At 42.0% G+C, this 144,179-nt stretch overlaps 1 long non-coding RNA gene across 1 annotated transcript; it reads left to right on the forward strand.

Moving 5' to 3' along the window:
- Window positions 1-7,897: 7,897 nt before the first annotated feature.
- LOC133364286 (uncharacterized) lies at window positions 7,898-93,079 on the forward strand. The gene is made up of 4 exons (XR_009757903.1): window positions 7,898-8,033; window positions 43,768-43,885; window positions 91,297-91,394; window positions 92,534-93,079. It is a non-coding gene; the product is annotated as an uncharacterized LOC133364286 (long non-coding RNA).
- Window positions 93,080-144,179: the final 51,100 nt, after the last annotated feature.

A 144,179-nucleotide genomic window follows, 5' to 3' on the forward strand; every position in this document is an offset into this window, starting at 1 on the left:
GTTCTGATAAGAGCAGATGGTCAACAACAATGGTACAAACAATGACAGAATGCTATGTTTTGCCACATTGGTGAACTAATGTGTGTGAAAGGGCACTGCGTGGAAAATCACTGAAGAAGCAAGGGTCCATTTACTCATTCCCCCCCTCCCAGACAGATTATGGTAATGACGTATTATGGGGGTCCATCCTCACTCACTGAAATTCACGTAGAATTTATTGGACAATTCCCATGTCTTGAAAAAGGTGTATTCAAATTTAGGATCAGTTAGATTTTTTTGGGAGAGAAGAGGGACTTGTCTTTTGGATCACCTTTCTTGCTTGCTGTTCTCTGCCTGGCTTCCTGCGCTTTGCCTATGCTGAAGGCCAGAAGGGCTGAATGGCCTGAGAATCTGTCTGGATTGGTAACCATTATTTTTCTTATTTAATATAAGAGAGAACTTAGAGCTAAAACATAAAGTAGAAGGGCCGGAGGAAGATAGCTGGCAAATATAATCATTTATCTAGAATGTGTTTGGTTTGTCAGTGCTATCTTTAACTGTAATCCTAATGTTATTGGTTCATATTTTTAGTTACTGCATTCTTAGTTCATCAACTAATAGTTAAACATATTTATAAACTATTAAGTACTGTTAAATTCTGTTAAAATCCTATTATCTATTCTCTCTCTCTCTCTCTCTCTCTCTCACACACACACACACACACACACATGTAACAAACACCCACAATATTTGTTTTATTGTTAGGCGAGGATCCGCTCGTCAAGGAACGACGAAACGATCTTAAAAGTAAAGCCAGAGTTTTATTGAATCACTTGCAAGTGGAGAAACGAACAAAGCTGAGTCTGCCCCTCCCTGGACGCAGCCAGGTCTTATACCCTTGGCACTACATACATAATGCATACATTAACTGCTTGCTCAGCCTACGTCCTTATTTTCATGCCTCTCCATATAAGGCTTGTTTGGCCCTTCGCCACATTCCTTAGCCAGGCGTTGTCTCTTCACTCAGCGCCATTGAAGGCACTTGCACAACCGGTTTTTCAGGCCAAGATAGTTTACACAAACAGCGAGATAGCCAGGCCAGTTTACATAAACAGCAACGTCCACTGAATCACCAGCATTGTCCTTATTTCCTGCAGCCAAGCAAATTTTACAAAAGCCAAATAAGCATTATTTCTTACAGCGCTATTTCCTACACACACACACACACACACACACACACTGGGGGGCTCTGCCCCCTACTTGCTCTGCTTGCCAATCCCTCCCCTCCCCTCATCCACTTGCCAACCTCCCACTCCCCACTCCCCTCTCCCCTCTCTCCTCGCCAACCCCATCCCCTCAGGCACTCCCACTCCCCTCGTCAACCCAACCCACTTGCCTGGCCTGTTCATCTACTGCCACTGTTGCTGCCACCCTAGACAAATAGTGCTCCCATGCTGCACAGCACATCTAGGCCACATACTGACCTCCCACCCACCCATCTATCCACCTAGGCTGCTGCTGCTGCCCTATGTCACTGCCTTCACCGGCAGGACAAACACCACCACTGCACAACTCACTGGCCAGCCAACCCCCCTGGCCAGGCAGCTGCCACCGCCTAGCCTGCTGCCTAAGGTGGGTGGTGCAGGTGGTGTGCAGATGGAGGATAGTGGGTGGTGTGAGCAGCGTGCAAGTAGGGGGGAGCTTTCATGCTACAGTTCACAGTGGCACCTGTCTGTGGTGCTGTGTGAACTGCAGCATGATCAGGTATGTTTCCCTGGGAGGGTGCTCCGGGGCAGAGCCCCATTACTTTTTTTGCAGCTGGCCCCTGCTGACCCCCTCCTGGAGCCCCTCTGTCTGTCTCTACAGCCAGTCAAGCCACTGCAATTCCCAAATGCTGAGTGTATGCTTGCATTTAAAAGCTATGCCCTTTCCTCTTATCTTAGGAGAGTCAGAGAATCCAGCAAGGACAGGAGTCACTACAGCTAATCAGCAGTCGGTATGAATCTCCTTGCATCCTACCTGGCTCCCACCATCTGTTGTTGCGGGGAGGAGAGAGACAGGAGTAGGGAGAGAATCAACAGGAGTTAAGAGAGATAACTTTACTGAGAAGAGGAGGCACAATCGAGCTTGATTTACGATGCGGTTTGCATCAGAATCTTACAGACGTGAAGGGCTTTCAAACAGTTCCACACAGACCCATAGCAGCCAACATGGAGGGGAGGTGAAGACAGCCACACAGGCTGCAGGGGGAAGGGAGGATGAAGCTGAGGCAAAGCAGTGTTTTCTCACAGAGAAGGTGGTTGAAGAAAGGAAGGCTGAAAGAAGGAAAGCTGCTTGTAAAATACAAGTGCGTTGCTTTGTAAAACATTTTTCTCCCTCAGTGGTGCTTTTTGCAGATTGTCTGGGAGAAAGTGGAGGGTGGGGGGGAGAGTCAAAGAGCTAAGAAGAGTGGGGGTATTTTACAGACTTCACTGCATGAGACAAACCTTCTCACAGCTGACCTACAAAAAGCAGGTTTCTTCCCCTTTTAAGATACAGGCAGCCTCATTCTTCTTAGCCCTTTGCTCTGTCTGTCTTCCCCACCCTCCGTGAGACTCTCTGCCCCCCCCCACTTTCTCACAGACAATCTGCAAAAAGCACAACCAAGGGGAAAAGGACTCCCTTTCTTCACCCTTCCTTTGCCCCCTTCGTTGTGAGGAAATGCCACCTGACCTCGCTCCCCACACACTCTTCGTAGACCTCTTTCTCCATCTCCCTGTGCACCTTCTGCTTTGGCTGCAGTGAGTTTGTGCAAGGAGAAAGAAACACTTATCAAGCAATGCCCCTTGTATTTTATGGGGATATGTGTGTGAGAGAAGTCCTTTTCTCAGCTGATATGCAAAACGCAGGGGGAAGAAAGAGCCATCAAGTCCAATCCCCTGCTCAGTGCGGTGAATCCAAATTAAAGCATACACGACAGGTGTCTGTCCAGCTGCCTCTCGAATTGCAGATCAGCTGTGAGAGGTACCTTTCTTGCAAGCAGCAAGGCTTGTAAAAGACCAGCTTCTTTGTCCCCACCCCCCATGCTAGCTCTATGTTTGGTGCTTTGGGAAGCGCCAAGCACAGGGATAGCCATGTTCCATGTGCAGCGATTTCCAAGCACCTGATTGCCTGCAGGAAGTTGTGGGTTGGGAACCCCCTGCAAGCAGTTTTGTTAAGTGGGTTGTACAACGATGTCATGTGATTTACAGGTAGGTGCCCCCAGTCACCTGTCAAATTTAACTTGTGCGGCCAATCCTGATGACTCAAGAAGGGACCCTGGACTTCTCAATTTGCCACTGCACTACTAAGCGTGGTGCTTACATTTTTGTGTAGATATATTTCATTCAAATTTTTTATATTCTGTTTTATCAGTTCTATAATATTATTAAGCTTTGCATAATAAACCGGTGTATTTGTTTCAGTTACTGGTTGAGTTTGTGGTCGTGCTTTACTCCTTATTGCACTGAGTTGCTGCTGAGCACACTGAATTCGTACTGAAGGGCCCAGTGAAGGTTGATGCACAGGCCTGAATTTGGTATGGTCTGCATGGGCCCTGATTGGATCCCCTGATTAACAAACACCGACAGGTCGGATGCCTCTGGGAAGACCACAGGCAGGGCATTAAGATGAGGATGCCCCATCACATGTTACTTGTGCCCCCATCAAAGATGGAGAACTTGTGGCCCTCCAGATGTCACTCGACAACAACTCCCATGATCCCTGACCATTGCCCATGTTGCCTGGGGCTGTAGTAGACAGAGGTCTACTGTTTCTTAATATTTTGGTTATTATGGCTAAAAGGCATCAACAAATTCATGGATATCCAAACTAGTAGTGGCTATCACCACTTCTTGTGATAATGAATTCCATAAGCTCACAATCAAGATCATTCAGTGACCTCAATGTTCTAGCATTAGGAACCACAACAGAAAACTTAGTATTACCATCACACTATATTTTGTGGGCTATATTATGCGACAGTGAAAAATATGTGGTTGTGCATGGAGGGGTGGCAACTTTTTCTGGTTCTTGTGCGCTTAATTTCTGCATGCTACACAGCTGTTCAGCAGATAACCACCATTATTTTTTAAATCTTGTGAGTGCTGTTGCCCTAAGATCCCTTCATTGTAAACCAAATGTAAATTTAAAAACACTCAGTGTAGTCATGTGACTGTACTAGGGCTGGTTATACATGTTTTAATGTGTACTTTGAAGAGTGCTTATCAATGGTTCCTTCTCAAACTGGAGGGAGGTAACAAATGGGATACCACAGTGCTCTTCAACATTTTTATTAATGACTTGGATGAGAAGGTGCAGGGAATTCTTATCATATTTGCAGATGATACAAAATTGGGAGGGATAGCTAATACCTTGGAAGACAGAAACAAAATTCAAAGGGATCTTGATAGGCTGAAGCATTGGGCTGAAAACAACAGAATGAACTTTAACAGGGATAAGTACAAAGTTTTACAGCTAGGAAAAAGAAACCAAATGCACAGTTATAAAATGGGGGATACTTGGCTCAGCAATAGTACATGCGAGAAGGATCTTGGGATGGTTGCTGATCATAAGCTGAATTTGAGCCAAAAGTGCAATGTGGCTGCAAAAAAGGCAAATGCTATTTTAGGCTGCATTAACAGAAGTATAGTTTCTAAATCATGTGATGTATTAGTTTCCCTCTATTTGGCAGTGGTTAGGCCTCATCTTGAGTACTGCGTCCAGTTCTGGACACTGCACTTTAAGAAGGATGCAGACAAACTGGAACAGGTTCAGTTAAGAGCAACAAGGATGATCAGGAGACTGGAAACAAAGACTTGTGAGGAGAGGCTGAAAGAACTGGGCATGTTTAGCCTGGAGAAGACTGAGGGGAGATACGAGAGCACTCTTCAAGTGCTTGAAAGGTTGTCATACAGAGAAGGGCCGGGATCTCTTCTCGATCGTCCCAGAGTGCAGGACATGGAATAATGGGCTCAAGTTGCAGGAAGCCAGATTTTGACTGAACATCAGGAAAAACTTCCTAACTGTTAGAGCAGTACGACAATGCAACCAATTACCTAGGGAGATGGTGGGCTGTCCAACACTGGAGGATTCAAGAGGCAGCTAGACAGTCACCTGTCATGTATGCTTTAATTTGGATTCCTATATTTAGCAGAGGGTTGGACTTGATGGCCTTATAGGCCCCTTCCAACTCTATGGTTTTATGATTTGACTCACAATTGAACGTGTGAATTGTCTGCATACTAAAGTATTACATTTAAGCTGACTTCAGATTCTACGAATGTTCTGTTTGGGGCAATTAATAATGTATACATTTGTTCCCTTCCCCTCCTTCCAAGGAGCTCAGGGAGCTGTAACGAATTTTATCTGATTGAGCAAAGGCAGTTGCGTGGTCCCAGGTTCAATCGCTGATGTCTCCAGGAAGGACTGGGAGAAGTTCCAGCCTGAAACCCTGGAGAGCTGCTGCCAATGTCAACCGTACTGAGCAAGATGAACCAGTTGTCTGACTTAAGACCATAGTAAGCTTCCTTATACCATCTTCATGACACTTCTGTGAGGTTGGTTAGGCTCAGACTGTGTGACTGCTCCAAGGCTGGTTGGTGAGTTTCATGACTGTAGTGATTTAAATCCAGGTGCCCCGAGGCCAAGTCAACTATACGACACTACGTGCTATGTCACTGCATGATGCTACATTAAAAAATCAATAAATGCACATGTAAATAAGGCACAAGTGTATCTGGTTCTATTCCCTTCACAATCATCACTCATTCCGCTTTTAAAGAAACATGTGGCTAATAATACACACGGGCGCATAGTGTCAGGGCTGGTAATCCAAAGGCAAGTGGGGACAAGCTGTCCAAGAGCAGTCTGATGTGGCTGAGTGATCCTCAGACTAAGGAGGCAAGCCATTTTATAGAAGCCAATGGAATCCCATTGGCTCCTTGTGTGACCTGATCCCTGAGGGGAAGGGTCATAGTATTTTGCATGCAAAAGGTCCCAGGTTCAATCCCCAGCATCTCCAGGTAGGGCTGGGAGAAACCCTGAAGAACTGCTGATAATCAGTGTAGACAGTACTGAACTAGATGGACCAATGACATCTTGTGGCACTGCAGCACAGCAGACACCAGGTGAACAGATTGCTCCCTGTGGCAAGCGGCTGCATAGTGCAGAAAGTTAGACACCTGGATCCTGTTGCGAGAGTTCATGATTTGACATCCCTGGTGCCTCACACACAATACAAATATTATGTGCACTGTGAATATTGTGAACTCTAGCAGAGGTCTACTGAGCTTTGTTAAGAATGTAACAGAACACAGCATTCTGTGTTAGACGTTAGCTGTAGCCACCAACTTACCTCCCATGGGAACTTGTGATGGACAATTATTCAAGTGTGTCTGTGATTAATTCTGTTTGCATTGATGCAAATAATCTTACTGAAGACCTCGGAAAGTTAATTCATTTGGGGTTTTTTGTGTGCTCTGGCTTTCCATTCATAGCACAAAGCTATAGGAAGGACAGTCATTCTCATGATATTAATAATGGGATTACAGAATCAGGTCACTTAGAAGAATAGAGCTGACTCAGTGAGTGTATAGCAATGGGAAGAATATGGAGATTAATTCTTGGGGAAGCTAAATTCAGATCTACCACTTGCACTCTTGCTAGTGAAGAGTAAGCACCCTCCCTCATATGAAGTATTTATAATGACAATTAATATACTGAATTTGCTTATTGGTAGATACTTTTTGATGGATACTCTTTTATTGATTGACTGATTGCATTTTGTATACCGCCCCATAGCTGAAGCCCTCAGGGCGGTTTACAACAATTAAAAACATTAAAAACAAATATACAAATTTGAAAACACATTTTTAAAAAGCAATTTAAAAACACATGCTAAATTATTTTGCAGTTATTACACTGTCTCCAAGCTGATGAATTCAGTTGTTGCTTCATGGGCAATCGTATTGCCCTATGAAAGGGCAAGCAGATAATTCAGCAATGAAAAAAGCAAATGACGCATGCTTTGTGTGATGTTGTTCTTGAGGTAAGATTGGGGAGTTGTGGGTTTCCTTAGCCCTGTAGCTCCTTTGTTAAGGAAATTACAGATACATGACCCACTATAACTAGGAGACAGTTGGAGCCTCCTCTGGAAGATGAGAGCCATTTTGGCTTTCTCTACATCTTTCCTGGCTGGGGTGCTGGTGTAATCTAGGCATCGGTAACGGAAACGAAAGATACTGCAATTTGCGTACAAATTAAGAAGAGCTGAGCTTGGAAGCTGTGAGCAAGGAGAGGAGAACTTCCAGGCTGCTCAATCCAGCCATTGGGACTCTTGAAAGGCCATGCTCTCTGTCTCAGGCCAGGTTTGAATTAGCAGTAAATATACATTTCTAAGCTGACACCCCTATATTTGCCAACAAGGATGATTAACGTGTCAATTGAGCTTTCTAGGACAGGCAAAGTTATCCAATGAGTACTCTCCAAAGCATATACAGATATTTCACAGGTACATGCATTTACAAAAAAATTAAAGTTAATCGGGCAACAGACCAAGAGGGTTTGAGAGCTTGGCTCTTGTTTTCTTGGTGATAGGCAAACAACAACAGAACATAAATAGCCTTAGAGTGGTTTTTTTCTGCTGTAAATCTTTGCTGATTTCTCTGATCAGTGATGAATGTTAAAAGTTCTTATCATGAAATATAACATCAGTCTCTGACCAGAATTTAGCTTAGGGAGCTACCTAGGTCTGGCCAGGATTATACTTTATAGAGCCTTTTTCAAGTTCAGAATGAAATAGGTGTGTCCAGCATCAGCTCCTGCAGTTAAGATGATATGAAGCCTTTGGATTCATCTAGCTGTCAAATACAAGGCACCTGGCCCTTTGCTTAGGCAGAACCACACCCTTCTTTTCCAGCAAGTGAATTCTGGGACCTTCAATGAAGAACAGGTCTAGATTTGGATATGGCCAGCCCTGACCTGGACAGACACCAAGCAATTAAGGGAAATACAACCCTCAATTAATTATTTTTAAGGTACATGTTTAAGTGGTATGCTTGAGTTTTGAAAATTGCAATGTGTACTCATTCAAATGGGACAGTGAAAGCTGAATCACAGCTTCATCTAATTTACTCTCTTAAAAATGTTTGGATTTTTAAAGGACTGGCATAAACAAAGGATATAGTGGTAATTTTGTAATGTGCTGTTTCTTCATTACTCAAATATTTTCTTACTTTGATGGCATGAAGATTAAATGTAACTTGGGATGAAATGGACAGGTTTTGTTCCAGTGTAGTAGCAGCATAATTAAAATGAAGTTGAAAGTCAAATGCATTTGGAAATGCTCCCTAATTATTCTGTCTAGATGTTCAAAGTTTATGCTTCAAACATTTTTGAAATAGGAAAATACAATTTATCCATTTATTCAAGCAGTTTTGAGAGAAAATACAAGATGATTAAGATGCCAAAATGACCAGATATTATGCAAAAGGTAACACCAATTACAAAAGGTCATACAAGAAGCACCAAGTGTGTTCAGTTAAACAAGGGCTCAGCTACAATGCAAAGTACCCTTTCATTAAGCTGAACGCTTACATCTGTCCTTTGTTACACTTCCCTTTCTCATTCCTTCTGTTCTCTTTCCAGTGTTGTTTCCCCCCCCATATCAAAATGTAAATTGTAAGCTTTTTGGAGCAGAGAACTCCCAGAGAATTTCCTTGCCTATTTATTTAAGTCATTTAAAGCAGCAATGGGGAACCTGTGGTCCTCGAGATGTTGCTGGACTACAACTCCCATCATCCTTTGCCATTAACCATGTTGGCTGGGACTGGTGGGAGCTTGAATCCAGAAATGTGTGGAAGGCCACTGATTCTGCATCCCTGATTTGGAGTATTAATGCCCTCCCTTTTCATTTTCAGCCCAATTAATATCACGGTTGTAAATAATCTATAAATAGGTAGAAGTATGCTTACATGTGCATCTGTCTCTCTCTACATTACTCCTTCTGAAGTGCTATCAGTGGGGCAGGCAGGAGTGATACTGTCAGAAAGCTGGGGAATAATGTACCATGTTTTGTTGTCATGTTGTCCATTTCACCTAGGAAACCACTTCCTGAATGCCCCTCCATTTGGAAAAGCAGTAAAGAATAATTCCAGCTGAGGCAGAATTCAGGGGCATTGTAATAGCAGCAGCTAGTTGATCATCATGATTGAATATTCACAGCTTTATTTTTAAAGAAAATGTATTTGTGTCATTAATATACATAGACAGAGCCATTTCATTTTTTATTGTACGGATGAAGATGCCATGGTCCTCTAGATGTTGCTGAACTCCCATTATCCCTGGCCACTGGCCATGCTGGTGGAGGCTAATGGGAGTTGGAATCCAACAGCATCTGGATGGCCACTTGTTTAGGGCTGCCATATTGCAGTGCCACAAATCTGGGCAGGCTAATTTGCATATCATGCAAATCATTCAATAATTATGCAAATTAAGCATATTAACGGTTGCATTGTCTAGTTGTTTTGTTTATGGGCCTAGTAATTACCACCAAAACCTGGGGGAGGATGTGAGGAATCTGTATTTTTTAAAAAACCTTACATTTTCAGCCTTAAATTGCCTAGACTCTAGTTTCCAACACTGCTGTGAGCTCAGCTGCCATCAACCAAGATGGCAGCAGAGGCTTCTCTAAGGGGCTGATGCCCCTACCTCCATCTTGATTGATGGCAGGCATGTGTGCGCACACAGCATAGCGCACATGCGTGCCATCAATGAAGATGGTGGTAGAGGTATCAGCGCCTTAGAGAAGCCTCTGCCGTCATCTTGGTTGATACCAGAGACCTGCGTGCCCAGTGCATTCACAGAAAGAGAGAAAAGGCAGCTGGACAGCCATCTGTTGGGAATGCTTTGATTTGGATTCCTGCATTGAGCAGGGGGTTGGACTTGATGGCCTTGTAGGCCCCTTCCAACTCTACTACTCTGTGATTCTATGAGTGGTCCCGTGTGGTCATTGCGGGGGGCTGTGCAGGGGGAAAGGGTTGTGGCGGCTATCTACCCTGCAAGGTTGTTGTGAGTGTGCACAACATTGGCAGAGAAGGATATATTGCCAGGATCAATTGCCCAGGGTGGGGAATTGGTTCCTGGGATGGTGAAAGTCAGGGAGAGCATCCCTGAATATCATCACATGAACCATAAGTAAACTTTGTCAATTTTTAAAAAATTGCATCTTGTGTGGGTGGGCTACTTCCTGTTTCATGATTCCAAAACAAGAAATTCTGGAACCATTCTTTCAAACAACCTTTTGGAACAACAAATAATAAAATCACCATCTGTAAACTGCACATGCAGAGCAACTTTGTGAATATTTCTCTCATTGCACCCTCCCCACATATTTCCTCAAGATCTAACTATACAGACCCCCACAAGTTCTGATACACCATTTATCATCTTCTTTCGTTACCAGGAACAAAACTTGACTTTGGAACCATGGGCTTGTGCTGAACAATATTCTCTGAGCTTTAGTGTATATTGACCTCTCTCTCCCTTTCTCCCTCCCTCCCCAGCCCACTTCCTTTCCCTATAAAAAGTGTCCCAACAGACAGAAACGTAGCAGCTGGAAGTAGCATGTTGTTTTGAGGCATGGAGGTAAAATGGTGGAAAAAGCTTCATGGAAAGGAGAAAGCCGCATTAGATTCCTTCACTTTGACATGTACGTCACATCCACACCATACATTAAAAGCACCCTCATTGGGTTTTAAGAGTCATGGCTCCCTCTGGGGATGAGGAAGAAATTCGATTCAGTTTGCATTTTATGGTGAATCTATCAAATCCACATTTTCGGAAGCAACAGAAGAACCAAAACACAGCCATCCTTCAAAATTCACACTGTAAATTTTTTGATGTAGTTCTCCAGCCAATGTTAACAAAAGTGCATGTTTTAGAGGAAAGTGTGCATTAAAATGCATATATTAGTGAAAATAGCATACAAAATTGTTTTCTGTTGGGAGAAAGTGTTTGCAAAATGTGCACATTAGCCAAAACTACATACCAAAAACATGCTTATTATGGGAAATTCAAAATGCTGAAGAATTTTCATGAGGATTTTAAGAAGAATTCTGCAAATTTCTGCAGAAATGTGGGCAACTGAATTTAAGACAGGAAAAAAATAGAAATGGAGAAAACCAAAACTGACAAATCTTTCCATCCCTAGCTCTCTCCCAAAGAATCTTGGGAACTGTATTTTGTTAAGGGAGTTGAAGATTCTTGGTAGAGGGGACCCATGATTTCTAAAGTTGAATAAGAGTGCTTAAAGTGTGTGATGTGGATGTGGGCTTAGTTTTCTATATGTAGAGAGTTATTGATTATTTTTTTTAAAGGGCAGTTCTCCCAACTGCAGTCCGAAGTTAACAGGATTTATTTAGTTGAAGGTGTGCCCATACTTTCTTGGTTTGAGGAACCATTAATGTACGCAATGGGTCCAGAGCGAGTACGTAAACTGAAAATGTACTTAAAGTGAAGCACTACCTTTTTTCACGTATCGATGCATATACTGCACTGCAATCGTCATATACGGGCATAACTGATAACGCATTTATAACTAAAATAAACACAGTAGGCCTTATTTTAAGAAAAGGTTTGTAGTTGGAAACTGATCGGGCAGTGGCGTCATGCCGTTAAGTGTCTGTTCTTGCGAAGCGAGAGTACGTAAATAGGGGAATGGTGCTACTGTAAATATGTCCATACTCACGAGTGTCCGTAAAGTGAAGGTCCGTATGGCGGGGTATTCCTGTACAGAGGGCAGGTGGAGATAGCTCACAGTAGGGTCAGGCAGTAGGAGAGAGAACTTCTGCTGTTAATATTGTGAATCCCCTATTGATGTTTCTTTCCTGGAGATACTATTACACAACACTCAGTCCACTCCAGAAACAGTTTTACTTCTTTATTTGCTGGTTATGAGCACCACACCTTTCATTACAGAAATGGTTATTGTCCCAAGTGCATTTGCCATATAGAGGTCTTAGTTGGGACTTAAGTCATTAAAAGAGAAAATAGAATCTTTCAGCCTGTTTTTTTTTTACCTCTACTTTCTTGCAATTTTCCCCCTTCAGACTTGATTAAAGATCATAATTATTCAGTAGCAGCAGTTTTTTAAAAGAAACAGATGGGGGCGCTTCAAGACCAATGTAAAGAAAGACGCACAAGTTTGCAAGTAACAAGTAATTGCAGCCCAGGGGTGAAATAAGACACAGACACAATATATATTTGGGTTAAATAACGGGCCACTTTATTAACCAAATTCACATTGCATAACGAACCTACAGAGGGGAACATACGTGCGGGATCCTATAGCAGGTTTTCCAACACATATCTAAATAGATGAGCCAATGCAACAGTTGCACACTATATGTAATTCCAGGTAATGATATCAGAAGTCCTAACTAAAATGTAATTTCAGGTAATGATGTTTCGTTGTTGGTGCCACAATCCTCAGTAAAGGGGGGAAGAGTCTGCCTGGACCTTAAAAGGCAGCCCTATGTCAATAAACAGTCTCAGATCCTGTAATATGAGGAATCTCTATTAGGCAAATCGGGCTTTCCTCTTTATTCCTATTCCCCAATCAATATGATTACCATCTGCTAAACTTTCCATTCCTAACTAAATTCAGGTAAATGCTTCTTTTGTCTCAGAGTGAACAAATAGCCTGAAATTAACACTTGGAATGCAAAGGATCGCTCACTTAAGATACAGCGATTTAGACATTTTCTAGCAAACTGTTATCTCCACCCTTATTATCATATAACTATGAAAGGCCCAAAGGCTAAAAAGGCTCACTAGGCCCCACCAATATACTAGTATGTAGTATAATAATCATATAATTAAGTACTTCAAACCTCCTACATGCCCGGGCCTAGCAAGAAGTTGTACCTATGCTTGGGCCTAGCAAGAAGTCATAAGCCTCACGAAAGGGCTCTGCCATCACATCATGCATCCACCCTGTAATAATATAATAAAGATCCAACCTGTGTATATCATTGTGGGGGCTACACTGGATAACCTGCGGGGCTGGGCAATCCTCCCCCTATGTCTGGGCCTAGCAAGAAGTCATAAGCCTCACGAAAGGGCTCTGCCATCACATCATGGATCCACCCTGTAATAATATAATAACGAACCAACCTGTGTATATCATCAGGGGGGGCTAAGCTGAACCTGTTGGGGGGGAGTGCTCAGAGGGAACTTAAACTACAAGGATTAGACACAATTTCTTTTGTTCATCCCTTTTATTCTGATTTATTTTTAATTTCCCTTTATGTGCATGAGTCTGTCTTTAACCAGTGTATTAGCATGACTATATTTAATTTTGTTTGTATATCCAGTATAGTCTCATTTATTTTTAAACTTCCTTTTAGTATGCTGTGTGTCTTTCTTTTAACCAGCAGCAGCACTAACGTCGTACTACTTAATAAAAAGCCTCAATCAACTATTCGTTCTAAATTTATAACTCCTATTATAAATAAATTTCCTTACAAACCACTTGACCGCTTACTTTTTTATCTTCTGTCTGCGGCTAGCAGGGATACTACCTTGCTAGTAGCTAAATACATTTTTGCGGCCCAATCAGCTCGGAGGGTATTCACCCCTCCAGATGTTCCCATTTCTCCATAGTCTTATAACTGTTTTATTGCTCCATTGTTTTTACCGTTTTTATTATGAGTGTTTTCGCCACGCTATGTAACTGTGTTACCGTTATGATTGTATCTTCGTACTTTTGTATAATTGTTCATAGCGTTATATGTGAATGTTCTGGTCTATGACCGTAACAATAAAGATGATGATGATGCCTCAATCAACCCCTCCACAACTGCTAGGTGAGGGGGTATTGGACGTGCCGCTGCTAGGCCCCACTACAAGGCCCGCTGGTCAGGCTCCTTTACGAGGCCTGCCCCAGTCACAGCCACGCCGCAGTGCTACCACCCACAGCTGTTGGGGCTCCCAAAACCCCCTTTGGGGGTAACCAATTAGGCCTAATAGGCCCAACCAACGCCAACTGTCCTGCAGCTCTCTCTGCTATGTCCCTCGTCATCCTCTCGTCGCTCGCCGAAGAAGAAGAGGAGGGTGAGGGGCTGGCGCGAGCTTAAATAGGCTTGGCCCCTCGTCGCCCGCGGTGCACCTTGATGACGTCATGCCAGTCCTGGTGCGCCTGCCCTTCCTCTAAATGGTGGCTAGGGCTTCACCCCAGGCCGCAAATCTCGCCCCGCAGCCGGTAAGTACCGTGCGGAACGGGGAGTTCTGTGGCTTCATGAAATAGGTAAACAGTCTTGTACAAAACAAAATCTAAAATATACATAAAGCAATTAAATATGTATTTAGCAGGAACTCTGATTAAATTTCTGCTTCTTTCCCCACAGAAACTACTTTCTGAAACTGGACAGGCAAGTGAAAATTAAATTCTTGTTCTAAAACAGATTACATTGTTACACTGTCACATCTCCCTAAGTAAATGGGCAGTGGATTTTAGCACCCAAATGAATGAACATAGTGTTGGGTATGTAGAGTCTCTTATGAGGTTTCCATCTGCAAATGCATATAATTTTAATATTGTACATTCAGTTTCATCAAGGGGTCTTTAACTTTAAGAACTTCTTCACTTCTCTAAAAAAAAACCAGACACCTTGACTTTTTATTTAATTCACCACGTAAACACAGCCCAGAAAGCTGTGTTGTAAAACAACGACCTTGCTCAGTAGAGCATTAAATTTTGGGGTTAACGTTGCCCACAACATGGAACTTCTATGGTAAAATATCTTGAGGAAGATGCTGTTGTTGACTTGTGTTACCCTCAGGCAATTTCTCTCTTGTTGGAGGCAGTGGTTTTCACAAAGGACGTTAATGTGTGTAGGATTTTCTTGTGCTGTTGAATTAGGTCTATTTTATTTAATTGGTAAGATAAACTTTCTAGAAGGTCAGTTTTAATTGGAAATGACACATATTAATTGGTAAGAATGCTTAATTTTTGAGACCATTTTTGTTCTAAGGAGTTCATGTAATAAGGAATGAAATGGCAATTTAGTGTGTGCATGCATACCCTTCTCACTACAGCCATGTGAAAATGCTGCTGCTGATTTTTACTCAAAGCGTTCTGGCGATCAGCCTAAATGTTCAGCTTTTACTTAGTCCTGTCAACTGGTTAAAAAAATGAATTGACCAGGATGTTTTTCTAGTTAGAATGGGAACCTTACCTCCAGGCCACCCTGACTGGGGTAAATAGTTCCTTTTCATTACTTTGGGATCCCAACGTGAAGCTTCCTATGTGTTTGCAGAGCAAAGAGCAAACAAATAGGCTTAAAAAGGCACTTCCTTGCTGAGGGAAAGCAGCTCACATATATCCAGAGGGCCCTGAAAACATACAAGATTGATGTGCAAGAGGATTTTTATCAGATATAAGTATACTGAACTGGGTTTGTGCCTCTGCAAATTTCATTTGTTCCTTCAAGGACATGTAATCATTCCACCAGCAAGTGATGTGGAAGGCAAGAAGAAAAAGGGTACACTCTGGGCCTGGAAGGCAGTAAAACTTTGTGAGCCTCCAGGATCTTGGTGCTGATGGCAATGATACCTTGATCCAAGTTTCCGACTGAGCGTGAGTGAGATTTTCTAATACCTGTACCCATCACAGGGGAGTAACCAGAACACTGTGGATGCTCAAAAACCACAAGGTGGTTAAGCATTTTTAAAGGTTTGGGTAACTGTGGTTGGGTGGGCGTCCCACCGATTTCCATTACTTAATTTTATTATGCTGAATAATTCCAATAATCAAGGCACTGCTTGTATTTACCACTGGTTCTACGTTCCACGATCCTTTTTTTTGGGTATTTGCTTATTAGCACCATCTGATTTCCCCTTTGCATAAAATAGTTGTTTCAGTAAGTATTTTACAGTGCCTGTTATGTGTGACTTCACGAACATCTACCTTTTGTGTGATACATAATGGATAATAGGTGTACTTTATTCAAATTCACATTTACTGTGTGAGGACAACCAGCTCTGCATGCTTTTGGAATTTTGGGACAGTTCCAACTTTCCAGACTGCTATGTGGCCAATATTCTTAGTGGGACTGATGACAGTGGATTGGCTCTGTCTACGCAAACATGCAGTTTTTCCCCTACCCCACATTAAAGCACAAAGTGAGAGCATAATTGTTAGAGGAGCTCTTTCTCTACCCACCTGCTTATTCTGACATCAGGCACTAGACCATTTAACTTGGGGGGGTGTCGTCAGTATTCTACATTACGAGGAAGATTTACTGTAAGTTCACAGAGATAAATGAGGTAGACATATCCGTAAGTAGATTTTAACCGAAATCTAGTTATACACATAGCAAGTTCTACTTCTGCCTTATTTTATAAATATTTGCAAAAATGCCTTGATTGCTCAAGGGATTGAAAATATCAAGGCAAGGAAGACTGCTAAAAATCTTCAGCAAAATGGGGGCTGCCTTCCTAGCTTAGGTTAAATTCTGAAGCAATGGACCAGCAGAAACAAGGATGACAAGATGCACGGACGAACTATATAGTGTCTTATTACGAACAATGCAGGCCATTATCTTTGGCTATTAATCATAATGATGCTCTCTTGCCAGCCTAAAGGGGAAAAACCTATTTTCAGCATGAACAATTTGTTCACCAGGACTGTTCAAGGGTGTGCGCGGGTATCTTTGCTTGAAGAGCCCAGGCTTTGCATTGATACCCCAGAACAGCCCCTTGCTCTAGGCCTGTATGTTCCATGTCTCATAGCATTCAAGGACTGAAGTAGACTGGGCGTACAGAGCAGGCAGCTACGTATCTAGTTTTTCCTTCACTGATTACAGGAGTGGGGGAGCCAAATTCTCACTGAGAAGGCATTGGGATTTCCCCCTCTAAGGCTCCTAGCTGTGTGTGTGTGGAATCTTTATTGTAGTCTTGGTAGGGTAGGGGAGTGAAGAGATGCTTTCCTTTGTGTGTCTTCACAGTGAGAACTGGCTCTCCTGCCCATGTAATTAGTGAAAGGAAACAGAAGATATGTAGCTGCCTGCTATATATTTAAGTACATATCTAGTTTGACCATCAGATTTTGATTGGAAACTATTGATTCATTTGGTCAGAGTTTTAGGGGCTGTAATATGGGTCAAATCTGAGAGCGGGTAAAATCTGCCTGTTGCTCCAGCTGCTAGGGTCACCAAGGGGAAAGGGATAGGTCAACCTCCACATCGGGGTGTTTCCTAGGCTCACAGTCTTACTTTTTCCCATATAAGTAATATCTTCAGGGAAAATTAAAGTGAGGCATTTGGGGATGAGCTGCTGCAAGCAGAGATGCACGGTGGCCCAGTCACCTCACCAGCGAATTATTTATTTATGTAATTATTTATTGAATTTGTTAGTCGCTTTTCTACACATATATACACACTCAAAGAGACATAGTTAATAAAAAATAAAAGTAAAAGATTAAAAAAATATAAAAAGCCAAAAAACAAAACCGTACGTAAGGCGGTGGAACAACCCTTCTTAGGAAGGCTACACAACAGAAGCCCTCCAAAAGCCTTCCAAAGTTAAGAACTAAATTCCTGGAAGAAATGTTTTGCCTGGCGCATAAAGATGGGTAACAATGGCATCAGGTGTACCTCCCTGGGGAGAGTGTTCTACAAACAGGCGGTCACCACTGAGAAGGCCCATTCTTGTGTTGCCACTTTCTGCACTTCCTTCAGAAGGGGCACATAAAGAAGGGCCTCTGATGCTGAGCACAGGGTCTGGGTTGCTACATGTAGGGAGAGGCGGCCCTTGAGGTATTAGGGTCCAGAGCCGTATAAAGCTTTATAGGTCAAAACCAGCACTTTGAATTGAGCCCGGAAACTAATTGGTAGCCAGTGCAGTTGACCCAGAATTGGTTTTATGTGCTCAAACCATCTTGTCCTGGTGAGCAGCCTGGCCGCTTAATTCTGCACCTGCTGCAATTTCTGAACTATCCTCAGAGGCAGCCCCACATATAACACATTGCAGTAATCTAACCTAGAGGTTACCAGAGCATAGACAACAGAAGTCAGGCTGAAGGTCCTCTTTCTCCTGAAGACAACCTTGAGGTTGTAAAGGAGGGACAATATATCATATACATCCTCCCTCCACCATATATACTATGACTTGGATTTGGGAATGGGGAGGAAGGAAGGAGGCAGTTCAGAGATGCAGTATCTGACCTTTCTCATATCATCAAACAACAATAAACACAGAATGATCCAATGCACCTGCCTGATTTTGTGGGATCAGATTCAGTTATTGACTCCTGATGATGTGGACAGATGTTTGCAGCTGTGCAGTCTACTACGTGCTCTCTCAATCTGTGTCCACCCTGGCTGGTTTGTGCCATCTGTCGAGGGCTGACTGGGTGGAGCCAGGGTATGCTGAATGCTTCGTGGTAAGAAGGAGGCAGTGGTGCGACTATTCCTGGGGGGAAAACCCCCATCTTGCACTTTTACATAAATCACTTAGAGATTTGTTATTATATTCAGCGGTATAATTTTTAAAATAAATAACCTTGGTGACCTTTCAGCAATATATAGCATGTCCAAATAAGATAGCAACCTAGGTGACTTTCTGCCTGCATTAGATATTATGCGACTTCCCCCATCCACGGTTGCAGAACATTGTTTGTTGCGTGTGTGTTAACCCAATTTCATCTTTGGTGAATATGAAAGTAGAAGACTTTGGGCTTTCCAAAAATTGGATGTACTTCACACTTTTACTTAAAAGATAGGAGCACGATTAAATACTAGTAATGCTAGTTATCACTTGGGAGTTCTAATGGGCAGCCTCAGGAGACGTATGTGCACGTGCAGGCACACACGCACAGTCTCCCTCCATTCATTCTGCCCCCCTCTTATATCTATTCTCATGCAGGAGCAAGTGTTCAGAGTGGTAGTGCTGTGTCTGTGGCACCAGACTGCTGCTGGTCTTGGCTGCTGTCCGTTCCTACATAGCAGTCCCGTTGACTGCACATGCTGCTTTTGCGACAGACAAGTTGATGAGCTCAGGTTGTTGCCATTGCCCACCACAATTTAAGTGGGCTGCTGGCTACGAACCACCACTGCTTCTGCCTTGATGGCACCACCCAGTCAGTTCAAAACACCATGTGCAAAATATGCACAAGCTAATGCTCTGGCTCCCACATCTACCTCTGTCTCTACACACACACACACACAAAATGATAGTGGCAGCACTACCACAATCCACCTGAGACTGGGTTTTGACCCATATGTTGAAGACAACTGGTATAGACTGTTGGCAGTAATTTCAATATTTATTTAAATCTTATTTGTATAATTATCTAGGAGTCATACAGAAAAATAAAACATAATAAAACCATATGAATTATCATCAGCTGTAATCTTTTTTTTGAGGGCTTTGAGAATACTAACTGCTGAGAAAGTTGTGGCTTTTTTTTTTTGAGATTGTTATCCACAACACATTTGTACAAACTGGCTTTAAGTAAGTTGAGAAAAAGTTTCTACAGCACTTGGCGGCTTTGCTGTGAGAATCCTGCTGAAAATAAATGCCTGTTTTTAAAACTCAGTAGCTATGGATGAATCTCAAAAATAAATAGTGCAATTAAGGCTTGTTAAAAGAGTTTTAAGAAACGTCAAACACCATTTTTCAGCTCCAGACGATAATCGAGGTGCGGTATCTGAGAAGAAACTTGATATTAGTTGAAAGAATTGAACAAGAAAGATTTACTGTAGAGTACATCTTGTACTGTTTATTGTTTTCATTGTAATCCTTTAGCATTCAGCTGCTTAAAAATACTTTCTTGGTGTTATCTTCTCTCCCTCTGCCCCACACCCCTCTTTTATTACAACTGTAGGTTGAGATCTATTTAATTTGGTTCTGTAACATCTTTCAGTCTAATCTCTCCCAGGGAAGTTTGTAGACTTTGAAAAGAAAATTTGCTTTAGATGCCTTTTTGTGATAAATCTGAGAATGTTTTTGATTTCCTTCACTATAGAAGTTTACCTTATTTCAAATATTTTACAGTGATCCTGTGCCCAAGTGTTATTTGAAAGAATTAAGGTTGTTCACAAGGGTAAAATTGAGTGAAGTTGCAAGTTCTTGCTTGGGAATTTAGAACAGAATCTTTTTGGCGTGTATATGAGTCACAGGTTAAGTCAAGCGCATATATAGCTCCCAGTGCAATGATGATAGAAACCAAAATGTCACCTGTGTGGGGACATGGAGAGAAGCAGCACAGCATTAAAAAGAAGGGAAGCAGCCATTTTGTGATCAATCGTAGTTAGGGAGGGAAGGATCTGTCAGTTTCAGTTCTCTCAGTTTCTCATTTTTCCAATCTTAAATTCAGCTCTCCACATTTCTGTAACACTTCATGTTTTTTTTAAATCCTCATGAAAATCCTTCAGCATTTTTGTGCAACTTTCTCCTAATAAAATGCAATTTTGTATGTTTCAGTCACATATTCATTTTTATGCATCCTTTCCCCTAATATATGCATTTTTGTAAATATTGTTTGGTTGGAGAAGTGCACTGCAAAATTCAGAGGTGTGAATTTTGAAGGACTGAAGTCTTTTGGTTCTCATATTGTTTTGGGAAGTGTAAATTTGATAGATTTGACTTTAAATGCAAACAATCAAATTTCTCCCCCATCCCTAGTTGTAGTAAGATTAGTATAGAGTTGAGTAAAAGTTTTGTTTCTTACTTCAGTCTCCCTGTGGTAACACTTTACAAAGTTTCATTTTTTTATTTCATTTCATTTTTAATTTGTATACTGTCTTTCTACATCACTGCCCTCAAGGCGGTTTGTTGTTGTTATGTGCCTCCAAGTCGACTACGACTTATGGCGACCCTATGAATCAGTGACCTCCAAGAGCATCTGTCATGAACCACCCTGTTCAGATCTTGTAAGTTCAGGTCTGTGGCTTCCTTTATGGAATCAATCCATCTCTTGTTTGGCCTTTCTCTTTTTCTGCTTCCTTCTGTTTTTCCAAGCATTATTATCTTTTATAATGAATCATGTCTTCTCATGATGTGTCCAAAGTATGATAACCTCAGTTTCATCATTTTAGCTTCTAGTAATAGTTCTGGTTTAATTTGTTCTAACACTCAATTATTTGTCTTTTTCGCAGTCCATGGTATGCACAAAGCTCTCTTATCAGATTTTTCTCTTATCAGCTTTTTTCACTGTCCAACTTTCACATCCATACATAGAGATCGGAAATACCATGGTCTGAATGATCCTGACTTTAGTGTTCAGTGATACATCTTTACATTTGAGGACCTTTTCTAGTTCTCTCACGGCTGCCCTCCTCAGTCCTAGCCTTCTTCTGATTTCTTGACTATTGTCTCCATTTTGGTTAATGATTGTGCCAAGGTATTGATAATCCTTGACAAGTTCAATGTCCTCATTGTCAACTGTAAAGTTGCATAAATCTTCTGTTGTCATTACTTTAGTCTTTTTGACATTCAGCTGTAGTCCTGCTTTTGTGCTTTCCTCTTGAACTTTCATCAGCATTCATTTCAAATCATTACTGGTTTCCGCTCGTAGTATGGTATCGTCTGCATATCTTAAATTATTGATATTTCTCCCTACAATTTTCACACCTCCTTCATCTTGGTTCAATCCTGCTTTCTGTATGATATGTTCTGCGTATAGATTAAATAAATAGGATGATAAAATACACCCCTGTCTCACACCCTTTCCGATGGGGAACCAATTGGTTTCTCCATATTCTGTACTTACAGTAGCCTCTTGTTCAGAGTATAGGTTGCGCATCAGGACAATCAGATGCTGTGGCACCCCCATTTCTTTTAAAGCATTCCATAGTTTTTCATGATCTCCACAGTCAAAGGCTTTGGTGTAATCTATAAAGGGTGATTTTCTTCTGAAATTCCTTGGTCCGTTCCATTATCCAACGTATGTTTGTGATATGATCTCTTCCCTTTCTAAATCCAGCTTGGACGTCTGGCATTTCTTGCTCCATATATGGTAAGAGCCTTTGTTGTAGAATCCTGAGCATTACTTTACTTGCATGGGATATTAAGGCAATAGTTCAATAATTACTGCATTCCCTGGGATCCCCTTTCTTTGGAATTTGGATATAGATGGAACGCTTCCAGTCTGTGGGCCATTGTTTAGTTTTCCATATTTCTTGACAGATTTTAGTCAAACTTTGGACTGATTCAGTCTCAGTAGCTTGTAGCAACTCTATTGGTATGCCATCTATTCCTGGTGATTTGTTTCTTCCAAGTATTTTAAGAGCAGCTTTCACCTCGCATTCTAAAATTTCTGGTTCTTCATCATATGGTTCCTCCGTGAATGAATCTGTCATCCTGGCATCTCTTTTATAGAGTTCTTCAGTGTATTGCTTCCATCTTCCTTTTATTTCATCTCGGTCAGTCAACTCAACTCAAATCTTTATTGCAAAGTCTCAGTCAGTCAATGTATTTTCCTGTTGATTATTCAACATCCCTACTCTTGGTTTAAATTTCCCTTTCATTTCTCTAATCTTTTGGAACTGGGCTCTTGTTCTTCCCTTTTTGTTGTCCTCTTCTATTTCTATACAGTAACTATTGTAATAGTTCTCTTTGTCCCTACGTACTAGTCGCTGTATTGTTGCATTTAGGGTTCTGACTGTGTTTCTGTCTCCTTTTGCTTTTGCTTTCCTTCTCTCTTTAACCATTTGAAGAGTTTCTTCAGTCATCCATTGAGGTCTTTCTCTCTTTTTAACTAGAGGTATTGTCTTTTTGCATTCTTCCCTGATAATGTCTCTGACTTCATTCCATAGTTCTTCTGGTTCTCTGTCAGCTAAGTTTAAGGCCTCAAACCTGTTCCTTATTTGATCTTTATATGCTTCTGGGATGTTATTTAAATTGTATTTTGACATTATGAGTGCTTTGTTGGTCTTCTTTAGCTTTACTCTGATTTTCAATATGACCAGTTCATGATCTGTACCACAGTCTGCTCCTGGTCTTGTTTTTGCAGAAAGTATGGAACTTCTCCATCTTCTGCTACCAATTATATAATCAATTTGATTCCTATATTGACCATTTGGTGATGTCCACATGTACAGTCGTCTTTTCGGTTGTTCAAAAAATGTTTGCAAGAAACAAATTATTGGCTTCACAAAATTCAATAAGTCTTTCTCCTGCCTTGTTTCTGGCTCCTAGGCCCCATTTCCCCACAATTCCTAATTCTTCTCTTTTCCCTACGTTTGCATTCCGATCCCCCATGATTATCAGCACATCTTGTTTTGGTGTGTGATCAATTTCTTCCTGTACTTCTGTGTAAAATCTCTCCAATTCCTCTTCTTCTGTGTTTGCCATCGGATCATAGACTTGGATGATGGTTATGTTGATAGGTTTCCCATTTAATCTCATTGATATCACTCGCTCAGACCTTGTGTTGTAGCTCCTAATTGCTCTTGCTATATCACTTCTCACTATTAAAGCAACCCCATTTCTTCTTAATTTCTCATTTCCTGCATAAAATATTTTGTAGTTGCCTGATTGGAAATGTCCCATTCCCGTCCATTTTAGTTCGCTCACACCAAGTATTGTAATGTTGATGCATTCCATTTTTTGCTTGACAATTTCTAACTTTCCCTGGTTCATGCTTCTCACATTCCATGTTCCTATTGTGTGTGTCGTACAACTCTGGACTCTCCTTTCTCATCTGCGCGCATCAGCCTCTGGGCTTCCTTTCGGCTTTGACCCAGCTGCGTCATTACTCACAGCGCTACTCGTTCTTGTCCTTTGTTCTTCCCCAGTAGCTCATTGGGTGCCTTCTGACCTGGGGGTCTCATCTTCCAGCACTATCTTGTGTTGCAGTTTGGATACTCTGTTCATAGGGTTTTCGTGGTAAGAGATATTCAGAGGTGGTTTACCATTGCCTTCCTCTGGGTTTGGATGCATCTTAGTCTGGTGTTTCAGCTTTGACCATTCCGCCTTGGGTGCCCCTGCTAGGAGTCTAGCCTCTTGGTTGGTTTGCAACCATAAAAACGTCAAAAATACAGAAATAAACATACTATCATCCTATAATGCTATAAAATACAAAATAACACAAAACAACAACAGATGTTACAAAAATACATAATATTACATACACAAGTGTACAAAGTTGGCAGCAGCAAGATGTTACATCCTGTGCCCTGCAATTGTTTTGCCTCTGGACTATTGGCTGAAAAGCAGGCATGAAGGCTAGGAGAGACAGACAAGAGTGTAGGATTGACCATATACCATTGTCAGGACTATATTGTCTTCCTGTTCCTGACCATGTGTGCAGTGCCCCATATATTACTTCCCATGGCACTTGTGTTATGCATGTTGGCCATGGAAAATTTATAAAACTTGTTGGAACCATTGTGTCTTGCTGGGGAGGGGGGATTAATAAAATGTTGTCATCTAAATCCTTGTCCTCTATTTGTTCTGAAAACAGATGCAAATTTATGCATACATATCTCCTGAAATTCCTAAATACCATGAGACATACATGGTCTACTTTGACCTTTAATGATACCAATTAGGTAAAAGAGGTTGCCACCACTATGCCTTCTATCTTATCCTTCCTGGGTCCTCTTGCTTGCCCTCCTTCTCTATGTTTCATTCCAGCCAGGCTGAGATTCTGTGCATGCTGGGAAAGGTCTTAGGGGAAGTAGCATGGAACAGAGGGCAGTCTCCAGCAGTGGATAACTGAGTGAGAGCCAGTTGCCGCCCATATCTCAAAACTGGAAAAGCTGATGAAGATAGCAGAAGTTGATTCAGAGAAGTCCAAAGCTCAGTTGAATCTTCATATCACCCCAGTGACCACTGCATGTCTTTGAATGGTGACATTTACTTTCTCCAGTGGGGCTTTGAAGATAGCAGTTGGTGGGCTGATTCAGATTCCTATCCTTAAGAGTCTGAACTGTGACTCCATTGTTTGGGATCTGGTGCCTTTTCTTCCTCAAAGGGTTCTATGGGAGTTCCTCTTCTAGCCAAGGGAATCAAGGGCCCTGAGATCTCCTGGACAGACAATCCTTGGTTAAAGTTATTATCAGAGGAGTTGGATTAAAATGCTAACATATTCAAACATTACTTATATGTTTTCAGGGTTAGCTTTGGTGCAGATCACCATGTTTCACTGTGATGGTTTCTGTTTCTGCTAGCTTTTATTTGTTGTTTTGAACAGTTTATGTTTTATCAGATTTAGTTCAGAAAATGTCATTAAGGCAGGTTCTTTTCTTCTTAGGTAATCCACAGAATTTTAAAATATCCTCATAAACGTAGTCAAGATGTGTTGCATTTTGCTGACAATGCTTATATGCTCCAATGACTGAATGTAAAAAACCGGAAAGGGTGGGGGGAGAATTACCGAATTAACCTTGTGCAAAAACATATAAATAAATGATAGAGTAAATAATCCTTTCCCTATGTTCTAAATTCACGCTGTTTTTAAAAGCTGCACATCTTCAGCAAGAGTCTGAAGGAAATATTCCAGATTGATTATTGGACTTGAAACCTTGGGCTGTGTTCTGATGTCTCTTATTTTGCTAAGGCCAAAGAAACTGAGGTCATGGTCTTCTCAGCAGTCTCCTTATCTCAGTGGGGTGGGGAAGGGAGAGAGGGACGACTGCGGAAGATTGGGGTTAGACACTAATTATAAAATTGCTCTCAAAAACATGGAGATTTTTATGTTTAAAACCTTCCTAATCCAATTGGTTTCTGTGTGTCACAGTTGACGAGTTTTGCAAACAGCAGCACCTACTTGCTTATCTTTCTTGGCTTCTTTCAAACCAATCAAGGGCTGAGCTAATGTCTAATTTTAGTTCTAACCTAGAAAAGTTTATTCCCCACTCTGCCCATTCAGTGTTCACATTTCGTGTTAGTGCCTTTTAAACGCCGCTCTTAATATACTATAGATAGAACCTCTTATCTGCCAAACATGGATGATGATGCATCTCTAACAGAGACCTCTGGACCCATGCTGGGATTGCAAATGCTGATGGGCTGCAGGAGACAGTTTTGTTGCTTGTGGTTGGCAAAGCAGGGTTGCTATTTACAATGCATTAAAGATTAATCTGCACAGAGTTTGTGTCGTTTTACATGACTAAAACCTGTCTTGCCTGAAAATGGATTTATTTGTTTGTTAACAGCTCATCCTGTGCTGAACATTTTCTTCAGAACTTAAGAATTTTTAGAATGGATTCCGCTGAATGTAGCAAATAAGATGGTTCATACAAGATTAATCAGACCAATAAGTATGTTTGGATCTCAGAGGCTGGTGAAGTGGCTAAAAGTATGAGCTTTTAGCTAGGATTCTCCGGTTCAAATATCATCTAAGCCACCACTCTACTAACTGGCCTTAGGCAAGCTGTAGTTCTCTCAGTCTTAGCCACCATTTGTTATTGTTATTGTTTTTCTTCATCACTTTTTACAAAATGTCTCAAAAGTGACTTACAAAATATTATTGAACAGAACTTTCAAATACTTAACACAGAATAAAACACAAGATTGATTTTTGAAAAAATGTCCCTCCATCAACAAGAATAAAAAGGACAAATCCCACTAAAAGGGGGGTGTACTGTAGTGATAATACTAATAGGGGTGTTGTAAGGTTTTACAAGATAATGTATGCGAAGCACTCTGAGCACCCCAAATGTGCTGTAGAAAGATTCTGTAGAGAAATTTCTACAAAGAGTTCAGGTTGACACATATAGCCTCCCCCTCCCTCCATACTATGCTCACAACCCCTTGGCATACGTGAGGCTAAAAGAGTGTGACTCACCTGGTGAGTGACATAGTTGAGAAGGGATTTGAGCCCTGCTCTCCTTTTGGGCTATGCTAGATGTTCACAAAAATAGTGCTTTCAGGTGAGCAAAAATATATCATTGAAACTATTAATCCTTTCCATGCCTACTTGTTGATATTGTTTCCCTGAGTCTCCCGCTGCTTTGACCATTTTAAAAAAATCTGGGTCATCATCATCTCAGAGATAGTCACACAGGTGATCTCAGCCATTCACATAGCAAATGGGAAGATGTCACTATGATACATAGCCAGAGTGGGCTATGATCTCATGTCAATAAAAGAGCCTCCAGGGAGCATTGCCCTCATTCAGAATGGGTGAAAATATGTGCCCTCATCAGTGTAATGTCCCCCAAAATTGCAGACTGGGCACTTTCTGACATTGCCAAAAATGTTGATGAGCAGCACCCTCTTTAAGTTTAGTCCACACTGGCTATTAGTACTGTAAAAGCATGTTGTCGGTAATGCCTGTTGTATTTTGAACACTTAACCAATAAGTAGATCCCAGAGTACAAAAAGTTGATTTCCTGTCATGGCCTCATTCATTCTTTTAAGACCTTGCTTCGAGAACTTAACTGTAGCTGCTCATTCAAGGTATCGAGGGGCATGAAGTCCCTGAAGTGGTACTGTTTTTCCAGTTTTGGAGAAGCAGTTGCTAGACTCCACTCTGGAGGGTAGCCACAAGAGTTACTGCAACCCAGAGATGTAGTAACCCTGTTATCCCCATCCAGCTGAATTCCTGTTTGTGGTGGTGGCATGAATCTTTTTCTTATTCCCGCACACTTTGCCCTCTGTTGAGCATTGCAAAAATGCTGTTAGAACCATTGCCACAGCACTACAGTGAGTCTAGCCTGGGCTCCTTCTACTGGCTGTACATGCATATAACTGTAAGGAAGTCTCCACTCCAATCAGTTCTGATATTCAACAGTATGCTGGGTGTGGGTTTTTGAGAAAGGTTTAAAGGGATTATTAGTATGACTGTTGCAAGATGGGGATCTGGGACTGGGGCCTTGAAAGATGGTGGGGAATTGGATAGCTGGGTTGGATGAATGTATCATTACAATTGTTATTTTTTTATTAATAGTAGTAGTGCTTATTACTGAGATGGATTTTCTACAAAAAGTATTCAGGGTGACTGGGTTTAAAGTTGACAAGTCAAGAACATTTGTTTTTAAAGTAGTATATTGTTAGGAACATGGGAAGCTGCTTTATTCCAGGTCAGACCCTTGATCCATCAAGCTCTGTATTGTCTTCCCTGACTAGCAGTAGCTCTCCATGGTTTCAGACAGGGGTCTCTTCCAGTCTCGCCTAGAGATGCCAAGCATTGAATCTGGGATCTTTTGCATGCAAAAGGTGTGTTCTGTCTTTGAGCTCCAGCTCCAGACTTGCTCGTTCTTGCTGCAAATAGGCAAAAGATATGTCACTTGAAGATAGATGACACTGAAATAAATTACTGGGATCCAGTTTTTATTTATTTATTTATTTATTTTATTTATTTTGTATCCCACCCTTCCTCCCAGCCAGAGCCTAGGGCGGCAAACAAAGCACTAAAACACTTTAAAACATAAAAAAAACAGATCTTAAAATACATTAAAACAAAAGAGCATTAAAAACATTTTAAAAAACTGTAAAAAAGGATTAAAACATTATTAAAAAACATATTAAACAATTTTGACACAGATGCAGACTGGGATAGGTCTCAACTTAAAAGGCTTGTTGAAAGAGGAAAGTCTTCAAAAGGTGCCAAAAAGATAGCAGAGATGGCACCTGCCTAATATTCAAAGGGAGGGAATTCCACAGTAGGTGCTGTCACACTAAAGGTCTGTTTCCTATATTGTACAGAACGAACCTCCTGATAAGATGGTATCTGCAGGAGGCCCTCACCTGCAGAGCGCAGTGATTGTCTGGTCATATAAGGGGTAAGACGGTCTTTCAGGTATCCGGGTCCCGAGCTGTATAGGGCTTTGTACGCCAAAACTAGAACCTTGAACTTGGCCCGGTAGCAAATGGGCAGCCAGTTTTTTTTAATCTTCATTGTTGGTTAAACGGCCAAATAAAGGGCTGCTAGACATTTTGTAATCACACAGTAGGAGAGATACGTCCAAGAAATCCTTGCAACGGAGTAAATGATGCTGGGGGTACATTGCTTGGATTGCTTGCATTATGCATTCTGGTTCGCGGCTGATGGGATAAAGCAGTTGTTGGGGCCAGACCTTTTAAGGGGCATACTGACAGGCAGCTACTACCACCATCTTGCATGTGTACTTGGCCCAGCATGGTGGAATACATTCTTTCCTGATGAAGATGTAAATAATATATTTAATGCATTAGGATTGAGCAAACACATGGAGGTTTTCTGATCAGTGAAATGGATAGGACAGTCACTGTCTTTGGGAAAAGATTCTAGGAGAATGTTTCTTCCGAATGGGATCACGAGTGTGAGAAGAGGGGTTTGAATCCAGTTTTAGAATAAATGCTTAATCTAATGTTCAACTGCTTTAAACTTCTAAAACTGCTTCTATAGTGTTTGTAATGGAACTGTGATTTGAATTTAGCAATGATTCCATAAAGACCTGAGCAACTGCAGATTAGTAGTCCATCCTACACTTTAGACTGGATAAACACAACAGAGCACTCTGGAAGGAAAAACCAGGGAGTGCTTTAGCTGTAGGTATATATGGGATATATACCTTGGAGGTCACTGATTCATAGGGTCGCCATAAGTCGTAATCGACTTGAAGGCACATAACAACAACATATATGGGATACTGAGGTGCTGAGGGCTGCGTCAAACATTCCACTGAATATGTGTAGGCAGCTGCAGCCTATCCTGGCCAGACAAGTCTACCTGTGTGGTAAGCTGTGTTTGCACATGCTTTACCCTTTTTTTAGGTGTGTGCTTGTAAAAATCTTAGGTGCACACTAGAGATGGGATCCGCTTTTTAGTTCTGATCCAGTTGCAGTCCATCAAACTGGAATTCTGTTCCATCCCATCTTTGTTTGTTTCTGCTATCTTCTGCTTTTATCTGGTTTAAGTTTGTGTGTGTGTGTGTGTGTGTGTGTGTGTGAGAGAGAGAGAGAGAGAGAGAGAGAGAGAGAGATGAGCGGGGAGGGGAAAGGAACAAGGAAGAAGGACATTTAAATGGTTAATACTAGAGAGTAAAAGGCAAGCCAAGAGAGTCTTGCCCACATTAAAGAAATTTTCTAGGCTCACCTTTTAATCTCTGTAGTATTAACCCTTTAAATGTTGACAGATAGGTTGGTGATTTTTTTTCCTAGCAGAGAGAGAGGCTATGCTTGGCTCGTTCCTCTCTATTTGGACTTGGAAGTGTGGAAGAGACGGTGGCAAAGAAAGAGAGAGCTGTATAAATTATTGCTGTGCTTGTGAGTAAAATCAGTACAAGAACAAAGAAAGTATCGTTATATTTAAGGTTTTTTTTTAATCCAATGTCCAGGGAAAGCCACTGAACTCAGTGCAAAAATGATGTTCTAAAATTCTCTAATTTGCTGGCCTTTGTAATCCTCAGACCTTGGTGTCTGTTTCTGAAATTCCAGGCTCAGATTCTCCATAATCTGAGGCTGCAGCTGGACATTATGGGAGATGTATAGCTGCCACTGAAATCGGCTTCACATCTCTGTCCCTGAGTAAGACCTGGTAATACAAAATAGGGGAAAGGAAGGAGAAACCTCAGGGCTGCCATCACATATCTTAAGTAACATCCATCTTGTGCATGGATTCCAAAACCATACATTTGCTTTCAGAAGCACAAAGTCTTCTATATTTTCTGCTGTGTGCTCATTTGCATTCTGCTGTACTAGTAGGCAGTATGTATAACAGCTGACCTTTAAGATAATACACTCATGTTCACTTTAAATCTGAAGGAACTCTACATATAACCACAGGACTGATTCAAGGCCACGCACATGCCTTGAATTGGGCATGAAGCTATAATACAGATTAAAAAAAAGGAAACCAGTAATTTACAGCCCTAATCAATGGACAAAGTGTGTCTATTGAACTTTTTTGGGGGGAAAAAAGGGAAGTTAAATATTTCAGTGACAATCCTGAGTAGCTACTGTTGACATTAAAATGCAAGGATTAAAATGATATCTGCATTGAAATGCTAACAAGTACAATGATTTAGGCTATGTGCCCTGCTGCTAATTATTATGCATAGCTTGCACATAACATAAATAGTTGTAACCTTTGTGTGAAGAGCAAAGTCAGGAAATGTTAATCCATAGGGAAGTGATCACTTCTCAGTAACTTCCCCAGCACAACTCTCCATCTAATTTTTTGCTTGTTCTGATGTTCTCTAGTCCAGGCAAAAAGATGGGAGGGAAAGACTTTCTGCAGCTGTGTCTGTACAGTGTTTTATTATGCTGTATGGGCATGTGAGTGAAACTGAATTCCGTAAGAGTACTTCAGTAAGAGCTGTATCACAATATCATGAAGCACATCGGTTGGAGATATAGGAAGTAAGAAGGAACAGATTTCTTAAATCAGCTGGCAGAATGCCCACCATCACAAAAAGACAGGTGGTGTTGGCAGCAAGGGGAGGATTTAGAGAGGCACTGCACCCCCTTCCACATGATCTTTAGAAGTTGGTGCCCAGGCCTCTCTGGAGCACAGTCTAGACAGGGACATGCACATGTTTTTGATTCAAAATAAAAGTGGCCAGTTTAAGCCGTTGCATAACACACAACATAACAGGTAGTTTGGCCCTCAAACCATGAAGTTACTGGTTTAAGGTACAGAGTCGCTGACAAAATTAAATCCCCTGCCTCACCTGTGTCTTTTGTCTTTCCTTTGCAGCAGACACAAATGAAAAATTTCTTTCTGTTTTTGGTTGCTCTTGACAGCTTCTGATCTAGTTCCAGTTGTTCTTTTAACATTAGCACTGCTGAGATAATAAATCAGACACTTTGTTTTATATGCAAAAAATAAAAGTAATTGTGCATGGTTTTGGTAACAAGCTGGAAGGAAGGTGGCATTTATGCAAGGCTTCTTTACAGTCAATCTAATCCAAATCCCCTAGACTGCTGTGCAACTTCCCCCCTACTTAGTCTCTACAATTAATAACCATGTTTATTGTTAGGATTTAAAAACTTCTCTGCAAGTAAATGAGTTCTCCCTCCCCTAATTTCCTATCTCTGTTCAGGCGCTGTGCTGATTAATGTCATTAGAGACAGTAACTCCTGTTCTTATGGTATTCTGGAGTTAGATAATGAATGACCTCTTCTCATTCAAATATCTCAAGAGTTGTAGTTTTGACATTCCTACCGCATAAAGGGTATGTTTAGTCCCATTCTTTAAGGAACAGAGGGAGCTGCCTTATACTGAGCCACACCATTGTCTACACTACTGGATTTTACGTGGAGACTCTGGGTTTTGGGGGTCCTCCCCAGGTCGTTGTGGGATTCACTATGGGAGTGGGTGGGGTGTAGGAGTGCTTTCCACCATTCAGCTGCTTACCTTCACCGTTCTTAAAGGGCCTCCAATCTTTTCCCAGACTGGGCCAGACGACCAGCTGGGGAAAACAGAAGGGATTGTATTTAGGGTTGCCAGGCTCAGGGCCTGAGAATGATTCTGTATCTTAAAGAGAAGAGAAAATTCAGCCAAGTGCAGGTTTTCTTGCAACACTGTAATGGGAAAAACCACAAGGGGGAAGGGAGAATTCCACCTTGTGGTTTTTCCCATTACAGTGTTGCAAGAAAACCTGCACTTGGCTGAATTTTCTCTTCTCTTTAAGATACAGAATCATTCTCAGGCCCTGAGCCTGGCAACCCTAATTATATTGCCTTTTCAGTTTTCCTACTAGGCCTCTACAGTTCATAGCCCCTAGGCTATGCAGTCTGCCCACTGTGTATTGAAGCTTGACAGGCACCTCACAATCCCACTGTTTTTGAGGCTAGCTTGGGCCCAACCTCACTTCCCAGAGGGTTTATTAAACACCTGGTGGTAGATCATAATAAACGTTTGAGATGATGTGTATTTCCCCGGGGGCTTCTTCTTTTGCCGGTCTGTTCTATTAATATTAACAACAGAGAGGGAGATGTTCTCTATGGATTATATAAATAGAATGTGTGTAAAACTTCATTTATTTCACTTCTCTTTCATTTTAACATGCTTTTTGTAATAGCATCCAACTCCTAGCTTTTGAGTTCTTTCAATAAATACCTCTTTTGCTCCTCATTGCCATTCAAGCCTTATTTATTATTTTCCAGCTTACATTCTTTTCTATGCTGAGCAGAGAATTTTCCTTTTACATTTTCCTTTTTGTGGGCTTCCCCTCTGAGTTATCATCTTTTCTGGGTCTCTCTGTTCTTGCCTACTTGTAGGAAAAACTTTTCTCTCTCATATATCTGGATCCCTTGGTAGACATAAAAGCTGCAGCCCTCCAATGACTTGTGAACTTATAAATCCTGTTGACTTCAATGGGATTTACAAGTGCCTTCAAGATCATTTGGAATAGTGGGAGATTTGAAGTAGAAGGAATAATAAAATACAGAGAAAACAGAGTGTGTAAGCATAAACCATGTCTAGAATAAAGGAAGCATCTGATTAGTGGAAGTTTGGATACGGTAAAAAATTATATTGTTTGGTATTATGAATTATAGTTTGTTTGCTGACTACAAAATGGAATAGTCTCCCATCTGACTATGCACAGAGCTGGATATAATATATTCCCATTTTTTCCAGAAAAACTGGCAGTTTTGGTGGGTAAGAAATTACTCCCAATAAATACCAGCATTATGCAAATATTTGCCACCACTTCAGCACCCTCTTTGGCATCATTGTGTCTAGCGCTGAAGTTTCAAACAGTTTCAGGGAATAGTACATGAAATCTATTGCTGAAAGGGGGAGTGGGTTTTTTGGGGTGGATGAAATCAATTGATTGGTGGAGGGGGGTAAAGCGGGCTTATCCTGATAGGATGAAATGGAGTGCCCCCATCCCATGTTTCTTCTTTAACAACAACAATAACAACAACAACTTTGCGTCCGCATGAAGCTGTAAGTAACAGCCCAAAGGCATGCGTGTTTACCACAGTGTCCCAATAAGAACAATGCTGTATCACAGTGTACAGTGTAGCATTTTCCCTAGCGGTGTGATGGCAAAAACAATAGCTGGCAAAGTGTCAGCAAAGATTTTGTTTCTTGTTTTTGTAAAGGAAGTGGGGAAACCCCACCTCCTCTTAGCTGGGAAGGCCCCCTGCCCATACCCAGATTAATTGATTTTACCAAGACCCACAAGAAAATTGCTGAAAATGTTCTTTATGTTTACAGCCATTAAATAGCTCTGCAAATGTAGAGAGGATTTTTTCGCGTAGATTCGTGCAGTTGATTCCAATCCCATTCCTTTGATGACAGCTATAACCCAAGCCAATGATATCTGGTCAAAAAGAAAATAAAGAAAACTGTGTTCATTTTAGGATGAAATGCTGCTAAAGCAAAGTAATTTCAGGGTTAACTGTTTTTAAATCCAGTATTTTAATTCTACTCTCCCCCCCCCAAAAAAAAATCCCCTGCAAGAATCATGGATTTCCATAGCTATGGATTCCTTTTGTATTCTTCTTTCTCATTTCTGTTTTTTTTTTAAATAGATGGTCACTTCATTTTTAGATGACTTTAAAGGGGGATGAGACAAATTTATGGAGAATCAGGGTGCTTTCATACATGGGGCTAATAGTGCTAGTTTAACGGAATAATAAGGTAGTGCTTCATTCCGGATTTCAAAAATCCCTTTCACACTGCAGTACCTGTTATACTGGCATTTTGCGTGACAGTCTTTCACACAGGTCTTCACCTACCGGTTTGAGGCCTGTTCTTTCGGTGCGTGGGGGGGTTTGAAGGAGGTGCAATAGCGATCGCGATCAGCTGAGAGGCGGGCCAGCACAGCAGCAGAGGCTCTGGTTAAGCAGCAGCAGCATAGGCTTCTCTCCAGGAGCAGCTGGGATCGGCTAGGAGGCACCGCGGTGGCAGTTGGTAAGGGCAGGAACACACTGCATGCTGGGATGGCTGTCATGTGAGCAGCGGCAGTAGCGCAAAACTCCCGCAATCTTCCAGGTTCCCAGCCTGCTATCGGAATTTTCCCGGTGTCATTTATTGTGGAATTTAGCGCAAAACTTCCACTACATTCCACCAGAATTCCGAAGCTACCCGTTATGTCGTGTGAAAGCTCAAATTTTATGCGCAAATTAACAGTAAATAAATCGTCAGAATAACGGAATAAAGTGCAGTGTGAAAGCACCCTCAGTCTACCAATAGCTCCTAGTTATGATGGCTATATATAGCCTCTAGACCCAGAGGCAATATGCCCATGAATACCAGCTGCTGGGAAGAAGCAACAGGAGAGGGCTATTGTCTTCATGTCCTGCTTGTGGGCTTCCTGGGGTCATCTGATCCAGCAGGACTCTTTTCAATGTTCTTACAAGAGAATGTAAAGGATACTTAACTTGCACCTGTAGCCCTGTGGGAGCTACTTCCTTGTAGTGTGATTTCATGCAGCTTCAGTATCATGCAACTGCTGCACTTTAGGACAAGATTGATATTTTGAAGGAAAGACCCTACCCACACTGGCTATGGGGGATCTCACCACAGGGAAACAGCTCCTATGTGGCTACATGTATATGTGAAGGTGACAAATATTGGCCCACACCAATTGTACTATTCAGTGGGTTTTACTTCATTGAAAAATGCTGTGTGTTAATAGCATTATGAATGTGCTTAATTTCCCCTCTGAACGGTGCTTAAATGTGCTTAACTTTTGCTGGACCATGCCCATTGTTTTAATGAAGTATATATCTTCGAGTGAGACCTAAAATAGTGAGTCATGAGCCTATAGTACAAGGTGTGTGAGTGTGTATTTAATAAAAGGGCTAAATGCCCTGGGTAACAGAGGGATGGATTATAATGGAAATGTCCTTTCCAGCAGTGCTGCTGTTATATAAACATCATTAAGTCTCCATTCTCATGGAACAATTGGCGTAGAGAATATTTACATATATAGTACTATAGCATGTCTTACAGAATCCCTCCAGGTAACAGTGAAATGATAGTTTCATGAGGAAAATAATGTGACATTATTTTAATATACCCATGCTGAATTAAGACCAGAGAGGCTAAGGCAAAGGATTGTCATAATACTTCTGTATATTATCTTAAAAAGCATTTGGCTTTCCTGTTTAACTGTTAGTTTGAAGGTTGCTGAGAGACTGGCAGAGGATATAGAAATCAGAGGATTTTTTTTTTGTCTCAGGACTTCTGCTGTCATACTAATACACAGTTAAGGTTTATTCATTTTTTGCATCTGAAAATATAGCTGATATTCAGTCCTGCATAAATTTTTAAACTTAAAATACCTTTTTCCGGTAATGTGGTTGAATGTTTCAGCCATGACTAGTACTAGTACTTGTCAAGGTCAGGCAGTTTCCCAGGGCCTATGGAGTTTTGAATAAACCTTCGATCACCTGACATGATCTGTAATCTGTCCTTTCACTTATTTTGATGCTGAACCAGAAAGAGGGTAGATTAAGGATTATGGAAATGAGTGAGCAGTGAATTCTTGTTACAGGAAGGTCAGTCAGACCTCTTGTCCTGGGGGAGGAGGCATGGAGAGCTCTCTTCCTGCAGTCTGTTCTACCACTTCAGGACTCTACCACATTCTTTCATCTGGGAACAGCTTAGCCTCTCCGTCTCTTGGGAGCAAGTGATGCGAATGAATAGGGAGAGAAAAAGGTGGAGTTTTGTGAGGAAGATTGAGGGTGAGTCCAGGGAAATTATAGATTCAGCTAGAGATTTTAGTACCATGGACATCAAGGGAGCTGTTGTGGTGAACTGCAGCGTATGTGCCATGTTGGTATTTCTGCATGCAAGCTATTATCCTTGCTAGAGAAACGACCTTGTTTCCTTCTGCTCCAGTTTATCAGGTAGAAATAACTTTTTTTAGATAGTCTCCTCAAAGATGCTCTTCTGAAAGGGTACCAGAAGGAGGAGATTTCCAAAGATGAGGAAGAAAACAAAAGGCAAAGAGGCAGTTGTGTGGAAGAATATGATTTACAGGACTTGAAAAACAGGAAATATTCTGTGTCATTGGAACTATGCAACACAGAGCTTTTCCCAGAGAGGATTCCCCTGATCCATCTGAAGAGCTATTACCTCATGTTCCATGGAATATTGGAGAGGGTAGACAGTTCCCTATGAATGGGAGGAATCAAACTACTACCCCGAGTAGGAGGAGCGATGTGATGGTGGTCAAAGACTGTCTGCTGTGTGGGTCAGAGGCAGTTATGTGCAGATCTGACATATCATCTCAGGAAATATGTTGCTTCCTGGAGTGGAGATACTGTTAAGACTCATCAAATCCACTGACTGCCCCTGTGCACTGCCCATTCCTGCTGGTCCATGTGGTAATGAATGATGACCACGGTATCCTTTTAGATCACCTGGAGAGTTTGGGATTGGGAGGCACAGTTCTACGGTGGTTCCAGTCCTTTCTCTCTGATAGGCGCCAACAGGTAGCATTGGGTGATGAGGTTTCAGACCCTTGGCCTCTCAATTGTGGTGTGCCACAGGGTTCTATCCTCTCTCCCATGCTATTTAACATCTATGTAAAGCTGCTGGGAGAGATCATCAGGAGATTTGGACTGCAGTGTCATCAATATGCAGATGACACTCAGCTCTATCTCTCATTCAAGTCTTCACCGGAGAGGGCTGTGGAGACCATGTCCAAGTGCCTGGAATCCGTGAGTGGATGGATGGGCAGGAACAGGTTGAAGTTGAACCCTGATAAGACCGAGGTACTACTTGTGGGAGACAAGGGAGGGTTAGGAGATGTTGACCTGGTATTTGATGGGGTGAGGTTGCCCCTACAGGACCAGGTCCGCAGCCTCGGGGTTGTTCTTGATTCCAGGCTGTCCATGGAGGCTCAAATTTCGGCTGTGAGCCGGGCAGCTTGGTATCAATTACATCTTATACGTAGGCTGCAACCCTACCTCCCTGTTCAACAGCTTCCACTCGTGGTGCATGCCCTGGTCACCTCTCGTCTGGACTACTGTAATGCGCTCTACGTGGGGTTACCCTTGAAAACGACCCGGAAATTACAACTTGTACAGAATGCAGCGGCGCGCTTACTTACCAACAGCCGCCGCCGGGACCACATTACTCCAGTATTATTTGATCTACACTGGCTACTGGTTTTTTTCCGGGCCCGATTCAAGGTGTTGGTTTTAACCTTTAAAACCCTGTATGGTTTCAGTCCAGCTTACCTGAAAGAGCGCCTCCACCGCCACCAACTATGCCGCCCAACTAGATCAGCCACACAAGGCCTTCTCTCAATCCCGCCAACCAAAATAGTTAGGTTGGTGGGTACTAGGGAGAGAGCCTTTTCTGTGGTGGCCTCCACTCTCTGGAACTCCCTCCCATGTGACCTTCAACATGCCCCTTCCCTAGAGGTATTCCGCAAGGCCCTGAAGACATGGCTATTCCAACAGGCCTTTGAGGTCCTTGGGAAGGGTAAATCTCCTTGATCTTGTCATCGTATGCTGTTAATATAATTGTTTTTATATGTATTGATGACTGTCCTACATTTTTATTTACTGTTATTAATATGACTGCATTGTTATTGTTGTATTTTATCTCATTTTAATGTACGTCGCCTAGAGTGGCCATTTGCCAGATAGGCGACAAACAAATTAAATATATTATTATTATTATTATTATTATTATTATTATTATTATTATTATATAGCCAGAAGAAATCTTGAATGGATCTCCAAAGATTGTGAGGCTCTGAGTAGGAAAGTGAAAGATTTGGGGGGCCAAGGGGTGTTTTCCTCACTGTTGAAGGCCAGGGCATTAGTAGAGAAAGCAAGATACTGGAAATTATATGTAGACAGTGTCAATGGAAAGATGTGCTTTCTTGGACCCTGGCCTATGCTACTAAAATGAAGGACACTTTGCAGGAGATCAGGTGGATCTTATGAGAACTGAGAAGAACCTGTTTGGGAGGAGCCCTGAAAACCTGATCAAGAGAGCTTTATACTATATCCTGTGTGGGAGGGAGGCAAAGCTGAGAATTAACTACTGAGGCAAGTATCAGGGACAAAAACATGTATGACAAAGGTAGAAGCAGAACAGTGTGTGTGTGTGTGGGGGGGGGGCTTGGTAATATATGTAATGTTACGCTGCAGAAGCTTAGTATCCAGAACAAGAAAAGTAATACTTCTACTCTATTCTTCACTGGTCAGGCCGCATCTGGAGTACTGTGTCCGTTCTGGGCACCACATTTTAAGAAGGACATTGACAAACTGGAGTGTGTCCTTTGCTCTAATTGAAAAGCAGCTTGGAGGTGATTTTTGAGGAGAAGCATGGGGGGGTGAGGGGGTACTTAGCCCTTTTCCTGTCTACCATGTTTGTGCTCCACATCACTACTGAAATGCTTCACTCTCTCCTGTGGGGGACCAAATGCATGTCTGTGGCATGTACCTAGAACCCCACAAGGTGGAAAGCAGCTGGAGAGGGGGATGGTTTTAAAACTGAGAATGACTAGACAGGGAAAGAGTTTCCCTGCGGCTTGTCTGCTCCAAATCTCCTTCATCCAAAGGGGCTTTTTCCTAGGAAAAACAGTTTTTGGGTTTTTGTTGTACACATACGATCCTGCACTTTGATTGCTTATCTGGGTAAATTTCATAGAGCTTGTTTTCAATGCAGTCAGAGCCTGGTTGAAGCCTTTAAAACAGGAGGCATTAATCTGGTCTCATAGTTTTGTATTGGAACTTATGTGTCAGTTTTTCTCATGAATCACGTAGGAAGACAATGAGTGCAGAAAAAAAGAGGCGCTTACTTATCTTTTAGTATGAAAAAGATTTACAGGATGAATTACAATCACACAATCCTATAACTAAGTTGCACCAAATTGTAGCCTGAAATGAAAACCTGGGTCATATTTTGAGGTTCCGGCCTAGAGAAAACATCCTGGGATTTCAAGGGAAACAGGAAGTAGTTTCAAGAAAGCAATTGTGGTGTTAGGGAGGTTCTGAACATCTCTGCCTGGGGCCCACATTTTTTTAAAAAATGGTCAAACTGGTCTCTGGATGTTATCGTATGCCCCATCAGCACTGAATGTCCTGTTAGGAGTCCAGGGTAAGCTGAGAAGACCTAGGCTAGAGTTTTTACCAGAATTTGCCTAAATAGGATGTATTTCTAATTCTATTTAATATATTTCCAAAGCTACCTTATATTTAGAGAGACACAGAAAACTTGCAAAAATGAACATGGTCAAACACTCTCTGAAAATGACAAGGGCTCTTGCTTTCATAAATTCACAACCAGACATTTGGGAATCTTTATTTCGTTCCATTCTACTGTGAAAGTAATTTGCTGGAAAAAATAATTGCTTCCCTTTAGAGCACTTTTAAAAAATCAAAACACACAGCAACGATTGAGGACTCTTCTGTAGAGTACCTGCTTCGACAAGAGAGTGACATTTGAGTTAATTAATTTTGTGACAATATTGTTAAAGAGAGAGTGACTTTTGTTGAGGGCTTGACAGCTTGTATTGCATTTTGAAAATAATTTTCATGAGAACAACCTACAGTAAAAGGTATTGCTATGATCAACCCCCCTTAGCTAATCTGTTATCTTCCTTGGTGCTCAGAAAGCAAATAGATACTTTGACTTTGAATGTTGTTTATTTTGAATCGTCAAGAACCAAATTATTAAGAAAAAAAAAGTAAGTATCTGAAAGAAGAGGAGTGTGCTGCTTCTGTATCCTCTTATTGCTGTCATTAATACAAAATGGCCACTGGGCTCCCTCCCCCCCCCTTTTTTTAAAAAACTGCTTTAAAGGTAAAGATGAAAAAAGAGGATCACAGAGCAATCCAACTCAGGGGAAGCCAGCAGAAGGGGTGCCGGTGGAAAGGTCTGTAGCATCCAATTGCCATTTGGAAGTCTCCGGGCTGGCTGACCATTGGCTCAGCCAGGAGCTGCTCATGGGGACTGGAAAATAAAAGCTGGCTGTCATGAATATCCCTACTGGAGAGTAATCACTCTCCATAGATTTCCATTGTAATTATTTTCTTAGACTGACCTTTTCCCCGGTGCAACTTTGACCTGCATTGGGACCTGCAGGAGTGCTCCCAGCCCAAGTTGGATGTGGCCTAAGTCCCTCCCTTGGACCCTCCTCTAGCACCCCCAGAACACCCCTTTTTTGGGCCTTACATTGGCTTCTGCCAGCTCCCTTTCCACTGGGCTGGGCTTTCCTGGTGGACCCCCAGCTGATCCAGCAGCTTCTGCCAGTGGAGCCTGGCTGAGCCAAGACCCTGCCGGATCAGCCAGGGGTCTGCCATAGCCACCTCCCCTCAGCCCAGCATAAATAGCATTTGGATTGCGCCCTCAGTCTGCTTGTGGTTCATATCAGTTTCATCTATGTTCAATAATAAGCCTGTCCCATTTTCTGTGACTTCATAAACTCCCCCAAATACCCTGCATGTAAGCTGAACACATTTGTCCCTGCAATATGTGCTTATGTGCTCAATTTTTGAGCCAAAACCTGCATTACAAAATTCAGAGAACTGCACTATCTGAAGAATAACGGCTTTTTTTATTCATGTCTCGGAGGTACAAATTAGGTCAGCTTGCTTAATTCTTCTCCATTCTCAACTAGAGCTAGTGAGTTTTTCTGTTTTTATTATATAATACAGTATTATATATGGTAATAAGGCTGGCATTTCTTAAATTTCTGATTACTGAAGTACACTTTGCCCCCCTGTAATAACAGTTAGGAACACATTTCACTCTTGCACCAAAAATATTTACTTGTAGAATGCGTAAGAGTAAGAACTGCCCCTCTGTTTCTGTTGAGTGTTCTGGGAATGCTGATAATTCTGCCATCTCTTTACATTTAGAGAGACTGGATGATCTAATTGTACTTGATGCAAAGGGATGGCTGAATTACCTGCTCAATGGGGGCTAACTCGAAGGAAGCCAAAACCAAAGCAATGAACTGTGCAGAGCCACCTCTCCTGTGTGAGTGGAGTCACAGGAGCCTCTCATTATTTAATCCAGGGCTGATCTGAAATGTTCCTCAGACTTCACAGTCCTGAGAAAAGGGACTCTATCTTTCAATGATTCTATAGGGGATTCAAAAGGGGAGAAAGGTATTTGCAGCATACTTATGCAACCTCATTGACATTAAATCTCCCCTGCCTTGTACCCAGCATTTATGTGACATCACTACAGAGGTGGCAGCAGCACTGTGGTTAAGAAGAGAGTTGCTAAGCAGTCAATCAGATTTGGCCATGTAAGGGCAAACAAGACCAATTTAGCACCAGTTATTGCCTGCAGCAATACCTGTTCAGAAAGAATTGTCCCTACTCTGAACTAGGGATGGGAGAGGAATTTGATTAATTCACATTTCATAGCAAACTTACCAAATCTGCACTTTCTGAAACAATACATGAATCAAAAAAGAAGTGTCCTTTAAAATTCACATGTATCTGAATTTTGCAGGGCAGTTCCCCAGCCAAGTAACATGTACAAAAATACACTAGGGCAAAGTGTGCATACATTAGTGAAAAATAACATAAAATGCATTATATTATTTGCTTTGCAAAAATGTGTATATTAAGCAGAATTACAAAATATAAATATTAGGTGAAACGTAAATGAAAATGCCGATAAATTTTCATGGAGAACTGAACTTCAGATTGGAAAAATGAGAAAGTGGAGAGAAACTGAAATTGACATGCTCACCAACCCCGAGTCTGAATTCACTTCGTTTTCTGTCAGAAAAGTTGTTAACAACTCACTTATTCCTAGACAGAAGAAATACTGGTCCTAGATAGTATTATGGGCCTGAGTACAATCCCCATAGCTCCCCTTTTCATTCTGAAAATGAGCGGCTATGAACATTTGTCACATTCCTCAGTTAAACAACGCATTTGTCATGGCACGCTCCCAATTCTGTCGTGTTTAAATGAGTTACCCCTCTCAAGTTTCACCCTACCACTTGGGTAAGTGTGGAGCAAGGTTTATGGCAACATTATAGGGTATACTTGCTTATGGTGACTTACAAAGTTTTTGAAATATATGTTTGTTAAAGAACATACAAGTAGTGGAAGAGCAGACAAACATCCATCTTTAAAGTAAAATGTTTAAGGCAGCAGCATCAACTCTCCCCCAAAACAACAGTGCTCACTTGTCAGTTTATGAACACACACTCAGGTAAGTTTTCCTTTCTCTGGTTACATTTAAAACTCCAAAACTGTTTCCTTCAGCCTTTACTCAAGCAGGTGGAGGTTCAACATCAGCCACTATGAAACAAGGTTTATGAAAGTCTAGAGGTATGACAGTTTTGCATAGCCAATTAGCATGCTTGCAACAGGGCTAGTAGAACATATGCTAAATGCAAATTAAATGTTAATACTGTAAAGGGTCTGGTAAAGACCATGCTGACGTTGTTGGGACTGTGCCAACGTATGGGGTCTCTGAATTGTAAATGTTGAAATTGGATTATGTCTGGTATGGTAACTCACCACGAGGAGCAAAGCAGAAGGTAATAATCTTGAATGAAAAGTGTGTATAATTCAGTAGTGGTGTCTCTTTTTTGAGCCACATATCAAGTTTCAAAAGTATTTGATAATGACATGCTTGCTGATACCACAGTGCATATTCCTTGGTGATGCTTTCACCTATAGTCTGCTGAGCAAGGGAGCAGGCGATAGCATAGCACAGGAGAAGCTGTTTTTGCTTATTATATTTGTTATGTCACTGTTTTATTATTTTTTGTTATTAGGAAATTGTTTTTGAGATGTATTTTTGTTCAGCTTACTGTAAGCCGCCTTGAGCACAATTTTATGTGGAAAGGCGGCATACAAATAAAATGATGAATGCATAACCAGGTCTATGCGTATAATTTTTAAAGGTAGGCCAAAACTTGCTTGCTATCTTTTCAGGTCCAATCATCTCATGTGAAAACAGGGAGCAAGTTTCTGTAGCTTTCTTGATGGCAGGAAAAATCTCCCTCACATTTCCAGGATGGAGTGGTATCCTTACCTTGCTTACATTTATGAGGTGGGTGAAGGTCTTACCTCTTTGTTCTGTACTTAAAAACAACACCTTTTCTGCAGCTTAAAAAGATCCTTGTGGCTCCCTGTATTTCCCAGCCCTCTAATTTACACTGACATTCCAAGAAATGCAATGGGACTGAGAAATGATGGAGCGCTGCAAAGCTAATTTTAAAGTGCATAGTGGGGGGGGGGGAGTCCTGGGAACCTACAGAAAGCTGCAGGGTCCTTTTTAAACTGTGAAAAAAGGGGAGCATGGCAGGGCGAGGAAGTTACGGAGAGATGTGACTTATTAAAAAAAGGTGTAGAACTAGGGTGAGGGGGGAAATTCCTTGCACACCTTGTAAACTGAACCAGGCTAAGGGCAGCACCAAGCCTAAAGGTTTTGGTGAAAGTTTGTTTGTTCCACAGTTTTTGGGGTCATCTTCTTCCCCCCCCAATTGATCCTCCCCCCATGGTCCAAACATTTCCAGCACTAATTAAATTTTCTCCTTCCTTTGAGGTTAAGAGATTTGTCTTAATGTATATTTCTGATGCCAATTATGAAAAATGTTGTAAGAACTAACTGCACATCCTGGGACCCACCAAGCCAAATGCAGCCCTCTATCCATGCCTTGTGGCCTGCCAAGTGCTCAACCAGCCTCCTGTTTTGGGGCTGGATCACATGGGAGCAAAAATCCGTATTGAATATGAAGCTTTTCCCATCGTAACAGAACTGAAAACATTGTTTTCCACAACCTTTCAACCCGCTGTTTCCCATTCACATTGTTAGCGTTCCTATCACAATGTTTAGTATCGCTGTTTCCTTGTGGCCTCACTCCCAAATCTGCATGTTTACTCCCTCCGGAGTATTGCTAATAGAGAAGGGGAGGGTTTCCCCGCATTGTTTCTTGTCAATTGCACGTTGAAGAGCATGGGGAGGAACCCGCCTTTTTAAAAGTACTTATGAAATGCCATTTTTAGTGGAAGAGTTGTGCGTGTGTGTGTGTGTGCACACACCTTCTGCAGCCTCAAGCAACTACCTGGTCCTTATTTACTCAGAAGTAAGCCTCAACAGGGCTTACTCTCCGCTCAGGGCTCATCACTGATAACCATAGAGAGGTTCCTCCAGACAGATAGACCCTCAAAGTTGTTAGTTGTTATGCACTCTGGGCGCCCTCAAAGCTGGGAGAGCGTGGGGGGTGCGGTGCAATTGACACGAAAAACTTTTTTCATGCCTTGGTGTCCAGTGGGATTTACTCCTCTGCATAAGTGCGCAGGCTGCAGCCTGACTACCCAGTTCCTCTCTCCTTCCCATAACTCACCTGTTTCCCCCAACTGCCTCCTTTACCTCCAGCCATTTATACTTGCGTAAGGAAGAGGGATGTTGCTGCATGCGCGCTCACACATACACACCGGCTGTGTTTTCAAAACTGTTCTTTTTCTCCATTTTTTTCTATTTATATCTAAGGCTGCAATCCAAAACATGTCTACTCAGAAGTAAGCCCCAAACCCGTCCAGTCATTACCACCCTTCTTTCTTTCTCCCTCACCTTCCAATGTCCCTTAACCAAGAGGCGTTTCTGATTCATTAACTGGAGCAGTTTCTTGTCAATTGCACGCCTCTCCCTGCAGCAGAGAGAGGTGGGGTGAAATTGACACGAAACGGAGGAGTGAGTGAAAGCAAGCTGATGCAGCAGCAGGCAAAGGCTTTCTTTTCCTGCCCAACAGCTGATGGTGATGGGAGGGGGAGCTAAAAATCAGGGAACGTGAGGAAGGGGAGATCAGGTTCTCTCTCACCAGGCAGACAGATCTCTGTGTGTGATCACACACACTATAAGTTGTGTTCTTTTCCTCCCATCCTGAAACAACCCAGACGTTTATTTTGCTTACACTTGGGAGGGGGCATTAACGTAGCCCTTTTGCACATTCACAAACCTGTGTTAACGTTAAGGGGGGGAAAGGAAGGCTAAAGCGGCCGGAAGTGGCTGGTTAAGGTGACGGAAGTGAAATGGAATTCTTGGGAAGTTTGGTGGGCAGAGAAAGGGGAGTATCTGCAAATTACGATCCACCCCTTGAGCAGGAAACATTGGAGTAAGGTGACTAGATGGGAAGCAGAGAAATTTTTTCCTTACTTTTTGGATTTTCAGCGGGTTGGTTTGATTGGCATTTAAAGGGAAATGCAGTGACATGCCTTCCCTTTCCAAGATACATCATGTGATTGCTGCGAATTAAACAGGGATACAGGGAGGCTTGATCTTGCATTAAACTGCCATGTGAACAAGCCCTTTGCAGTCCTAAGCAAGTCATAAGACAGGAGGTTTAACAATTGCTTGCAGGGCAAGGATATATGGACTGCAGGTTCTATTTGGCTTGGTGACGAGTCTCCTGTTATGCATTACAAGAAGTGATTTTCTCCTCCCATGGTGGAATCGTAAATCTGCTATACGGTGAAAACTTGCCAGTATTGCTCTCCTGACAGCTTCACTTTCTAATTTTATAGCTGACTGTTGCTCTTTTTGAGTTTGAATGTTTAACCAACTTTCCCATTGTACAGGGCAAACTGTAACAGATAAAAATAGGAGTCTAGCAATCCATTAGAAAAGTTTATTGCATTGTAGCTTAGTTTTTGTAATGGGTGACTTTCTTTTATAAGTAGCAGGAAGTTAAGAACTTCTCAAGATAGTGAAGTTTACTCTGCAAGAGACAATATGAAATCTTTCAGTTGACTTTTAAAGAAGGCTGTTTGATTATGAAAATGAAATGTGTGCACAACTTCTTAAATAAATTCTCCTAAACTGCTCATTATACCTGTGTCAACAAGGGGCTTACAAGTGAGCAAAATTCTTTAGTTCAGTTGCTGACAGCGGGTAGGCAATGGCATGAAGTTTATGGAAGAAGTGGCTCTAATAAATCCTTCACTGCCCTGCTCGTCGTCTTGCTCAACCAGTAGTAATACCAAGATCCAGTTCTTATATTTTCAGAGAAGCAGGAAGGTTATCATGAGAGGCTGATCGACCCCAAAAGAAAGCCTCATTTTGCCCACATATGTTTTGTCCAGTGCCATCTTTCAGGATTTTTGAGTCCCTTTGACAAAGCACCTTTATTGGTTCCCACTAACTTCAAAGAGATGGTGTATTACAGATTGAACATTCTTTCATGCCGCCTTCAACATTCTTGGGTGCACCATGCAAAGTGTGAATGCCAGTGCAGTTGGGGTGGTGGGCCTTTTGCTCATCTGCAGTCCCTGGCAAAAGCCCAGCTTTGCCACACTCTTTAGCTAGCCATTTGCTGGACAGAATGAGGCTGCAGTGGACAAAACAAATATACATCATTAGAAAATCACTTTCAAAACTCCACACAGCAGCTAAGATCAGATTGTGAGATTTGTATGTGCATTTATGTGTGTGTGTTGCATGAGTGTGTACACACTGCTGTTTATCAATAGAAAATGAGGAGAGAATTGGGAAGGAAACTAGCTAACTCTATCTCAGTCTCTGAGTCCCCATCAGATGCTTGTCGGCCCCAGGCCCCATGGTGGATGAAGCTTCCTTCTCCTGACAGGAGTAGCTTGCATTTGCACACTCTTCTAGATGACCCAAAGTACAAAGCAGAGGGCTTCACACTGCTGTGCTGTGGCTTAGTGTTCTTGCTGAGTGCGTCGTACAACAGAGAGACTTCACATCCAGCCTTCTACATTAGGTCAGGGTTTCACCTGATAGCATCAGTCAGGGCTGGCTCCAGGAATGCTGGGCCCCTTGGGCATCAGCTTGCCCTGGGCCCCGGTGTGTGTGTGTGTGCACGCATGTGCGCACGCGGCCCCCCACACCCCCACCTACCTGTCTGCTGTCTTTTACCATTGCCCTTAACAAAGATGGCGGCCGCGGTTTCCCTAAGGGGATGACGCATCCGCCACCATTTTTGTTGATTGCACGCGTGCGTGCTACGCACACGCATCTCTACCATCAACTAAGATGGCGGCAGGCGCTTCAGTATCTTAGGGAAACCGCAGCCACTATCTTTGTTAAGGGCAATGGTAGAAGACAGCAGACAGGTAAGTAGGGGGCGTGGGGGCCCCATGGATTGTGGAAGGGGAGTGGAGGGGTGGCTGAGGGTCCCCCTGTAGCTCCAGGGGCCGTCAGGCCAGTGCCCCACCTGGCCGCCCTTTAGTACTGGCCCTGGCATCAGTCTCCTCCAGCATAGTTACAAAATCTACTGTTTTCTCTGATAACATGGAAATGGAACAGAATATATTAACCTCATGTGGAACGAAGCTGCTCAAAAGCTGAGGCATCCACCACTTCCCCAAGCCATTGCTTGCTGTCATGCTAAGAAATTTCCCATCCAGTCCTCTCATCACCCTGCGTGCTCTAGACAAGGAGACATCTACCGTCATGCTGACAATCAGGGCTGGCTCTAAAAGGCGGCAAGGTTGGGCCCTGGCCAAGGGCCCCATGGCCAAGAGGAGCCCCTGAAGTTCCCCTCTTTAGAGTGGGGGAGTAGCACTCCCCTTCCGCAATCCGCGGCAGAATCGCTGCTGCAGATAGCATTGCCCCCCCCGTTCCCTTGCTCTGCCTACCTTTCCTGTGTTTTGTGGCTGCACGCGCAGCACTGCCCTTAACCAAGATGGCGGCCAAGGTTTCCCTAAGAGGCTGAAGCGCTTGCCGCCATCTTGTTTGATGGCAGCCCTGCATGTGTATAGTACACATGCATGCCATCAACCAAAATGGCAGCGGAGGCTTCAGCCCCTTAGGGAAATCTCGGCCACTATCTTGGTCAAGGTCAGCGCTGCGCATGCAGCTGCAAAACACAGGACAGAAAGATAGACAGAGTGAGGGAATGCATGGGCGGTGTGATCCACGGCAGCATGTACCGGGGCAGGCTGGAGCCCAAGGGCCCCAGCATGCCTGGAGCCAGCCCTGCTGACAATCTCAGGGCAGCACATCGCCTTCCTGTTTTTTTGCCAGAGGGGATAAGAAAATCCTTGCTCTCTCTCTTGTTGGCTGCTGGAAGTGTTTTGTTATTTGAAATAGATATGGTACACTGAAATGTTAATCTGGGGGCAGGAGATTTATGACACAACTTCATATTGTCCTTCTAGACCAGGGATGGGAATCTATAGTTGCAGTTGCTGGACCATTGGCCATGCTATTTGGGGGCTGTTGGAAGCTGGAGTCCAGTTCCCCATCCCTGTTTGAGGCCAAGTTTCCTAGAAGCTGGCCTTTCTTGGGTATCCTCTCTCAAACACAGGATTGTTACTTCTATCTCTTACCTGCCTCTTACAGTAAAGTTAGTTACTAGGTAACTTTTGAGCATATACAGAATGCAAAACAAATGTTTACTAACAACAATGACGTTTTCCCAGATTACTTGTAGGACAAAAGGCATTCTACTACAGCAGGCCCAGAGAATGTTAAAAGCTACTTTGAGCATTCAATCTGGACGAAAGTTGGGATATTAAAAAATACTGTACATATGTAAATATAAGACTGTTTGAGATGCTGCTTTCAGCATTGTTATAAGAATGTTTGAACTGAATGTTTGAGCCAATAACCATCCTTTTCATCTAAAATAGTAAAAAACTTCATTCCTGCTAGACGGCTCAAAACATCCTCTGTTGTAGGAATTGTATAATGTTGTCGATGAACTGCTTTATTCAAATCCCGAGGATCAAGACATATCCGTAACTTTCCATTCTTCTTCTCTGTAATAACAAGACTGCTGACCCACTCCGTAGGACCTATAACCCTGGATATCACTCCAGCATTTCTCATTTGTCCTAAAGTCTCTTTCAGTTTATTCAATATGGCAAAAGGAATTTTTCTACATCCATGAATAACAGGAGTCACAGTAGGATCAATATGTATATGGTGGATGCCTTCGAATTCACCAAGCCCATCAAACACATCAGAATATTTCTCAAGTAACTGTTCTTTCGTTAATGATTGAACTGTAGTTACATTATCAATTCGATGAACTAAATCCAGAGTTTCACAAGCTGCTCGTCCAAGCAATGGAAGAGAGGATCCATCTGTTACATAAAACATCAGTTTTGCTGCTCCTCTGGAAGTACGACAATCAAGAACAATAGCTCCCACAGGCTTTATACGAGTCCCACCATAAGACACAAGACAAACATCAGTTTTAAACAACACCTTTTTGTCTGGTAACTCATGAAATATTTGTATAGGGAAAACATTTGCTTCAGCTCCTGTATCCAACTTAAACCTTACTGAGAGTCCTTGCAGAACTATATCAACATACCATCCATTCACCAAATCTTCACCAGCTTCATGAGATAATTCTCCTATAAACAAACTGTTTAAATCTAGCTCATGCATTGAATAATTCTGTTGCCCCTTTTTGGCACTGACTAAATTTACTTTGCATACTCTAGCAAAATGATTTTTCATATGACATTTATAACAGATTTTTCCAAACGCTGGACAATTTTGAGGTGGATGCATAGTACCACAACAGGAGCATCTACTATATTTCATCTGCTCATATTTATCTTTAGATTGAAACTTATCAGATCCAAAAGCCTGGACTGGACTTTTTCCATGGGTTTTATCAATCACAGAGACTGCATGTAACTCTTGACCATCTCTTGAAGGAGTTGACATAGCTTGTAGTTGAACTCTTGTTATTTCCTCTAAACGACATATTTCAATCGCTTTCTCCAAAGTAAGTTCAGGTTCTGCAATCAATCTTTTCTTCAGTTTTTCATCTTTAACACTGAACACCATTTTATCTCGTATCATATCATTAACTGTTGCACCAAACTCACACTTACTAGCCTTAAGCTTAAGTTCAGTCACAAACTGTTCACTAGTTTCTTGATATCTCTGAGAGTGGTTCCAAAAAGCATAGCGTTCAAATATCACATTTTTATGAGGAGTACAATATATCCTAAATTGTTCAAGAACTTCCTCTATGTCTTGTGGCCCCTCTTCAGGTAAATCAAAAGTATTGTAAACTGCTAACGCTTCCTCTCCAACACAATGTAATAAAATAGCAATTTGTCGATTCTTAGCAACATTATCAACTCCAGCTGCAGAAAGATATAAAATAAAAGTTTGCTCCCATCGCTTCCATGTCTCAGCCAGATTACCTTGTAATACCAGAGGAGGTGGAGGTCGGAATGAGTCCATTGCGGACTTCTGACACCATATAATGTGTTGTGTTTCACAATAAACACATCTAGTTTCTTTATCAATAAGAATTGTATACTTTAATCACCATTCCATAGGGCACAGTCTTTACATATGCTTATGCTGTGCTTCACTCATCTCAACTGAACTCTAACTGCCCTTAACTGACAATTCCAAGACCTTAAAGAGATATTACATCACACATATCTGGATTTCTTTGCATGCTTTTCTGAAGAACAATACTATTCTTTTTTTGTGGGGAAGAATGTTGTACATGTAGCTGAGCATTCAGAAGGTTATCTGAAAAGAAGGATTTTTTAAAGCAGGAGATACAGTCTTACGTCTTGTAGTGGTTGTGGTCAGGGCCAGATTGAGGGTAAGGGTACTGCCTGGGGCATCATGCTGGGACTGGGAGTGGCACCTGTCATGGGCTATCTACTCAACTAGGCACCAAGAGCTGAAAACAAAAGTCACTTCCAGACAACTTGTTTATTGAGCATTCATCCTGATTTGTTTGCCCAAATTTGGTAAGGAAGTTATATGATATCCTCTATTTATTGAGCATTCATTCTGATTGGTTTGTGTACAGGTTATACTGTTGGAAGTTTCACTTCAATCAATGCATTGTCTTGCTGTGTGCTCTGAATGTATTGACCACTAGGGGCAATAGATATAGGGTTTATCCACATGGTGATTTACTGTGTATCTGGTGCATCCTTTTTTAATTTGCATGGTTCACATGACGTTGCAGGCAAGCAGAAGCTATCACACAGTTTCCTCCTTTAAATCTGTATTAACCCAATCCTGATATAATCTGAAAAGGGAAGGAAAAAAGGCTCCACTTCATATCTCTAGGGCTTGCAGACGCTTTGCTCTGATGCTCTTTGGTGGATGTGTCAATCATTCCTCTCTCCATGCCCACTCCCTCCTCCTCCTGTGGTTCATTTCATATCCTCTGGGCTGAAGAGCAACTTCCACTGCTCTCTCTCATTTTCAAAGTAAGCCCTGGACAAGAAAGGGGGTGGAGGAGAGAGAATGTCTAGGAAAAAAAAATTAAATTATAAATCACTCAGAAAACAGAAGGATTGGCTGAGCGCAACAGGTTGTTGTGGGGCTCTGTTCCAGGCTACCGGGCTTCTCACCTAGACTTGCTTGGTGATTTCATAACAGGAAGCTGCAGCAGAAGGGAGTAGGTGTGGGCAAAAAAACCTCCCCAATTGCACCTCTTCCTCTCCCCTATCAACAATTTACGTCAGCGCCACTTTGTTCCATAATAATTTTTAATAGTTTTCAACAGAACTTTGTCCAGCAAGTGTCACTTTAAAAAAAAAGAACCTCCCTCCATCTCCACATTACTATTTTAATCAAATGAGTTTATTATTTGCAAGCGATGGGCTCTGTTTCCAGAATATCTAACCCCCCTTTCTCCTCCAGCCTTTTCCCTGGGATGCTTTCATTGAGAGAAGGGGAGGGGGGTCTAGTCAGTTTCATTGTTTCTTGTCAATTGCAGGCTAAGGTGCTCTCCCGGCTTCAGCCTTGAAGCCCGAACAACCGGAGGGAATAAACATGTAAAATTAGAGGACAGGGCCACAAGGAAATAACGACACTAGTCCTTCCCAGAGGATCCTACTTGCATCCTACTTGTGTGAATGGAAAACAGTGGATTGGAAGCTACCATTGAGCAAGAAGTGTGGACCTTGAAAATCTATTACAATGGTAAAAGCAGCATCTTTAGTACGAAGTTAGGCTCCCGTGTGGATAAGGCCATAATTATTCAGGTGAAAGGGCCCCTGCCTGAATTCTCTTCTTGTTACTTTCCTCAAGCTTAAGGATGCCTCTGACTGGTTAGATTGATATTGTCAGGGCAATCATCACATCCTGTTCCTCCTCCTCCCTCCCACAATCCTCTCTCTCCCTACCTGTGAATTCAGCTGGCTTAGATGATTAGGCTTTCCTATCCACGTGTACTTTCTTAATAAAATAAGTTTATTTTGTTTAAGATAAAACACCAGTCTTTTTTGTATTTTTATATCTCCAATGAACTCTGCTGCATAAAGCAACTCTCTTCATATACATCAAGCATTTGTTACCCGCACAAGTGCATCTTCCCATTATTTTCCTTACTGCTAAAAGTCAGATTGTTTTTGGAAGCAGATTTGTTGTGCAAGAGTGCCAACTCCACTTTTAATGCGTAACCTGAATTTGCCGTTATGCAGCTGAATCCTACCTTCAAATTAACAAGAGCCTGAAAGTGCCCAAAAAATATAAAGTTCATCTTCACACTGACCTGTTACAACGCCACCATCCTTTCAGCTAAATTTGTGTGAGTGGTTGTGATCAGATACCTGCACAAACTGTACACCCCAGTTCTGAAATGGGATACAAATGCAATAAAAATTAATTAATCAAAAGATATCCAGCAGAGATTCAGCAGGCGTCCTCGCTTTTGACCTTCTGTTGTCTTTGAAGACTTTTTAATGCTGACAGGCCTATGCAGTTATCTAAAATTTTGTTGAGTAGCCAGTCATTTTAATGATTGTTCTGTATTGCTTTAAAGGCTTTTTTAAATATTGCTGTACACCACCCTGATGTTTTGTGAGAGGGCAGCATATAAATAAATAAGTTGAAGGGGGGAAGGCAAAGACACTTCTCTTCTGTGCAGGCCTGTAGCCAGTGTGTGTGTGGGGAAATGAGGGCACTGTCCCCTAGAGCTGTGCTGCTCCCCCAGGATTTCTTGGGAAATTATCTTTTTAGTTTGTGACATGACATTTCGTGACAATGACAACCTCCATTTAAAGAATGATAGCTTGTTTTAAGAGCAGCAGTAATTTAAGAATAGGACTCTCTGAAAAACTCTATGAATAGGGCATGACAAGTGCACAACAAAAGATTCATCTGGAAGAGCCCCCAAAAGTCTGCTTACTCAAGACTTTTCCTGACTTAGGATGGTTTTTTCATGATCACCATCACCCAGGGGAATGACCACCACATGCGGAACCGTCCACATGAACCTTGCTGGAACAAAGTGGGTAGGAGCCCATTTCAACGTATTCCTCTCCGGCCAAGCCACTGTATTGCAGCCCATCGACTGAGGCCCAACTGTGAGCCCATGCTCACCTGAAAAAGCCAGCCTGTATAGCAGTGGAGGCCCCTCATTAAGAGCAGGTGGGCATTGCCCACCCTAAACCTCCAAACCTATAGCCCCAGTACATTCATATTCAATACAGTACCTCACATTTAGGGACACTCTGGACTTGTTTCTGTCCATCTTCTGTTCTGGCCAATCATCTCTGGATAGCACAGCCAATCACAATCATTGCTATGGTCCCACCCCTGTCTCCAGGGTTAAAACTCTAGTAGGAGTGGCTTAGGGAGGGCAGGGGTCCCCTCAGCACCTTCAGGAACTCCATTTTGAGTTTACTTCCAATAGAAAAAGCTCTAACCATTCAGGAGGAGTCCCTCAGAAATGCACTGGAAATTTCAAAGCATTAGGGAAAGACGATGAAGAGCCTCTCCAATGCATTTCAATCTGAGCCAATCAGATGCATGCATTTGCAATCTGCACTGGCTCCTCTCTGAGTTTGCATTGCTATTCCCTCGCTTTTGCAAGCAGCAGGCTAAAGCAGCAGGAAGCACCATTCTTTCTATGCAGCCAGCCTTTAAAGCAGCAGCAAAATTTCTGTGTGAGTTCAGTTAAGTATTTGATTGTACAGAGTAGGTGGGTGAGTGTATGTTGCTGTAAGGGGAGCAAGGGAATAAAACCACAGAGTGGCACACGGCGGGGTATGCTTTGGATTGGCCTTGGCCCTGATGGGCCTTTTGCTGGCCGTTGGAGAGGGAGAGGGAGGAGGGAAAAGCAGGACCCAAATGGATAGCTCTGTGTGTATGTGTGATTGATGTTTTGCATCTAACCAAATGTAGCTTGAAAAAAAAGAGTGGCAACTGTGGTGTATGCATGTAGGCAGGCAGGAAAGAGTTTCTGGTGTTCGTGGCTGAATTGGGATCTTCCAGATCCTAGTCCAATGTTCTAACCATTGCATTTATACATATAAAAATGCTCATTTTGTTTTATTGATAATTTTATTGTCATTTGTGGACCCTTTTAAACCGAAATAAGGCACTTTTCAATTTCTTTAGGTTCTGTTTGTAAAATTGCAGTATAGCATACACAAAATCTTTCCATGCAGAAGGATGGGAAGAAAACCAGACCTTGGCCACTCCCCTGTGACCTCATTGGCCACGCCCCTGTGACCTCATTGGCCATGCCCCTGTGACCTCATTGGCTACAGCCCTATGACCTCATAGCAACCCCACCAATTTTAGAGGGCACCAGCTGCCACTGTTGTACAGTAGTATGACCCTTGAAGAGTTAAATATTAGAACTTTAATTTACAGTTAATTGCTGTAAACTGCCCAGAGAGCTTTGGCTATGGGGCGGTATATAAATGTAATAAAATAAATAAACTTTGTATTATGGGCTAGAGTTAGATTTCACCCCTTGGACTTTCCTTTGGTCTGCTCTTCAGGTTCACTTGTGTTCTCTGTCCAGCCAGCAATGAAGAAGCATGTTTGTTTGCCTGCAGTAAAAAGTGTTTATTCTGTAGTTGTTATAATGAGTAGAGCAGGATTGGGTGCTTATTGCTAAAGGGTGAAATAAAGGGATAACTTAAAGAGATCTGAAAAAATGGCTACCCTAAGTTACCCTTTACTCTTTTAAAGCACTCGCTCTACCTTACAATCTTAGTGGCTATTTTTTCTTTTTTTTGTTGAGTACTTGATGGCAAAGGATAAGAACAGCCCTAAAGGAATAGAAATATTGCTGTGTACACTACAGTTAGCTTGCTGGCTTTTCCCAGTATTGGCAACTCAGCATGAGGCCTTTTCTGATTTCTGTACTGAAAAATCAACCTGGCAGCTAGTAAAAAAAAATCCATTTGCTTTTCACAATTAGCTTCCAATTGTTTAGTTAGTCCTTTATATAATTCCAGAATTTGTTTCCAGTTGCTTAGTTAATCTTTTATATAGCAGACAGTTAAAACGTTTTCCCTTGATTATATATTGTTTTAAATTTTTAAATTGTGTTTTAAATTGTTTTTAAAAGGTGTATTTTAAATTGTATTTAGTTGTTGTAAACCACCCAGAGAGCTTCGGCTATGGGGCGGTATACAAGTTTAATAAATAAATAAATTGTCCAAGAGGAAGAAAAATCTAAAGGTCAGAAACAAGAGTAGAAGGAGGGACTCTCAAGGAGGAGTTAGGAAACACTCTAAAGTATTTATTTTTTCTCTGCCCTTCCCTGAACTTGTAGTATGGACAAGTTTGTTTTTTGGTGGAATCTAAAACTGAGATACCCAACGCAGCATCAAAGCCAAGCTCAGGAGCTCACTGTCACTACCAAACTAATTCAGTTTATGAAGAATCTAGAAATGTGGCTGCCTCACGTAACAAGGAAGACTGGCCAGAGGGCTGCTTCTGTGACAGCACTTGGCAAATGGCCAGCCCTGTTCATGTCTTGGACATGACTCTTCCAAATACTTCGGAGATTAATAAGTGATCCTGTCCAGGTCTTCATAGTCAAAAAGATTTCCCTAATGACAGTTCTCTGAGCCGTTACCTTTTTGAAATCCATAACTGAGAAAATAAATAAGGTACATTTTGTTGCATCTTCTACAGAAATGGAAGCATTGTATTGGAAGTAACAGCAAGCATGAGGGTGATCGCTAGTTGTAGAATGCCTGAGAGCAAATTCATTTCAGAAAACTAGCAGTTTTATAGTTCCCTACCCCAAGATAATAAAGACATTTTGTGGCTTACTGAATCGCTATGATAGCAAAAAATGCTTTGCAAAGCAAAACAAAACGGTGTTTGAAAACATTTTGTTTCTTTTTAGAAAATACAGCTGTGTAAAGGTTAGGGCAGGCAAAACCTTCAATATCACATATTGTGACATATGTCAAAACTCCCTTCTTGTCTTCTTATGTGAAGCAAAGCTTGTAAATGTTGCACGGAGCTTTATTTGCCCAAGAGCAGGGTTTTGCGTTCATACGAGCTCAGAGGGTTAGGTAAGGCATGTAATCTTGCATGCCAGTTATGTGGCCTCAGAAGTGGCAAAGTGCAGCCCTTTTGTACATATTTTGTTTTTGTATCATTATGAATAGCCTCAAAAAGGTGGGGGAGGAGGACAACAAGTTTTCAGATAAAAGTATACCAACAGTGCTTTTATGAAAGGCATGCTGAGTGCTGAAAATCCAATTTTTTTCAGGCTTAGTTTTCTATTTTTAAGCTGCTGTTATCAAAGATTGTATCACTGTCTATTCCCGGATCCCTGGCTGACCTGACAGCTCAAGCAATGTAAGCAGTCACTTGTGAGCAATGCTGTTTGAGGCACCAATAGAGCACCAATAGAGCAGTGTCTGATTCCTTGTAATATTCCAGTGGATGCCAGGGCAGGCCTCTCAGACTGTGCAAGAGTTGCTCTCTATCATCTGTGGTGGCACTTCAGGGACTCTCTGCGGATTGCAAAGCACAGCCACTTAAGCCTGCAAAGCATCTTGAGCTAGCCCTGCTTTGACATCTGCCCTGACCCCCTTTTCCCATCACAGTGGCTGTGTTTTTCCATTAAAGGGAAGAATTCCCTATTGATTTTATTTCTTCAAAAGTGAATATCCTGCTTACTAACTCAAAGGTCATTTACAGCAACTTACAATAAAATCAATAAACAATATATATCATAACAAGCCCAGCAATTAGACCCTACACTCCTTGTACCAAAACTTAGAGTAGGCCAAAGTCTTCTTGAACAGGAAAGATTTTAACAGGAAAGGCAGGAGGGATTCGGCCAGGTTCATTTCCCAGCTCACAAAGCCACTGAGTCAAACCATTGGTCCACTGTCTATGCTGACTAGCGGGGAGCAACTGTCCAGGATTTCAGAGAGCAGTTTTTCCCAGCCCTATTGGGATTGAACCTGGGACCTTCTACATGCAGAGCAGATGCTCTACCATAGAACTATGGTCCCTCCAGCAAGGGAGGCCTTCTCTCTCTAGGTTGGGGTGGGTGTTCTGTAGTGAGGGTGCCACTTGCCCTAGATGGCAAGGACATGTTGAGTAGTACCTCCTAGTGTCAGTCTCAGGACACCTGAGCAACACATAGCAGGAGGCATGCCTTCAGTCCAGTTATGGGATTCAAGGCTTAAAGCCAACACTGTAAATTGAGTTTGGAAATTAACTAGTAGCCAGTGCAGTGCTTTAAGGATTGATGTTATATGGTGCCTACGATATGTGCCAGTTTAAAAACCTGGCTGCTGCATGCAGGACCGGCTGTAGTTTCGGAACACTGAAAGAAAGATTCTTGACTGATAACACATATTTACATCAGGCACAGGGAAATTAATGTTATCTAGATCATTATGATAGATAACTTCATGTAAGGGGCCAGTATTTGAATTTTATATATATATATAAAGACATGGTGGAGACAAAAAGGCATTATTAGCACTGTTTGATGGGAAACTTTTATCCTTCCCTGAAACATGTTTTGGGGCTTATAAAAACTGGAGGGTCCATTTATAGTTTTCTTTAATCAGGCAGCTCTGCATGGTGCCCAGTTATTGGATCCAAGTGCAGATACACAGTTCTTGTTATTCTAATTTAGATATCTTAAAATTTATGCTTTAGTTCTACTAAGCAATATTAGCTACCTTCTGAATCCTATTGAAACTGTTAAAGTATATAAGAAAAGATCATGCTGTTAATGTTGCTCTACTTTTAGGATGCTATTTTGGTTTTCTTCTCTCAAGATATTTTTTCATGTCACCAGTAATAAATGGGACCTGTCCTCCCCTTCCCATGGGGATGTGAGTTTCATGTATTTTGCTGTGATTGTGGAAATACAGGCAAAGGAAAATGGGGAGGAGAGCCTTGTTCTGGGATCGGCCCATTCGTAACTTTACCACTGTGTTAGCTGGAAAGGAAGGAGATAACAATTATTTGTTATATACTCTGAAGCTGTTCTTTTATTTTATTTTATTTTATGTCAGGTCCTCTGGGAAATTTTCTTTGCTGCTGTGTATATATGCCTCCTAAAGCTGAAGTAGCCAAGGTTTAAGGTACTTGGCAAATCTTCAAAGGTTATTGCTTTTATTTTGACACCCACCGTCTTATTTGAAGATGATAAAGAGGCACCTCTGAGTGTGCTTGCCTGCAGTAGGCCAGGAGTCCATTCATTATATGGGTCTGATCACTGAAGGCAGCAGAGATTGTCAAAGATATTTTGGTGCCCGAAAATTCAAAAAGTGACCCTCCCATGGTGCTAAAAATATAATAATAAACTAATGTTGGTATTCTGTAGCTGTACCCCAAACATCTACCGCAGAGGACTGGTCACCTTATCCTGCCCAATGAAAAGGCCAGTCTTGCAAGGTACTTTGTCTGGTATGTCATGTTTCAGACTGACAGGCTGAGAGCCCAAGGGTTGCTGAAAAAGGCCTGAAAAGGACTCGCCTAAAGTGGAGGACAACCAGCAGTAGACATCTGGAATCAACAGCAACAAGTAGAGAACAAAGACAGGTACAGGCAGCTGGTCAGACTCAAATATCCTGGAGGGCCTGGGAAAGCCCCCAAGTCGAGTCTCGCAAGCCCTGCTCTGCTGGTCTGTTTCCACCTGGCCTGGAAGGATGGAGCCCTGACCGATTTCAGCTACAAAAGCTTCTGCTACCGCTGAAGGGGCCAGAAACCATCTTGTTGTTAGCCCTGAAAGAGCTGCTGGTCAGGATATCGACAGAGTATTTGGTGTAACGTTGTAGGAGTTTTTCTTGGGCCTAAGATATAATTTTGTGAATGGATTATTTTTGCGGTTATTGGATCACGTTTTTGCATTTTTATTCTTAGACCTTCTTATGAGTTATGTGGGGAGTGATTAATTTTATTGTATATCAAGATTTCATTAGTTTATTGTTTTATTTAAGTTGTTATAGATTTGTAACAGAGTGTATTATGTAAATACTTTGATGCTTTAAGATGCCTTAAGCGTGGTTTACCTATGGAAAGAAGGGAAACAAGTAGAAGATGATGACGATGATAAATTCTGTTTCCTGTCTTCAGTCTGCTGGGAAGTCTCCTTGGAAGACTTCCTAGGCAGGTGTTTATGACTCATAGTCATAAGCAGGGTCACAGTATCAAATAGCAAGAGCTGGTAATGTTGAAATTCTAACTGAGGCTGTGGGAAGCATAAAGACTGCAAGCTGTACTGAAGATATGTGAGCACCGAGGTCTCAGGGCTTATCCAAACGGAGCGGGATAATCCATGTTTTCCGTATCCGGTTTGTCATCTGACAGTCCTCACTTTGCCTGTTTGTTCGCTCTTTCTCAATTAAAAAAAATGCTTTTTTTGTGCCCGCACACGCAGCAGGAGGACCCGTACTTCTAGCTTTTCCCCAGCTCCGCCCATAACACTCCCCCTATCAGCCAATTGGTCCATAAAATATGACGTATGCTCCTCTCCCCCTTTGCAACGAAGCACAATAAGAGCGCGAAAGTTTGAATTTCCTGTGGCTGTAATGGAGTTCCTTGCCGCTCGCCACTCTGGAGCAGGGCCAGCGGGGTGTGTGTGTGTCTCCAGGTGCTTATATGCCAATAATTGCTGTATATATATTTTTTGCTTGTATATGCGATATTATGCAAAAACGAATGTATGTGTTTTTGCCTTTATGCATAGTAAACATTCTGGAGATACACACGGCTGGCAATTCTACCTATTTCTCCAGAACTGCATGTCATGTCTAGGAAGGTAGACCACCAGCCTCTATGGTTGTTGGTGCCCGAGATGCTGTAGCAAAAAACGTTTGAACGTAAGAGCGCAAAAATTTGAAGTTCCTGTTGATTTGGTAATAGTGGCTGTAATGGAGTTGACCGAGTTTTTGGCTCTTTGTACAGCTCCACTTACAGCTATTACATTTCTGCCTTGTGCAGTTGAGGGCAGCCAGAGCCCAACGGGTGCCTGGACAGGGTCCTGTGCCACCCTGGAGCCCAGGAACAGCAGGAGCCCCAGCAGCGCCCGAGCCACGCCAAGCTTCCTCGGCTCCTGCGGGGTGATGGTGGAGGAGGCTACTTCACAGCAGCTGCACTAGGGAAGGTTTGGGATAAGAAGCACCATGATGTAGCAAGCTCAGCGTGGCAGGAGGTGGCGGTGACTACATTTTCTCCCTTCTGGCAACACTGTTAACAAGCCAGGGCTTGGGGGAGGGGGATCTCCACTTCCCCCCTCCCACCCAGCCCCCAAAAGCCTTTTCTAGCTAAGGAACCCCGCGCGGCTGCTGGATCCCTCAATTCTTGGGGGCTGCTGGTGGTGGTGCCTAGTCCAGGGCTCCCCCCTTTTGCACACACACACGCATGCGCTGGACACATCCGTTTCCCTTTCTCCGCTTTGAAGTGTTCCCTCTGATAAAAGAGACCTGCAAACCACTTATCTGACAATAATTGCTGTATTATTGCTTTCATTTGCGATATTGCGCTAAATTGAATGTATGTATTTTACTGGGGGTAAACATGCCTGGCAATTCCACTTATTTCTCATGGAACTGCAAGCAAGTAAGGACGTGTCATGTTAATGGGGAGCATTCCCCTTCTAACAGCACCAATTTTTAGTGGGGACCCTCCAAAACTCTGGAAAGGGAGGGGACATGGAGGAGGAGGAGGAGGAGGAGGAGGGGAAAGAGGCGATCGCTGCAGCCGCTCCCACCTCTGCCCTTGCCTTGCGCCTGCTCGCTGGCTCGTAAATTCAAATTTCGCACTCTTGTGTCCAAGCGCAAAGGTCCAAGCGCGAGCAATAGGTTCCAGAGGAAGGATCAGCCCCAGGCCCGGCAGAAACGGCAGCGGTGGGAGGAGAGGGAAATGTGTGCAAAAGGGGGAGGGGAGGCCTTGGACTCGCACCACCACCACCAGCCCCCAAGAATTAAGGGATCCAGCAGCCTCACGGGGTTCCTTAGCTAGGAAAGGCTGCTGGGGGCTGGGTGGGAGAAGGTGCGAGGGGGGAGGCGGAGATCCCCCTCCCCCAAGCCCTGGCTTGTTAACAATGTTGCCAGAAGGGGGAAATGTAGCCACTTCCTGCTGCACTGAGCTTGCTACATCGCAGCACTTCCTATCCCAAACCTTCCCCAGTGCACTGCAGTACCTGCTTGTGCGCAAATGTGGAAACGCACATTTCCACATCTGGGAAGTACATGGCTCTGATTGGTTCAGTTTCCCAGGCTTTTCCAAGCACATTCGTGGACATGCTCACAAGTGAAAATCCATTATTGGATGGTAATGACGGAAGGGGTACTGGGACACACCCAAGGTCCGCCCATGGACCGCCTACATCTATAAACCGTGGTATTGCATCCGAGCCCCTGATTACCTGTTTAAAAAAGCAAATTGCATTTTTCACGGTAATGCCAAAGCGGATTTAACCGCGCGAAAATGCGCAAAAAGCATGCGGCGTCATATGGATGACTGAAAAATAATGAATACACAAAGCGATCATGTCACACATTATACAGTCATCTGGATGAGCCCTCAGAGGACAGAGTTGGGCAAGTAATTAAGCTAGAGGGTACCAAACAAGCTAGAGTTTAATCAAGCCTCTAAGCACTGCTGCAGTTCTTGGTATCGAGCTCTGACCCTCAGTCTCAACTGCTGTCTGGAGAGACTTTAAAGGGGGAGAGCCCAGGCTTGGAGATTTACCCTCCAGTAGGACTGCGTAGCTTTCAGGTGTGTTACTTTTTATTTGGTAAAACATGGTGTGCTAAGGGCAGAGCGAAGGCAATATCTGGTATATCATGGCCTGGTAGATACAAGGGTTGAGTCAATAGCAACAAGTCTCTGCACCGTAGCTCTGAAGTCTACTGTTACTTTTGGATCAATTAGAGGTAGCCTGCCAGGATACAGTTTTTTCAGTCAGACTGGCAGAACTGTAGGGGCATCCCTGGCTAAGGCTAGGATGGAGCAAGTAGCATAAGCTTTGTAGGGAATTTTTTTTTTAAAAAAAGGTACAGGAGTGGCTTCTCAGTGGCTTCCTGGAGGTGCAGTTATCCCTGATTTTGAATCTTTAAAATGTCTTCAGGAAGGATGTGCTGCAGTTTTCATTATCTGCTTCTGCATTTCAATGTTCTCTACATTCACTTGGTTTATTAATAATGTATAGCTGGAGCTGAAGGTTTAACTGTGCTGGAGTGTTCAAAGTTAAAATGATGAATAACTGTCTATAAATCTAATGTCTGTAAATATTTTGCTAGTAACCAAAGTTCATTGTGTTCTTGTCACAATCCCCCCCCCCTCGCAATGATATTTGTGAATTATATGATGTAGGGCAGATCCCTGTACCGGAACTAACTTTCTTAGGAAGGATGTCTAAAGAACTGAGGCAAATCATGGTGACAAGAGGCAAAGTTCTAAGCCTTACTTACAAATTAAAAAGAAGCAAATAACAGGACCCAGATGGTATCCACCCAAGAGTTTTTAAAGAACTCAAATATGAAACTGCTAATCTTCTAACGAGCCAGTGTGGTGTAGTGGTTAAGGTGTTGGACTACGACCTGGGAGACCAGGGTTCGAATCCCCACACAGCCATGAAGCTCACTGGGTGACCTTGTGCCAGTCACTGCCTCTCAGCCTCAGAGGGAGGCAATGGTAAACCCCCTCTGAATACCGCTTACCATGCAAACCCTATTCATAGGGTTGCCATAAGTCAGGATCAACTTGAAGGCAGTCCATTTCCATTTTTTCAATCTTCTAACGTAAGTAATTTGTCAATGACTGGAAAGTGGTCAATCTAGTGGCAATTTTAAGAAGAGATCTGGGGAAATCTGGGAAATTAGCTGAGGTTGCCAGCCTGTTGCCTGAGGGTGCTATGGCACCTGCAAAGGCATTCAGTGGCATCCACAGAAGGTAGATTAGAGCTTTAATTTATTTATTTATTTTAAAAAGTCTGTAGCCCTCTGAGAAAGAAAGTTGTGGAGTGAAATGTGCAGGTACCCTTCTAAGCGATTTATGTGAAATGATCCAGCCTGGCTGATCCTGCTTCTCATTGTTTTTAGTCAATGTGTGAACTCAGAGCTGTGATTGATAAGTGAGTTGTTCGGACACCAGGCAGTAAAAATCCACGGGGTCCTAAAGAACTGCTGTTTTTCCCTTCCCAGCTTCTGCCTTTTTTCTAGTCCTTGGAATCTTAATAGTTTGCCCTTTCTCTTTCCCTAGTAATCAGGATGCATCTTTCCTGTGCTGGGTTCACCTGAGATCAGGTAGTGCCTAGAAATTATTTTCTGCAAATACTACTATACAATAAGTGTGTTTGAATGTTAAAGAATCCCCCTCCCTGCAAATAGCAAATGTGAAAACTTTGCAAAGAGGCATAGGCATGTCTCCTGCTTTGCAGGAGCTAAATATCAGGGACTCATTAAGAATTTGCTGTATAGTTAACTTACAGTACAATGGTATACATGCCTATGCAGAAGTAAGTCTCTCTGTGTTTAATAGGGCTTACTTCCAGGTAAGCGGGTACAGGATGGTAGCCTAGGCTTTGGTTTAGGGTTGGCATTAGGGAAAAACAGGGTTCTTGTGTCTTTAACTGCTATTTGGCAGGCAGAAATTCAGCAGGTCAAGCCTTTCCTAGTATGGAAATATAATTATGGGGAATGCTTCACCCAGACTACTCCCTAATTGTTATGCCATGCCCACCATGGCAGTAATTTTGTGACAGGTGTCCCCAGCACTCTCTCAAAATTTGAAATGTGTCCTTTGGCCTAAAAAAGTTGGCAACCCCGAGTTAGCTCAACAACTGTTCTGACAAAAATGGTAGAAAGCATTATTAAAAATATAGTTACCAAGCATGTAGAAGAACAAGTCAAGGATAAGCCTTGCCTAACTAATCTTTTCAGAGTTTTTTGAGAGTGTCAATTAGCAAATGGATAGGGGTGATCCAGCAAAAGTTGTGTACTTAGATGTAAAAAATAAAATAAAATAAAAGAATCACGAATACTCTCAGCAGCCATGGAATAAGGGGAGAGGTCCTCTTATGGATCAGGAACTGGTTAAAGAGCAGAAGATGAAGTGTGAAGAAATGGCTAATTCACAGTAGAGGGATGCAAGAAATGGGCTCCTCCCAGGTAATCTAAGTTTGCTCCTAACTACTAAGAAGCTATACACATTATAATTGGGGACTCTGGCCCATACTGGTCCCATACAAGAAAGGGCTTGAATGGAGAAGTTAAGGGTCAATTTCTAGATTCAGTAAAATCAAGCGATAAGGCTTTTCCTGGACTTGCTGGATAATTTTATTCAATTCCTGCACAATGAAAATTAATAGGCCAGAGAGAAAGGTTCAGCTTAGCCTTCCCTTTGACATGTTGCTTTCCTATGTACAAGGCTGGTTGTTGTGTCATCTTCTGCATCCCAAGTGGGTACAATCTAGGAAAATATTTACTATGCTATTCTGTTGAATAATTCTACCAGCTTGTAGCTGGTTCAAATGTTACATTCATAAAATCATAGAGTTGGAAGGGGCCTATAAGGGCATTGAATCCAACCCCCTGATCAATGCAGGAAAGCAAATTAAAGCATACCTGACAGGGGACTGTCCAGGTGCCTCTTGAAGGCCTCCAGTATTGGAGAGCCCATCACCTCCCTAGGTAACTGCTTCCATTTTACTGCTCTAACAGTGAGGAAGTTTTTCCTGATGTTCAGTTGAAATCTGGCTTTCTGTAACTTGAGCCCATTATTCCGTATCCTGCAGTATGGGACAATCGAGAAGATTGGCACCTGTGTTGCACCTTTCAAGTACTTAAATAATGCTATCATACCACCCCTCAGTCTTCTCTTCTCAAGGCTAAACATGACCAGTTCTTTCAGTCTCTCCTCATAGTGCTTTCTTTCCAGTCCCCTGATCATCCTCATTGCCTTCCTCTGATTCCGTTCCAGTTTGTCTGCATCCTTCTTAAAGTGTGGTGTCCAGAACTGGACGCAGTACTCAAGATGAGGTCTAACTAGTGCCAAATAGAGGGAAACCTCTGATAATGCAGCCTAAAATAGCATTTGCCATTTTTGCAGCAACATCTAACAGCTTGTGATCAACAACAATCTCAAGATCCTTGCCTCATGTAGTATTGCTGAGCCAAGAATCTCCCATCTTATAACCGCATTTGGTTTCTTTTTGCTAGGTGTAGAACTTTGCACCTATCCCTGCTAAATCTCATTCTATTGTCTTCAGCCCAATGCTTCAGCCTATCAAGATCCCTTTGAATTTTGTTTCTGTCTTCCAAGGTATTTGCTATCCCTCCCAATATTGTATCATCTGCAAATCTGATAAGCATTCCCTGCACCTCCTCATCCAAGTCATTAATAAAAATGTTGAAGAGAAGTGGACCCAGGACCGAGCCCTACGTACCCCACTCGTTACTTCCTCCCAGTTTGAGAAGGAACCATTGATAAGCACTCTGAGTACGATTCTGGAGCCAACTGTGGATCCACCTGATAGTTGTTCCATCCAGCCCACATTTAGCTAGCTTGCTAATCAGAATATCATGAAGCACTTTGTCAAAAGCTTTTCTGAAGTCCAGATATATTATGTCCACAGTATTCCCACAGTCTACCAGGGAGGTTACCCGATCAAAAAATGAGATAAGATTAGTCTGGCAGGATTTGTTATTGATACATCCATGTTGGCTTCTAGTAATTACTGCATTGTTTTCATGGTGCTTACAGATTGACTGCTTTATAATCTGCTCCAGAATTTTCCTAGGGATCTATGTCAGGCTGACTGGTCTGTAGTTCCCAGGTTCACCCTGTTTGCAGATAGGGACAACACTAGCTCTCCTCCAGTCATCCGGCACTTCATCCATCCTCCACTCTTTCGCAAAGAGAATAGTGGTTGTGAGAGTTCTTTAGCCAGTTCCTTCCATACTCTAGGATGCAGTTTATTGGGCCCTGTAGATTTGAACTCATTCAGAGTGGTTGAGTAGTCTTTGACCATTTGTCTATCAGTGTCAAGCTGCAGTCCTGCCCCTTCAACTACATGTTTCTCAGGAGGGTCACAGACCCTTTTTCAGGAGAAGACTGAGCCAAAGTAGGAATTGAACACTTCTGCCTTTGTCATCTGTTATAATTTTCCCATCCTCATTGTACCACCATTTCTTTTCTCTGTCTTTTAGTATGGATGTACCTGAAGAAAGCTTTTCTGTTGGTTTTGGCATCTCTCACTAACCTCAGCCCATTCTCAGTTTAACCTTCCTGACGCCATCCTTGCAACTGCGTGCTACCTCTTTGTATTCTTCCTTTGTGCCTTCTTTCCACTTCCTGTATGTGTCCTTTTTTGTTTTCAGGTCACATCTAAGGTTTCTGTGAAGCCTCATTGGCTTTTTCTGCTGTGTTCCCCCTTTTTTCCTTGACGGAAGTGTTTGCCATTGTGCCTTTAGACTTTCCTCTTTTAGAAACTCCCACCCATCTTGGACTCCTTTTCTTATTAGGGTCGCTTGCCATGGAACCTTACTTACCATTCTTCTGAGTTTATTAAAATCGGCTGCCCTGAAGTCCAGGGTACGCGTATAGCTACTCTCAGCTTTTGCTTCCTTTGAAACCAAGAATTCTAGTATAGCTTGGTCACTTTCCCCCACGTTCCTGTAACTGTCACTTCACCCACCAACTCCTCTTTGTTGGTTAGAATCAAGTCATTCTAAGTCATCAGCTGGTTGCCTGGGGTAATTTCTACTTGCTTCACTGCTCCATGTTAGTAGGTGCATTTGCAAACCCAAATTAAGTAATTAAAGACTTCTCTGAGCCCAAACCACCACCAACCACAAGGGGGAGGGGGGTTCTGCTGCATCTCTGCATGATTTTCCACTCTAGTTGAGCCTCTTTTCGCACATGGGAAGATGATTCTGACAGTTCTCTGCATTGGGTGTGATTTGCTTGTTTCCCAATGCAGAATTACCTGTTCCCAGAGACTTGCCCTTGAGTCTCTGCACAAGTCACTACTCTAGTTTGTTTCTATCCAATCAGTAGTTCATGTAGAAGTGGTGTGTAAGGTTGGTAATTATTACTCTTTCACATTGTAAAGCTAAACTCTTTTGGCTGCAATATTGTAGCATGCCTCCAATTTCAGTTCAGGAAAAAGCAACAGCAATAATGGTCCCCAGTTATCAGAAGTCTGGGAAACACTGTGTTAAGAAGATCCCAAACAATACTTGTATTTTACTATATCCGTTGTTAACAACTAACGTCAATATACTGCAAGATCAGAGGATAATGGTACCTTGCTGCTAGATAAGTGCCCAATCAAAATCACAATGTTTATTTTCCTGGCAGGAGCCACTGATCCTGTGACAGTTCCCTATTTCAATGATATTCTTGCCACAGCCGTAGCCTGATGATAATCCTGGTCTTTTAAAATGGATATTGGCTTCATAAAGGGACAGCAGCGACTTTTATGACTGTATATTAGCTACAGAGACTGCCTTTAAATGCAAGAGAAGCACAAAGATTGCTAGGAAAATTGTAGGTTCACTGGACCACCACAGTTTAGGTAGGCTCCTTGCTTATGACAAAGCTAAATCGGATCTTTGGTTCCTTCAGTACAGCAGGATGTTGGAGAGGAAAGTGAGAACTGTTGGGATTGCTTCTGTTCCTTTTGGATCCTTTTGGATCTCGTGGCTCCTGTTCACTACAATTTCAGCTTTAAAAATCTACATTGGCCCATTATCAAAGCAAGAATGTTTTAGGCTTGTCATTGCTGCTTCTTGATTATTATCATTATTAATTAATTAATTAATTAATTAAATTTTTATACCGCCAGACTAGCAATAGCTCTCTGGGCAGTGTACAACAGAAAATACAAAATACATCCCATAAAAAGTGCATAATAAATATTACAAAAACGTATAAAGTGCAAAAAATCAGATTACATAATATTTTAAAATTGAAATTAAAGCGCCACAGAAAAGAGGCAGGTCTTAAGCTGGCGCCGAAAAGACAGCAGCGTCGGCGCCGTACGCACCTCAATGGGGAGACTATTCCAGAGTTCGGGGGCCACCACTGAGAAGGCCCTAGTTCTCGTCACCACCCTCCGAGCCTCTCTATGAGTCGGGACTCAGAGGAGGGCCTTCGATGCAGAGCGCAGTGTCCGGGCAGGTTCATATCGGGAGAGGCGTTCCGACAGGTATTGTGGTCCCGCGCCGTATAGGGCTTTATAGGTTAAAACCAACACTTTGAATCTGGCCCGGAAGCATATTGGCAGCCAATGTAAGCGAGCCAGAATAGGTGTTATGTGTTCCGACCGCTTGGTCCTCGTTATTACTCTGGCCGCCGCATTTTGGACAAGCTGTAGCTTCCGAACTGTCTTCAAAGGCAGCCCAACGTAGAGCGCATTGCAGTAGTCTAATCGCGAGGTTACCAGAGCATGTACAACTGATGTAAGGTCCTCTCTGCTCAGGTAGGGACGTAGCTGGGCTACCAACCGAAGTTGGTAGAACGCGTTCCGAGCCACTGAGGCCACTTGAGCCTCAAGTGACAGGGAAGGATCTAAAAAAACTCCCAGACTACGAACCCGCTCCTTTAGGGGGAGTGTAACCCCATCCAGGACAGGGTAGGTATCCACCACCTGGTCAGAGAAACCATCCACAAGCAGCATCTCAGTCTTGTCTGGATTGAGCCTCAGTTTGTTAGCTCCCATCCAGTCCATTATCGCGGCCAGGCAACGGTTCAGCACATTGACAGCCTCACCTGAAGAGGATGAAAAGGAGAAGTAGAGCTGACTTCTGGGAAGGATTGCTTCGCTTGTGCCTGCCTCTGAGATGAGCTCTCGTCTCAGAGGAAGCTTTTTCAGTTTTAAAACCAGTCAAAAGGGTTTTTTTGACTGGTAAAAACTTTCTCCCAGGCAAGGGAGAAACGAAGAGATCACCCACAAGCTTTGTTGTGTTTGTAGGGGGACTTGAATTCATTGGGATTGCCTATGAATGAAGGACCAGCCAGCAACGTCGGAGCCAGGGAATTTCAAGCAAGCTCAAACTGATTAAGCGAGACATTTTTCTTTTCTTCAAAGAAAAACAGATTCTAACAGGCAAGCATTCTTCTGTCTATCCTTATCATTTGGCTTAAATTGCTGCAGTAAAAGAGATTTGTTAAAAGAATCAGCAGTAAAGAATCCCTGGGTGAGTTATAACTTTTCTCTTTTATACACGGAATTAAGGCGGAAGGAAATCAAAATAGCTTATCTTTGTTTTTATTGCAAAAAGCTGGCCTGGAATTGAGCATTATAAAGATACAAATGGATGAGAGATATCTAATCTGAGGAGAAAATTTTTGATTTATATGAACTTTTGAGTATTATATGTCTGGGACTATTTTTTCTGGTCTACTTCATTTTGACGAATCTGCTTGTTCTCTATGCCACTAACTATTTGGATGCTGTGAACTAAATTTGTTTTGCATTCTTGGACACATAAGAGGTAAGGCAGTTTGTGCTGTCTACATTATGATGTCATCAGGTTTGGAATATTAACTCCTTTGTTGCTGGAAAAAGAAATAAATTGCTCTTTGCTTGGGAATAGTGCTATATTGGAAATTGAAGGGTTTTTCTTCTTCTTGGTTTTAAAAATGACAATTGAGAAAGTGGCTGAGACCCTGGAAGTAAATATGTTTCAGAAAATAATGGATGAGATTGAGATAATGAAACAAAAACTGAGACATGGCAAACAAGAGATGAAAATTGAATTTGGCAAAATGAAGCAGGAGCTGAAAGAAATAGGGGATTTTATGAGAGAGGAGGTTGATGAGATCAAAGATATAATTAGACAAGCAATAGAAGAAGAAAGAAAAATTAAAGGGAAGATGCAAGTCCTGGAGATTGGAACAGATATATCAAATGTGGAACTGGAAAAAGATTTGGAGTTTATGGACCTTAGAGATAAAGATTACTGTTTGGAATTCAGCGTTGTCCCTGAAGAAATTGATGAAGATATCAGAGATAAAGCTATCAATGTTTCAAAAAAATTTCTGGACTGGAATGATGTGATGGAGCTTGAAATAGAGAAAATCTATAGAATTAATTACAGATATGTGACAATGGAAAAACTCTCAAGAGATGTGCTAGTGCATTTCGTAAAAAAGAGGAACAGGGATATGACTTTACAACAACATTTCAGTAACACATTCAGAATTGATGGCAAGGAAATATTTGTGAAGAAGGAAATTCCCATCAGACTCTTATTATATGACTATGACTATGACAGCAAGATCATTATGGATGCAAGGATGGAAGATGGAATTAACACTGATAATGGAAGAATGGCTATTGAAACTACTGGACCTAGCAGACTTGATGAGATGGATTAATCGACATGTTTATTTGGAGAAAAATCGATGGATATATTTCTCAAGGACTGGAAACCTCTCTTTGACTTTTTGCGGAAAGAATAAAGTGATGTTAATGAGATTTGATGATTAATTAAGATAACTACTGGAGGAAAGTGATTTTGTAATATATTAAGAGACAGGTTTGTTATATACTATAGACCTATAACTGATCTGCGACAAATCGGAAGTCAACATTTTATTTTATTGTATTAGTTATTAATTTTTTTTTTTGAAACTTTGAATAAAAATTAATGATAAAAAAAAGGAGAAGTAGAGCTGTGTGTCATCAGCGTACTGATGACAACGCACTCCAAAACTCCTGATGACGGCACCCAATGGCTTCATGTAGATGTTAAAAAGCATGGGAGACAGAACCGACCCCTGCGGGACTCCACATTGGAGATCCCACGGTGTCGAGCAATGTTCCCCAAGCACTACCTTCTGGAGACGACCCGCCAAGTAGGAGCGGAACCACTGCCAAGCAGTGCCTCCAATTCCCATCTCTGCGAGCCTCTCCAGAAGGATACCATGGTTGATGGTATCAAAAGCCGCTGAGAGATCAAGAAGAATCAGCAGAGTTACACTCCCTCTGTCCCTCTCCCGACATAGGTCATCATACAGGGCGACCAAGGCTGTCTCAGTGCCGAAACCGGGCCTGAAACCTGATTGAAATGGATCCAGATAATCAGTTTCATCCAATAGCACCTGGAGTTGGCTAGCAACCACTCATTCCAAGATCTTGCCCAGGAATGGAACATTCGCTACTGCTCTGTAGCTGTTGAAATTTTCTGGGTCCAAGGAAAGTTTTTTTTTTAAAGCTCAGCAGGTTGGCTGAGCCTGGGGTCCACATATTGCAGCTGAAATGTATTTATTTAATTATTATTACATTTATATCCCACATCTGCTCCAAGTTGCTCAAGGTGGTGCAACTTGGTGGTCCCCCTCTTTCCATGTTATCTTTACACCAACACTGTGAAATAAGTCAGGCTGAGAGACTGTGTCTGGCCCACAGTCACCCAGTGGGCTTCATGGCTGGGTGGGGATTTGAACCTGGATCTTAGTCCAACGCTTGTAACCCACTGGTGTTGGGAGACAGGATTATACATCTTCAGACTATGTGTGCAGATGGGGAGGGGGATACTAATTTGATTGGACCTTTGCATTAAGAAAAGAAAGCAACAGCTCCCTGTCTGCAGGGAGCTCTTTATGGAAAGGGATATTTGGAGATGTGATCTTGCCATGCACCATTTTTTCAATTAACAGACACTAAAATTACAATTAGGGTGGGGGGGTCACAATGTTTTTGTGCTTACAAAGGGGGTCCCATAATCAGAAAGGTGGGGAACCACTGAACTAGGACATGAAACCAGAATCTGATTGTGGAAGACCTGTTTGCCTGCTGGCACTGGGCCTGGGAGGAAGGGAGGAAAAGAGCGAAGGAGGAGTACATGGTTTATTAGACCAAAATTGTTACATCAGAACTCTGTAGTACTCAGAGGCTATTACTTTACATAGGCTGAACTCTTGACAGTGAAAACTGTATTGGGGCTAAGTAAGACCTGTCCCAGTTGAAGCTCTGGGTACTAAGAAGAGGGGAATGGATGATGGGAGGAGGGCAAGGGGAGAGGGGGAGGGACGGAGGGAGGGAGAGAGAGAGAGAGAGAGAGAGTCATCTTCAGCTGTAAAACCCTGTTGTAAACAGTTATACATACTGTTTTCTCAGGCAAAAGGGGTGCGTGGGTTATCTTTGTTCCCGAATTATGTAGAAGGTGTAAGAAATAGAAGGTTGGCTTGGTTTTGACATGTATTTCTTCCTTTGTTTTTGGTCTGTTTGTTTGAGAGGGCATTACTACATTTCAAAGGTATTTCTCCACCTTAATTTCCTTTCTTGTTAAAAACAACAGAGTGTTTGTGTTTTAAAAAACCAGCCAACTACTTGTTAAGTCTCCAAGACTCCAACTGCACATATGGCCAGGGAGGCTAGTAAGGTTTCATGTGCACCGTACATTTAAATCACAATGATATCACTTTACCAGCCATGGCTTTCCCCAAGCATTCTTTGCTTGTTGAGGGTGCTGAGCGTTGTTAGGAGATCCCTATTTCTCGCACAGAGGTACGATTACCAGAGTTCCCTGGGAAGAGGGATTGATAGTTAAACCACTCTGGGAATTGTAACTCTTCTATCTGGTCCAGGTTGAGTTGTAGCTCAGATGCTCCACAGCCTCTCTGGGCTTAGATGGTAAGGAGATATAGAGTTGCATGTTATCTGTATACTGGCCTGACGTGGAGAAAATAATCCTTGACCAAAGACCAAATAAAGAAAAGCAAATAAAGTCAAGGTCTAACCAGACATGATATGATTCTAAATATATATATATATAGAAATGAATACTGGAAAAAATAGTCTTGGCTGATAGCCGACACAATAATGCCTAATTTCAAATGCACATGCACTTTACTACACAGGGTGTGATATGAATTAATAGCTCTATAGACAGATTATACATACACTCCCAATGGCAACACGGCAATAAAATGTTGAGGTGTACAAATACAGAAATATAAAATGCAAAGGTAAATTACACAACAAATCTCAAATACTATGCCAAATATGCAAAAATATGCGAAACGCGTTTCGACTTAATTCAAGTCTTCATCAGTGGCATCTATTCGGAGAGCTTCTCTTTGTGTGTGGATTCAGGTTATACAATGCTTAATATATATATATATATATATAAAACAAAGATATGTGAAAATGTTTAAATGCTAAAAAATGTACCAATTCATACTAAAAATATACTAAAAATTAAAAATCAGGTTACCATATGAACTATGTTGCTGCTGCAGATATCATTTATGAAAATAACTTTGCAAGTCGTCTGTGAAGCAGCATGATATAAGCCTCTGTAAACATAACCACTAAGGATTATATTCCAATTCAGGCAAGAATATAAAACAGAATTTATCTCAATTATCCATGAAAAATACACTCACCCAACTGTAATAACTTCTAACTCTTATATTCACTCTTATACAGCATCCATATGCTTCCTGTCCTAAGTCCATGCTCAAAAATAAGCTGGTTAATATGTTTTTTATATAATGGCCACATTCACACCAGACATTTATTCCACTATTATTCCACTTTAAACTGTCATGGCTTCCCCCAAAGAATCCTGGGAAGTGTAGTTTGTGAAGCGTGCTGAGAATTGTTAGGAGACTCCTGTTCCCCTCACAGAGCTACAGTTTGTCAGAGTGGCTTAACAGTTTCTTTCCAGAAAACTCTGAGAATTTTAGCTCTGTGAGGGAAACAGAATTTTCTGTCAGCTTTCATCACCCTTCACAAACTACATTTCCTGGGATTCTTTGGGGAAGCCATGACTGGTTAAAGTGGAATAATAGTGGAATAAATGTCTGGTGTGAATGCGTCCAATGACTCAGCATACAGTATAAACATGATGCAATGTTGAGTTGTTCAGGGCTGATGCAATACTAACATCCCTGTAAATGGGCTTCATTCTGTCAGTACTTAACATATTTAGTACAATGAACTAAATTTACAGAACTTGGCATGTAATGTAATATATAAAGAATCATGAATAATTTAAGCAGAGCCAAAAAGACTCACAGACAATAGCTAGGAATAACCAATAAATAAATCTATGAACAGAAATCCAATCTAATTCTTCTCCAATCAAGCATCCAATCTAGTTCTTCATTTAACCCATTTGGCATTATAGTGTCTAACTTGTATATCCTAAATATTTCCCTCCTCCTTAACTGTTTACACAATTCTTTACCTGAATTTTTAATTTTTTCTACATACCAAAGTACAAGAGATTCTCATCATGTTTAATTCCAAAAAGTGTTTTACTAATGGGGCATGCACTTTCTTAGCTCTAATACAACTTTTGTGTTCACAAATGCATATTTTGATTTTCCTTGTGGTCATACCCACATACAAAAGTGGGCATGGACACTGCACAATATATACAATTCTTTTAGTATTACACATAAATAAATCTTTGATGTGAAATAACCTCTGGTCTCTAGGATTGGGAAATGATTTGATTTTATTGCAGTTAGAACATACACTACAATTGCCACATGGGAATTGACCTACAATGTTGCTGTTGTCTATAGTCCTATCGAGGAATTTAGGTGATTTCAGTCTTGAATGTACTAACAAATTCCTTAGATTAGGTGCACGTTTATATGTAAATGTCGGATAGTTCTTACAACGTGCTGGATTCTTGCTGGAATCGGCTGGCGCCACCAAAAAGACTGTGGAGCCACCACCACCTTCAGTTGAAACAGGATGCTTGGCAGCAACCAGAGTGGCTGGAGCACCGGCGAGAATGGCATCTATGGGCAGGACTCACCCCTGCGGTGGGAGACCGGCATGCTGGTGCTGCCGGAGGGGCTTGACACCATCAAAGCCTGCAGCCCCCTCACCAACTTCAGTGTCCTGGCCGCCACCACTGCTGGTACACCTTGGCTTGCCCTCATCCAGTGGGGCAATGGCTGCACCTTCTCTGGGAGGATCAACGTGGCCACCAGGCGGGGGGCCGCTGCTGCCATTTACAACTATGGCGGCAGGATGGGGAATGACATCCAGGCCATGACCCACCCTGCTTCTGCGGGACCGGCTGGTGCTGGGGAAAGCTTACTCTTATTTTGCCATCAGAGAAGCTGATTAGAAGTTCAATTGAAGGTGTTGGACTTGCAAATGTAGAAGGAAAGTGAGAGAACCAACCCACAGCTTTGTTGGGGGTAGCCTGAAATGTTTCTGCTGCTCCAGGCACCTGCACCGTATTTTCATCGGAAATTTTGTAATCAGTGTTTTTTTAATAATGTTATTTGTTATTTAATTTTGTAAATTGTATTGTTTTAGGGATGTATTCCTGTATTTGCGTTTTTCTTGTAAGCTGCTTTGAGGGCCTTTTGCTATAAGACGGGGTATAAATAAATAAATAAATAAATAATGTGGAATGTCCTCCAGGAAGTGCCAGTGTTTATTAATTGTCTCCTTGATGGATGCTGCATATGTGTTGTATGTAATGGGTACAATCATCCTATGTCCTGGAGTATGCCCATTCTTAGATGTAACTAAGGTTGTATGGCTGATGTTTTGGGCTTTGTATAATGCCTATTTTTATAATCTGTTGAAATTAATTAAAAATCAGCCATGTTCACAGAGTACCTGTAATCCAATTACTGACCTTACCCCGTACTCTGACCTTCATCTTCTGCAGTTTAAAAGTTAAAAAAATGCATGGCTGATTTTTAATTAATTTAAGAAATTTAAAATTAAAGTCTATTATAATGTTGGGCATGCTCAGTAAGAACCAACTGTCAGTGGTCTAAAAGCCAGACGCACAGCTGTTTGGCTTGGCTTATCAGGGGGCCACATCAGACATTTACTCCACTTTAAACTCCAGTGGTCAGAGTGGTCGAACAGTCAGCCCCTCTTCTGGGGAATGTAGCTCTGTGAGGGGAACAGGGCCTCTCCAAGCACCCTTCAAAAACTACACTTACCAGGATTCTTTGGGGGAAGCCATGACTGTCAAAAGTGAAGTAAAGGTCTAGTTTGGATGTAGACAGTGACAGCTTTGGTTTAAATTTGGGTGGGAGACTACATGTACCTGATGTAGAATAAAAAGGCCGGGGGAACCCTGAAAAACAATGATACTGTTCACAGTGTTTTCCTTTTGAAAAGGAAAGGGGTTTTCCCTCTGCCCAGTGCCCTCCCACCCAATCTCCTCCCCACCCCTTCCTCCCCCCTCCTTGCCCCTCCCCAAAGTAGCTTCACCTATCCTAAGCATGATTGTACAAGAGTAAATCCCATTGAACTCAAAAAGCATGCAAATAATCAAACCTGCCCTCCTCCCCCCTCCCCTTCTGCCTGCTCCCTCCCTCTGCCTCCCTCATCCTCTCCCCCTCCTGCCCTCTCAACCTCCCTGTGATCAGTTTCACCTATCCTAAGCATGATATCAGGGGAGTAAATCCAATTGAACTCAATAAGCATGCAAATGATCAATACATTCCCAGCAAACTTTCACAGGATCCCATGTCTTACCTCCCGGATTAAAAAGCAGAGAAATTCACTAATAGACAAAAAACCCCTTGTGGTTTAAAAATGTACCTATAGCCCACAGATATTTCTATCCAACTTTTAAAAGCAGGGAAATTGGGCAGCTATAGTGAATGTGCCAGGGGAGCAGGAGACCTGACCTCCTCTCTGAGATATTGTACTGCCCTACAAATTTGTCAAAATGCAAAGACAATTTGGGTTGGTCTTTCACAGTCCAATCCACTTCCTGTGTAGCTTGGAAGAATTTGGTGACCTGTGCCTCTGAGCATATAGTGAGTGGTGCCAGCACCTGCAATCACCCCAAACAACAGAAACAAGAGATGTGTTGTGCTTATCTTGTTTTAGCAGGGAGGAAGCAACATTATTAAGACAGTTGATAGAGTTCAGATAGTCATTTTAAATATGTTTGATTTACTTTGCAATTTTAGTGAAGTCTCCTATAGTGAATCAATTTGTTTTGCTTCTGTTTCTGTGATTATGTGAAGTACAGCAACAGTATGCAAAGTTTACACTATAAAACTCTAAAAACAATTGTGGAATAATGGCACAAACCATTCTGCAGAATAGTCTCCAGTGGACATGAGGAGTGTCTCAGTTTGCACATGACAAAACAGTGGGAGGTGAAATATATTCTAGCAAAATTCTAGGTGTGCTCTGTGTTTTTAATTGACCATGCCCACCTTTCCTAAAATGAAGGGGTTTAAGCGTAGCAGGCTGAACACATGCATCTTGGGCAGGCCAAGTTTGTTTTTTCCTACAGCTATATTCATTGCTTAAGTAACAACATATTGTAATCAGTCTGATTTTACATCAACCTGCAGTTTCAGATTCAACTGTTAATGCACCCAAAATAGAAATGGAACATAACCTCCAGTTTGAAACACAAAAGGCTGTCTTCACCATCATATGACATTGACCAATAAAAAGCTTTGAAATTAAAACAAATTTGACACAGATTTCTAGGATGAATAATGAAAGAAATATAATTTTCTAGGTTAGATTCTCAGTTGAAAGATAGTAACATAGGAAAGAAGCAAAGTAAGAAGAACACCAACAAACATACCAAAATGTAATTCTCCGACTTTGAAATGGCAGGAGTTGCCACCACTCACCATAAACCCAGAGGTACAGGTTGCCAAATTCTTCCAAGCTACACAGGAAGTGGATTGGACTGTGAAAGACCAACCCAAATTGTGTTTGCAGTTTTACAAATTTGTAGGGTAGTACAATATCTCAGAGAGGAGGTGAGGTCTCCTCCCTTGGTGCATTCACTATAGCTGCCCAATTTCCTTGCTTTTAAAAGTTGGATAGAAATATCTGTGGGCTATAGGTGCATTCTTAAATTTCAAGGTTTTTTGCCTATTAGTGGATTAATTCTTATAGAACACCCAGTTCTTAACCATCACATCACTGACTATCAATTTCCAAGTATCCCAGGATAGTCTCTTTGGGATATTCAGAAATTCCAGTTCATGTGATATGTAAGTTAGAGTGGGAGCTCATGGTTCTCAATCGGGAAATCTCAATTTGCATATTTTGAACCTTCAATGATCTAAGAATTGTTGCAGCTGAACTGTGAGCTTACATATTATCTTTGTATGATCAGAGAGCGAGCGAACAGAACAAGAGAAGAGGGAGAGGTAACAAGTTTGGCAGAGGTCCCTAAAAAGATTGTTCCCTTGTACAATACACCACATACCAGTGAGACTCTCCTATTTACCTTGGAGGACAGGACAAAGCACAGGCCATTCCAACACAAGTAGAAAGAAAGAAAGAAAAGGCAATAGAGACTATGGATGGGAAGGACACTCCAGTGGTGTTGACCTGCAAGGTGTGTGCAATGTTTGTTTTCTTTCCTAAGAACAACATGGCATACACGGCAACAAGCACAAGCTAGTGGCACTGCTGGGGGAAAAAAGTGGAATGGCCTGGAACGGTGGGTGGCCACACTGAAGAGTCTAAGAGAAGATAAAGAGTTCTTAGGTAGAACACTTGAACAACAGCACAGAGAAGTACAGGAGGTAGAAGAACAACAGCATGTTGAAACAGAAGAGGAGACTGTTGTGGTGAGCAACAACGAAGTGGAGGAAACTCCATGGAAAAGGGTGACAGGAGCAGAAGAGCAAGAAGACATCCATCACTGGTAAAACTACAGAACCTCTTCCAGTCTCTTGAGGATGAGACTAGAAGACAGTCTGCAGGGGAGGAATTACAGGACCCATGTGACAGTGAGCGAGAGGCTGAAGCTCAGTCGAGGCAATGAAACCACACCCCACAACAACAAGAAGAGAAAAGTAGTAGTGGTGGGAGACTCCCTACTGCATGGGATTGAAACACAAGTAAGCTGAGAAGATCCACAGACTCGCCAGTTATGCTGCTCCCTGGAAGATGGATTAGAGATATGACGGAAGGGTTGCCATCGTTTATAAAGCCCACTGACAGATATCCCTTTCTTTTCATCCATGTGGGAATGAATGATACTGCCAAGTGGAGCTACGAATAAATCATATCAGACTTTGAAGCTCTGGCAAGGAAACTCAAGAACTTTGGGGCCCAGATAGCTGTCCAATTTCCCTGCTTTTTAAGTTTGACAGAAATGTCTGTTGGCGGTTGGTACGTTCTTAAAGTTTTGTTGCCTATTAGTGAATTGATTCATAGTTTCCATTTGACATAATCCAAAGAAACACAGGTTCTTTTATGTGTCTTAAGTATTTTATTTAGTATGAACAGTCATCTGTAAACCCTAACCTTGACTGACCTGCCTGAGCAATATTTGGACATTTTCAATTTTGAGCTTCCCTCAAGTGGGAGCAGCTAGTTTGTACTTTCGTGGACGAACAAATAACAAAAATGCTTTCTGTCAGTGGAATTACCGTTCAGCCTTTTCTGAAGGAGTAGAAAGAAAAAAGCAGATTGATTCCCAAGAGAAAAACAACCTTTTACTGTTAAGCATTTCCTTCCCTCTAAGCCATAGAATAAAACTTTAACTCCATGCTCTTGCCTGCCTCCCCTGTTCTTGCCCCCTCTCCTACTTTTAAGGTTCTGAATATTTTAGAACGTGGCTAGTATGGCTAAGCTTTTCTTACTTTCATACATTCTTCCACGTTGTTATAGTAGAAAGTCAGCAGTTTTTGTTCTCCATCTCCTTTCAGGCTTAATCTCCAACCTTTGTAAGCGTAATTACTTCAGTTTGCTGCTAAACAGTTTTGCAAACATCTGGCTGAAAACAAGCTAATAAATAGGGGGTGGTGGGAATGGCTTCTCTGTTTTTAACTGCTAAGAGGTACTTCAGACATTAACTTTTTGATAAGTATGTGCAAGTGCCTCATAACTTGAGAAAAATCCACATGGATTCCCATCTTGGATTGGGAATCATGCAAGCACACTGCACACAGAGGCATTCTTATTCTTATGCTTATGCTTATGCTTATTATGCTTATGCTTATGCTTATGCTTCTTATTCTGCTTATGCTTATGCTTATGCTTCTTATTCTGCTTATGCTTATGCTTCTTATGCTGCTTATGCTTATGCTTATGCTTCTTATGCTGCTTATGCTTATGCTTCTTATGCTGCTTATTCTGCTTATGCTTCTTATGCTGCTTATGCTTATGCTTATGCTTATGCTTCTTATGATGCTTATGCTTATGCTTCTTATGCTGCTTATGCTTATGCTTATGCTTCTTATGCTGCTTATGCTTATGCTTCTTATGCTGCTTATTCTGCTTATGCTTCTTATGCTGCTTATGCTTATGCTTCTTATGCTGCTTATTCTGCTTATGCTTCTTATGCTGCTTATTCTGCTTATGCTTCTTATGCTGCTTATGCTAATGCTTCTTATTCTGCTTATGCTTCTTATGCTGCTGCTGCTTATGCTTCTTATGCTGCTTATTCTGCTTATGCTTCTTATGCTGCTGCTGCTTATGCTTCTTATGCTGCTTATTCTGCTTATGCTTCTTATGCTGCTTATGCTTATGCTTATGCTTCTTATGCTGCTTATTCTGCTTATGCTTCTTATGCTGCTGCTGCTTATGCTTCTTATGCTGCTTATTCTGCTTATGCTGCTTATGCTGCTTATTCTGCTTATGCTTCTTATGCTGCTTATACTTATGCTTCTTATGCTGCTTATTCTGCTTATGCTTCTTATGCTGCTTATGCTTATGCTTCTTATGCTGCTTATTCTGCTTATGCTTCTTATGCTGCTTATGCTTATGCTTCTTATGCTGCTTATTCTGCTTATGCTTCTTATGCTGCTGCTGCTTATGCTTCTTATGCTGCTTATTCTGCTTATGCTTCTTATGCTGCTTATTCTGCTTATGCTTCTTATGCTGCTTATTCTGCTTATGCTTCTTATGCTGCTTATACTTATGCTTCTTATGCTGCTTATTCTGCTTATGCTTCTTATGCTGCTTATGCTGCTTATGCTTCTTATGCTGCTTATTCTGCTTATGCTTCTTATGCTGCTTATGCTTATGCTTCTTATGCTGCTTATTCTGCTTATGCTTCTTATGCTGCTTCTGCTTCTTATGCTGCTTATTCTGCTTATGCTTCTTATGCTGCTGCTGCTTATGCTTCTTATTCTGCTTATTCTGCTTATGCTGCTTATGCTTCTTATACTGCTTATGCTGCTTATGCTTCTTATGCTTCTTATGCTGCTTATGCTGCTTATGCTGCTTATGCTGCTTATGCTGCTTATGCTGCTTATGCTTCTTATGCTGCTTATGCTTCTTATGCTGCTGCTGCTGCTTATGCTGCTTATGCTTCTTATGCTGCTGCTGCTGCTTATGCTGCTTATGCTTCTTATGCTGCTGCTGCTTATGCTGCTTATGCTGCTTATGCTTATGCTTCTTATGCTGCTTATGCTGCTTATGCTTCTTATGCTGCTTATGCTTATGCTTATGCTTCTTATGCTTCTTATGCTGCTTACGCTTATGCTTATGCTTATGCTTCTTATGCTGCTTATGCTGCTTATGCTTCTTATGCTGCTTCTGCTTCTGCTTCTGCTTCTGCTTCTGCTTCTGCTTCTGCTGCTTATGCTGCTTATGCTTCTTATGCTGCTTATGCTGCTTATGCTTCTTATGCTGCTGCTGCTGCTTATGCTTCTTATGCTTCTTATGCTGCTTATTCTGCTTATGCTTCTTATGCTGCTGCTGCTGCTTATGCTTCTTATGCTGCTTATTCTGCTTATGCTTCTTATGCTGCTGGTGCTGCTTATGCTTCTTATGCTGCTTATTCTGCTTATGCTTCTTATGCTGCTGGTGCTGCTGCTGCTGCTGCTTCTTATGCTTCTTATGCTTCTTATGCTGCTGCTGCTGCTTCTTATGCTGCTTATGCTTCTTATGCTGCTGCTGCTGCTGCTGCTGCTTCTTATGCTGCTTATGCTTCATATGCTGCTGCTGCTGCTTCTTATGCTGCTTATGCTTCATATGCTGCTGCTGCTGCTTCTTATGCTGCTTATGCTTTATATGCTGCTGCTGCTGCTGCTTCTTCTTATGCTGCTTATGCTTCATATGCTGCTGCTGCTGCTGCTGCTTCTTATTCTGCTTATGCTTCATATGCTGCTGCTGCTGCTTCTTATTCTGCTTATGCTTCATATGCTGCTGCTGCTGCTGCTGCTTCTTATTCTGCTTATGCTTCATATGCTGCTGCTGCTGCTGCTGCTTCTTATTCTGCTTATGCTTCTGCTGCTGCTGCTGCTGCTGCTTCTTATTCTGCTTATGCTTCTGCTGCTGCTGCTGCTGCTGCTGCTTCTTATTCTGCTTATGCTTCTGCTGCTGCTGCTGCTGCTGCTTCTTATTCTGCTTCTGCTTCTGCTGCTGCTGCTGCTGCTGCTTCTTATTCTGCTTATGCTTCTGCTGCTGCTGCGGCTGCTGCTTCTTATTCTGCTTATGCTTCTGCTGCTGCTGCGGCTGCTTCTTATTCTGCTTATGCTTCTGCTTCTGCTGCTGCTGCTGCTGCTGCTTCTTATTCTGCTTATGCTTCTGCTGCTGCTGCTGCTGCTTCTTCTTCTTATTCTGCTTATGCTTCTGCTGCTGCTGCTGCTGCTGCTTCTTATTCTGCTTCTGCTTCTGCTGCTGCTGCTGCTGCTGCTTCTTATTCTGCTTATGTTTCTGCTGCTGCTGCTGCTGCTGCTTCTTATTCTGCTTCTGCTGCTGCTGCTGCTGCTTCTTATTCTGCTTATGCTTCTGCTGCTGCTGCTGCTGCTGCTTCTTATTCTGCTTATGCTTCTGCTGCTGCTGCTGCTGCTTCTTATTCTGCTTATGCTTCATATGCTGCTGCTGCTGCTTCTTATTCTGCTTATGCTTCATATGCTGCTGCTGCTGCTGCTGCTTATTCTGCTTATGCTTCATATGCTGCTGCTGCTGCTGCTGCTTCTTATTCTGCTTATGCTTCTGCTGCTGCTGCTGCTGCTGCTTCTTATTCTGCTTCTGCTTCTGCTGCTGCTGCTGCTGCTGCTGCTTCTTATTCTGCTTATGCTTCTGCTGCTGCTGCTGCTGCTGCTTCTTATTCTGCTTCTGCTTCTGCTGCTGCTGCTGCTGCTGCTTCTTATTCTGCTTATGCTTCTGCTGCTGCTGCGGCTGCTGCTTCTTATTCTGCTTATGCTTCTGCTGCTGCTGCGGCTGCTGCTTCTTATTCTGCTTATGCTTCTGCTGCTGCTGCTGCTGCTTCTTATTCTGCTTATGCTTCTGCTTCTGCTGCTGCTGCTGCTGCTGCTTCTTATTCTGCTTATGCTTCTGCTGCTGCTGCTGCTGCTTCTTCTTCTTATTCTGCTTATGCTTCTGCTGCTGCTGCTGCTGCTGCTTCTTATTCTGCTTCTGCTTCTGCTGCTGCTGCTGCTGCTGCTTCTTATTCTGCTTATGTTTCTGCTGCTGCTGCTGCTGCTGCTTCTTATTCTGCTTCTGCTGCTGCTGCTGCTGCTTCTTATTCTGCTTATGCTTCTGCTGCTGCTGCTGCTGCTGCTTCTTATTCTGCTTATGCTTCTGCTGCTGCTGCTGCTTCTTCTTCTTATTCTGCTTCTGCTGCTGCTGCTGCTGCTTCTTATTCTGCTTATGCTTCTGCTGCTGCTGCTGCTGCTGCTGCTGCTTCTTATTCTGCTTATGCTTCTGCTGCTTATGCTGCTGCTGCTGCTTCTTATTCTGCTTATGCTTCTGCTGCTTATGCTGCTGCTGCTGCTTCTTATTCTGCTTATGCTTCTGCTGCTTATGCTGCTGCTGCTACTTCTTATTCTGCTTATGCTTCTGCTGCTTATGCTGCTGCTGCTGCTTCTTATTCTGCTTATGCTGCTTATGCTGCTGCTGCTTATGCTGCTGCTGCTGCTTATGCTGCTGCTGCTGCTACTTCTTCTTCTTCTTCTTCTTCTTCTTCGTTTATTTATACCCTGCCTTTTGGCCAAAGGCCCTCAAGGCGGCTTACAAAAAACACAAATATAAAATGCAATATAAAAATGCATCAATAAAACAATACAAAATACAATCTGCAAAGGTTAAATAACAATACACATAGTAGCTCTTAATGGTGGCTTTATCCGTAGTACAAGTAATTGCATTTACTGTGTTAAATTCCAGTCTCCTCAAAGCCAGCTGAATTGCATTTGCAACCAGGTCTATAGTTTCATATGTTTGTTGTTGGGAGTGGAATGTCCTGATTTTCTTGGGCGTCCAGGTGCCCCGGCGAGGCAACAGAGGGCAACCCCACTGCCCTCTGGGGACTCCAGGGCTGCCTTGCACGGAACCTCCTCCTCCACTGCTGCCACCACCGCCCACATTGCCCCCTGCTTTGGGCAACATCCGAGTCTAGCTGTGCAGAGTGAAGTTGGCAAACTCAGACTCAGAGCCCTGGGTGTCGGCGCCCCACAACTCGGCCTCCTCCATGTCCTGGAAAGTCAGTGCCCCCATGCCTCCATGCCCATGATGGTAATAATGGTGGCAGCGACTCACCCTGATGCAAGGTCCTCACAGCCTTCTTCCCAAAGGGCCAAAAGCCTGGTGCCTGATTTCCCCGGTGAACCAGCAATGGCAATCCAGTAATTATTTACATTATTTATTTCAACCCTGCCTTTTAGTGTAAGCTATCACAAGGCAACTTTTAATAAAGAAAATGCTAAAAACAGTACAACAATTGAATAAATAACATTTAATGCAGTGACAGAGAAAATGATATATAGGGGGCCAGCAATAAAATATATAAAAAGCTCAGCAGAATAAAAAAAATTGGGATCCATATAATGGCTGTAAAACAGGGGCAAAGCAGAGTTATTGAGGAACTTAATTCCACAAGTGTGGAGCCACCAATGAGAAGGCCCTGCTCGGCTTTGGTGGTGGGCCAGAGGACAGGGCTTCTGAAGCTGATTTTAGGGCATGAATAGTTTCATATGAGTTTGCAGGTGATCCTTCAAATAACCTCATTCTTCATCTGATGTTTAATGGCAAATTAAGAACAACCTCATTCCAAATCAATTAAAGATTAGGGTTTTAACGATTAGTGGCAACCGGGACATGAATGGGTAACCAATGCAAATGATGCAGAATTGTATGTTGTAATCAAACTGCCTGCACTGCAGAAACTTTCCAGCAGCTGAATTTTTGTATCAGCTGATTTCTGATTTGTCTTTGAAGACAGCCCTATGTTTTGCACTATGTATTCTTATGTGAGGCAGCTCCAGTCACAGTAGATTGTTAAGAACATTTCCATCCACATTGCATGAGAGAAATTTGCATCCCCAAGACTGTTTTGGGTTGTGTGTTACGTGTACATTGGGGACCAAAATATTTGACATGCAGATTTAAACATACAACATATATACACAATAAAATAGTAAATTCAGTCATTCATTGACGATCACTCGTGGCTGAGTAAGATTGTCTTCCAAGATAAGGTTTTTAACAGTTAGAGGCCAATTCTGGATCCACACAGCCTCCCACAGTGAGGACATAGGTAGTCAGATGGAAGATGGTCACGATGAGGATTTGTTTGACGTGCCTTCCACTTAGCTCGTTTGTCCCGTTCGCCCTGTATTCGTGCTTCTTCAAAGTCCACAGCATCTTTGATAATAGCCGACCTCCATTTGGGACGTTCATGGGCCAAGACTTCCCAGTTTGTCGATGTTCATGTTACATTTTTTAAGATTCGCTTTAAGAACATCTTTAAACCTCTTTTGCTGTCCACCAATGTTCCGTTTTCCATCCTTAAGTTGGGAGTAATGTAGCTGCTTTGGAAGACGGTGATCAGGCATTTGAACAACATGGCTGGTCCATTGAAGTTGATTTTGAAGAATCATTGTTTCAACACTGGTAGTCTTTGCTTCTTCCAAAATGCTAACATTAGTCTGTCTGTCTTCCCAAGTAATTTGCAGAATGTTCTGGAGGCAGCGTTGGTGGAATCTTTCAAGAAGTTGGGAGTGGCATTTATAAATGGTTCATGTTTCACAGGCATACAGTAAGGTAGGTAGTACAATGGCTTTGTAAAGAAGCATTTTGGTCTCTCTGCAAATATCCCGATCCTCGAACACTTTATGCTTCATTCGGGAGAATGAGGCACTCGCAGAGCTCAGACGATGTTGAATTTCAGCATCAATGTCAGCTTTTACAGAGAGATGGCTGCCAAGATAGGGGAAGTGATCAACGTTCTCCAACGTCACACCATTAAGCTGGATTGATGGTGCTACAGAGGGACTAGCTCGCGCCTGTTGATGATGCACTTTGGTTTTTTCAATATTGAGAGCCCAAGCTTTCCATATTTATTTATTTATTTTATTTATTTATTTATTTATTAAATTTATATCCCACCTTATGGCCAAAAGGCCCTCAAGGCAGCTTACAAAAACATGAATATAACACATCATAAAGCATAAATACAATAATGCAATTCTCAAAATTAAATAACAAATAACATTATTAAAAGAAAAAACATTTAAATGTGTCACAATAAGAGAACCAAACACTTTATAAAAAGGCCTAGATAAAAATCTTCAATTTCCCAGCAAATAAGTAGCATTTTTATTTTTAACATATAAATATACACAGTATATAAGTAGCCAAACAATAATAATAAACAACAAACTAATGAGAACATCTCAATAAATATACAATTAAACAATCCCCACACACTTCACAACAGTGTTTAACAAAAATATGCTATAGTCCAAATAACAGCAAAAATGAATCTCCAAAATTAAATCTTGATCCCCAAAACAACTAAAAAACAACTAACCCCAGTAGTCTATAGACATCCCGAGCAGCAGGTTCACGCACACAAACACACACATGGTCTCTGGCCCCTTCAGCAGTTGCTGCTTTTGTAGCTGGAGAGAGACGGCCCCACCCTTCCAGGCCAGGTGGAAATTAGCCAGAAATGCAGGGAGCAGGTCTTGCAGAAACTCACACAGGTAGATGGTCTCTGACCCCTTCAGCAGTTGCTGCTTTTGTAGCTGGAGAGAGACAGGGCCCCACCCTTCCAGGCCAGGTGGAAATCAGCCAGAAATGCAGGGAGCAGGTCTTGCAGAAACTCACACAGGTAGATGGTCTCTGGCCTTTTCAGCAGTTGCTGCTTTTGTAGCTGGAGAGAGACAGGGCCCCGCCCTTCCAGGCCAGGTGGAAATCAGCCAGAAATGCAGGGAGCAGGTCTTGCTTCTGTGAAGACATTTAGGATAGTTTGAAGATTTCTCTGAATGTGCAGAGACTACATTATCATCGGCATATTGAAGTTCTATGACAGAGGTTGACATTACTTTACTTTTTGCTTTCAGCCTACTGAGATTAAAAAGCTTTCCATCTGTTCCATATATCATTTCCACACCAGTAGGAAGTTTCCCTTCAATAAGGTGTAGAATCATAGCAATGAAGATAGCAAATAAGGTAGGAGCAATGTCGCATCCCTGTTTTACGTCTGATCCGACTGAATAGATCGCTCTGAAAGCCATTGTTATCCAAAATTGTTGCTGTCATGTTGTCATGAAGGAGTGGCAAAATATTCACAAATTTATCAGGGCATCCAGTTTTCAGAAGGGTGATCCAGAGAGTGGTTTAATTCACAGTGTCAAGTGCCTTAGTCAGATCAATAAACACCATATATAAAGGTCGATTCTGCTCCCTGCATTTTTCTTGAAGCTGCTGTGCAGTGAAGATCATGTCCACTGTCCCCCTGGAAGGGCGGAAACCAGTTTGAGATTCGTGGAGGACATCCTCTGAGATCAGCAGGAGGTGATTTGTGAGGAACCTTGCAAGGATTTTACCTGCAGTAGCAAGAAGGAAGATACCCTGATAGTTCCTGCAATCTGTTCTATCACCCTTCTTGAAAAGAGTGATAATTATGGCATCCCTAAAGTCTTCCGGGATCTCCTCCATCATCCAGATTTTTTCGATAAGCTTATGAAGTTGTGTAAATTCAGGCCCACCTTCTTTAAAGACTTCAGCAGGAATTCCATCAGGTCCACTAGCTTTGTTATTCTTCATTTGATTAAGGACTTTACTGACTTCATCCAAATTACAGGATACTGCAAGGTCATTTCTAGTTTGTTGTTGTGGAATTTGCCAGAAGACATCACCAGCCACAATAGTTATGATTAAGAAGGTCGTGGTAATGCTCTTTCCAGCGCAGTGCAATAGACTCTTTATCCTTAAGAAGTTTGGGACCATCCATTGAACATAAGGGATTTGTACCATAATTTGTTGGTCCATAGATGGCCTTTGTGGCATTAAAAAATCCCCGTGCATCGTGAGCATCTGCAAAGTGCTGGATTTCTTGATCTTTCTTTTTCCACCAGGCATTCTTAAGTTCTCTAGTTCTTCTTTGGACCTCAGCCTTTGCACTGGCATAGGTTTTTTTCTTAGCAGCACAGTTAATGTCTTTCTGCCATATCTAGAAGGCTTTCTTTTTCTTGTCAATGATATGTTCAATCTCACTATTATTCTCATCAAACCAATCCTGATGTTTCTTAGTTTGGTATCCAATAGTTTGTTCACATGCTGCAATAATGGAAGAGAGTTGAGAGTCGTTCTTGAATACCAGTAAGAACTTCTGACAAGAGCTTCACAAGATTATTGTTAATAGCAAAGTCTACTCCATGTTTTCGCCATTCTTGTTCAGGCAGTCCTTTCCAGAAGAAGGTATAACCACCTTTTTCTTCCTTCAGTTGTCCTTCTCCTGCTCTTCGAGTTTCTTGGAGTGCTGCTATGTCAATATTAAGACGTCTCAACTCCCTCGTGATGATGGCAGTCCTGCGTTCAGGATGTTCACTATCTGTATTGTCCAGCAATGTCCATATATTCCATTTCCCAAAATTCAATTGTCTTTTCCAACTGCTAAGTGGTGACCCCACTGGACATGGTGATCCAGTCAGGGAGAGAGATGAGGCAGACTATGTTTAGGGCACCTTTTCTAGCCCCCTCCCCATACGGGGTGAGCAGAGTGGATCCTGAATAGGACTGCTCAGTCGTGGATATAGCTGCCAAACTACTCAACTGCCTCGGTCCTTGTGCCAGGACAACTGCATCTGTATCCACTGCCCATGTGCCAGTCCATGACTAGAGGCTTCTGGATTTCACAGTACTGCCCCCGTCGCCATTTGCCTATCACCATGGGACATTTAGTTTGGTTGGTTTGCTTGGAAGACGCCTGTGCGTGAATTTGCTTTATGCGGGGAGATTGACACACAACGATCAACACACAATCTTGACAGAAAAAGGCTTTGATCCAATGGCATGGATATCACGATGATTGGAAGTCTTTTATCTGCTGCAGCCTTCATCCGCCTTCATAGCCATTGTAACTTACACATTGTTATCCTCCTCCTGTTCTGCCGTTGAGGACTTTCTTGGATCGTTCTTTGTCTGGTTCCTCTCCCTTGACCTTACCGCTATGGGTGACCCTGCTGGGAGTACATGACTCCCGACGGCATCACTCACAGGGTTCATTGGAACATGCAAGCCCACTCACCAGAGTTTAGTTGTTTCAAGTTGTTTTTACTGTTGCCATACATTATGCTGCAGAAAGCAGAGGAAATAAGTTCTGGTGGATCAAATTTCATGCAGCATGCATAAACATTCAATTAAACAAAAATATCATTGAAACAAACTAAAATAAAATAACAACATTGAGTAGTGTATTGAATCTAGTTCATAGTCAGTTGCAAAACATGTACCTTGCAACCATGTCTAAAGGTAAGTAAGAAAGTTGAAATTTGAATTTCAGTGGGGGGAAAACTGTTTCCCAACTTCAGGCTGATCCCACTGACTGTAGTTCCCAAAATCACACACTGTTGGAATACACAGCAGGGCATAATTAGAAGGATACATCTGGCTTTCTGTATTCATATAAGGAGAGATGGTGTGTAAGATATTTTAGATTTCATTAGAGTAAGAATTAGCTTCCTGTTTGTATCACAGTGTGCCACTAGATTTGACGGAGGTCAGCACAAAAGAGCAACTTAGACTTCAATTCTGTGCACACTTAACTGGGAGTAAGCCCCACTGAACATTGTGGGGTAATGTTTTGAGTAAACGTGCCTAGGTTTGCACAGTTAAGCAGAGATGTATAAGACAGCTTTCGTTTGAGAGTGATTAATTTTTCTGCATTCCAGCATTGAGAGTGATTGACTTATCCAACTATCTGCATACTGTTCACACAATTAACCATTTACAGAAAGCTGAAGTAACATTTTCACACCCCGGTCATAAACAAAGGTAGAACAAGCAACCTCTGGCAGTTATACTTTTGCCTGAGCCTTATCTAATGTATCAAGCAAGATTAAAAAGCAGCAACATAGTCAGCGACTACAAATCCATAATTGGCCTGGAGTTCACTAGATTTATTCTTTTTCAGAATATGTGACATTGGCAGTGCTTCGGTGAATCGAATCTTATTCTACATAAATTGGCCCTAATCCAGCTAAACAAGTCCCAGTGAAACAATTGGGCAAGGTAGGCACATTACTCTTAAATCCTTTTCAGTGGGACTTTGTCATGGCTAATTTTGCCGGATTAGGGTTGATGACCATCATTAGGAATATTAGAGGAACACGTGTGCAGCACAGTCCTATGTATTTATTTATTCAGAGGTGCTCCACTGTGTTTTGTGTAGTGCTGTGGCAAACATTTGTCCTGCAGTTTTCTCACCATTCTCCATCAGTTAATGAGAGAAGAAATTATTAAGGGATCTGTCTGAATTTAAAGAAATAGTCCTAAAAAAAGATAAACACAGATTATCCCAAATTTACCATCTGATGTTGAAATATGATTGCAAACCACAGCAAGCTAAATAATATATAATAAAGTGGGCACAAGATATTGGTTCTAGCACTGGAAACGTGGGAGAAAACCCATAAATCCTCATTAAATGTGAATATAAGAAAAAACTGATTTGAAGTTATGTCTAGATGGTACCTAACTCTAGTTGTAACAGGTGCAATAAACTATTCTAAACTTTGTTGGAGATAAAAGAGAGAATCTGGAGCATATTTTCATATGTGATGGTCTTGCTCGTATCCTCAAAATATTGGAAAATGATTGTTAAGTTAACTTGGAGAATATTACAACAGGAGGTACGATTGGATCCCTTCCTATTATTACTATACTATAAAGTACAGTAAATAAAAAAGGGACATATTGAACTTCCTTGTACCTGATTGCAGCAGCAAGAATGTTGTTTGTTCAACAGTGGAAAGTTTTTGTATTGCCATATGGTAAAGAATGGCTTTGTAAGAGCTAGGAATTTGCACTCATGACTAAATTAACATATTTTTTAAGAGCAAGAACATCAGGAATGGAAAGCTACAAATTCAGAGAAATATGGTCCTCATTTATGCAATTTTGTCAAAGAAACTACTGCCTTAAAACAATTCTGTTTTAAGCAGAATTGTTCTATTTGATGTATATTCTTAGAACATAATTGTTTTAAAAATCGTTAATTTAATTATTTAGCTATAACTGTGTCAAGTACTTCCTATGTTGTTATTTACTCTGTTATCTAAAACTGATTTGAAAAATTGTATTTGAACTACAATAAAACTTATTCTGATATCAAATGCAATTTCATTCATGAATTTTGTGATTTCATCAAGGAGTATTTTTGAGTGTCCTGTCATTCTACAAATCATTTCTTCAGTGGCCTGCACTCTGCACTCTGCTCAGGTGATTGCACTTCTTGAAAACCCCATGATGTCCTCAACTGTGCTTCTACAGGCATGCGATGGATCCTTGACTTCTGATTCTTCTTGCTGTGCAATTGCAGCTACTGACTGCCATTCCAGATTTATTGATAATAAAGCAGTGGCAAATGGTGATCCAGATTTTAAGGCGATGTAATTGGCAGCACGTGATCCTTTACACTATGATTCCAATATTGCAGATGAGACTTACATCTCATGTTCAATGGACTTGGGGGCAGAAGAGGTAGAGTAGGCGCAGCTGCGATCATGGTTTGTACAGCAGTTTGTTCTCACAATGTTTACATGTAGACCATCACCTTTAGATCAAATAACGTACTGCCTGGTGGCGGGAAGAGGAAGTTCTCTTGATGCGGGATGATACAATGTGGAAGGAGAATTTCCACACGCCAACGCTACCCTGTTCCACATTACTAAATATATCATACCTTATCTTCAACACCAGAGCACTGTAATGTGTAAGGCAATATCCCTGGAGAAGCAAGTTGCCATTGCAATATGGTGGCAGTTTAATCTTGCATCCTATCTTGAGGTGTCCATCCATTTCAGCATTGGTCACTCCACTATGGGGGAGACTGTTATGGAAATGTGCTCTGCAATCAAGACTACTTACTGAGCCACATAGTCACGTTAGGAACTACAGAAAGGTAAATTGCCTTTCTGCTACTCCTGTAACACAGTCATTTTTTAAAATTGTGAGTTCAGTGCTTCCCCTCAAATGCAGCAGTGGGGCCTGCAATGGTTGTCATATCCTGATTGTTGTGCCCACAGGCCAGGACCTTGTGCAGAGTTCTTCTGTGTTTGAGATGGCTGCTGCTGTTGAAAAATTAAACTATGGACAACCTGCTTCAATTTTACGCTGGCATCCCCATTAAGTGTACTGTGCAGCTGTTCAGAAAATGGACAAGTTGCTATGCTGTTGCCCAATCTTGAATTGTATCATGAACAGTGGTGGTCATTTTTGTAATTTGCCTAGAGACCAGTAGGTATGAGGCAACTAACAAATTAAATAAAATACAAAATTTATTTATTTATTTATTTATTGTATTTGTATACCGCCCCATAGCTGAAGTTCTCTGGGCGGTTTACAACAACTAAAAACATCAAAACAAACATACAAATTTAAAACACATTTTTTAAAAACAAAAAAAATTAAAAAAAATTAGAACAATTTAAAAAACACATGCTAAAATAAAATAATTTTTTTAGCAAGCTGCTGTGCTTTTTTCTCTGTTCCAATGACCGGAATGCAGCTGCTCCTGGATCTTCTGTTCCCCCAAACATCCAGGACATCTGATGTTTCCGGGCGCTTCTAGGAGGCCCCATGGCCAAGATGTGAAGCAGGCTTGGTAACCGACTGCTAATCTGTGTTTAAATTTTAAAGTGCGGGGTGGTGATGGTGAAGGTCAGAGAAGAAAAGTAAGTGATCCAAAGTTGCAGGTAGGGAGTTTGAGGTGGGTGGGAAGTGTGATTGGCTACCCTGTGAAACACACCCATGCAAAAACTTTTGACCTTTGGGCACAGGGCTGCACCCCCTTGCCATCTGTGCTACAGCCATCCTGGATAGTTTTTCTGAACACTTGTATTGATATTAAATATTACTTAAACAAGGCTAAAGGGTGAGCATATGCCCGAGCAGGAATGTGGAAAGCAACAGACCCAGAGAGAAGGTTGGACTGGAATCCATCTCTCTATGGTGCTAGTGTAACCCACTGGTATATATTACTTTAATAATTCTGCATATGCTGAGTAAGAGAACTGAAGCAGAGAGCAGCTGCCATTATTGGCCGCTAGCCTATTGCAAGAAAGGGAGATTTCTTAGCCAGGCATCATTCTCTAACTTGCACTGAGGTATCTCCTCTCTGTAAGGCCCTGAACCCTTAAGAACAGGTTAGCAGTGAGGTTCTCCTTAAAAATTTAAAATGAGTTATGAATTTACCCAACACTATAGGTTTCTTGTTCTTTTATGTTCTTTATGTTACAAAGGTTTGTACTTTATGGTTTTCTGAATTACCAGCACTGCCCACCATTTTGAGAAGGCTGCTGTGGAGTTGAGGTGAATGAGAAGCGACCATTTTCCCTCTGTGGCTGGCAGAAAGATCCAGCCTCAGAGAGAGGTTCTAACAACCTGAAAGAGAGAACTTTGGGAGGGTGGTACTCTGTTTTATTACTTGGTGACATATACATAAATTGTATCATTAATGTAAAGACTGCATATCTATCGACACTGTTTGAGAATTTTGTAATTCTGTATATGCCCTTTGCTGTGAGTCCCTCTAGGGACCCTAAATAAAACACGTTGAATATCTAAAAGAATAGTAAACATCTTATAAAAGAATTGCACTATAGCTATCATTTGATATGGAGAAGCAGGATCTATGCCAAGTTTTACATAGCCCTGGGCAAGGTGTTGCCCAGGCCACCCTGTGCCACTCTACTGGTCCCCTTCACCCTGGGCTACCCCATCAGCTTGCCAGGTGGGGGTGGTCAGCAGTGGGGATGAGCATCCCTTGCTTTCTTTTTTTCTAAACTATGGTGGCCATTAGGGATGGAAGGATCTGTCAGTTTTGCTTCTCTTGGTTACTTGTTTTTCCAGTCTTAAATTCACATTTCTGCAGTAATTTGTGATTTTTTTTTTTTTAAAAAAGCCATGAAAATTCTCCAGCATTTTAGTGAGAATTTCTCCTACTAAATACATTTTAGGAGGAGAGTAGCATGTCTGGGTTTTTTTTTTTTTGCAAATGTTTTAATAAGCTTTGACATGCCTCCTGTGAAATAATAGCATTAGTGCACTGCCTCACAGGACTGTTAAGATGAGTGAGATAAAAATTAAAACCACTTTAAATGATACAAAGAGGTCATTAGTGGTTCTGTACAATAGTGCAAATTCAACTCTACCTTTTATTTAGGTTAGTAGTAGTTAGTTCTAACTGTTGAAATAATACATTTTAAAGTCTGTTTCAAATGTTCCTAATTCTTCTGCTTCGAAAATCCAGCAACAATTCTCTAAGGGGATGTTCCACTAATGTGATATCCCACTGATATTATTGTACTTTATAGGTCAGAAGCTACAGAGCTACTAGAGTTTGAGATTTAAAGCATTAGGAGGGCAAAGTTCTTTGAAGTGTAGGACTACCCTTGTAGTCCTGGGTTGATGAAATGGCTTACCCCCAATCCAGGTCTTGAGAGGGTCAAGAGCAGCAGACTTCACTGAGAACAATGAAAAGAAGATGAAAAAGGCCTATTAAACCTACTAATTATCTTTCTGTGTGAGGAAAGAAATGATAGTTGTGGATATCAGGCTGAAACTAGGGTGGCAAGAGCCCCAGAGAAGACAGATTAATTACTTTTCTATCCAGAACCAGAACAGACTCTTTTAAAATATTTTATTAAAGGTACCCTTTGCTGGAGTAAATGAATTAATGCTTTCCAAATTTGTGTCTTAGTATATCATACTACTTTTACTCCTAAGATTAGTATTGATCCTCTAACAAGGCGAGATTTAGAGATACTTTAAACAGTATCTTTCCGTCACTAAGTAGAAGTGGTACAAAATACCTAAAGATTTTCCAGAAGCTAAAATGTGCTTGTTTTCCTCACAATTTCCCACACAGCTCCTATTGAATAGGATGAAAATGAAATATTTGTTTTTTTATAATAATAATAATAATAAATAATAAAATTTTATTTAGCAGACGCCCATCTGTCCGACTGAACGGACACTCTGGGCGACGTACAATATAAAATACAATATAAAATACAATCTGCTCATATACATAATCATCACATTATTAATATCATAACATCTCATCTGAAGACCATCTTACATTAATACAGTGTAAAACCTAACCCACCCCAGAGATCCCATAGGCCTGCCTGAAGAGCCAGGTCTTCAAGGCTTGGCGAAAAGTCAACAGGGAGGGGGCATGCCGAAGGTCAAAGGGAAGTAAGTTCCAGAGGGTGGGGGCCACGATCGAAAAAGCCCTCTCCCTGGTCCGCACCAACCTAGCTGTCTTAGTCGGTGGGACCGAGAGAAGGTCCTGTGAGGCTGATCTTGTTTGGCGGCATATTTGGTGATACTGGAGGCGCTCCTTCAGATAAACTGGGCCGGAACTGTATAGAGTTTTAAAGGTTAAAACCAACACCTTGAATTGGGCCCGGTATACAACTGGCAACCAGTGTAATTCAATCAACACTGGGGTGATATGATCGCGGCGGCGGGTCTGCTTTATTAAGCATGCCGCTGCGTTTTGTACCAGCTGGAGTTTCCGGACTGTCTTCAAGGGTAACCCCACGTAGAGCGCATTACAGTAGTCTAATCGAGAGGAGATCAGGGCATGTATCACTCGTGGGAGCAGATGCATGGGAAGATAGGGTCGCAGCCTCTGTACTAGATGAAGTTGGTACCAAGCTGCCCGGCTCACTGCAGAAACCTGAGCCTCCATAAACAGCTGGGAGTCCAAGATGACCTCGAGACTGCGGACCTGGTCCTTCAGGGGCAAACTCACCCCATTAAATATCAGGTCAAAATCACCCAACCTTCCCTTGTCCCCCACTAGTAATACCTCAGTCTTATCGGGGTTCAGCTTCAGCCTGTTCTCTCCCATCCATCCACTTATGGACTCCAGGCACTTGGACAAGGTATCCACAGCCAACTCTGGTGAAGATTTAAATGAGAGATAGAGCTGCGTGTCATCCACATATTGGTGACACTGCAGCCCAAAACTCCTGATGATGGCTCCCAGCGGTTTCATATAAATGTTAAATAGCATGGGAGAGAGGATAGAACCCTGTGGCACACCACAGTTGAGGGGCCAACAGTCTGAAACCTCATCCCCCAACACTACCCGTTGATATCTACCGGAGACATAGGAACGGAACCACTGTAAAACAGTGCCTCCTATTCCCAGTCCCTCCAGGCGACTCAACAGGATACCGTGGTCGACGGTATCGAAAGCCGCTGAGAGGTCCAGGAGGACGAGGAAGGTATGTTCTCCCCTATCCAACGCCCTCCTCATATCCACCAGAGCGACCAAGGCTGTTTCAGTTCCGTGTCCAGTCCTGAAGCCCGACTGGAAAGGATCTAAATAATCTGCTTCCTCCAAGTGTGTCTGTAGCTGCTTTGCCACCACACGCTCAATTACCTTGCCCAAGAACGGTAAATTGGAGACTGGGCGAAAGTTGTTTAAATCTTGGGGATCCAAGGAGGGCTTTTTCAGAATAGGTCTTATCACTGCCTCCTTGAGGGGCAATGGCATTACACCCTCCTCCAAGGATGCATTTACCATTGCCTTGATCCCATTGCCCAGTCTCTCTTTACAGCTCATAACGAGCCATGAAGGGCAAGGATCAAGTAAGCAAGTGGTTGGTTTTACAGTAGAGAGCACCTTGTCCACTTCCTCAGAGAGAAGAGGCTGAAACCGATCCCAGCAGACTGGATTGCAACTGGCCGCCTCTGGACCCCTACTTGTAACCACGACGTACGGAATCTTGTCCTTTAGGTGCTCGATTTTATCGGCAAAGTGTTTAACAAATGTGTCACAGGAGGCTTCTTAAAAAGGATTTGTCACCTTTAGCTGAATGCTTACACTTCACCTTTTAGGCTGGGAAACCTTTTTCTAAAAACAACTTAAGAATGAGCATGTGAGGAAGAGCATATTTCGCCTCAGATAGAAGTGGGTTTTTTTTAAAAAAAATGATATAAGAACAATTTCCCTGAGATTGTGCAGAGTGCTCTCTCTGAAGGTAATGTAATTTGTTTTATTTTTTAAAAGAAATACCTCTTACAGAATGTACAGAAATAACACCCCCTCACACTCACACACCTTTATATCCTTCATTTCTGGAAGCTGGCCATAAAGAAGCTGAAGTTATTCTCACTTGTTTGTAGGGATGACTGACAAATTTGATTCAGTATGCATTTAAAGCAGAATTATAAAATTTGCACTTTCCGAACCAATATGAGAACCGAAACACAGCCATCCTTCAAAATTCACACATATCCAAATTTTGCGATGCAGTTCTCTAACCGAGGAATGTTTACAACAATGCATATACTGTATAGGGGAAAGTATGCACTGAATGAATATTGGTGAAAATAACATACAAAAATGCATTATATTAGAAAAAATTGCTTGTAAAAATGTGTATGTTATTCAGAACTGCATATAAAAATTTTATTTATTAGGGGAAATTCCCACTAACATGCTGAAGAATTTTCATGAAGAGAAATGTGGGGAACCTAATTTTAGAACACTCAGAACCGCTGCCTATTATCTTTGTGAAATCATGGAGGACTGCTGAAGTGCTGGATGACCTGAGGAGAGCTAATGTTGTCCCTATCTTCAAAAAGGGCAAAAGGAGGAACTAGGGAGCTACAGACCAGTCAGCGTAACATCAATCCCTGGAAAAACTGTGGAACAGATTATAAAGCAGTCAATCTGTAAGCACCTTGAAAACAATGCAGTGATTACTAGGAGCCAACATGGATTTATGAAGAACAAATCCTGCCAAACTAATCTTAGCTTGTTTTTTGATCGCGTAACCTCCCTTGTAGACTGTGGGAATGCTGTGGACATAATATATCTCGACTTCAGCAAAGCTTTTGACAAAGTGCCCCATGATATTCTGATGAGCAAGCTAGCTAAATGTGGGCTGGATGGAACAACTGTCAGGTGGATCCACAGTTGGCTTCAGAATCGTACTCAAAGAGTGCTTATCAACGGTTCCTTCTCAAACTGGGTGGACGTAATGAGTGGGGTACCACAGGGCTTGGTCCTGGGCCCAGTGCTCTTCAACATTTTTATTAATGACTTGGATGAGGAGGTACAGAGCATGCTTACCAAATCTGCAGATGGTACAAAATTGGGTGGCACAGCTAATACCTTGGAAGACAGAAACAAAATTCAAAGGGACCTTGATAGGCTGGAGCATTGGGCTGACAACAACAGGATGAAATTCAACAGGGATAAATTCAAGGTTCTACACCTAGGAAAAAGAAACCAAATGCACAGTTATAAGATGGGGATACGTGGCTCAGCAATACGACATGTGAGAAGGATCTTGCAATTGTCATGGATCACAAGCTGAATATGAGCCAATAGTGCGATGTGGCTGCAAAAAAGGCAAATGCTATATTAGGCTGCATTAACAGAAGTATAGTTTCCAAATCGCATGAAGTACTAGTTCCCCTCTATTCAGCACTGGTTAGGCCTCATATTGAATACTGTGTCTAGTTCTGGTCTCTGCACTTCAAGAAGGATGCAGACAAACTGGAACAGGTTCAGAGGGCAGCAAGGATGATCAGGGGACTGGAAACAAAGCCCTATGAGGAGAGACTGAAAGAACTGGGCATGTTTAGCCTGGAGAAGAGAAGTCTGAGGGAAGATATGAGAGCACTCTTCAAGTACATGAAAGGTTGTCACAAAGAGGAGGGCCGGGATCTCTTCTCGATTGTGCCAGAGTGCAGGACATGGAATAATGGGCTCAAGTTGTCGGAAGCCAGATTTTGACTAAACATCAGGAAAAACTTCCTAACTGTTAGAGCCGTACGACAATGGAACCAATTACCTGGAGAAGTAGTGGGCTGTCTGACACTGGAGGCATTCAAGAGGCAGCTGGACAGCCATCTGTCAGGAATGCTTTGATTTGAATTCCTGCATTGAGCAGGGGGTTGGACTTGATGGCCGTATAGGCCCCTTCCAACTCTACTATGATTCTATGACTTAAGATGACTGCTCACTGAATTTGCAGATTACTGTAGGAATGAAGTATTTACTTTGTTATCAGTCTCCCACTGTTCAGCTTTACTGGATGACCTCAGGTGTTACCCTGATGAGAGAGGGTGGAAAACTTCACTCTGTCCACTTTCTCTATGCCATGCATAATCTTAATACACCTCTGTCATGTCTCCCATTTATCACATCCCCTGTAAACAGTCACAAATATTATAAACTTCTTCATAGGGGAGTTGCTCCAGTCCCCTGATCATTTTGGTTGCCCTTTTCATTTCCTGTTCTAGCTGTATAATATCCTTTTTGAGATGCAGCAACTAGAACTGTCGACAGCATTCCAAATGTGGACATACCATAGTTTTGTATATAGGCATTAGGAATTATATTCATAATTTTAGTTTCAGTCCCTTCCTAGTGATCTGTAACATGTAATCCACCTTCTTCACAGCTGCCATGCATGGTTCATCTTCATTGAGTTATCTACAACTCCAGGATCCCTTTCCTAGTCAGTCACCGCCCGTTCGGACCCCATTAATGTATATGTGAAATTTAGATGTTTTGTCCCAGTGCGCATCTCTTTACACTTGCTTACACTGAACTGCATTTATCAATTTAATACCCATTCGCCCAGTATGGAGCGATCCCTCTAGAGCTGCTTGCAATCCTTGTTTGTTTTTACCACCCTAAGCTCATTCATATATATCCCACCAGCATCTCTCTAGAGTCCTCAGAGTGACTTACAACAAATCAAATATAAAAACAATACAATTCCATTTCTGTGTAATAAAAAAGCTGAAAATACAGAACCAGCTAGCAATATAATAAAACTGCTTAAAAATGTAATAAAATACATAATAATCCAATTTTCCAGCAGGTGATAAATCACTTAGTAAAACCACTCAGAGCAGATTCCCAAAAGCCTGATGATTTTTTAAAAAAAGTTTTATTTTTATTTATTTATTTATTTAAAAACAGTAATTTAGAATTTACTGTCAAGTGCATATACGATTACATTGCAGCAGGTTTAATATTATATTAGTTAATTAATATTTTGAAGCAATGAAATCAACTTATAATTACTTATTACAAGTTGTAATTACTGGGTAAAGTTGCCAAACATATGTGCACAATTAACTGAACAGTACTCTGGCACATGTCCTAGAATATTAGAGTCAATGTACACTACAGTTACAATTTTTCAAAATGAAGTTAAAATAGAAATATAAAAATAGTGCAAAGTAGCAGCAACTATTTTTTTAAAATAAAGAACAGATCACATGGAGGGAGTATGCCATGGGTATCTGGTTGGCCACTGTGAGAACAGGATGCTGGACTATTTGGGCCACTGGCCTGATCCAGCAGACTCTTGTTATGTTCTATGTCCTGGTTCATGCAGCAAGCAAAATGGAAGCATATATGGCTTTTGCCACTGATAATGTCTTGTATTCCTCTTTGGAGATGCCTGTATTTATTTATTTATTTATTTAATTTAATTTATATACCGCCCTAAGCCCGAAGGCTCTCTGGGCGGTGTACAAAAAGATAAAAACAAGCAAAATATATAAATACAATAAATAAATAAAAAAATAAAAATAAAAAACCAAACAATAACGAACCAAACAACATCCAAAATACGGAAATGCTGTTTAAAGTACACTTTAAAATGCCTGGGAGTATAAAAAGGTTTTCACCTGGCGCCGAAAAGATAGTAGCGTTGGCGCCAGGCGCACCTCATCAGGGAGACTGTTCCACAGTTCGGGGGCCACTACTGAAAAGGCCCTAGTTCTAGTCATCACCCTCCGAGCCTCTTGATGGGATGGTACTCGGAGGAGGGCCTTAGATGTTGAGCATAGTGTATGGGTAGGTTCATATTGGGAGAGGCATTCCACCAGGTATTGCGGTCCCATGCCGTGTAGGGCTTTATAGGTCAAAACCAGCACTTTGAATCTAGCCCGGAAACAAATAGGAAGCCAGTGCAGACGGGCCAGAACAGGTGTTATATGAGCGGACCTTCTGGTCCACGTCAACAATCTGGCCGCTGCATTCTGGACTAGCTGTAGTTTCCGAACAGTCTTCAAGGGCAGCCCCACATACAGCGCATTGCAGTAGTCCAATCTAGAAGTTACCAGAGCATGAACAACTGAAGTAAGGTCGTCACTGTCCAGATAGGGACGTAGCTGGGCTACCAATCGAAGATGGTAAAAAGCATTCCGTGCCACCGAGGCCACCTGGGCCTCAAGAGACAGGGAAGGATCGAAAAGAACTCCCAAGCTACGAACCTGTTCCTTCAAGGGGAGTGTAACCCCATCAAGAACAGGATGAACATCCACCATCTGAGCAGAGAAGGCACTCACCAACAGCGTCTCAGTCTTGTCTGGATTGAGCTTCAGTCTGTTAGCTCCCATCCAGTCCATTATTGCGGTCAGGCAACGGTTTAGCACATTAACAGCCTCACCTGAGGAGGATGAAAAGGAGAAATAGAGCTGCGTGTCATCAGCGTACTGATGACAACGCAGCCCAAAACTCCTGATGACCGCACCCAGCGGCTTCATGTAGATGTTGAAAAGCATGGGGGACAGTACCGATCCCTGCGGGACTCCATAATGGAGAGTCCAGGGTATCAAGCAATGTTCCCCAAGCACTACCTTCTGGTGGCGACCCACCAAGTAGGAGCGGAGCCACTGCCAAGCAGTACCCCCAACTCCCAACTCCGTGAGTCTTCCCAGAAGGATACCATGGTCGATGGTATCAAAAGCAGCTGAGAGATCAAGGAGAATCAACAGAGTAACACTCCCCCTGTCCCTCTCCCGGCAAAGGTCATCGTACAGGGCGACCAAGGCTGTTTCGGTGCCAAAACCGGGCCTAAAACCGGATTGAAATGGATCAAGATAATCAGTGTCATCCAAGAGCCCCTGGAGCTGGCCGGCAACCACCCGTTCCAGTACCTTGCCCAAGAACGGAACATTCGCCACAGGTCTATATTTGTTCAGGTTATCTGGGTCCAAAGAGGATTTCTTCAGGAGTGGTCTCACTACCGCCTCTTTTAGGCAGTCAGGGACCACTCCCTCTCTCAAAGAGGCGTTTATTATCTCCTTGGCCCAGCCGGCGGTTCCGGTCCTGCCAGCTTTCACCAGCCAAGAGGGGCAAGGGTCCAGAACAGATGTGGTCGCCCGCACCAGTCCAAGGATCTTGTCAACATCCTCAAGCTGTACAGACTGAAACTCATCCAATAAATAAGGACAAGACCGCGTTCTGGATGCTTCGTTGGAACTCACTGTCATAACATTGGAGTCTAAGTCCCGGCGAATGCATGCGATCTTATCCTGGAAGTGCCTCGCGAACTCATCACAGCGGGCTACAGATGAATCCATAATATCCCGAGGGCCAGAATGTAAAAGCCCTTGTACAATTTTAAAGAGCTCCGCCGGGCGGGAGAGAGATGCCTTAATTGTGGCAGCAAAATATCTCTTTTTTGCTGCCCTCACCGCTACTATATACCGCTTAGAAGAAGCACTTACCAAAGCATAATTGCATTCGTCAGGAGTTCGCCTCCATCTGCACTCAAGCCTCCTCCTCTCTTGCTTCATCACTCTCAGCTCCACGGTATACCATGGAGCTGTATGAGCTCTATATAGGAGGGGGCGCATGGGAGCAATCGTGTCAACTGCCCGAGTCATCTCCGTATTCCACAATCCAACCAGGGCTTCGACAGGAGCGCCAGTCTTCTCAGTCGGAAAATCCCCCAGAGCCCTTTGGAAACCCTCAGGATCCATTAGTCTCCGGGGGTGGACCAATTTAATAGGTCCCCCACCCTTGCAGAGGGAAAGGGTCGCTGTGAGCCTAAACTTCAGCAAGCGGTGATCTGTCCATGACAATGGGGTAGATGACAAATCCCCAACCACCAGATCACCATCTCCATGCCCAGTGTCGAAGATCAAATCAAGAGTATGTCCCGACACATGTGTTGGGCCGGTAACAACCTGAGACAGCCCCATGGTTGTCATGGAGGCCATGAAGTCCTGAGCCGCCCCAGATAAAGCAGTCTTGGCATGGACGTTGAAGTCCCCGAGTACCAAAAGTCTAGGGGACTGCAACAGTACCTCCGAGACTACCTCTGTCAGCTCAGTTAGGGAATTTGTTGGGCAGCAGGGTGGGCGGTACACCAACAAAATTCCCAATCTGTCTCTCTGGCCCAACACAAGGTGGAGACACTCTAAACCAGTCGTCACCTGGACAGGGTGCTTGGTGAGTGAGAAAGAACTCCTATAGACCACAGCAACCCCACCTCCCCGTCCTTCGGTTCTACCATGATGCTGAACCGCATACCCAGGTGGGCAGAGCTGGGAAAGAGCAACGCCTCACTGATCGCCCACCCAGGTCTCAGTTATACACGCCAGGTCGGCAGCCTCGTCCACAATTAAATCATGGACAAGGGAGATCTTATGGTGAACCGACCTGGCGTTTAACAACAGCACATGGAGATCCAAAGGCTGACTGATAGAACAACCATCAGTCCTGGGGATGTGAGGAGAACCGGAACAAGTCACAGACACTACTTGTCTGGGACGAGTTCCCCTTATCTGGCACGTTCTCCTCACAACGCCATACCTCCCATTACCCGTCACTACGCTAATTGGGCCCCCCGAAAGTCTCCCCGATCGATGTATAATACTCTCTCCCAGGCACATATTAAAACAAATAAAACTCACATATACACACACACCAAGTCACAGACACTCACACAATGCACATTCACACCAATACACACTAAATTCACACACACACATGACATACACACATACAATCCTCACTCATACAACACAACAACATTAAAATAATAAAGTGCCAGTAGTGATGGCAATGTCCACATTCAGGTCAAGGCAATAGCAGCCGCAGCAACAGCGTCCACAACGGTTCTAGGCAAGCGACAGATGACAATAGCAGGTGACAATAGCACACAGCAATCGACCGCAGCAGCTGATAGAAGCAGGCAGCAGATGGCAGCAGCAGATGATAGCAGCAGCACAGTGATGGTATTAGCGTCCTCTCCCGAGCGACAGCAACCCTATCCAGGCCAACGACCGCAACAGAGATCCAGACAGCTGGGGCCTGGTCCTGCAAGGTGCCCACGTGCAGAGCAGGAGCCCAAGAAGGAGAGAGCAGAGATGTTGGCCAAGCAGCAGCAGCAGCAAAGCAGGCAGATGGCTCTCCCTCCCTGGGCGGTGATGGTCCTCTTCCCTTGCAGGCACTGGATCTCATAACAGGATGCCAGAAGGAGACAGCAGTGGCTGGTACCCACTGGAACTGGTAGGGTAGAAGGCAGGGAGACCAACAGTAAGTGGAACCAGACAGCCAGAGCCAACTGGGCTTGAATTTTAGTTTCTGTTCAACACACCTTTATTGGGTTAAGTTCAAGGTTCTACAAAGCCCTATATAGCTTGGGACCAGGATACCTGAAAGACCGTCTTATTCCTTATATGACCAGTCAATCACTGGGCTCTGCAGGTGAGGGCCTCCTGCAGATACCATTGTACCAGGATACCGTTCTGCACAACGTAGGAAACGGACCTTTAGTGTAGTGGCACCTACCCTTTGGAATTCCCTCTCCTTCAATATTAGACTGGCACCATCTCTGCTATCTTTTTGGCGCCTACTGAAGACCTTCCTCTTTCAATAAGCCTTTTAAGTAGATCCCTTATCCCAGTCTGTTTTGGAATTGCTTTTTAATGTTTTTAAACCTTCTTTTTTAAAAATAGATATTTTAAAAGCTTTTAAAAATGTTTTAAAAGATTTTTGTTTTAATATTTTAATGGTGATTTTGTTTTAATATATTTTAAAGTCTGTTTTTATTATGTGTTAAAGTGTTTTTAGTGCTCTTGTTTGCCGCCCTGGGCTCTTACTGGGAGAAAGGGCAGGATATAAATAATAATAATAATAACAATAATTTTTAATGTAATGCAGGGATGAATGGGAAGAGAGTCAAAAGCACAAATGTTAAGTAATGTGAAAGATCCTCCTCCAGTGGATTGTTACAATGAAGCTGCTGGCAATTAAGGCTCATGTTTGTACAACTTCTTTATGTGTGTAGGAATGATCATCCATAGTTTAAGTACTGTTCTGTATATTATTTATGCTAACAGTGTAGCAAAATGGTAGGATATTTCCAAAGATTGTGCCACTGGACAGCATTTCCAGAGTGTGCAACGAATTACTTGTAACAAATTACTTGTAATTCATTACTTTTTTGAGGAGTGAGTGGGTGATTCCTTTACATTTTTATTGTAATAGTACTAGGAGTAATTTTATTACTTTTGTGGAGTAATTGTAATGTTTCCAGCATTACTTTTAGGTATTACTTGGGGAGGGAGCAGGGGAAGTCTTCTGCCCCTCTGATTATGTGCCTCAAACTTGGATGAAAATCATGTGCCTCAAACTTGGCTTCTGTGCAGTGTCGCTCTTCCCTCATGCTCTGTGGGTGGGTAGGAGGCGATGAGGGGGGAGGGGGAGAGTGAGTCGGGGTGGAGTGGAGAAAACAATTGTTTTAAAAATGAATGGTGGTGGTCAAGAATGGAGTGGAGGGAAAAAAGAGCTGGAGGGCAAGAACATGGATAAAGGAGGAGAAGGAGGCAGCAGCAGAATGGAGATAAAGAACTATGGAGGTGAAAGATGACATTGTGTGTGTGAGAGAGAGAGAATACTCTCTGCCTGCTGTGCAGTATTTTAACGTTTTTGCATCTCAGGGGAAAATGTTTGCTTGGGTGAGTGTCCCTTAGTTGGTGGCAGGGCAGGGTCTGGGAGGTGGTTAAATGAGAGAGATTGTGCTTGCTGGCTGATGGGGGGTGTTGTACTTGGTTTGACATGCAAAGATCTGAGTAGTGGTCTCAGCCTCCCTCCCCACCACTATTGCTATCTTAGGGATAAAAAGAATTATTCTACTACCCCTGTATGTGTGTGTTTATTTTTAATGTTGTTTTAGGATACTTAGATGTGCATCAGCCAAGACCAGCACCTTGTAGGCATTTTTTTTAAAAAAGCAACTGATATGTAATTGCAATGATTACTTTTGAGAAAAAGTAAAGTAATCAGTTACTTTCAGTTACTGTAATTGTAACGGTAATTACTATTTTTGGGCCTTGTAATTGTAACTGTAATTTATTACTTTTTAAAAGCAATCTTCCAATCTCTGAGAATTTCCAACCTGGTTGTTCACTAAATTTTGATTCCCTGACTTAAATGAAGGTAGGTGAGTTTTCAAAAGAAAAAAACCTAAGGCTTTGCTAATCCTTTAACTGAAACAGGATTCTTGTGATCAGTTCCACCTTAACCCTAGAGCCTAAAAAGCTTATGAGCTCATGAAATATTTTTGACCACCAGTATATTAACTTGGTTTCTTCTACAAAATAGCTTCATCTCAAAGATTTCAGAGCCCATGCAGAGACGCCACAGCTATAACAGGCCTCGCTTATCGAGAGTGTCACACAATTATAATGATGCAGTGGTTGCTTGCAAAGAAACACTGCAATCCTAGCCTGTGATATCTTGCACAATGTTTTTCATTTTACAATGTGCTCCTGTTTAATAGATAAATGTAACAGGAGAGGCCAAGGAAATAAATTCTTTTCATTTAATTGTTGAAACATTCTAAGACTCTGTAGATTTTTTTTAAAAAAGTCAATGAAAAATATAGTTACTTTCCAAAGTTTGGGGTTTCAGGTTGGATTGAGGTGTTCTACCAGACAACCCTGTGCCAAGTTCTTCCCTGGCTTCCTCTAAGTTTTAGACACATCCTGTATTGTGACATCATGATGTTTTGTGGGTTTTTTTCCATCCCCAGTAGTGAGAGCCAGTGATGTGGAGCAGAGTTTGGAGAATATACAACTTCAAGATGTTGCAACATGACATTTCCCTAAACATTGGTGGTGCGGCACTCAGTATAAAATTCCTTTGTTATCCCCATGTGCATAACATCTATTTTCACCTTGGTAGTTTTGCTTTTTAAAAAAATTAATACACAAATATTTTGAGGTAGAGCGAATGGAAAGCATTCTGCCTGCTGTGGCAGACCAGCATCTGCCATTGCCTGCATGCACTGCCCCTACACACTGACCTTGTCTTGTTATGGCTGTTTTTGCTGCTCCATCACTGGTGGCGTCATGAGTGTGCTGGGCCTCCAGGGCCATCTTAGCAGACAGCACTGTGCTCTGATGAAGGTCCCAATGGAATGCAGGATTCTTCCAGTGGAAGGCATTGTGGGAGAGAGAGCCCCAAAGAATACCTGTACCACAGTTGCTTTGCTACAACTATGGCAAGTCCTGTTTAACAGTAGAAAACTGTTAAAACTTTAAACCAGGGCTTACCAAACTGCGGTCCTTGAGGTTCCGTCAGGTGGTCCACAATATGTCTGTAAAAATACAATTGCTACAATAGGCAGAAAAATCAAAGCAGTGGTCAGCAAAGCAGGATTTGCTGTAGCAAAGTGGTGATGGCACAGGTTCTGTCTCTGACCTTCCTCAGAGTGAGTCTTGAATGATCTAACACGATCAGAGAGCCATGTAGAAATTTCACCAGTTGCTTAGCTGCAGCAGCAATGCTAAATGCTGGTGCTGAGAGCACACAGATTCACCAACTCCCCAGATCCACTGTCTCAGATAAAAGTCTTTGGTAAAGCTAATGGGAGGGCTGGCCCTGACCACATGTAGGGATGTAAGAAGGCATTGCTTTTCATTCCACCCTGCATTTGTCATATACAGCACTGTTTCCATTCTGCCAGTTTGTTTCCCCCCAAAACTACATTATTCATCCCGCTTCTGCTGTGATGAAATTATATAACTTACACAATTTATGTAATTAATTATTTAGCCTACGTTATACCAGTGTATATTATTCATATTAATAATATTATTAATAATAATATTAATATTATTTAACCTATATTATACCAGTGTGGTGTAGCAGTTAAGGTACTGGACTACGACCTGGGAGACCAGGGTTTAAATCTCCACACAGCCATGAAGCTCACTGGGTGACCTTGGGCCAATCACTGCCTCTCAGCCTCAGAGGGTGGCCATGGTAAACCCTCTCTGAATACCGCTTACTATGAAAACCCTATTCATAGGGTCGCCATAAATCAGGATTGACTTGAAGGCAGTCCATTTCCATTTTCATTCCACCCTATTCATTTCTGTGCAAAGGAAACACAATGCCAATATGGACAAATCATAATAAATTACTAATAGTTTACAGACTGAAAGCAACAACAGTGAATGCCAGTTATATCCTCTGTATTGATTCTCTTCTGTACATGGGATGAATAAAAGAACATCAGTAGTTTCCACTCATATATGTGTTTTGGTTTGAATTCTCCCACATCCCTAGTCACAGGTAAGATTCAACTGCTAGTTCCATTAGCTTCTGTTCTTGGAATGGGGTAGGGGGACATTTGGTCTTTTATCTCAGGCAGGAACATGTCTCCTCTGGTCATACTGCTCCTCAGCTGTTGATATAATTTTAGGTGTGGCAAACATTTTAGATCGCAATTAGTCAGGCCCTAATAATTTGCACTTGACTATTTATTAGCATTAATCAAGGAAGAAAAACAGCTGTGGGAACCAAGAGCACTCACAATTTAACTTTATTCAACTGTATTTATACAACTTAGCGGCAGGTTGGCTGCACAACAGCTTAAAAGAAGACTGATTATTTAATAACTAACTTGGCATCACTAAAAATATGTTAGGATTAAAGGACTTGCAGCTTACTCACAGAATATCTCAGATTGTTCTTATAAATGCTAAATAGGAAAAAAGGGTTCTACAAGAGCAAATATGGAACACCAAAGGTAGGATGTTGAAGAAGTGGATCCATGATTGTAAGTTTTTCACCCTGAATGAGCTGAGCCACTTGGTAGTCCTGTGAACAAAAGCCCAGCCCTGTGTCTATCATTCATTTGGTTGCCTACTGCTAAGTAAGCAGGGGGAGAACTGTCCCTCCCAAAGCACTTGTGTTAATGGTATCAAACGGAAGGTTCTGCAGTCTTATCAAGACCCATAGGTGTCTCTTTTGTGTTCTATGTAGCCCCTACCACAGAGCAGTAGTGACCTATGTAATGGGACACACACTTCCAGTGCTGCAGCTCACCTTGATGGGGATAGGGCAGGGTGAGGGGAGTACCGGCACCAGAGGGCGGCCAGGTCAGGCCCTGGAGGGCCCCTGGAGGGCCCCTGAAGGGCCCCTGAAGGGCCCTTCCTTAGGGGATGGGTAGTGCTCCCTTCCACAATCAGCTGCAGCATTGGCTCCTGACCCTGCTGTGGACCACAGAGAGGGAGTTCCCAGGCACCCCCTACTATCACACAGGCCCACAATGCCCACCTGCATGTCCCACCTACCTCTCCCTTGTAGTAAATGCTGGCTGCGCTGCGGGTGCAAGCCTGGCATCAACCAAGATGGCAAGGTTTCCCTAAGGGGCTGATGCCCCTGCCACCATCTTGGTTGATGGCAGGTGTGCACGCATGTAGCATGCATGCATGCCATTAACCAAGATGGCAGTGGAGGCATCAGTCCCTTAGGGTGGCCTTGGTTGATGGCAGGCTTGCACCCGCAGCACAAGGATTTGTTGGTTCAGAATGAATACTCTTCCAAGGCAAATCCCCCCTGCAAAGGATAGGTAGGTAGGTGTGTCATGTGTGCAAGTGTTGGGGCCCGGGGCAGGCTGGTGCCCTTCGTGAGGGTAAGGGTGGGGCTAGGCAGAAGCACCTGTGGATCCAATCAGGCTCTCCCACTGGTATGCCCATGCAGCCCTGACCTTGCTGTTGCCCCCCACCCCATCCCTATGCAGATATGCTGTTTTGATGCCAGTGTTGGAAGGCAGCTCCATACCACCACTCAGCCCACTACTGCCACAGGTATACCCAAGGTGGTGCCCTTCAGATGTTGTTGGACTATCTCTGCCTTCACCACTGGCCATACTAACTGGGGCTGATGGGAGTTGCAGTCCAACAATATCTGGAGAGCACTATGTTGGTTATCCCTGCCCTACTGCATTCCACACCAATTTCTGAACCATTTTCAGGGCTGGGGTTCTGGGAAACCAATGCCCTTAAAACAAAAAGGCTAACTCCTCAGAATCACCTTTTACTATTGATTATCTTCTGTGTGGATATCTGTGTGCATTGATGTGCCTGTTTTATAGCTATCTTTTTGGCAGTTGGAAATGCATATTCTTGGGATCCCCAGGATACTGCAATATGTGGGAGATAATAGGGAGATATGTATCTGCATAATACATTTTTGTTACTTTTTTGAGGTGAGGTGACCAGAATTGTACGAATAGTCCAAGTGCTGTCACACCATACACAGGTATCCAGTACAACCCCAAGGGCTCATTCCTGGTTGGTCACTGCCAGGTCAGACCCCATGTACTTATATGTGAAATTTAGATACATTTTTTGTGTCCCAATGTGCATTATTTTACACTTTACATTGAATTCTGTTTGCCATTTTACTGTCCATTCACCTACTTCGGAGAGATCCTTTTTGAGTTCTTTGCAATCCCTCTTTGTTTTAAATACCCTGAACAACTTGTTATCATCAACAAACTTGTCTACTGCACTGTTCACTCCTAACTTTAGATCAAGTGCAAGCTCCAATACCAATCCTTGGGGAAGACTGCTTTCTACATCCCTCCACTGGGAGAACTGTCCATTTATTCATACTCTCTGATTGCTGTTTCTTAACCAGTTAATGATCACAAGAGGACCTCTCTTCCTTGACTGTTAAGTTTATTCAGGAGTCTTTGGTGAGGTACATTGTTTTTAAAAGTCTAAGTACACAGTGCTAACTGGATCACCTCTATCTGAACGTTGACACTCTCAAAGAACCCTAAAAGATTAGTGAGACAGGACTTACCCTTGCAGAAGTGCTGGTTTTGCTTCAGTAAGACTTATTCTTTTATCTGTAACAGTACTTTCCACCAGTTTTCCTTGAATAGATCTTAAGTTAACCCACCTGTCATTTTCAGGATCCCCCTTGGATCTCTTTTTAAAAAACTGGTGTAACATTGGCCACTTTTCAGTCCTTATGTACAAAGGCTGATCTTATGGACATTTTACATATTTTTGTTAGATGGCATCACGTTTGAGTTCTTTAAGAACTCTCAAGCAGGTGTCATCCAGACCCAGTGATTTGTCAGTTTGTCAGTAAGGCCTAGAACATTATTCTTTGTCACCACTATTTGCCTCAGTTCCTCAATATCCTCTCCTGTGAAAGCTAATTCAGACACAGGGATCTACCCTATATCTTCCTCTGTGAAGACAAATGCAAATTATTCTTTCAGCTTCTCTGCAATTTCATTATCCTCCTTTAGCAGAGTGGCGCAGAGTGGTAAGCGGCAGTAATGGAGTCGAAGCTCTGCTCACAGCCGGAGTTCGATTCCAATGGAAGGAGGAAGTCGAATCTCCAGTGAAAGGGGTCGAGGTCCACTCAGCCTTCCATCCATCTGTGGTCGGTAAAATGAGTACCCGGCATATGCTGGGGGGTAAAGAAAGGCCGGGGAAGGAACTGGCAATCCCACCCCATATATATGGTCTGCCTAGTAAACATCGCAAGACGTCACCCTAAGAGTCGGAAATGACTTGCACTACAAGTGGACACCTTTACCTTTTATACAAATTGAAATCTATCACAACACATGAAAATAAAACACATTTTTTGAAAAGCATGAGAAGAAAATATAAATAATTCTAGAAACAAATACTATGACAAGATGACATTCTACCCATCAAATTTTCTTGAGGATTGAAGGAAAGGAAAATAAAAGCGGAGTGAAAACCTTGTTCTTTTTTCTTCTTATAGCCCAAAGAAAGCCTCATGGCAAAAACATGGGGCATGGGTTGTTGTGAGAGGAGCAAATCACAGTGAACTTGGGCTTATGACCTCCCCACTTTTCCCCTCTTCTTCTGTTGCACCTGTAAGGAGGAGATCAAAAGGTTTTGCTTTTGTTTTTGATTAACTGCAGTGTACTGTTACATCTGAATCCTAAACTGTGGTAAATATTAACTTTTTTTCTTGCAAGCCAACTCCATAACTCATGATTTGTTTCAAACAAATCATAACTTTAGTTATTTGGATTCAGATGAAATGATAAATTGCTGTTAATTTTAAACAAAAGTGAAAACTTCCAATCTCTTCCTCATTGCCATGCCAGATGAGGAGACAAGAGAGGAAACTCATACTGCAGTTTGTTCTGACCATGATAAACCATGGTCTATCGTGGCATCCAAACCAGCTCATTGTTTCTCATTTTATTTTCTATTTCTGAAGCTGCATTTTTTCCTCTCTCTCTCCTCTATTTTGCAGAGTACATGTTGAATCTGGCAGCCTGTGGTTGTCTTTTAATGAAAATGTTATCTGTTTACTATTCAAATACAATTTTTAAACAGTTTTGCTCAGCACATTTGATGTTAACATCCCATTAAAGCTGCAATATGCCTCATCTACCTTGTTCCTCCCACTGCGGTGACTCTGAGTTTCTCGGTTTTTAAATAGGAATATAATATTGTATGTCTGTGCAGGGTTATGCAATTTCCTGCATTGAATTACGAGTCATTGGGCAAGGCTGTTCACCTTCCCTATCATAGAAATTTTGTGTTCATACACATTTTCTCCCAACATTTACAGAATGTATTATTAGCCTGGCTATCTTACAATTGCACCACAGCCACACTTTCATTTTAAATCTGCAAAGCTTATCACTGTGCCTCTTACCATCTGATGGAAATTGTCAGAATTGCTGAGTTAAGATAAACACCCTCATTCTGCAGCAAGAAAGGATGAGAAAAAGGGGTGGGTGGGCATAAGCAGCAAAAATGTTAATTTGTTTTAAAGTTTAAAGTACTGACATATGTACTGAAGATAAGCATATCCAATTTTAAATCTTCCATATCTTTTTGTAATGTCTAATTGCACAGTTAAATGAGCTGTAAAAGCAGAAATGCTGCTGTAACCTCTAAACAATTTTGCAATTCTAGAACTTTTGAGATAACAAGAGTAAACCTTAAGAGAGCTTTAGCTTTTCTCCTCTGTTAATATTCTATTTTAGAGGGCATTGTTTAATCAACATGAAATTCTTTCCGCTTGGATAGTTTTTCCAATTTATTGTTGGGCTCTCTTTATGATCCTGGAGGTGATCAGATGTATATTTTGTTGCATGGTATGTTCAAGAAGGGACTTAAAAAACCAAATTTGTTAGTCCTTCAGAGAACTACAGTGGAGCAGTTCTTAGTGGAAAAGTCTTGAATATGTATTTATTTAGGTACACATACAGTGCCTCATAAAAGTAATCAGACCCCTGACCAATGCTCTCATATTACTGAATTACAAACGGTACATTGTAATTTTGTTCTGTATGATATTTTATTTTGAAACACTGAAACTCAAAATCAATTATTGCAAGGTGACATTGGGAAGTGTTTGTAGGAAACGTAAAAAACTGAAACATGCTGCTTGCATAAGTATTCAACCTCTGTGCTGTGGAAGCTCCCAGTGTACACAGATGAAGAAATTGCCCTATTGAGGACACAATTACCTTACCACTGGCCTCCGCTTGTGAACCATTCAAGTTGCTGTCACATTGTCAGAATAAAACCCCCACTGTTAAAAGCTGTGGATCTGAAGGAAAATGTATATCTAAGCATGAGTTAAACAAGCATAACCAGTGGAGGCTGGCCCATTAGGGCTAAGGGGGTACTGCCCTATCAACCTCACTTAGCCCTCAGCCAGCTCCCATCTGCCTGCCTTCTTGCTGAAAATCACCACTGGGGGTGGGGGGGTACTGCTTGTCAGCTTCCTCCTCCTCGGTCTCAGTGCTGCTCTTTTAGAACTGGGAGGGCAAATCTAGAATGAGTTGGTGCTGCCTGTCATTGGCTCTGGCTCCACATACTGTTGGGCTCCCTGCCTTCTGCCTCATCAGTCCCAATGGCCACCAGCCACTACTGAGCATAGCATGAATAGCTATGCAGACCTAGAATGTGACTAAAAGCTGGAATGGGGTGCTAAAAGATGTATATGAGGCAGTGTTAATCAGATGGTAACCTGGGGTTCTTCTGAAGCTTATCAGCGATTTCTTAGTTAAAAGACCAATAATGGTAGGCAAGGTTCCCATTCCCATGTGTTCTCTGGTATATATAATGTAGCAATGTTGAATATCACTACAGCAGGGTGGCTCGCCCACAGGCTGTATATGCCTCCCAAGTAATTTCTGGTGGCTCTCCAAGCCCTCCACCAATTGGGCTGCTGAATTGGTGATGGGGGAGGCGATTATTTTTTTTTTGCTGCACATTATTTATTTATTTATTTGTTTGTTTGTTTGTTTCATTTTTAAACCGCCCATAGCGAGTGGCTCTCTGGGCGGTGTACAAAAGATTAAAATACAGAATATCACAATAAAATCAACCTACCAACAGTAAACATAAACAGCAAACAAAAAAAGATTTAAAATTATAACATTAAACGCTTAAAATGCCTGGGAGCATAGCCAGGTCTTAACCTGGTGCCGAAAAGATAGAAGCGTCAGCGCCAAGCGTACTTCTTTGGGGAGGCTGTTCCACAATTCGGGGGCCACTACAGAAAAGGCCCTAGATCGAGTAACTGTCCTCCGGGCTTCCTGATGGGTTGGTACCCGGAGGAGGGCCTTAGATGCTGAGCGAAGTGACTGGGTCGGTTCATAGCGGGAGAGGCGTTCCACAAGATACTGTGGTCCCACGCCGTGTAAGGCTTTATAGGTCAAAACCAGCACCTTGAATCTGGCTCGGAAACAAATGGGTAGCCAGTGCAAACGGGCCAGAACAGGTGTTATATGCGCTGACCAGCTGGTCCTCGTCAGCAGTCTGGCTGCTGCGTTTTGCACTAGCTGAAGCTTCCGAACTGTCTTCAAGGGCAGCCCTACGTAGAGCGCATTACAGTAATCCAACCTAGAAGTTACCAGAGCATGAACAACTGAGGCGAGGTTATCCCTGTCCAGATAGGGGCGTAGAACGCATTCCTTGCCACCGAGGCCACTTGCGCCTCAAGAGACAAGGAAGGATCGAAAAGAACCCCAAGACTACGAACCTGTTCCTTCAAGGGGAGTGTAACCCCATCTAAAACAGGGTAAACATCCACCATCTGGGCAGGGAAGGCATTCACCAACAGTGTCTCGGTCTTGTCTGGATTGAGTCTCAGTTTATTAGCTCTCATCCAGTCCATTATCGCGGTCAGGCAGTGATTCAGCACATCCACAGACTCACCTGTAGAAGATGAAAAGGAGAAATAGAGCTGCGTGTCATCAGCGTACTGGTGGCAACGCACTCCAAAACTCCTGATGACGGCACCCAGAGGCTGCATGTAGATGTTAAAAAGCATGGGGGACAAAACCGACCCCTGAGGGACTCCACAATGGAGAGTCCAAGGTGTCGAGCAATGTTCCCCAAGTACTACCTTCTGGCGACGATCTGCCAAGTAGGAGCGGAACCACTGCCAGGCAGTGCCTCCAACTCCCAACTCCGCGAGTCTCCCCAGAAGGATACCATGGTCGATGGTATCAAACGCCGCTGAGAGATCAAGGAGAATCAATAGAGTCACACTCCCTCTGTCCCTCTCCCGACAGAGGTCATCATACAGGGCGACCAAGGCTGTTTCAGTGCCAAAACCAGGCCTAAAACCAGATTGAAATGGATCCAGATAATCGGTCTCATCCAAGAGCACCTGGAGTTGACCGGCGACCACCCGCTCCAGAACCTTGCCCAAAAAGGGGACATTCGCCACCGGTCTATAATTGTTCAAGTTATCTGGGTCTAAGGAAGGTTTCTTTAAAAGAGGTCTCACTACTGCCTCCTTGAGACTACTAGGGACTACTCCCTCACTCGAGGCATTTATCACTTCCTTGGCCCAGCCGGTGGTACTAGTCCTGCTAGCCTTCGCTAGCCAAGATGGACAAGGATCTAGAGCAGACGTGGTCGCCCGCACCAATCCAAGCACCTTGTCCACTTCCTCAAGCTGCACCATGCATTTTGCCATGCAACAGACAGTGCTGTTGAGGTCTTCAGAATAATTGCTAGCAAGTGTGTCTTTTCATCAGGCATCAACACATTGTTGGGAGACACTTGATGTCAGCAAGGAAGAGTGAATAGCAGTTAGGAACCAGAAGTAGCAGTGGACCCTGATTTGGATGGTGGGGAAGGCGTAGGAATGATGGACCACAGCAGCCCCACTCCCTGTTTGGGATCATACTACTACTGGGAATCACTCATGACTGAGTAAGATTGTCTTCCAAAATAAGGTTGGTTGGAAGATGCCTGTGCGTGAATTTGTTTATGTGGGGAGATCGGCACACAATGATCAACAATCTTCACAGAAAAAGGCTTTGATCCAATGACATGGGTACCACGACGATTGGAAGTCTGTTATCTGCTGCAGCCTTCATCCGCCTTCACAGCCATCACAATATACACATTGCTATCCACTGCCTGTTCTGCCATTGAGGACATTCCTGGATTGTTCTTTATTTGGTTCCTCTCCCTTGACCTTACCACCATGGGTGATCCTGCTGGGAGTACATGACTCCCGACGGCATCGCTCACAGGGTTCATTGGAACACGCAAGCCCACTCACCACTACAAGGTGACAATCCAGTGAGGGGTTGGGATTATAACCTTGCTTTAGAACTAACAACCCACTGGCTTTCTTTCACCTACCTATGCAGGAAGTAACAGGCACAGCAGTTCTCTTTTTTCCTTCAGGACTAGCTACATTGAGGGGAAGCTGGAACCAGCACGAAACCTTTTCCAAACTGATTTTCTTATTTCTGGGAACTGCTCTGAGTGCATCCTCCTGCATCCACTGTTAATGTCTGAATGTACTTTTAAGGAATAAGGGGAGTTGAAATGGGGTGGAGGTGTATCTGTTGGGGCAAATGGAAGCAATCATGCATTAATTACTAAGAAATTAATAAATTGACACTTTGACATGTGGCCCCTGGAAGATTGGCCAATGTGGTCCTTGGCCTGGAAAAAGTTTAACCACCTCTGCACTACGAGGAAATGGCTCCTGTGTCTTGATTATTATATCTGAATGGAGTATTCAAGCCTTGGCTCAGACCTTGAACCAGGATTACTAGATCTAAATGCCCACCTAAGGTAAATCTCTAATTAAATCAACCAAGTTGGTCATCTTAACATTAAATAAAAAATGGACCCTCCTCATTTTTATAAAACAGAACAAATCTACATTTACACTTGGAAACATCTGAACATCACTTCCTTGGCCCAATACAAAATGGATCATCACATTTTCTCAGTGTTTCAAGCTTCGTGTGGGCTATCACTGTTTACTTACATCATTAGCCCTAAAGTATGTTAACTATATTTAGCTAGAGACAGAAGGTGTTGTGTCATTTATTCTTCTATTGGTCTCTTGAATTTGTAATCAGCTGAACAAAGTTACCAGGGAATCACTACCTGAATTAATGTTTCTGATTGATTACATCTAAATGTTAATCAATTCACATTAAATACTTGGTGTTGGTTCTCTCATTTTTCTGTTTGTTTGATTTCATGTAACTGACAGAGATATTAAATCCTAATATCATTTACCTTCCTGATAGTTTTATCAGTAGCTTCTCATGATAACTAGTGTTTGACTGGAAAGATCAAGACTTATTATATATAGAGTTATAAGGAAAGAGATAAGACACATGGGCACATGTTGCTGGATCTTAAGATGATTCTTTGCTTACAGTCCAAACTCATGTAAGACACAAAATACTGACTTTGGACCAATGTTACTGTTGTACTAAAAGGGTTTCTTGTAATGATAGACTTTCTGTGATAATTCCTTAACTTTCTTCCATTTGCAGTTTTCTTACTTGATGATGGAATTAGACCAATGGTTCTGAATCTTTCTTCAGTGAGAGCAACATAAACAACACTTTGCACACACTTCCTTATTAAAGTATCTACTGCAGAACTGTTTTAGATCATTAATAGCTCAGTTATAAATTAATTCAGATTAAGACTATACAAAGCTTTCCCTATTATTTCTGTGGATATTTCTGCCTTACTAAAAATGATACCACATGTTCAGGTCAGTGCAAGAATGAATACATACTTTTTTTCAAGGATATGAATCCAAATGGTTAGTTTTGTCTCCTTGTAAATAATTCACCATTCAAGTGTTATTGGCTTGCTGTTGCAATGCCTCTTGCTTATTTTTATCCATCCAGGTGTTGACTGGCTTGCATCCTTGTAAATCATTTGCTATTTGGTGTTATTGGCTTGCTCTTGCACTGCCTGTTGCTTACTGTTATCCATTAAGGTGTTTGTTGGTTTGCTGTTGAGCATAGTGCCAGGCTGTTGCTCTGTGCAGTTCCTCATCGAGTGTTGACTGGCAAATATTTCTCTTTGTACTAGGTTTTTGCTCTAAAGACCTGTTTTTCACATCCTTTCCCATTGTGAGCAATTGGCTTAACTTTGTAACATCTTGTGCAAGAAATCATCTTCAAAAATGTATTTAGATCTTATTGAAATAGACCTAAGAATATCAGATGGATTGAAAATAGTTTGGGAAGGTGATATTGGGATAACAGTCGGACAAAATGGGACAAAATATGGCAGACTCAATCAAAGCAAACTACATCAACAATCTTTAGGGAGAATTCCTTAAAGTTATTACACCGATGGTATATTTCATATGCATGTCTGGCAAAGATAATCAATAAAATTATGCAAAATGTTAGGAGAAAATGCAATCAGCAAGGTGTATATGTGCATATGTGTTACTAAAGTCCTGTGGCATCACAGTTTTGGAATATGATATTTGCAGAAATGGCAAATTTACACATCAAACTATATATATTACACTAGCTCTTTTAACAATTTGGGAGAACAAAATGAGAAAGTAATATCTAAGGAGCCAATAGTATTTATGTTGATGGCTAATGCCCACTCTCATGTCTGTATGTGCATTGCACATATAGGGTCCTGCTGTTGCTGCTGCTATCAACCCAAGCAAAAGAGTTTGGCACAGCTGAGGAGAGGTGTAGCACTGTGGCCCACTAGCGGTCCCTGGCCCATAGTTTGAGAAGCACACGGCTCTACAACAGTAATAATGTTAATGTAACATTGAGGTGAGAAGCAACTTTTCACCTCGTTTCTTGTCCTCTCTAATATTCCATGCAATCATGATCTATGTAATTTATTAAAATGAGTGGAAAAAGTCTTGGTGATAGTGGGAATCTTCTAAGAGCCAGATATTAGCAAAAGCTTTTACACTAACAATTGTAGCATTTACATTTCTACAGCAATTTGCTCATTACCATACAGGAGCATTGTACAGAGTTCAGTGACCAGACACTCTAAGCAGTAATTAAAAACAAATTCTCAAATGACATCTAATTAAAAATGGTTTCAAGCAAAAGATTATGAACCTAATCTTCAGGTTTCTTCCACACAGCATATATTCCGCAGATGTCAGAGGGAAGTTAAGCTGCAAAAGTGACTTTTGGAACAGTAGAAACCTTTGGCAGTTGCTGACTTCAGAAGTTAGCAGACAACCATCAGCTATAGTCTGCAACTTGCTGATTGTCTTGCCATTTGGGTACTGCATAAGGTGTCTTATCTTAGCAAATGATGCAGTACAATGTTTCAGAACTAGTACTGGATGAACTCTCTGTAACTCGGTAATTATTTATTATTTAATTATTATTAAATTTATATCCTGCCCTTCCTCCCAGTAGGAGCCCAGGGCGGCAAACAAAAACATTAAAAACACTCTAAAACATCTTAAAAATAGACTTTAAAATATATTAAAACAAAACATCTTTAAAAACATGTTTTTAAAAAAGCTTTAAAAACATCTTAAAAAGCAATTACAAGACATACAGAGACTAGGATAATTATGAGCTTTCTTGGAGAGCATTACTTAATGAGAGTATTTTTCAGAGAATTCTCTCCCAGCTCATATGTTGGCATGTGTGTTGATGGTGCTATGCACCTTATTGTCCCCTGCGAATTTTAGTTCCTAGTGCTAGCCATGGTGGAGGACCACTTGAAACTCTAGCCACCTTCCCTCACAAAGCAAAAAAACCTAACAACTTAGGATCCAAGCCACTATTTTTTATTTTTTTATTTTTGCTTTAAAGAAGTATGACAGCCAATTATGGGAGAGGGTGTTCTTAAGTAAATAGAAATCAAGACCAATAGTAGTATCTTCAACAGATTTCCTCTATTTGTACCATTTGGCAGGATCAAAATGGGCATGACTCATGTTAAAATAATTTTTAAAAAGAGTTATCTGCACAAGAGCTAATTCATCCAGTTATGCTTTCTGACGGAACTGATGACAGCATTGAAATCTGCAGAATGCAAAGGATGTAGTCATTTTCATTGTCCACAGCTCTTTAATGGGTATTTTTCAAACTGCCTAATTACTGTAGCTAAGAGTAATAATATGTAGACATCAGGAGTGTGATGATGGGGAGGAGGGGAAAAGGGATGCTAATGGAGCCTAACTGTATTTGTGCCATACAAATTAAGGATTAAAAATGGACTGCTTCAGGCAGCACAGAGGAGAACAGTTGCACTTAGACCAACATAGAATTCCAGATGCTTTGTTGGAATCCCAGGATGAACAATGTCAACTGATGTCAAATGCTGCTCTAAGATCTAACGTAATAAGACCAGAAAACAGGAAGTCCCTGTAGGAAGCAGGGGATTAGTGATTCTCCACAGGGCTATAAACAACTTTGCAAGCCCAAGGAAATTTCTTTGCAAAGAGGAAAAGCAAAATTAGCTTGGATTGCATTTGACTTGAAACTATACAGACAAAGTTCTGGTTCACATATATCTAATCTTGGAAATATTTTTATATAGCTATCATTATGTGTGGTACCTTACAGGGCAGCCCAAAGAAATAAGAATAGCTTACAATCCAAAGAGCTTACCATCTAAATTTCATCAACAGTGGAGACCACAACAAAGTGAGAGGCCAGGATAATGATAACTGAATGTGAGCAAATTTTCCTTGGGCATGGCCTGAAGGTATATATAGCAACCACGCTTGAGCTAGGCCAAATCTAAATATTGATTATTTAGCCAAACACCATCACCAATCATCTAGTGGTACAATAAAAAGGGACATACTATTCAGAGTATAACTGAAAGATAGCCTAATGATATCATCCATTACAATATCCAATATATGGGCAATACCTTTCCTATCTACATAAAAATGTGTCATGCTGCAGTTTACAGTGCCACAGACAGGTGCTGCTGCAAACTGTAGCATGAATGTTTCTGCACCCCGACCTCTATGCTGCATGCACCCCCCGTCACCACCTGCCTTGGCAAGCAGGCAAGATGGTAGTGGCAGCCTTGGCAAGCAAGTGGGCAGCCTAGATACAGTGGTGGCAGTGGTGCCAGCAGCCTGGGTGGGAGGCCGGCACTTGGCATGCTGTGTGGTGGCATTTGTCCAGTGGAGGCGGTGGTGTGGGGCAGTGGCGGCAGCAGCCTGGGTGGCTAGACTGGAGGCTGGTGTGTGGTCAAGGTGTGCTTCATGGCAGCAGTGTTTGGCACAGCAGTGGCAAAGAAAAGGTTGAGGCATATGGGTTGGCCAGGGGAGGGGGGGTTGGTGTGTGGCAGGGGAGGGGGGGTTGGGGTGTGACAGGGTGGGGGTTGGTGAGGGTAATGGGGATTGCAAGCAGGGTAAGCAGGGGGCAAAGCCCCCCATTACAATAATAAACATTGAGAACACTCTTTACAAAAATGACTAAAACAGAATCCTATCCATCTATAATTTAATTCAATATTTTGGCAACAGACTTGACAGTCTCTTGCTACATGGTGTTGTTCATCCTCCTCCATAATTTTAAATCATGCTGGAGGTCAATCACATGGATTTCAGCCCATTTTTAATAGACAAAACCACACTAAAAAACTAACTTGATAAAATGTAATCATATGAGTCTTATTTGCTAGAGAAATGACCGATACATCCTCTCCAACCAAATCTCTTTTATGCGCCAACCACTCAGCTGTCATTTTTTATCTAAAGAGAACTATATAGACAATACTGCAACACTATATGATCCAGTGTTTCTACTACAGACTGTCAACACAGACACCTCTAGAGGAATTACTCTGAATTGCCCTGATATAACTGCAGAGGAGAAGCTATTCATTATCGCCAAGGTGATTTCTCTTTAAGAACATAGGTTTTGTTATACATGGCGGAAGGAAGTACTTGGAAATTTACTTCATCTCATAACAAAGAAGAAGGCAGTAGCACACCATCTGTATTGCCCTCAGATACTGATTTTAAATGCATAGAATCATCTGCAAATCCACATTATGTCAAAGCTGTTGCCTATAGGACAATTGTCTGACTGCTTCAACATGAAAAACATTAATAGTGGGCACAATTAATCAACCTCCTTAGCCTATTTGACCAAGTGCCTTATGTGTTTAGCCAACATTTTCTCTAGCTGACCCCAGCTGCATTTTAAAGGATTTTGAACTAGGGAAAGTAATCCCTGGTTATTTAAATTTCTTCACTTGGCCAATCAGATTCATAGTCTACCTATGTTGTCTTTGATCTTCCCAAAAATCATAATTTATGGTTTACAATAATTAACTATTCAAATGTAGCATAACAGTAAAAATCCATTATTATCCTCCTCAAACCCACTTGCAAGGAAGACACAAGGCCAGTGAAGAGCAGGAGTGAAACTGGCTTATCTCCCACAAATACTGGATTATAAGAGCCACTTGATAAAATGGCAATTGTATTGTTAACATTATACAGCCACGAGAGTGGCTGTCTACTACAGTAGGGCCCCGCTTATATGGCGGGATCCATTCTGGACCCCCTCCGTAAAGTGGAAATTGCCATAAGGCGAAACCCCATTGACTTTAATGGGGCGCATTGCGTGAAAATGATGCCAAAATGCCACAAAATCGGCTTTTAAAGAGGGGAGGAAAGCTGCCACATTAGCGGAAAGCCGGTAAGCGGAGCGCCAGTAAGCGGGGCCCTACTGTATAGCCAGTGTGGGTTTTTCACATTCCACAATGTTAAATTGAAAATACCCCCCATGCCATTCTGATGCTTCCCATAAGCTCATTTCAAAACAAAACCTTACCAAACTTATAGTCCTGAACTCAGAAATGTTTGCTTAACTACCCTCTCAATTTTCATGGCGATACACAAAACAGTCAGAGAGAATCGAGAGTTCAAAGTCTAAAAAGAGAGAAAAAGCCCCCAGAGCTTCTCTCCCACCCTCTTTTTAGATCTTTTTTTAAGGAGGAAGGAAGGTTAATAGTAGAGATTAATAGGGAATCCTAGAGCATCTCTTTAACATGAGCGAAGCACTCTAGGATTCCTTGTTAATCTCTGTAGCATTAACCACTTAAATAGGAAAGACAATTCATTTTTTAAAAAAAAAATACAGAGTTAGAAAATAAAGCAGAAATCCGATGCATTCGGGATAAGTCTGCAAAGAGAACACATGGGTGGATTTTAAAAAAGTCCGGTCCCAAGCCCAATTTTGGTGGAATTCTCCCCCATCCACTGCTGCCAGCACAAGGGAGGAGGCGGCCTTACCAGTTCTAGCATACTCCCAAAGGTTATCCCTGCAAAAAAAACAACCCCACCTTTTTGTACCACAGCTACTACCACTTGCAAACTGAAGGCCAGTATCTCTTCTCCTAAATTCCAGAACAGAAGGAACAGGAGGCATCCAATCAAAATTGGTATCCAATATTTCTGGTGTCCAATCAAAACGGAATAGATAGATTAGGGGTGTGTGTGTTAGAAGCCTAGCTCCTGTACCTTTAACAGCAGCTTGATCTGAACCAGTTACTGGATGATAAACTTTCCATGCTTTGAAAAACTTTACCTGTTGATTTCTCCTAACTGTTGTTAATGGGGCAGGAGCAAACTACACTGGGGTTTTCCACCTAGTAAGCTGGTAACCACAGCACCACCAGCAGCAAAATCAGGGTGTCTGTTAAATGGTGCTTCCCCAGGAGGTGTTTAGTCCAGAACAGTCATGCTCTTTTCACTCACTATTTTTGGTGGATCTACATGATGTCATAAAATTGTTCTGTGTTTTCCCCATAGGACTTCTGTCTCTTATCAAACCTCATAAAATCCAACTTTTTGTGAAGGAATGAAACAATAATGCACTATCTTCAGGGCAGCTTATCTTAGTGATCTACACATGCGAATATTCTCATATCAGTGACATACTGATAATGCTATTCTGTCTTTTTAATTCTGCTTAGTGCTATTCTGTCTTTTTAAAGAGGCATTGTTTTGACATGTGTAGTGAGCATATCAGACAAGTGAGCCTGTTGACACATCTCCTGGAAACCACCATTCTGGAAGCACCCAGAACCAGACCATTCTGATAGCAGGAAATACTGTAACTGTTGAGTTCACCATTTCATATTTAAACATAGCTCTCTGTATATTATCTAAATCGGCTCAGGAGTTTTTAAATAATGTCTTCTATATTTGCTCAGATCATGAGAGACTTTTGCCTAATTGCTTTTTGCAGTCAGAGTTTGCTGGGTAAGAGAAGCTTATCTTGTGATAAGGAACCCAAGGAAGACTGTATCACTCATTCAGGCTTATGTTAGGAGTGGATTACCCAAATGCCTTTCTCCTTTCTTATTACCATCATTTCTTATGAAGGTGGATTAATTTATCACATATTCCCCCTTTCTTACAATTTTTGACATAAGAACAAATGATCATACAGAGTAGTACTTACTGCTATTTTCGTCTGCCAAATAGTTTTTTGTTTCAAATATTGTTTCCCCAGTGTACTGGGCAGCACAGTTACAACAAAAGTACTGGGGAGAAGCTGCGGTTACTGCCACCTACTTGCGGAACCGACTTCCTGCATCTGCAACCAACAAAAACCATTTGAACTATGGCATGATAGGACACCAGGCATGTCTCACCTTCGTGTATACAGGTGCAAGGCTTTTGTGCACATCCTGAAACAAAAGAGGCCAGAATTTGACAACACTGCCAGGGAAGCAATATTCATTGGATATTCTTCAATGCAGAAGGGATACCGAGTAATAGATCCAAAAACTGGTGAAGTTGGAGTGTACAGAGCTGTCCACTTTGATGAAGGAAAGTGCGCACACTGACCAGAAGGGGCACCACACAAAACAGATGACAGCAAAATGGAAGAAGAAGCTGAGTTATTCTTCCACCACAGAAGGTATAACAATAATACACCTGCAGAGGAAGGCGAGGAATCTGAGCAAGAACAGGCAACAGAGCCAAGAGGAGCAGCCAAAGCGCCAGCACCCAGACGCTCTGAACGCACCACCAGAGGCGCACCACCAGAGAGACTTGGTTACCTCATGAGAGATGAACTTCCAGACCCAGAGACCTGGAAAGAAACTGAAGCCTTACCCAAGGCTAAAGCTGAGAGGTGGAGGCAGACAAGAGGAAATTCAAGAAAAAGCCAGATGCTAAAGGAAACAATGAGAAATACAAGACAAGCCATCAGAAAACGTCTATATATCAGTACTGTTACCAGGCCAGATGTGGTGGTAGCAGTGGGATACCTGTGATGAAAAACCAGCTCGCCAGCCAAGAAGGACTGGAAAGCAATAAAGAGAGTGGCGAGATATCTAAAGGGCTCTATACAACCATGAAACTGAAGCTGGATAGGCTTGACTACCTTTACCTGTGATGTTCTGACTGACTTCCTTCCTGACTATTGGATTAATGCTTCATATTGGGAAGGTTTTCAAAACACTGCCCTCTTCAACAGTCCAGGAAAATTTAAACTTGTTCGACACCTTCACACAAGAGAGAAGAAGACTGAAAGCTATATACTTACTTAATTTATGAGATTTTCAGATAAGCAGGAAAAAACAAATTTTCTGACTTGAAAAAGGGTCTAGTTACTGCATTGTCAATCACAACCCTGACTTCAACTTATTGGCTACAAACCGGAAAAGGTGGGATTAGAGCAACCAGCTACAAGCTCATTTAACTGAAGTTGTGGGGGTGGGCAGCTGACGTTTTGTCATATATCTCGTTAATCAGACTACCTAGAACCTTAATCTTTTTTTAAAATGAATGCTGAGAGTTCAGAGATTAACGTGACCCACCTGGAGAGCACCCTAAAAATCCAGAGTCTCCAGGTGAAAACCAGACACGTGGCAACCCTACTGGGGAAACTGCTTCTTCCAAGTTGGAACCCATGTCATTGGCATGAAGGATGCTTCACTTTCATATGTACATTACTGAAACAAATGTTAGGATATATATCAAGTGTAAGGACTAGCTAGCTAGTATTACAGACCAAGCCTTAGCCTTGAAGAATGTACAATTCACATAGGTCAAGAGGTTAGAAATTAAGTATGAAAGGAGACAGGAAGAAGAAATCACAGGAGGTAGATAAAAAAAGGTTTGAGTGGGGAAGGAGAAAATATCTCTGAGGTGCATAGCTGTTGGATTTCTGATGAGCAGCTTTTGAAGATACAGGAGAAGCTTCAGAAGAAAAGGGGAGGGAGATTTAGAGTGTGTAACTGTGTAACTATGTGCACTTTGTCTGCTGAATTTCCTCTTTTTCCATTGCAACCTTTAAAGGCTAGGTTTGCCAATTGACCTGAAAACCTTCATCTGGGCCTGCTGCTGTGTCTTAAACAGCTATACAACATGTAGAAATCAACTGCAATAATTGTAGATCATGAGAACTGACATGTCCTCCTGCTAGTGTCACCCAATGAATCAATTCTTACAGGCAGAGAAGCAGGAGCAACCATAATAAAGTCACTGGAGCCTGGTTAGAAAAAAAAAGTTGACTACAATTATTTCTAGCTATTTCACTTAACAAATTAGCCAATTAAATAGGATTAAGATAAATTGCACATGAATTCTTAGACTAACTTAGCTATATTAAAGGCAATTTCTTCTTGCCAGCACCCCTCTACTGAAGCTCTACAAGTAAACAACATAAGGTCATATGATCCTCCTCAGAAGACTATTCTAAGTACATGTTTTGTTCCATCGTGGACAGACGTCAGATATCTGGATAAGGAAGAAGAAGGTTCGCCTCCCAAACGACAAATTCTGGCGAGACCTCATTTCCCCATGGCGATAATCTCTAATGTCAGTAGACCGGCAATCACCTGCGAGGCGATAATTCATTCACCAGCTGAATTCTGACAAAATAAGAGCCCCCGCAAACACAAACTTTCATTTATTTCGTGGAATATTGCAGGATGGAGGAGTAAGTTACAAGATCAGATGTTCTTGGATTATATAAGTAAACGTGATGTTATATTTATGCAAGAAACCTGGACCACAGAGCCTGTGGAGCTGAGGGATTTTTCCTCATACTCGTCGAAGGCTTTGCCAAGCATCACCGGTGGAAGACCTAAAGGTGCTGGTTTCGACTGCACTAAATGTTACAATGAACTCTTTAAATTATCTTCCCAAAATTGCAATGTCGCTACTGCTAGTACTAAATCAAGTTCGACTTATTCTTGTAAATGTTTACATTCCACCTCAATGGCAAAAGCTCAAGGTGATAAGTAATATACATAAGCTTGAGCTCTTTATTCATAAACAGATACAAGAGTGCCCGGACACGGTATTGATACTGGCAGGAGATTTTAATGCTAGACTCGGAAGAAACGATGAAGCCTTACATGAGCATTTTTGTAAAACCCCGGCCTCGTTTGATGTTGCCGCTAGTCTGCCAGAGAGACAGTCAAAGGATCCAGGCTGTAATTTCGCTGGCCTATGCTTACATCGCATGCTCTATAGCCTTAATCTGACCATCCTGAACGGTTCGACAGTGGGTGATAGGAGTGGTGAATTCACCTTCCTTGCGGGTCCAGGTGCCTCAGTAATAGATCTTGTGATTGTGTCATCTCTTTTCTTTAGCTCGGTGGCCAGCTGCCAGGTTGAGAATCGCATAGAAAGCAATCATTTTCCTGTACTTTTAAATTTTTTCTGCGGCAATCAGGGCCTTAAGATGGAATGGTGCCCTGGACCGGACATTTTTCCATCGAATAAATCTGTTCGGGCTAAATGGACTCCTAAACTTGAGACAACGGCTAAGGAAACCTTACACTCAGATATAAATGGTTCTCTTCGACAAAAAATAATAACAGAAGAAACTCAGGGGCTGAATATAATCACACTCTTCCACGAATTGTTTATAGATCTACAAAAGAACCTTAATTCTACAGCCAAGGCATTAATTAATATTGGTCCTTTAAAATGCCCTTCACACCCCTGGTTTGACCATGAGTATTATGCTATGAGATCTCTTTTAGTGGAAGAGTACAACAGATATAGGACCTTACAGCTCACCGTGATCCCACAGGAATATATGGCCCTGAAAAGAAGATACAAATTACTGATTAAAAGAAAGAAGAAACTTGCCCAAGTAGAACTTTGGAAAACTTTGATACAGGTCTCAAAAAGCAAGGAGATGACCACCTTTTGGCGACTTGTTAATAAAGGATGGGCCACTAAAACGCCAATACCAGAATATCTTATCCCCATGCAAACATGGGAGACATACTTCTATAGTATCTATACAAGAGGGCCGGATTGCGAGCCCCCTCCTAGGATCCACCTGAAAGATGCGCCAGATTGGCCTCCCGTTTCCTCAAAGGAAATAACTTCATTAACAGCATGGCTGAAAGAAGGCAAAGCCCCGGGGCCAGATAACATACCTCCGGAAATATTCAAGCGATACTCTGAGTGGTGGGCACCTGTCCTAGCCGCCTTATTTACGGCAATTGACCGTAGGGCTGAAATTCCAGAAGACTGGGGCCTGGCTACCGTAGTACCAATATTCAAACGTGGAGCCCGCTCTGAGCCCGCTAATTATAGGCCAATCAGTCTTTTGAATACAATCAGTAAACTATATGTGCTACATCTTCTGGATAAACTCCAGACTTGGTTGGTGAGAACATCCTGGCCGATGAACAAGCGGGGTTTAGAGGAGAACGCTCCACAATAGATAATCTACTAGTTATTCATCACCTGGTGGAGAAATATACATCAAAGAAGGGAAGATCGCTTTAAACGACCTTAATCGATTTCAAAAGTGCTTTTGACTCTATACCAAGAAACAAATTGTGGGGAAAACTTGAGTTAACGAATATCGACAGGCACTTGCTAGTATTGATACGATCATTGCATGAAAAAGCTAGAATACAATTCAGATGCAGAGCTTGGAAGTAACTCGTTATTTTTAACGAGTTACTTGTAATTTGTTACAATTTTAAATAACGAGTGGGTAATTCCATTACATTTGGCAAGTAACGGAACGACTAGTAATTTCCCTACTTTTCAGCTGCAACTTTAATGTTTCCATGTTAGGTTGGACGTTACTTGGGGGCGGGAACAAGGGGAAGTCAGCTCCTGGCTGTGATTGGTTAACACAAGACATGTGCCTCACACTGATTGGACCTCTGCGCAGACTGTCTCTTCCCTCGTGATCTATGTTAGGAGGCACGAGGGAAGAGGTGAATAGGCAGGGCCTGCTAGCGTCTGAGAGGAAAAAATGGACGCCAGAGGAAAAAGCCAGGGCAAGGACAATGGAGAAGGCAGCAGCAGAATGGCGAAGAGCTGTGGAGGTGAGTGACAATGATTTGTGTGTGTGTGTGTGTGTGTGCCCCCCCGCGGCCCCTTCCGCCCCCCCATGGCATTTTTGCCCCTCCTGCCCCCCATGGCCCCTTCTGCCCCCCCACTGCCTCTCCTTGCCTCATTGCCGCCCCCTCCATCAATCACAAGGCACTTCTGAAACTTTGGCCTACTCAGAGCTTGGAAAAGTTAATTTTTGAACTACAACTCCCATCAGCCCTAGGCAACATGGCCACTGGATTAGGCTGATGGGAGCTGTAGTTCAAAAAAGTAACTTTTCCAAGCTCTGGCCTACTTCTCTTCCTTCCCCCCCTTTTTGAACTTCCCCCTTGTTCCCATGCATACTGTGCTGTATTTATCCAGACAGAGCACTCCTGCCTTTTAAAATGCCAGCTAGCTTTTTATTGTATATTTATTTGAACTCCATCTTTCTTTTTATTTGTATTTTTGTTCTGTTTAATCACAAGACTGAATTGTATGTGGGACAAAAACTGTCTCAGTAATAATAATAATAATAATAAAAATAAAAAATCATTAGGCGTATAATAAATGGCTTAAGGCTGATTTTTTTGTTCTTGGCAGAGATGAGGTGAGAAGTAGGGTCCTTGCAGCTACTCCTCTCAGTCCCCCAGCTTTCAAACTCATGTTCTGTGAGAAAGAGAGAGATTCCCAGTCCCAGAGAGAGATAGACTGTTGACAATCTCTGCTAATATCTATACAAATGTACATAACATGCATCACCTGAACTCACATGATCTAGAGTTACCTTAGATCTTGCAAGATTTGCAAATGAGAAGCAATAGGGTTTTATATTAGTTCTGATTGTCTATTGGGCTATCATAGGTTATATGATACTCCAACTTCAGTGGAATTTATGTGATGTGTTTTAATCATTTGAATTTGGCTAATGAATGCTTTATTCTTTCATCAGAACTTTAGCAGTAGTACTAAAATATTAATAAAAAAGAAAAGGGAAAGAAAAAATACTTTACATTCATTATTCAGCTGTATTGCTAATTATAGATATAGATATAAAAGATAAACGGCATTTTGTCAAAAGTATTTTTGTCTACATTTTATACCTCATCCTTGGTTTTCCAAGCTTGGCATGGAATGCTTCTCATACAGAATTAATTTGAAATGCTGCATATTTATTATCATAATCATCATATTCAAAATAAAAAATATATGTACCACCTTCAAGTTGATTCCAACTTATGGTGACCTTATGAATAGGGTTTTCATGAGGCTGAGAGGCAGTGACTGGCCCAAGGTCACCCAGTGAGCTTCATGGCTATGTGGGGATTTGAACCCTAGTCTCATTTTGTTCTCACAACAACCCTGTGAGATAGTAGGTTAGACTGGCCCAGGCAGGGTTATTCAGTGAGCAAATAGGATCTCTTTTAATTGTGCTATCGACCTGCTTACTTTCACTCTGACTGGGGGATCTTGCAGCATGGGGAAGAGATGGGGGCACATCACAGCTGAAGTTCACCCATATAGGAGCATTATCTCTTGTTTATTACAGAGACGCCTGTTGCAGGTTTTGCTGCTGAGAGCAGCAGTCAGTTAGTGCGGCCACTTGAGTCACAGCTTGTTGATCCTGAGGAGGCAAAACTAGAAAGTGAGGTTCAGAAAGGAGGCCCTGTGCATGAGGAGGAGGAGGGCATGAAGCATTGCCAGTTGCCCACAGCCACATCTGCAGAACAGCAAGTACCATGGTTTGGCTTTGAGAAAGCTTGTACATTTGTGAGCCAGAGTGGGAAAAATGTTGTTGTACGATGCAATTACTGCCTTCCAAGGATCAAAAATCTGAGATCAGCTGTTTCCTCCTCATCCAATGTGAAGAAACATTTTGAGGTAAGCCTTTATCATGCTGGTCCTCAAAGAGTGTCCATTGTCTATTTATGTTTAAATTGTGAAGTTCCTCTTCCATTTTTTCTTGGATTCATGCTTTGTTCTTCTTCCTCAGAGGGCACACCCTGAGAAGCTGAGAGCAATTGAAGAAGCAATAAAGGCAAGGAGACGTGGCCTTCCTGAACCAATGCATGACACCCCTCCTCCCAAAATGCTAAAGCAGCAGCAGACAACCCTTGAGAGGTGGGGATCTGGCCGGGAGCCTGTCACCCAGAGCAATCTCGACAGGAGAATCATTGATTTCATTGTAGAGGAGACATTACCACTTCAGACTGTGGACAAACCATCGTTCATTAATCTGGTTCACATTGGACTCCCCAAAGATCTCACCATCATATGTGCCAAGACTCTGAGAGACAGAATTGAGAAGAGAGCATGCCACATGAGAGAAATTCTTGCAAACCGAATGGGTGCTGTGGCATATATAGCAACCACTGTAGATTGTTGGACCAATGGCAAGAAGAGTTACTTTGGGGTAACAACCCACTGGATCAACCCAACTACCCTGAAACATGAGGTCGGGGCCTTGGCTTGTAAGCGTCTGAAGGGGCGCCATACATACGATGTCCTTTCAAAAGCACTGCATGATGTACATGTGCAGTACAGGATCCACAACAAAGTTATGTGCACTACTACAGACAATGGCTCCAACTTTGTGAAAGCGTTCAGAGTTTTCATGGCCAAAGAACCAGTGGAAGCTGCAGGCACCAGTGACGATGATGGTGATAACCAGGAGGAGGAGGAGGCTGAGGTGGAGTTTGTGCCTATCTGTGAGATCCTGGACACAGGACCTGAGGCAGAGGAAGAAGCTGCAGACTCAGGAGAGGATTTTGTTTTACCACCACACCAGAGATGTGCTAGCCACACCCTCAACCTTGTGGCAACACAAGACATAGAGGCCATGCTTTCTGACTCCTCCAAAAGTAGTCTTCTTGGTCCTTTCAAGAAACACTTCGTTCCTTGATGGGAAAGTGCAGCAAGTTGTGGTCCAAGCAGAACCAGTCAGCCCAGATTGCTGAGTATATCCGTGGGGAATGTGGTGTGTATCTGAAGGTACCGAATAAGACCAGGTGGGATTCCACCTTTGATGCGTTGAAGCAACTACATGAGCTCCTGTCAACTGTGCCACTAAAAATGCATGCCATAATGGACCGCTGCTCCTTGTCCAGGATCACAGCTGCTGAGATTGAAGTGGTACAGGAATACACAGAGATTATGGAGCCACTAGCCCAGTCCCTAGATATCCTGCAACGGGAGAACGGCATGTTCATGGGGTATTTGCTACCAACGCTCTGCAATCTGGACCGCAAGTTAGAAGGACTGGAAAACAAACCTGAGAGGTACACATACTGTTTTCAGCTGCTGAGAGGTGTGCGCGAAGCCCTAAGAAAGCGGTTTGCAGCTATCTGGGAGGACAAGAGGCTTCTTCTGGCAGCCTGCCTACACCCTCGCTTCAAACTAGATTGGCTGGAATCGTGTCAGGCCACCACCCATACCAACAAGTAAGAACATTAGGGAAGCCCTTTGGGTGGATTACTCCAAGGGAAATGTTGTCTCAAGGGAGGCATCAGAGGGCTTAAGGTGGTAGGCAGGGGCTGGTCCTTTTCTTCCTGGGGCTGCTCATCACAACCTTGGGTTGCTGCAGGTAATCCTTAAGGGTCTGCTGTGCTGCCCCATGAGTGTGGTGACTTGGTCACCTTCCTACCTTCCATGTCATCATCCACAGGCTCAGGCTGGACCCTGAACCAGGGGACATGACAAGCATCAGGAAATGAAGAGCAGATGATGGTTTCCTAACATATATGTGTTAACATATCCTCTCTCTTTCTTAGATACACAATGGAAGCCTTGTTGAAAGCTGAAATAAAGATGGGTGTACTTAATGAGGACAGTAATCAGTCTTCAGATAAAGACCAGGAAGGAGATGACTTAGCAGATGACTTCTTTAACTTTCTGCCCCAGGGCAAGAAGTCAGCAGTGGACACTGCTGAGGAGGAACTGGTGAGGTACCTGAGGTCTCCCAGCAGGGAAGTGTCATCACTCCATGGCTTTCCACGTGTGCTGCGGTGTTTTTTGCAGCACAACACAGGCATGCCTTCAAGCGCCGCAGTAGAACGCCTGTTCAGTACTGGTGGCAACGTAATGACTGTAAAAAGACATTCCTTGTCTGACATGCTCTTTGAGCATCTTGTTCTTTTGAGACATAACAGAAACATATTATAAAAGCATTTCAAGTGTAAAATTTGATTTCAAGAGTTGGGGTATCTTCATTGCTTGGGGGGATGTGAGATTCTGTTATGCCATTATGTTAATCTTATGGATAATTTTTTTTATTCTACTACCCCCTGTGTGTGTGTGTGTTTATTTTTAATATTGTTTTAGGCTTCTTAGATGTGCAGCAGCCAAGGCCAGCACCTTGTAGGAGATTTTTAAAAAACGTAACTGAAATGTAATTGTAGTGATTACTTTTGAGAAAAAGTAAAGTAATCAGTTACTTTCAGAGCAATTGTAATTGTAACGGTAATTACTACTTTTTTGGGCCAAGTAATTGTAACTGTAATTTATTACTTTTTAAAAGTAATCTTCCAAGCTCTGGTCAGATGTGATAATAAAGGTCATCTGACCAAATCAATTCCTTCATATACAGGAGTTAAGCAGGGATGTGTGTTAGCTCCCTCTCTATTTAATATGTATGTTAACTCCCTGGTTGGATCCTTGGCGCGAATCGTATCCCAACCTCCTTCTCTGGCTAACAGATTGATTTCAATATCACTCTACGCCGATGATGCAGTTCTACTATCGTTAACACGCAGTGGATTACGTCGCCTGCTGCACGCACTGGCAGAGTATTGTGCCAAGGACCACTTAATTATTAATTATGACAAAACCAAAGTTCTGGTGTTTTCCAAAAGCAAGACAACATGTAATTGGCAACTGAATGGATGGAAAATTGAGCAGGTTCCATCTTTCAGATACCTGGGGGTGATTTTTCAAGCCTCAGGCTCCCTGCGTCTCCATGTAAAGAATACTATGTTGGCCGCGAGTAGGACCATTAAAGCACTTCTATCCTTTTTCTATATGAAGGGTGGCCAACATATCCCTTCCTCCATCCAAGTGTTTGAGGCGAAGGTCATTGCACAAATGTTGTATGCCGCACAGATCCTGACCTTCCTAAAGGCTGCTCCATTTGAAACTATACAAACCAAATTCTTGAGGGCTGTCCTTGGGATTCCCCCCATGTGTTCCAAATGTGATAGTTAGAATGGAAGTAGGCCTCCCTTCAATTGAAGTACGCATTTGGAAACTCAAGTTGAAGCTATGGCTAAAATTGCAATTCTTACCCGTTGATCTGGCGCCTCTAGTTCTACACGACACCTATATCTCGACTTGGCATAAGTCAATAATCAAGAAAGTGTCCTTGCTTGGCTTTTCACCGGTTAATATCTCTAAACTAGGATTCAACAACGCATGGTCAAGCCTGTCCCAACATATAATGGACACAGAACTGCAAGCACACATCTCAGTCACAACCACTAAATCTGATGTTATTTCTTATGTTGGGGGTTTTGCCCCTGCACAATATTTCACCACCTTGCCTACTGTTAGGCACATGAAAGCTTTCACCATGGCAAGATTCGATGTGATGCCGTCAGTCTAACGTGAGGGTAGGTTCCGGGGGATTCCTGTTGGAAGCATAAGTAGCCCTGTTACCCAGTTGGCAATAAGACACCAGATAGACTGCCACAGCTTTGTTAAGGAGAAGCTTTACTTGCGATACACGAATAAAGTTCTCTGGATACACAGGATCATAAACGAACACAATAGCACCTTCCTCATACGACTCCTTCATCCCCCACACATTGCTGCAGCCACCCCCTTACTTTTATGGGCCTTATCTCAATTACTCTAAATTCCTGCAGCTGTGAAACTGATGCAACCGGCTCCTTGTTAACTATTGCTGTTAACTCTTTCCTGCCCTGTATAACCTGCCATCTATAGGAATCATTAAAAAATGCAAGTCATGATGACTGTAACAATTCCACGTTCAGAAAGGTTGTGCCCATGCAGAAATTGAGAGATCGAGACAATATCTCATGTTCTATTATATTGTCCTTTCTACCAAGATATCCGAACAGTAAGCATCAATCCTATCATCCAACTGATACCTGGCCGTGATGCATTATATTATACAAGATATTTATTGCGAGATTACCATCCACAGGTTACATATGCTGCAGCTAAATTTTGTTCCTCGGCTATCGTTATATGCAGAATGCAGCCTAGTTAAACCCCCCACAAAAATTGGCTGATGGTTTTATTTTGTATATGTATGGTTTTAAATTTTATGCTTTGTATTGGTCTTCAGCTGCAATAAATATTTCATTCATTCAGACATCAGATGTTGACTAAGGAATCTGTCTAACCACAGGATCATTTCACTCACATATTTGCTGCTTGTCCATGCTCCATGCTTCTAAAGAGAGATAAAGGCAACTCATTAACAGGTCTGTCCTCTTCTCAGGAATCCACTTGTCCAAATTTAGAAGCGTTAAAATGGTGTTCACAGTCACTGATTAAAGAGGAAATATCTCTCAGCCTGTTATATTTCACAAGAATGGTACGAACATGCCTTGTTTGTTACAGATGTTTATACGTTTTTTCAATTTCTTAAATATTTTTTTATTTTTTTTACAATTATAGTTTATTTAATTGCATTTTTATTACTGAAGTGTTAGCCTCCCTGGGCTCCTTTGGGAAGAGGGGCAGGATATAAATTTAATAAAAAAATAGTGGGTTTAAGTTACAGGAGGGCAAATTTCAATTAAACATTAGGGAAAACATTTTAAAGCTAAGAACAGGTCAATATGGATCCCATTACCAGATAGGGAGTAAAAAAAAAAGCTACATTAAATTACATTAAAAGCTGAGGACTTCCGGGAAGGGTTGCTTTGCCTGTGCTGCCTCTGAGCGAGCTCTCGTCTCAGAAGAAGCTTTTTCAGCTTTAAAATTAGTCAGAACTCTCTTTTTGACTGATAAAGATTTTCTCCCGGACAGGGAGAAACGTAGAGATCAACCCCAAAGCCTGTTTTTGTGGGGAGGACTGGATTTCATTTATTTATGAGAGAAAGTTCAAACTGCAATGCCAGATGGACTTTCATCAAGCTCTAGCTGATTACAGCGACACGTTTATCTTTTCTTTAAAGAAAAAACAGACTCTAACAGGCAGATAAGCATCCTTCTTTCTATTTTCTTTTTTTACTTGGTTTAAATTGGTGTAGCAAAAAAGAGATTTGTCAATGAATCAGCTGTGAAGAACTTCTAGGTGAGTTTTATGGCTTTTCTCTTTCACTAACGAAATTAAGGAGGAAAGAAATCGAAAAAGCTTATCTTTGTTTTTATCGCAAAAAGCTGTCCTGGAGGTGCATTCTAAAGTTACCAACGGAAGAGGGATTTCTATTTCGAAGAGGGGGGAACAAAAATTTTTTTTTGGTCTATTTCATTTTGACGAATCTGCTTGTTCACGACACCACTAATTGTTTTGATGTTGGGAACTAAGTTTGTTTTGTATTCCTGAATACATAGAGATAAGGCAGGCTGTATTGTCTACACTGATACAAGCAAGCCTGAAATATTAACCCAATTGTGGCTGAAATAATTTTTGTCTCTGTGGTTTTAAGAATGACAACCAGGAAAGTGAATGAGACCATGGAAGAAATTATGTTTCAGAAAATAATGGGTGAGATTGAGATAATGAAACAAACCCTGAGACAGGGTAGACAGGAGATGAAAATTGAACTTAACAAAATGACGCAGAAGCTTAAAGAAATAGTGGATTCTGTGAGAGAGGAGTTTGATGGGATAGGGAAGCTACAAGACCTGGAGATTGGAACAAATGTGAAATTTGAAAAAGATTTGGATTTTATGGATGTTAGAAATAAAGTTGACTGTTTGGAATTCAACGTTGTCTCTGAAGAAATTAATGAAGATTTTGGTGGTAAAGTTATCAATGTCTTGGATAATTTTCTGGACTGGAATGATGTGATGGAGCTTGACATAGAAAAAATCTATGTGGCAGTGGAGAAACTCTTAAGAGATGAGCCAGTGCATTTTGTAAAAAAGAAGAACAGAGATATGACTTTGCAGCAATACTTCAGCAACATATTCAGAATTCTTGACTGGAATGATGTGATGGGGCTTGACATGGAAAAATTTATGGAATTAACTACAAATATGTGACAGAGCAGAGATGCACCCAGAGCAGAGATGTGACTTTACAACAATATTTCAACAACATATTCAGAATTGATGGCAAAGACATATTTGTGATGGGGGAAATTCCCATCAGACTCTTGTTATATGACTATGGCTACGACAGCAAGATCATCATGGGATACTGATAATGGACGAATGGATACTGAAACCACTGGATTTAACAGGACTATTGAAGATGGAAGATGGAATTAATATTGATAATGGAAGAATGGTTATGGAAATTATTGGACTTAACAGATTTTATGAGATGGATTAATTGATATGTTTACTTGGACTATGGCTATGATAACAAGATTATTATGGGATATTGATAATGGAAGAATGGCTACTGAAATTACTGGACTTAACAGGATTATTGAAGATGGAAGATGGAGTTAATATAGATAATGGAAGAATGGCTATTGAAATTATTGGGCCTAACAGATTTGAATTAGATGGATTAAGCGATATGTTTATTTGGAGAAAAATTGAAAGATATATCTTTCAAGGAATTGAAACCTCTCTTTGACTTTTTGTGGAAAGAATAAAATAATGTTTATGAGATTTGATGATTAATTAAGATAACTACTGGAGGAAAGTGATTTTATAATATAATTTTAGAGATAGGATTGTTATATATTCTAGACCTATAACTGATCTGCGACAAATCGGAAGTCGACATTTTATTTTATTATTTAATTGTTTTTGTTTTGTTTTGTTTTTTGTCTTTGAAAATTTGAATAAAAATTAATGATAAAAAAAAAAGCTGAGAGAACAACATTTTGCATCTCATTCCAAAGGCCACCGAGGATTGAGGATGGTGAAGGGGAGGGCAATATGAAAACACCCACCCTGGACCAGACAAAAAGTCCCTCTAGTCCAGTCTTTCATTTCCAGCAGTGGCTACCAGCCAGATGTTTCCAGAAGCCCACAAGGAGACAGGAATGCAACATTATTTACACCTAGTTCCAAGTATTCAGGCATACACTGCCTCTGAACATGGAGCTGCCATGAAGTTGATAACAGACCTAGTCATGAATTTATCAACTCAATAAAGTTTACATCATTGTTCTACCCTGAAAATGCATCACTGATGTGCTGGACATTTCTTTTCTGTTCAGAATATTCCCCATTTGGCATCAACCTGAGGTTTGCCTTTCTTTTTGGCTACCTCTTAGGAGAGAAATCTGAGAAATCTGAATTTCCTTTGAAGCAAAGCAGGAATTCTCACAGACTCCCCCCCAAATGCATTTGCTTGGCTTTGTGACACAGAGAATTTAACCTGATTACTTTCTAAGACAAGAATTCCCTTCAGTTCTTATGACTCCCAGATTATTAATGCATGGTTTTCAGCCTTTCCCAGCCTTTGCATCCCCAAATGTTGTTGGGCATAGCTTCGGCTATGGGGCGGTATACAAATGTAATGTTGAACTACAACTCCCATCAGCCCTAGCCAGCATAAATAGACAGGAATGATGGGAATTGTAGTTAGTTAGTTATTCTTTATTTATATCCCACCATCCTTCCAATACTGGAACTCGCGGCGGCTTCCAGATGAAAGCACATATAATTAAAACATACAGAATCTACATTAAAATGAAATTAAACTACATCCAATATTAAAACCTATCATATTGCTAGATAAAAAGGAATTGCTAGATAAAAAGGCCTGTTGAGACTCTTCCCCCTCGCAGCACACCCCTTCCTCATGCTGGTCCCGCAGCAGCCTTGGCTTGGCCTCAAGCACGCAGGCGGGCCAGTGGTGGCGGAGGTGGCCATGCCAGCTTGGTGAAGGAGGAGGAGGCAACAGCAACAGCAGCAGGTCTGTTTCTTCAGGAGTCTTGCCTGTTTGTTCCTTCAGGACTAATTTAACTTTTGCCTTCCTGAGCCGCTTCAAGGAGCGAGTTAGCTACCAGGAAGGGCCTACGGTAGGCACCAAGCCTCCTTCCATCATGGGACTCAAGGCAGTGTATGTGAGGTTTCTTTGCAGATATCCATCCAGGCCTGACATACCCAGACCTGCTTAGTTCCAGGTAGGTAGTGGACTCATGGACTTATGTGCTCTTAGATGGTACCTTGGGGCCAATTTTAGCGCTGCAAGTGTTGTTGGAAATGTAGATTGTGATGGTTATTGTTATTTAACTCTTGTAAATTGTGTTTTGTAAATTGTATTGCTTTATTGTTTTATTGATGTATTCTTATATTGTATTTTGATATTTGTGTCTTCTGTAAGCCGCGAGGGCCTTGGGGCGAAAGGTGGGGTATAAATAAATTATAATAATAAAAAAATAATATTCCAACAAGGAACAAATCATCTGTCCAGCAACCCCATTTTGTTCTGGGTTGTACACAGTTGTAGTCTGGTGCTCTATGCCTTCCTCATGGAGAAAGTCTTGCATAGGCCTAGACACATATTCTCCTCCATTGTAAGATCTTATATCTGTGGCTTTCTGCCAAAATTGTTGGACATAATTCTGACATAGTCCTTGACTTTTCTCTTTTAGCAGGTGCATTGTAGTATACCTTGAGTAGTCATCTATAAAAGTCAGCATGTATAAATTTCCACCCTGGGATGGCACCTTCATTGGCCCACAAAGATCAGTGTGAATTAATTCTAGAAGCCTTTTGGTTTTCCTTTCACTTTTCTTAGGAAATTTTGGTTTCACACTCTTTGTCTTTATACAGCAGTCACATCTTTTTGTACATTTGAATTGTCCCATTTTAATGCCTCTCGCCAAATTCTCTTTCTCTAGGGCACTTACTCTGGCTAAGCTGGCATGTCCCATTCTTCTATGCCAAATATGCAAACATTCAGAATTACAGGTTTCCTTGACTGTATTTGCATGCATAGCTTCAAGGTATTCTAAATGTAAAAGTCCATTTTTCAATTTTGCAGTGCAACATATTTCTCCTTAATCTAGAACGTGGCAAAATTCTCCACTCATATAAAGTTCACCTCCCAATTCCATTATTCTAGTAGCACTTATTAAGTTGTCTTTAAAATCTGGAACATATAGGCAGTTTTTAAGTTCAAGCCGTCTTTCGCCTTCTGGCATTTTGCAAAGCAGTTGGATCGAGCCTATTCCTTCAGAGGAATCACCAGAAATCATGTCCCAAACATATGTTGGATAATGGAATGGACCAAGGAATTTCGGAAGAAAATCACCCTGTGCTTTATAGATTACAGTAAAGCCTTTGACTGTGTAGATCATGAAAAACTATGGAATGCTTTAGAAGAAATGGGGGTGCCACAGCATCTGATTGTCCTGATGCGCAACCTATACTCTGCACAAGAGGCTACTGTAAGGACAGAATATGGAGAAACCGATTGGTTCCCCATCGGAAAGGGTGTGAGACAGGGGTGTATTGTATCACCCTATTTATTTACTCTATATGCAGAACATATCATACGGAAAGTAGGATTGGACCAAGATGAAGGAGGTGTGAAAATTGTAGGGAGAAATATCAATAATTTAAGATATGCAGACGATATCATACTACTAGCAGAAACCAGTAATGATTTGAAAAGAATGCTGATGAAAGTTAAAGAGGAAAGCACAAAAGCAGAACTACAGCTGAACATCAAAAAGACTAAAGTAATGACAACAGAAGATTTATGTTACTTTACAGTTGACAATGAGGACATTGAACTTGTCAAGGATTATCAATACCTTGGCACAGTCATTAACCAAACTGGAGACAATAGTCAAGAAATCAGAAGAAGGCTAGGACTGGGGAGGGCAGCTGTGAGAGAACTAGAAAAGGTCCTCAAATGCAAAGATGTATCACTGAACACTAAAGTCAGGATCATTCAGACCATGGTATTTCCGATCTCTGTGTATGGATGTGAAAGTTGGACAGTGAAAGAAGTGGATAAGAGAAAAATCAACTCATTTGAAATGTGTTGGAGGAGAGCTTTGTAGATACCATGGACTGGGAGAAAGACCAATAATTGGGTGTTAGAACAAATTAAACCAGAACTATCACTAGAAGCTAAAATGATGAAACTGAGGTTATCATACTTCGGACACATCATGAGAAGTCATGATCCATTAGAAAAGATAACAATGCTGGTAAAAACAGAAAGGAGTAGAAAAAGAGGAAGGCCAAACGAGATGGATTGATTCCATAAAGGAAGCCACAGACCTGAACTTACAAGATCTGAACAGAGTGGTTCATAACAGATGCTCTTGGAGGTCGCTGATTCATAGGGTCGCCATAAGTCGTAGTCGACTTGGAGGCACATAATAACAACTACAACATTCCTTCAGAAAGGAACGTATCTCCAGAAGCAGTTTTTACTTCCTGTTTATGGTTTTTAAAATACTTAAACAAATTTTTATCTTTTATTAGGTGGGTTGTACAGTCTGAATCGATTAAAAATCTGTTTTTATAATAATCTTTCCTTTCATCAGATACATGGTAACTAGAAGCCTTTGTTTTTGCCTTTTCAGTCTGTCTTTGTTTAAAGTCAGACTTTGCTCCTGTCTGACACCTATTGCAATTTCTTTGAAGGTGATTTGGAGATTTGCACTTAAAAAGGAGCTTCCTTCTGTGTTCTGTGCCTTCCTGTGAATTCGGGCAATGACTCATGTCTCTATTCTTTATTCATTTGTTTCTGCCCACAGTAAGATCTGCCTTCTCAGACAGAGTTTGTCCCTGTCTCTCTTTAAAATCCTGGTCCTTCAAATATCATCTGATTCATATTCTGGTCTGTCTGTTCTAGCACACAAGCAATTAATTTATTACGTTCATGGAGAGAGCTCAGGAACAATGCTTTTTGCATCTCATCATCAAATTTTCTTCCTCATCTCTCCATTTCTCGGAGCAGTCCTGTGAACCTTTTTAGATGTGTATTGAAAGTGTCTGCCTCTCTCAGAGTAAACAACTCATTGTAAAGGTACATTACATTATTTTTAGACTTTCTCTCATATATTTCTTCTAACTTCTGCCACATTTCCTTCACATTATTGCAT

Source organism: Rhineura floridana, chromosome 9 (assembly GCF_030035675.1).
Source record: "Rhineura floridana isolate rRhiFlo1 chromosome 9, rRhiFlo1.hap2, whole genome shotgun sequence".
Lineage (NCBI taxonomy): Eukaryota > Metazoa > Chordata > Lepidosauria > Squamata > Rhineuridae > Rhineura > Rhineura floridana.